Source organism: Hyperoodon ampullatus, assembly GCF_949752795.1.
Source record: "Hyperoodon ampullatus genome assembly, chromosome: 6".
Taxonomy (NCBI): Eukaryota; Metazoa; Chordata; class Mammalia; order Artiodactyla; family Ziphiidae; genus Hyperoodon; species Hyperoodon ampullatus.
Genome location: NC_136919.1, coordinates 103,524,189 through 103,668,367, shown reverse-complemented (window position 1 = coordinate 103,668,367; position 144,179 = coordinate 103,524,189). Strand labels below are relative to the sequence as shown.

At 42.7% G+C, this 144,179-nt stretch overlaps 1 protein-coding gene and 2 pseudogenes across 3 annotated transcripts; all 3 read right to left on the bottom strand.

Moving 5' to 3' along the window:
- Positions 1-58,987: 58,987 nt before the first annotated feature.
- LOC307054869 (spermatogenesis-associated protein 31A6-like) lies at positions 58,988-61,098 on the bottom strand (the record flags this gene model as incomplete). Its single annotated transcript, XM_079706737.1, is given in 3 exon segments — positions 58,988-60,740; positions 60,742-60,813; positions 60,815-61,098. Coding segments are annotated over 3 exon segments (2,109 nt in total).
- A 14,043-nt stretch (positions 61,099-75,141) lies between these two features.
- LOC307054868 (centrosomal protein of 78 kDa-like) lies at positions 75,142-109,778 on the bottom strand (annotated as a pseudogene). Its single transcript has 14 exons — positions 109,767-109,778; positions 109,367-109,440; positions 108,225-108,311; positions 105,882-106,079; positions 103,765-103,902; positions 101,711-101,776; positions 98,420-98,656; positions 97,180-97,229; positions 88,667-88,797; positions 79,511-79,588; positions 77,867-78,033; positions 76,638-76,809; positions 76,268-76,315; positions 75,142-75,729 (listed from the first exon to the last, which is right to left on the bottom strand). The product of its transcript is annotated as a centrosomal protein of 78 kDa-like (transcript).
- LOC307054867 (BCL-6 corepressor-like) lies at positions 109,642-131,804 on the bottom strand (annotated as a pseudogene). Its single transcript has 14 exons — positions 131,789-131,804; positions 131,024-131,097; positions 127,797-130,639; positions 127,050-127,103; positions 126,395-126,581; positions 120,768-121,014; positions 120,046-120,422; positions 119,332-119,583; positions 118,746-119,001; positions 113,683-113,853; positions 112,398-112,543; positions 111,883-111,960; positions 111,557-111,713; positions 109,642-110,134 (listed from the first exon to the last, which is right to left on the bottom strand). The product of its transcript is annotated as a BCL-6 corepressor-like (transcript).
- Positions 131,805-144,179: the final 12,375 nt, after the last annotated feature.

Sequence of the window (144,179 nt, the reverse complement as noted above, 5' to 3'; positions counted from 1 at the left end):
ACTATAAAAATTGTATTCTTTTAAATTTGAACAAGATATAAGTATATATATATATGTATATATATATATATATGTATACATACATACACACAAACATGCATTATCTATCTAATTCCCATTTCCAGTGGAAAAGAAAAGAAAAGAAAAGAAAAAGCCTGCAAAGCATTGTCTCTTTGAGACTCCTAGATTGACTAATTTTTGGCTGAATGGGCTGATTTTATACTACAATACCTGTAAAGGCACTAACTTCCTTCTATTAGTAAATGGAAGAAAATCCAGTACATTTAGGCTCTGTTGATGCAATATGTAAACACCCAGCAAGTTCAAAGAGTAAGCTCAACATCCTGGCAGAAGACCTCAACTCTGACCCTAGTCCCATCTCTGGCTTGGACAATTCACTTAACCACCATAGACCTCATATTCCTCATCTCTAAAAGGAGGCCTCCAAGATTATTTTCAGCTCTAAAATTCCTAAAGTTCATGTCCATCAACTCTAAGTAACATCATTCTTTTTTTCTCACAGAAGAATTGTTTGTTTTAGTGCATTGGTTATTTGACACTGTCTTTATGTAAATACTGGAAGTAGCAGGCTTGTTTGCCAATACATTCAAGTATCAGGCAGAAAATTTTCAATACTGGGTTTTTGTTTGTTTCTTTCTTTCTTCATGGCTGATTGCATGTTGCAGAGGTGATTTTTAGTTTCTGGAAGTTAAAAACATGCAGGTGTAGATATAATATGCTGCAGCCACTTATATCACCAGCCATAATGTTTTAAAACAACTGGCTTTTTTGCATAGTCTTTTTAATCCCACTAGTTGATGCCAGGGCAGGCTTTTCATTATACAACTGAGGATGTAGCTCTATAGTCCTGACAGCTGAGTAGTAGAGAAGATGCAGTTTTCTTCCCACAAAAATACCACTTTTCCTACTAACAATTCTAAAGGGAGAGAAAACCTTTAACAGAGAACACATTAAAGGAGAGTCACAGTTATTTAAAACCAGAAACTTAAATATTGATGGAAGAAGCAAGTAGGTTTAGGAAGAGAGCAAGCTACAGAAATTGATAAAAGCTTTGCACTTTTAGTTGAAATTTTTAAAATTATAAACAGAAATGGAGAATTCTCTGCAATCTGTATTTTATCCAGTATTCAACTAAGTGGCCTATTAGTTTAGTAGGATGAAAAGTATCTTGCTGGCAAATGTGGAAACTAATACTGAAACAAAAAGATAAGGCAGAGACATATTTTTGTAGCAAAGGATTTCACCAGCTTTGTCAAGGTTGACACAAGAATCATATTATAGTTATACTTAATATAAATGTTAGATTATGTAATACATAAATGTATATTCAGTAGAAATAGTCAATAAATTGTACATAATGTACTACAGTAGTAAATGTTAGGTTCTTTTCAATGAATACTTTATAGTGTTTTTGCGATCTTTATAAAGAGCCTAGTTTTTAAATAAATACTATTTCAAATTTGGTGAATGAGAAGTTTAAAATAAGATGAACCAGATTTCTACAATCCATTTTCTGATGCTCAACGTGGGCAGACTACAAAATGGAGCATGGCTGAGGCCATGTGGTAATCTGTGTGTTCCTTGCACTGTTTGAATTATATTATACATCCGTAATATGCAGGGGCACAAATCACTCATAAGTTATGCTTTTTAGGCAAACTTTTACACACAAATAACAACTAATTAGAATAGACCTTAGCAAAACCGTGATGTTTGCTTGTTTCATCAAGCTCCACTTTCTGAGTTTCCCCTGTGAGTCTATTTATTGCTCTGTCTTCTCTATTCCCTAATAGCCTCTGCAGAACACTTATGCCCTCAAGTTCTCTTCCCTCTTGCACATCATCAAAACTTGCTTTTGGATCATTCAGGCTGAGGTAAAAATGACTACGATCTTAAAGCACAACCAGTATTTGAATTTTAATGGGAAAAAAAGATTTAAGCTAAAGGGATGAGATTCCGAGATAAAGGGATGAGAGTTGAGTGCCAACCATCAGTTAGTAGATGAGAAGACATTTTTAGGCAGCAAAACTTTTCTGCATCTCTAGTCATAATACTAATTCTGCAAGCTATATAGTTGGAGAGATGCAATCATATGAAAGGCTCAAGATACCAGAAAATAGAAACCAAAACTATTTCTTCTTAGTTCATAAATAGGCTGTAGGTTTACTAAAGAGGACATTAAAATTGCTCCCTGTTTCCTGAACCCAATCCAACCAGCAAGGGAAAGGAGTTGAATAATGTGGCATTTGAGTTGGTTAATGGCAGGGAGAATTCAGAGTGGAATTACAGATGTAAAATGGATATCAGGATGTTATTTGTGTGTATGTGTCCATCGTGTATGTGTATAGAAGCCACCTCTGTCATCTAGGAAAAGACATTTAAATCTTCCAGAGTTATAAATTCACTGAGAAGAAACGATAAACTTCAGCATCCTTTTGTTGGTCAATTGGGTCCTATTTGAGGGATGAATCAATAACAATGATTTCCTTGAATGGTCTCTCAAGGCTATTGCTTTTTTATGGCCCTGGTATGCAAGGGGGTTGTTCTGAAAGGACACAAACAGGTAATTCTCTCTTTCAAGGATTTTGGTCGTAGTAGTTGAGCAAAAACTACAGTATGATAGGAAGCAGTTCGTTTTCTTTGTCTCATATACAGAGTTAAAATTAAAAAGTGAAAAGACCCTACGTTTTATCATTTTATATTCAACACTGATCTACATAAGTGTTAAAACAAATTGATCTTACTACCCATTATGATTATTAAGGTACCAAAAAAAATTCACTTTGAAAACGATTCCTGAATATGGATACATTTTGTATTCAGAATCACATGGAAAAAGAAGCCTCTTAATTTACATGGGCCAGTGTCCCATAGTTATTGATCATTAGTCATGGGAAATAAATTAATTTTCTAACATCCATCATTTGCTTTTTTTTTTAAAAAAGAGGGATTTTATTGTTCAGCACAGGGAAATATAGCCATCATTTTATAATAATTAAATGTAGTATAATCTATAAAAATATTGAATCACTATGTTGTACACCTGAAACTAATATAATATCGTAAATCATCTCTGCATCAATAAAAAGAGGTATTTTAGTTTTCTTATCAGCTGTCCTGTTCTTTGTTAAGAAGTGAGGAAAAAAACACTTACTGATTCTAAGGAAGTCAGATCCTTGATTTGCCTGATGATTATGAATATGAAAAAAGTATTCTCTACAGAACAGTAGCTCTTAACCAAAAAAAGGCCGGCTCTAACATATTCTACAAAGACTGTGCCAAGATATAGCAATCCTTTTTGATTCTTTTGAAGTTTAAACAAATAGTGTACTCTGCATGAATTTTATCTTTCAACTAAATCATTCTACTGTGGAATTTATGATGCTATACTACTAGTTTACGAAGAAAGTGTAGTAGGCTTCACATATCTCCATATCTTATATTGATGGCATTTAAATTCTAATACCAAACTGTTATTGTTTCATAAACTAGGAGAAAATTACACTTATAACAAGCAGGAGAAGCTGGCAGAAACAATAGATTTTCCATTCTTTGCTTTCTATTGTTTGTAAGCCTAATTACCCTAGTTGACCAATTAATGACAACACATGATGAAATTTTCCTGACTGCTGATTAATGAGCTCTAATTTCACTAGCTTTGTTACTGCTAAGGCTTCCACTAATTCTATGTGTGAATGTCTTCTTACCCTACTCCTCCTACTTTCCCCTTTGAACTTCCTCATATGTAGAGAACCCATTTGATTGACTTAAGCGTCAGAAGATACTTATAATCAGAGAAAAAGCAAAAAAGAATGACTATAATGCCAATTAGTATAACTATTAATTAGAAATTATGTTTTGGGGATTTTCAGACAGAATAGGAGTAGAAATGATAATAGTTTAGTTTTAGGAAAGCTGTAGTACACAAAGAGAACCCCAAATCACACCACAGAGAATTTTGCAGGAATTTAATATATCTGATATACACTCAATTTGTGCCCATGAATGGTGAGCAACTAGAAGTAAAGGAGAATCACATAGTTACATTTCTGGACAAATCAGGTTATCAGAATGATGTAATAATGGCAGTTTACCTCAATCACTTCTTAGGCTTTCTTATTTACTATGCTAAATGTTAAATGAGATTTCTGAGTAAAAGCATTACAATGACTTCAGCATTGTGGGACATGAAACACAGTGAGAACTCAGAGCAGGGAAGGACATGAGTCAGGTAAAAAGGAAAAAGAATTGAAAGAGCTGAAAGATGTATTACTTGGCTGTCAGGTGTTAGGAGAGTTTATTTGTGCTTTTTCTTAATCTTCATAATGCTCTTGTCAGAATGGTAGTAACATACTCATTTTTTTTTTAGATGAGCGACCTTTAAGTGTAGGTTGCACTTGATTGTCTGCCAGGTTTTCAAGTCTGTGATGGGGACAGTAATGTCAGAAATTTCAATCCCAGTCAAATCAAGACCTGGTAGAAACACCATTATGGGAGTGCATAGTTTTGACCCAAATTTGACCAAATTAAAATGTTGTTCTTTCTTCTCCAGGATGATAGTCTGTATTTCAAGAAGAATTCTAATTCTTGCCCCATAACAATTTCTCTGAGTTCTTTGTGCCAACTAAAGCCTTTGATTGATTTTCATATTAGCAAATGCCTGGAATTCTATGTAAAATGCTATGAATAGTTAGCAAATAGCAAAAGGATGCAGAGCCGTTATCAGATTCTCAAAACTCAATCAGATTATCTAAGAGTTTACATTAAATGAGGTAATGAATGCCCTTTCTGGATCCAAACATTATAATATTTTTAATCCTTACCGTGGTCCCTGAAATGTCTATTATCTCTAATTATCAGTAAGGGAACTGAGGCGTCGTAAAGTCTAAGTAAGTGAGAGGTCTGGAGTTCAAATCCAGGTCAGTTTCAGTCTTGAACACCACTAATTCTATAGCCTACACTGCATTCTATACTCTCACTGTAGATAATCAATAAATGTTCATTTATTTCCTTTACCCCAGTTGGGGACAAAGAACATGGGTGTGTGAAAGAAAGTACAGATTAGTTTTAATGTAAATGATATAATAATAATGCTAGTCAGCAGTTACAGAATATTCATATTGTGCTAGGAGTTGAGCATTAAGTACTTTACAGGCATTCTTTTATTTAAAATCTCATATATATAATACCTACCTTAGGAAGTAGGTAATAGAAATGTGCCAAGGTGATTGAAATAACGTGGTCACGTACAGTCAATGAAACTGGGAAGGAGTTTTCTGGGCTGATGGTTGAATTTTGGCCAAGACATTAAGGGGAGAAGGGATGAGCACTGGTGGGGAGACTGAAAACTTATTCATCATAGGGAGAAAGCACTGATGGAAGCATTGTACTGCTTGCTTAAGAACTGTTACCCTCATAACCCAAAAACTGAGGTTTTGCTGAAAGCTGAAGGCAGATTTCTTGCAGTGTGAAAAAGAATTTACTGATATCTCTTCATGTTTGAACATGACTGTTTTGCAGATTTGTTGAAATGACTCAAGTTCTCTTTCAGATCTGGACTAAATGTCTGTATCATAGCATTAGGGCCCATGAAGCAGCATTTGCAAGCCCATACTCACCTCCCCCCTTTTTAGTGTTTTGCACTCTGGAAAATCAAACAACAGCAACAACAATATCTTATTTCCTTTTATCTAGAGTTATTATTAATCTTGTCAAGAAACCCATTTGATATATTTATGCTAAAATATAAATGAGATTTTTCCAGTTTTATTGAGATTGAATTGATATATAATATTGAATCTGTCCAAGGTGTACAATGTGATGATTGATATATATATATATATATATATATAGTGTGAAATGACTACCACAATAAGTTTAGTTAACCTTAATTCACATAATTACAAATTTTATTTCTGTGATGAGAACTTTCAAGATCTACTCTCTTAACAACTTTCAAACATAAAATACGGTATTGTTAACTGTAGCGACCAGCTATACATGACATCACGATTACTCACTTATAACTAGAAGTTTTTATCTTTTGATCATCTTCACTCATTTTCCTCACCTGCAACCCTCAGCTCTGGCAGCCATCATTCCATTCTTTCTATCATGAGTTCAGTAGTTTAGATTTCACATATGAGATCATAAAGTATTTATCTTTCTCTGTCTGACATTTCATTTAGCATAATGCCCCCCAAATCCACCCATGTGGTCACAAAGAGCCAGATTTCCTTCTTTATCATGGCTGAATAATAGGAGGTTGTATGCACCCCATTTTCTTCATCCATTCATCCACAAAAATCACTGAGGTTGTTTCCATGTCTTGGCTACTGTATTGGGTTGGCCACAAAGTTCATACAGTTAATGAATACACTGTTCAATAAAACTTGGTGGAAATGAAAAATGTGTCTTTCATTTTTACTTAAAATAAATCTTTGACAAAGCCAGCTAGGCATCCCTTTGAGTAATGACTTATATCGCATTGAAATATTTTAAACATATGAACAGTAATAGCTTAAATGACAAATGTTACTAATATTGACACAATTGATCAAGGAGAATATGTTAGAATATGTTAAAATGCAGATGGACAGTGAAAGAACAAATATAACTTTTAACTAAATATTGCCTTGATAGTTAGAGCATTGGTTAAGAACATGATAACAGGTTTCATCCATTTCAAGAAAGCAGAATATTTACAGATCACTTAACATTTACTAGGTATGTTCTCAGTCTGGAAGGATATATTTCATTTACATGTGTCATTTAATTTAACCACATCCCTCTGTAATAGATAGTGTTATCCCTATTTGCAGATAGGAAACAGGTTCAGAAAGATTAAGAATGTTACCTAATTCTAGTAAGTAGCCAAACCTAAACTGATCTAATTCCAGGGCAAAGCTCTTTCTGACACATCAGTGGGGGTCTTTATCTCTTTGAGAATTGTTGAACATTAAAAGCCTTCTTCCAGGTAAATGCATAAAGAAACAACATGAGCAATGATATAACAATACAAGTCTCACTAAATAATTGGTGTGTTTGGCCTTGCTTTTGCTGACAGATCTTTTGCAAAATTGCTTTTCTCTGAGATAGTGGACTTTAAATATTTTCTTTGAAGACTTTCCTAAACTATACCTATCAGAAAGCTACTTTGCTTTAAGGCTAAAGAAAAATGAAAGCTTACTTAACTACACTTAGGTGCCAGGGTCATACTATGAACTCTACACCTGCCAGGATTCACGCTAAGATAGGGTGGCTCCACAAACTGTCCATAGTACTGTGATTTCTTTCTGATATTTTGAAGTAGAAATAATTTAATAACTATTCACAAAAGAGAGAAACACTGTTTCTTCGTCCTCAATATCATACTGCTGTAGGCTACTTCTTTTTCTCTTCTGTTGCCCCTTAGTATAGAGAGTGTGTTTTGGGGACCCTCCTTCATGATCTTCTCCATTCCAAGAGCATCTTACATAAATCCAGGACTTCTCAAGCAGCCAGTTTTGCCAGATGGTCTTAGGGTTGGTTGTTCCCATATATGTATAATCCTGATCTTCTCAAGTAAGGTCCTTCTAGAGCATAATGGCTAAGAGAATTGGTGCTGATACCAGACCTGAGTTCAAATCCTGCCTATGCCCCTAACTAGCTGTGTAACCTTGGAGAAGTAACTTAATCCTTAAAGGGATTAGATTTCTCACCCGGAAAATGGTATAATAAATGCATCTACCCCATATGGTTAGTGTGTAAATTAATGTAACTTGAGATGGTGCATGTTAAGCATTAGCACAGTGCCTGTCTCTTGTTAGTAATACCTGCTTTTATTATTAATTAATCTCTTTATATTCCCAGTTTCAGCTAGGTGCCTAACATATAATAGTTGTTCAGCAAATATTTACTGGATTGAACTAGCTCTGAAATTTAAGCATTGGGTCAACAGCAAAGTAGTCACCCCATCAATATTTCTCCCACAGAAAGGGAGAATAGATGGAAGCCAGCCATTATACTTTCTTTTCTTATTCTAAACTTCTCATCCAGGCCCAGCAATAAAATAATCTTCCTGAACCCCAACAATTTCGAGAATTTTTCAAATCACACTATTTGAAAATAGTTGGGTTTCCCTAATCTAATATGTCCCAGGGCCCCAAGGTCACCAAGCTTATATTAATGAAGTCTAGTTAAGATAAATGATTACACTTAGTAAACCAACTGCTTATGAGCTCATTGGGCTTTTTAAAATTTACTATCTGCACTTCATAGAGACACAAGTATTTTGCTTTTGTAGGACACTCAACAGTCAAAGTAGTCTTTCAAAAAGCACAAATCAGATGCTATTATTGCACTGCTTCTAACCTCTAAAGGCTATCTATTGTAAAGAGATTAAATTTTCAACTACTTAGCCAGGCTCACAGGGACCATGTGCTCTGGTCACTTACTACATCTTTCCCTGACCTTCATGGCGTTCGAGGCACAGTTGTCTTTTTCAGTCCCTCAGATGCAACAAGCTCTACTTCTTGCTCTCCCGGCTTTAGATTGGCTAATCCTTCTACCCAGACCAATTTCCCTCTGATCATTAAGGTCTCGGTTCAAACGCCACCACTACTATCTTGACCAAAGAGACCTGCCTCCTCAGTGCCTCTCCGTCCAATTGTCCCGTCGTATTTCTGTCGCTGTACAAAATTTATTTACATGTTTACTCTGTCTTCCTCCACCACTGGACATTTGCTTAAGAGCAAGGACTTTGTAATTTTTTGCTCACCACTGAATCTTCCAAGGCTTGCAGCAGACACTGGCACATAGAAGGAAATGTGTGGCTAATAAATGAATAAATATGTGAATGAAAAAAAACTGAAACACCAACACAAGAATATTCTCCTTTCAAAAGAATAATGAAAAATAATTTCATTCAATAAGAGTCATTCTTAGTTACTGATACATGACTTAGTAGTTCCCAATCAATTTAAAATGTTCCATTTTTTTCTGATACTTCACAAGTCATTAATTAAATGTTGCTCACATTTAGGGCCAATCTGTGAGACATTATTAATTTGTCTACTCTAAAGTTCCAGCATTAATTCAGGCGTAGCTTCACCAAGTACTGATCATGTGACCTTGGCCTCTCATTGCCTCAGTTTTCTCATTTGTAACACGGGTATAATAATAGGCTTATTTCTAGGCCTATAAGGAAAACCTCATATATATATGTGTGTGTGTGTGTGTGTCTATATATATGTATTTAAACAGTGTCTTAGAATAGTGTCTGGCACATGATAAGCATTACAGAGTATTGACTGCTGCTACTAGTACTGTTATTATGAGAACTAACTGTTGAGAATAATCCTTCATATACTGGTTTATTCCACTGAAGATAAAGGAAACTAATAGAATGTTAGAAATCAGATTAAACACAGAAAGCCAATAAAATATACCAAGACAGAAGATGATGAGAGTGTAAAAGCATAGAAGAAAAAACTGGTTTTTGTTTTTCTTATTCTTTTTCTTTTTTAAAGAAGGAAAGAGCCTAGAAATAGGACAAAAACTATTCATTGGCTATACTGGCATGGGGATCGCTGGTGACCTTCATAAGTAAAATTTCAGGACAGTGGGCAGTGAGATTACGGAGAGAGAAGTCAGATGGATGTAAATTATAGAGTAAATGGGACGTGAGGAAATGGAAACAATATATGAAGATAACAATTTTGAAAAGCTCAGACATGAATTGGCTAAAGAAGATATGCAGGGATTAGGGGAGGAGGGAGGCTTTCATGTTACACGTATAGTTTTTTAACATTTTAAGTTGGAGTTACTAGTCTAGAATGAGGTTGAATTTTGGCAAGAATCATTCATAAGGAGTAGATGGGTTGTAGAAAATGCAGTGCTGTGAAGTACTTGAGAAGATGAGAGAAAATGAAATGCTATCTGTAGTGCACATGGCCTTTTAACTTTAACTCCGGTAGTAAAAGGGAATACAAAGATCAATGCAAATGCTAATGAATTAATGGATTTGACAGTGGACTATTTACTGACTTCTGTGTTCTTAATGAGTTATGAAGCACCTCACCAACTCAGAGTGAAGGAAGTAGAGAGGATGGAGGTTAAGTAAAGCTTCTAAGAAAATAGTCCTTAAGGAGAATTACAAAGAGCTTACTGTAAGTCAGAGCAATATTTCCAGTCTTGAAAATCCATTTGAAGCTGGTGATTATTAATTTATTGGAATACCAATTTGCCCTGCCACATGATTTTTCTCCAGCTACCTGGATATAAGTTACACAGAGGCAGAAGAGAGTGAGAGATAACAATGGAGGGAAAATACAATTAGTATTTCTTTTTTACCTTTTTCCACTTCCCCGCTCCAACTCTGTGGAGCCTTCACGGACATGGCTGCCCTCCCAGCCTCCAGCAGCACTCTGTTATCAAAGAATTCAAAGAAATGGAACATAGGTTTCCAACTTATTAATTTAGCAAAATCAAAAATTATATATAATGTCTTCCGTTGGCAAAGATTTTTGCAATATAATTTGGTTCCATCTTTTGACAAGTAATTTGGCAATGTCTAGCAAGATAAAAATATTAATAGCTTTTTACACATTAATTCTAATTCTGGAAGCTTATGCCAAAAAATACTTTATAATCCAGAAAATTATTATATAAAGATGCTCATTGTCATGTCATTTGTAATAACAAAAAATTGGAAACACCTTTAATTGTTAACAATAGGAAAACAGTTTAGGAAATATCCACTTAGTAGAATGTTGCACAGTTACTATATTATAGTTACAAGATGATGGAGCAAAATAGAATAATGCTTAATAAAGAAAGAATGAAGAAAGTTGACCTACAATTGTGTCTTCCTTATGACAGTAATTATGTAAACATATAAATATTTATTAAAACTTAAAACCAAAATAAAGTTTTAAAAGCTCTGTACCAGTAATGGGGATTTTATGTTTGTTTCAAACTATTTTTTAACATAACTCTTATAATTTTGTTTTTTCTACTCCTTTTCTTAAGAATTTCTGATTATTACCTCATTTTTCATTCCATAGTTTCAAAAAAAGTCAGCAATTTTATCATCAGAGAAGATTAGTCTTATTTGACAGTTCATAATTCCAAGTTATTTGGTATAAAAAGACCATATACACTTGTAGGTGCTTTCAAAATAATATTTCGAGAATTTTTTTTTTTCTTAGTCTTTCCTAGTATGGAGATTCAGCAAACTACCTAAAATTGCTAGCCATTCTTTTTTCATTTTTCTCATTTTATTCATTTATCTTGCCCTTCACAGAAATGATAACAAATGAGTCTGCAGTTGCATCTGCCAATTTCTTAAATCCTCTATTATCCACTTTATGAAATCATACTTATATGAATGCTTCTAGTATTTTCAGAGCTCTTTAGTTATTATACTTGAGCATTCTGTATGAAGTATCTTATGTAAGTGTAAAATTTAGACTCAATTTCTGGAAGCTTTTGATTTCTTAGTTCAAAAGTGAGAGATCCTTAGTTCAGCCATATGATTAACAATTACTTGTATAGTAAGAAGCTCCTAAATTATTGTTTTATGGATACCTGGCAGTTTTCTTGCCATTTCTCAGAGGTTCTCTATTAAACACATTCTCTCTCTTTCTCTCTCTCTCTCTGTCTCTCTCTCTCTCTGTCTCTCTCTCTCTCTCTCTCTCTCTCACACACACACACACACACATTGTGATTAAAAGCACAGACTTTGGCATTATGAAGTCTAAGGTTCAATTTCCAGTTCTGTAGATTCTGGGCCACTTCACTTTAGGCAAGTAACCTAATGTCTCTGAACCTTGTTATTTTCATCTGTAAAATGGAGATTACAATTATATCAGACAATCTTCAGAACATCCGTAATGATTTTAGAGTTTCAGAGTCAGGTACAAGCAGGCACTCAGTAAATGGCTAGTGCTTTTATTACTTTATTATTATTTAGGTCTTGGTTTTCCTTGAGTCTGTGAGTCCCCATAATGAAATGTAATTTCCAGTAGATTGAGTAATACCTATTTTCATCAAAAATTTTAACTGAGTTCATTACTTTCTGTGCAACCCAGATTACTTTTCTGCCTTTTTTTCTGTGCCGTCTGTAGGTGTTCAATAGATTTATTTAATAAATGTATGAATGCATGAACGTGTAGATGAATTTTTAAATGCTTCTTTTTGAGAAGGTAGAACAAATGTGACACCGTAAAACAGATAAGAAAATAGTCCATGGAAAAAATGGCAAAGTCACATATGTGCCCAGGGCCAGCCTAAGGAGAATTGCTTTTTTTTTTTTTTAAGGAAAAATGTGTTGAATAGCTTATTTTAATTATTTTTAAAAGTTAAGTACAGGGGGCTTCCCTGGTGGCACAGTGATTGAGAGTCCGCCTGCCGATGCAGGGGAAACGGGTTCGTGCCCCGGTCCGGGAAGATCCCACATGCCGCGGAGCGGCTGGGCCCGTGAGCCATGGCCGCTGAGCCTGCGCATCCGGAGCCTGTGCTCCGCAACAGGAGAAGCCACAACAGTGAGAGGCCCGCGTACCGCAAAAAAAAAAAAAAAAAAAAAAGTTAAGTACAGGGACTTCCCTGGCGGTCCAGTGGTTAAGACTTCACCTTCCAATGCAGGGGGTGTGTGTTCAATCCCTAGTCGGGGAGCTATGGTCCCACGTGCCTCACAGCCAAGAAACCAAAACATAAAACAGAAGCAGTATTGTAACAAATTCAATAAAGACTTTAAAAAGTGGTCCACATCAAAAAAAAAAAAGTTAAGTACAAAAATTTGCTGATGATTTACATATGTAGCACCAATAAAATAACGTGAGATTAGCTGTACTAAAACAGAAGGTTGAGCTACATTCACATTAAGTGACATTATATAGTCTAAATTTATGGAAAACTTCTGAAATGGCTGATAAAAAGTAAGATGGTGAGTGACCTTTGAGCAGAAAAAGACAGAAAGAGAAATGGCCTTTTCTACATTCTATTGTGCCTCTAAGTAAAATGCTTGGTAATCTAGCTACAAAGCAATATGTCATTTGGCTTTAGGCACCTACTGTGATTTACCTTGTGAGGATCAGATTTTGCCATGGAGAGGATTCGTAAAAGTATCACACATTCCAGTACCATTGGCAACCACAGCTACCAAAAACTCCAATTTAAATTGATGAACCTAATGTCAGATGATAGTATCATTTCCTTGTGGGTGTCTTGGGAAAAGATGGGTAGGAAGTGTATAAAAGTGAATACTTTATTGACTGAAATAAAAATTCATCATTTTGAAAACATAAAATACATTAAAGTTGTTATAGCATCATGCATTAATATTTCACTGTACTTTAGACATTGCCTACAATCAATGTTTTCTGCCCTTTGAAACAGAATCTTGTTTGTCGTATGCATTAATAATATAAAAGATTAAACACTGAAAAGAAATTCAGCCTTTAAAGACAATTTGCTTTGATTTATTCAGTGGGTTCTTCCAAAAAGTTAATACAAGAATTACTGCTTGTTGAATTGGAGTTACAAATTCTTTCAGAGTTACTTAGTATTTTCTGTAATATCAGCATCAAGGAAGGTAAAGCAAATTTACATATTCATTAGGAAATACAGGCACATAATCATAAAACAAGAAAACACAGCGTTTTTATAGACTTTATTTTTTAGAAGTGTTTTAATTTTACAGAAAAATTGAGAAGATAGTATAAAGTGTTTCCATATACACTATACCCATTTCCCTCTATGATGATCCACTTATATTAGTATGTTACATTGTTACAATCAATTAACAAATATTGATACATTATCATTTACTATAGTCCATACATTAGTCCAGTTCCTTAGTTTTTACCTAATGTGCTTTTTCTATTCCAGGATTTCATCCAAAACATCACATTACCTTTAGTTGCCATGTTTCCTTAGGCTCCTCTTGGGTTTGATAGCTTCTCAGATTTTCCTTGGATGACCTTGACAATTTTGAGTAGTTAGGGTTTTGTAGGATGCCCACTACTAGAATTTGTTTGATGCATTTTTCATGATAATATTGGGATTATGTGTTTTGGGGAGGAAGACCACAGAGTAGAAGGGTTATTTTGTCAGATCACATCAAGTGTACAAAGTATGAATATGCATTATGAATGCTGAGGTCGACTTTGATCACCAGGCTGAGGTAGTGTTTTTCAGGTTTCTCCATCGTAAGATTACTGTTTTCCCTTTTTCATACTGTACTTTTTTGGAAGGAAGTCAATATGCTCAGCCCACAACTAAGGAATAGGGAGTTATGCTTAAGATGGAGTACTACATAAATTATTTGGAATTCCTTTGCACTGGAGATTTATCTATTCCCCTGCATTTATGTATCCAATTATTTATTTATATCAGAAGAACTCATGGATTTTTATTTTATACTTTGGGTTATAATCTAATTCTGCTTTAGTTACTTTGTTCCTCAAATTGCTCTAGTCCTGACCCTTGTGAACTCTTTTCCGTTGGCTCTTGTGACACTCTGAGGTATCCCCATCCTATATATTTTTTTGGAACTTCCTTACTTTCTGACACTATAAGATGGTCTTGTCTATAAATCTTGTATATTTACTGCCCTAGTCCTAGAATCAGCTATTTCTTCAAGGATAACTAGGTCTTTTTAGTGCAGAACGGTATTAGACAGCAGGATCTGGGTGTGGGGTGTGCTAATTGCTGCTCGGATGTCATTGCTTCTAGATCTTCTCAGCTGACAGAGCAAAGAGATAATATGTGTGTACATGACCCATGTATACGCACATATCTATAAGTATCTCTCTACATAACCATGTGTATTAAGGTAATATGAAGCAATATTAAGCTAAACATGAATGTATATTGATGTTTCCAAATTTAATCTGTTACCACATAGATCATCTTAGCCTCATCTCTTGCTTATCTTTAAATTTCAACTCCAGCAAAACACTTGGCTTTTAGAAGTATGAAAATCAAATTGTAGCAACTTTGGGAAGCCACATCATCTAGCAGAATAATTCTTAAAGGGCAAGGTGTTTATCATCAAATTTTAATTTACATTCAGCAGTACTTTTTAACATCAGTAGGCCTCCAGACCTCTGCTTCCAAGAAGATGAAGTAGCCCATTTCTCCCAGGCTCTCCCACTTAAAACTAAAACCCTGAACATAACAACAAACAAGCATAGGAAGATGCTGAAAGGTGGAAATGAGAAGGCTGACTTAACTAGGGACTTTGGGACTTGAGGAATAACATGGTGATGAGTCCCCTGTGTTTCCTGTTGCTTCCCATACATCCTGGAGAGGGTATTACAGGAACCCCCAATCAATAACCACCAACAGAACAACAGACAAAAAAGCTTCAGAAAAAAACACAAAACCCTGTTCCCCCTAGCCAAAGTATGAGGAAAGGGGTTGCTAAAGACAGAAGACCATTTGGGCAATAATATACACACTACTCGAGCCAAGTGCCAGTGGAATATACACACTACTCGAGCCAAGTACCAGTGGAATATTGCACCCATCCCCTATGTCCTGTCGTTTCAGTTGGGCCAAGGTAGGATTTCATCTTCCACACCACCGCACTCCTGCCCTCCAGAAGAGCCAGCGCTCTGATTCCCCATCAGGGTTGTTTCAGTGTGGTCCAGTTGTGAGCTGAGCCTCCACCCCTTTCCATTAGCAAACAGACTTTAAAAGGTGGTGCCTGGGCTTCCCTGGTGGCGCAGTGGTTGAGAATCTGCCTGCCAATGCAGAGGACACAGGTTCGAGGCCTGGTCTGGGAAGATCCCACATGCCGTTGAGCAGCTGGGCCCGTGAGCCACAGCTACTGAGCCTGCGCTCCGCAACAAGAGGGGCCACAACAGTGAGAGGCCCGTGCACCACGATGAAGAGTGGCACCCGCTCGCCGCAACTAGAGAAAGCCCTTGCACAGAAATGAAGACCCAACACAGCCAAATAAATAAATAAATTTACTTATAAAAAAAAAAAAAAAAAAGGTGGTGCCTGACAGGCATGTTAACACTGGGCTGCCCTCACACAGTCGTGGGGTCCAATGGTGGGACATAGCGTCCATCTCTCCCTGACATCAATAAGAATAGGATGTTACAGGTTGGAGGGAGTAGGCACCCCACTAACCCCCAACACATGATGTCAGTGAGACCCAATGAGGTGCTGAATCCCCATAACCATCCTGAGGCAGTAAGACAGAATGAGATGGCACAAGCAGGGCTAGCTGGCAGTTCTCTTCCTCTTACCCTGGTGTCAGTGGGGCCAGCAGGTAGCTGACCCTCTACCCACACCCAGCATCAACAAGAAGGAATGAAGTGGGAGGAAGGACAGCAAACACTTCACTTCTCCCCTCCCCTGTGTCAAGAAATCTACTGGGGAGATGAACTTCCACTCCTACTAAAAGGCAACACAATGATATTAATGTTCCCACTTATGGGGGGAAGGTGTCAGAAAGGCCAATAGGATAGCTGAACTTCTACTTGATCTGTCTGCAGTGAGACAATGTAAGTGCCCACTTTTGCTGGGGTATCGTCAGTAGGGCCCAATGGAAATCTGTACGTAACCTCCCAGTCCTCATACCAGGCCTCAAATAGGATGACTTCCTTCTAAAAAGTAATAATAAAATTAAATGGGATACAGAGTCCTATAATAACTCACAATGTTTAGAATACAATGGAAAAATACTTATGACACCAAGAACCAGGAAATCACAGAATAAATGAGAAAAGACAATAAACATACACCAACACTGAGATAAAACATCTATTGAAATGATCAGACAAGGATTTTAAATAAGCTGTCACATAAGTGCTTCAATTAGCAATTATGTGTTCCTTGACAGAAATGGGAAAAATAGAAAATGTAAACAAAGAACTAGAAGCTATAACAATAAAAACAAATGAGAACAGTAGAACTGAAAAATACAACAATCAAAAAACTTTGCTCAAGAGTAGAGTGGAGATTACAAAGCATAGAATCATGAACTTAGAAGAGATCAATACAATGTACCACATGTACAGAGAAAAATAGACTGAGGGGTAAAGATGGGAGAAAGAACAGGATCTCAAGAACCTGTAAACAGTAACAAAAGCACTAACATTCATATCAACCCAGTTCCAGAATGAAAACAGAGGGCAAGTAGGACTGACAAAGTATTCAAAGAAATCATGGCTAAAAAGTTCCCAATTTTTTAGAAGACATAAACACAAATTCAAGAATCTGAGCAAACCCAAAGAGGAAAAACGCAAAGATATCCTTGCCAAGACGCATCATAACTAAACTTCTGAAAAGTAGAGACAAAAAAAATCTCGAAAGTGGACAGGAAGAAACGATGCATTACTTATTGAGAAACACCAGTTCCAATGACAGCATATTTCTTGTCTAAAACTCTGGAGTCAGAAGCATTGACATAACATTTTTCAAGTGCTAAAAGAAAAGAATGCTCAGCCACAAATTCACACTTTTTATATCCACTTTCTTGTTTGACTTACATTAATGGACTACTAACTCATCTTTTTATATCTGGGACTGCCATCACCCTTCTCCAAAAATCTAGTCACAGTATTTCCAGAGTGATCTTTCTGAAAATGAAACAAATTTTTCTTATAAAAATACCTGATTGTGTTATGAAACTTTTCTCTCTTCTAAGTTACCAGTTAAAATCCTTCAATGGATTCCCATCTTTCTTGGAGTAAAATCTGACATCCAAACTCTCTTTGTCCTTTTGGGCTGCTGTAAGATTATACTGCAGGTTGGGTGGCTCATAAACAACAGGCATTTTTTTCTCACAGTTCTGGAGGCTGCAAGTGCAAGAATAGGTTGCCAGTATGGTCAGATGAGGGCCCTCTTCTGAGTCACAGACTTCTCATTGTAACCTCACATGGCAGAAGAGCTTAGGGAGCTCTGTGGGGTCTCTTTTATAAGAGCACCTTTATCATTTCCCAAAGGCCCCACCTCCGGAAATTAAGATTTCAACGTATAAATTTGGAGGGGAACACAAAGACTAGACCATAGCACTTAGTATACATACATGGACCATTCATGGTCTGGCTTCTACCACCCTCTCCATTGTCTTCTTTTCTTACACTCCAGTGAGCATTGCTTTTTTTTTTTTTTGCGTTACGCGGGCCTCTCCCTGTTGTGGTCTCTCCCGTTGCGGAGCACAGGCTCCGGACGCGCAGGCTCAGCAGCCATGGCTCACGGGCCCAGCCACTCCGCGGCATGTGGGATCTTCCCGGACCGGGACACGAACCCGTGTCCCCTGGATCGGCAGGTGGACTCTCAACCACTGCGCCACCAGGGAAGCCCCAGTGACATTTCTTATACTGATTAGGAATGGAACTCCTTTCTGGACTGATCCTTAACCATTCATTTTCTGGCAAACATGAATTTATCTTCTCTTTTCCTCAAAAATTCACCCTTCCTTCATGTTACGTATCCATTTCAATTGCCTTCTACAGGAAGCCCTACTGATATCCCCCATATACTACTGTCCACAGCATGAATTAAGGTCTTACCGTGTCTTCCTATATCACTCTGTAATAATTTTTACGGTAACTATGGATTTTCTTATTTGAGTGTCACAATACATTGACTTCTAGGTGGCACGATAATGATTTTAGTAACAGTAACACTGGTGTCTAGTTTAACCCATGGCATACTTTAGGTGTTCAATAAATGTTTGTTGAATGAGTTAATGAATGAATGAATGGATGGTCAGTTTGGAATCTTAATCATGTTACTTTTCAAAAATCTGTTAAAAAGGTACCCACAGTTTTCCAGAAGATTAGGGACTTAGGATCTTCAACTTGATTTAATAGAGGAAATTTTTACTCATACATCATGTTTAAATACCTCAAAGTAAAACCATTAACCCAGGAATTTAAGGTTACCCATTTGGACTTGCAAGCCAATAATTAATATCGCCTGCCCCCACTGTATTAGATGGTTTCAATGCTCCACTCATATCTCCCCAGCACTCATCATTCCAGTATATGCTGATAGACTCATGCTACCACCTGCAATTATCCACCTTAGGGCAGGCCAGAAATGTACAGGAGTTAATGTATCTGGGTGTAGCTTTCAACCAAGGACAGAGGGGACTGGAAGATAAGTACTTCAAGTTTCTCACCAATTCTTGGGATAACTCTGAGACATGTTCTATAGAGTTTCACAGAACTCCCCTGAAGTACTGACAGCAGTTCCCTGCAGGAGTAATTTATTCCGTAGTGCACCTCTGTTGGCTTCCTTCCAGGCCTCCATTCTCAATTCCCACTCCACTTCTGAGTTTTCTGGAAGCACCTCCCAGATGAACAGTTTGCATTCAAATTATTGCCTCAGGTTCTGCTTCTAGGGGAATTCAATTTATAGCCTCCTAACAATCCAGTGCTCCTTACAGAGCCATCACTGGTACAAGTACCAAGGCATGGCACATTATGTATCACTCCTCCTAAATCCTAATATTTTTAAACAGATAGGAAAGATCATGACCTTGAAGAGAAATATCGTTTATATGAGAATGGCCAATGGATAAAGGGAAGGAGAGACAGCTCCATTTGTTTTCCATTAATGATAGTGTGAAATTTATGGGCAGATGGTCTAACAGGTGTGACTATAATTTGAGGAGCCTGCTCCCTTGGTTACAGAAGACTGCTATTGTTATTATTATGGAAGCACAACCTCATGACTTTATTGCTTCACTTGATGTAGCCTTTTCCTTTACCCTTAAATTTTTCTACATCACTGAATTGCAGCCAATAGATTTATTTTCTCCCTATGGCTCCATTACACAAAAAAGACACACATGTGCACACACACACACACACACACACACAGAGTTTTGTGTATGCCAGTGCTAGAAAAGACAAGCTCATGGTGCATGTATGCAATGGATATTGTACATTACAGGTCTCTGTGAGATAGTTTTCTGCAGGTTCCTATGTTTATTTTATGAATAATTAACTTTAGTAAAGTTAATTTCCTGAAGATCTTGATGAAGACTGAAGAAAGGAAGTAAATTTTAAAGAAAAAGACTTAGAAACTTGCCCTTTTTGCCCTTTCTTTGTGTCTTAATGAACAAAGGATAACTGGGCCTTTTTTGAAGTCTTTGCTTGAGTTGAAGACACAAAATGCAACCTGTACTCTTATCATAATATGTTCAGTTTATGAGTACACAAACTTATAAACTGTGAATTTCCCTAAAGTTATTATACCATTTAGAAGATGTTTACTTGGACGTTTACTTAAAACCAAACAATTGAGGTCAATATGTCCAAATAATTTCCTTCTCTCTTGCTGTCTCCATTTCAGTTTCCTGAGTTTCTGGGAAGGCCTGGTTTCCCCAAAGGAATGATTTCTGGTAGAAGTCTGAAGGTCTGACCCAAGAAAAATAATCCAGTATAGCCAATGAATTGAGGACAAGAAGGTTTCCAATCAGGTAGGAACATTTAATCTCATACATTACAATCACCTTAAGTAAGGTGTGCTGATAGCTGGATATGATTTAACTTCTTGGAAAAAGATGCATATATAACCTGCCCCACAAGGAAGCTGTTCTCAATTCCCTTAGTGGTTGTGGTGTTTATCAGAGAGTGCCTTGGGGGAAGATGAATACAATAACAGTATGATGCTCTTTTTTTTTCATTTTTAGCTCATTGTTGCCAAGTACCCTTGGTGACCTTGGTGCCTGTGGTTTAATCCCAAGAGGTTAGACATGTGAAACAGCACATTAACCCTTTTTAGTATTTTCTCTCAATACAAATCATTTTTATAGGTTGTCTCCATGGTCTTCTAGTTGCTTATCAAAATTAAGCATCAAGTCTTCTAAGTGAGCAATAGCCCCTGTCAGTGTGAGGATATCAGCTTGGTTCTTATTGGGGCACATCTTCTTTGTCTTGGCACAAAGTGAGTTCACATAGGGAGTTAGAAGGAGGAGAATGGGGCATGCGAAAGGGGAGTTCTGTGTTCTCATTTACCTATGCATGCTGAAACTCCACTAACAGTTTTATTTTCATTAGCAATTTGTGATAAAAACTTAGGGTAGGGCTTCCCTGGTGGCGCAGTGGTTGAGAGTCTGCCTGCCGATGCAGGGGACACGGGTTCGTGCCCCGGTCCGGGAAGATCCCACATACCGCGGAGCGGCTGGACCCATGAGCGATGGCCGCTGATCCTGCGCGTCCAGAGCCTGTGCTCCGCAACGGGAGAGGCCACAACAGTGAGAGGCCCGCGTACCGCAAAAAAACCAAAACTTACGGTAAAGGGAATAATGAAGCTGTCCCACTATATGGCACGACAAAAGATAGTAGTGACATCAAAATCAGGGCCTATCCATCTCATTTGCAGTTATATACTCAGTGTTTAGCATAGCATTTGATCCCTCATCAGTATTCAATAAGAAGATGCGTGTTGAATGACTTAAGGATGAATTAATGAATGAAAAAAGTTAATATGGTAGAAAATGTGTTTTATCCTTGTATTTTTGTGTGTTGCCTTCTGTATTTCAAGACCCAGCACTGTAACTGACACATAGAATATAAGCAGTAAAATTTGTTGAAAGAATGAATGGGTCCCCACAATTCTAAGAATAATTTTAAGACCAACACAGACCCCATATCTGCCACGGTCTATGACAGAAGTATCCAGAGAAGAAAGCCTGATCTCAGCTAGTGGTAGAGCTGACAGAATTTATCTAGTTTTAATCATTTATAGCTCATCCCATTACATCTAGGCATAGTGCCTACATGAGCCATACAATTAAATGTTGACTGAAAAAAAATGCACAACCTAAAAGTTGAGAATTATGTTTTATTTGGAGGACATACTGAGGACTTAAGTCAGGAGACAGCCTCTCAGATAGCTCTGAGGGACTGTTCTGAAGAGGTAAGGGAGGGCACAGGATATTTAGGGGTTCTTGCAAAAAAAAAAAAAAAACCCGGTAGTTGGAACATCAACATCTAGCTCCCCCAAGGTAGACTGCAGTGTGTTACCCTTCCCTCGGCCTACCCTGGGGCACCCTGAAGGGCCTACGGGTCTGAGTGTGGCCCAGCAAGCCCAGGGGAGCTGGCGGGTCCTCAGAGTTCTTGTCCTGAAACTGGCGCTGGCGCGACGGGGCCACGAGTCTCTAGACACTTACTGCTGTTAAACGAATGCAGAACTGCGACTAAGGCCTCAGGGAACCTGCTTCACGCCTACCCTTCTGGATGCCAAATCAAGACCTTACGTTGAGGCTAGGGCCCCCGTTGAGATTCCCCTTAGCTCTAGAGCAGGGCAGGAAGAGCTCCCACCCAGGACCTGGAAGCACCCTCTTTCTTTCGAGAAAACTCTTTTTTTTCTCAGAGCCATGCCTGCAGGGACTAGAAACACGGCAACAACAGTGTTTTTCAGGTTTTTTCCGGCTGCAAGAATGGAGCTTTCAAAATGGGAAAACCAGGCTTTTCACTATAGACGCCATGTCTAGATTGACACGCAGCCTAAATACGTGTATTTTCTAACAAGTAAAAGAGACACAAGCTACCCACTCTGCCCTAAACTGAATCAACTTTTTAAAGCAGGGTGTTCTGCGGCTAGCGAACTGCCTCAATGAAGGAATGCCTTCGGTCGGCCGAGGGGCCTGTGTATCTTCCAATATCCGGCAGTGTTACACGAAGAACTGTTCTTTAGTTGAAGTTGTACTGCAAACTGAATTTCCCCTTGAGGTATGGTGACTTCACCTATGAGGTCCGAGGAAGAATTGCCTTCCTCCCCTTTGAAGTCCCAAACCACTACACCCAACATCTTTGTCTTTAGTTGAAAGTGGTATTTAAGGTGAGGATTTCAGCCATTTGGGAGATTTACTGAGTTCTCCTGGGTCTCTTCCATGTATACATATTATTAAATTTTGTTTGATTTTCTCCTGTTCATCTTAATCTGTCTCATGTCAATTTAATTCCTGGACTAACCAGAAAAATCTAGAAGGGTACAGGAAACTTTCTTCCTGCCCAACAGGCATTATAGTGCAAGGCACGTTGCCTGCCTTTGAAAGCATCTGAACTTATACACATTGAGAACCCTCTCCTTTCCATGCCCCTTTACCATAGGCATAAAGATTTCTGTGCACATTGAGGCTGAGAAGAACTCCTGAGTCCATCATTGTTTCTCCAGGCAGTCATGAAGACTGTCAGAGAGGAAGAACTTTTCCTCTGCCCTTCTGTAGGCAAATGGAGTAGGGGGTCCCCAAAGAAAAAGAATCAAATATAACTTTTTGACATAAGAGAAGCCATTTTAAGCCTAAATCATTTGTGATCTCAGCCTGGTCGTGATGCTTGCTCTTGAACAGGTCTCAGTAATTAATGATCTTGTGAAATAAAATGGTCCCTTACCATCTGGTTCTATAAGAATGAAGTCACTAGCCACTGTAGCCTCTGACCTTGACAAAAAAGTAATCACTTGATCTAAAAGAGAACTGGAAATTTTTCTTTGAGCCAAATTTGAGGATTATAACCTGGGAAGAGCATCTCAGAAAACTCTGAAAACTGTTCTGCCCATTAGAAACCCAGGGAGGTGTGTAATTTTTTTTTGAGACAGAGGGCTGTACATCAAATGACATTTTATTGAACGTTTACATAATTCAGATCTAAGTGCCATCCTGCTGGTCATGTAACCCCTTACAAGGTCAAGAAGAAATGTTATCTCTTAAGGAGGGAGTTGTCTTGTTGATGTTAGGAGAATGTTGCTCTTTATGGTTGAGCAAGTGTCCCTGCCTATGGGGGAGGTTTGGTCAATGTATAATGCAGATGTACAATGCACAGTGTGGGGAGAGAGGAGACCAAAGGGCAGAGAAGAATTTATGTTTAAATTTCTCTTGTCTTGCCATAAAATATAAATTTTGTTTCACAACCTTCAACACACCCTGAATGGAATTCAGGACAGAGATCAGGAATGAGGCAGTCTATGCTCTGAGAAAACCTGGCAGAACAGGCCTTCAGATAGTTCGATATTTTCAGAAGATTTTATGAGCCCAGTTTCTTTTATCTTCTCATATCTAGAAAAGCACTAAAATCATTAATGGAGACATCTGCTCCTTGTGACTAGCAGCCACCGTTTCGTGACTAGCAGCAAATTTCTGCCAAAATGTGTCCCTGATTACGTGTCCCCCTTCACCAAAATCACATACATGCTGACCTTCCCCCTAACTCTTTCGAGCAGTTCCTCAGAGCTATCTGAGAGGCTGTTTCCTTGGCTATAGTCCTCATTTTGCCCCAAATAAAACTTAACTCACAACTCTCAGTTTGTGCTTTTTTTTTTTCAGTTGACAGTTTAAAACTTTCCCAATTTGGCTGTTCAAGGAGCCACCGTTTTGGGAAAATCCCTGCTGTTCTCCTTACTTGCTGCAAGTAATAAACCCTTCCTTCTCCTGCCCTTTGGCTTGGTTGTGTCTTTTGGCTCAACAAAAGAAGTGTTTCAGGTAACACTTTTAGCTGGTCTAAGAATTAAATTGACATGAGACTGATTAACAGGAGAAAATAAAACAAAAGTTTAATAATATGTATATCTAGGAGTCATTTTTGGCCTAAGCCATTTTGCAATCTAAGCCTGGCCAGGATGCTTGCCGTTGAAAGGGTCTCAGTAATTAATGACCTTAAGGGAACAAAATAATGCAGAATCAAAGGACTGTTTTCAGGTCAAAGAAGTAACAATAACAAAGATAATTGTAAAGACTCCCAGTTCTCTTTCAATGGTAAAGATTAGCCTGATCAACTGGGAACATAGGAGTGATGATATTGACCTTTTCTGACCCTCATGACTTCAGTCCACTAAAGCTTGGACTCTGTGGACCACCCAAACCCCTTCATGAACATGCATATACCCTTAGCTTAAAAATTCCCCAATTTTGCTGTTCAGGAAGACACTGCTTTGGGAAAGACCCCCGGTGTTCTCTTTACTTGCTGCAAGTAACAAATCCTTTCTTCTCCCAATCTTTGTTTTTGTGTGCCTTTCAGCTTGATACCCACCAAGAGGCAAACCCAGGTTTTTGGGTAACATTAGCTCTTTGGCGGGCAATGAAAATGACATAAGGCAGATTAACAAGAGAAAATTAAATTATTATGTGCACATGGGGAATTCACATAAGTATGAAGAATTCCGAAGACAGTAAGACAAGGTGATATATATATATTCTTGACTAAAGGGAAGTGAAACTGAGCAGGACCCTGTGGGGCTCCTGGGCACTAAAGTCTTTCTGTGTCCCCATTTCTTGTTTGCAGGGACTAGGCTTCAGCCTCCACAACCTTCCCTGAATTCCAAAGGGTAGGGTCAAATAGTTGCTAATCAGGGAAGGGAGGGGCTGCAGAGGCAAGGGAGGAACTGTCAAGAAACAATAGTGCAGCTTTGGGACAAGATCCTGGTTCTGCCTCAAGGGAAACATATAACAATAACTTTGAGCTCTTCTACAGAACTCAAACCCCCAACAAATGGAAGATGTTAACTACTTGATGAAGCATCCTTCATTCTAGAGAGAAGGTCACAGTTTGATAACCTTGAGAAGCATAGAAGCTCATCAGGAGACCACCTGAGGCCAGATTAAAGGATTGCAGGCCCTGAACACACCATAATCCTTATCAGCAACCCTGACCTTGAACCATTGCTATAAAACTCCTCACCAAATCCCCCCAGGTTGGGACACACAGTTTTGAGGGCATTAGCCTGCTGTGTCCCCCTTTGCCTGGCAACACAATAAACCTATTCTTTTCTACTTCACCCAAACTCTGCCCCCGAATTCGATTCCATACCAGTGCACAGAGGTCAAATTTCGGCATCAGAAGGAGGTATGGGTCTGAAATTTCAAGGGGAAGTAAGGTAATTCACAGGAAGTTAAAAAGAGTTAATGTTTGGTAAACAAATGTTTGCTGAGCCATCCAAAAACAATGAGACACAGAGAGAATTTTTTTTTTGCGGTACGCGTGCCTCTCACTGTTGTGGCCTCTCCCCTTGCGGAGCACAGGCTCCGGATGCACAGGCCCAGCAGCCATGGCTCACGGGCCCAGCCGCTCCGCGGCACGTAGGATCTTCCCGGACCGGGGCATGAACCCGTGTCCCCTGCATCGGCAGGCGGACTCTTAACCACTGCGCCACCAGGGAAGCCCCACAGAGAGGATTTTGATCAAATGGGCTTTTCAATGTTCCTCCTGTTCTACCACACCTAGTGTTATACTACATTTATCTCTAGTGATAGCTTCTTCCTGGGACAGGCCTCCTGTCTTAAATTATTTTAGGCAATAAGGGGGAAGTTCAAAGGCTCTTCCTGAGTCTTTTGGGCCTTGATTGTTTTCAGCTCAAAATAATCCACATGCCATAGTGGCACATCATGTGGTGGCCTGCACTTAGACCCATTGGCTCCCACGTGCAAATGAGAACCATGCAATGACTCAGGGAGAGCCCTGAGCACATTATTCAGATAGACACCAACATGATGCAATTTTTCTTCGGTGTGTTCAGTGAGAGAAAGCAATACAAGAGGCACTGCCCTTTTACTTTGGGGGAGGTTGAAAGTCCCTCTTGGAAAGGAAAAATAAGTACTTTTAGAGCATTTAGAAAACCTAAAACCTGTGACTCAATTTTTTTAAGTGCAGAGTTAATTTTACCCAAATGTGTTTTCTTAAAAATTGCAACCAGTCAAGGTCAGTATCTTCAAGGGATGCACCAGTTGTGATATTTGCTGACTTTACACTGTTCTGAAATTGAGGATACCTTCCCTCTACTCAGTTAGTGTTTATTTTTATTAAGTTTTAAAACTGTTTTAAGTAGGAGATCTTTTACTGGAGCCTGAGGATTGATAATGTTAACCACTGTGACACTGCTCTGTTACCTCACATCAACCAAAGAATTGTGCAGGAGCTGATCATATACGCTGTGATTCCCCTCTCTCACCTGGTATTTAAAAATGCTTTCATGAAACCCATCAGGAAAGGGGGTTCAGGTGTTTTGAGCACTAACTGACCTGAACTCCCTGCCTGGCACCTGCAGTAAACGCTGCACTTTCCTTCGCCATAACCTGGTGTCAGTAGATTTGCTTTACTGCACATGGGAGAGCAGACCCACGTTTTTTTCATCAGCATATTTATATATATTATTATATATTGTAGGCAATGGAGATATTTTACTTCTTTCCTATTGTGCTGTTTTATTTTTTAACTGAGTTAACCATGAAAGTCAATTTTTGTTGATAGAGGAGAAAAGGTACAAATTAATTAGCTATAGTTAAAAATTTAAAGCTTTCAAAATGCTTGTTATTTATAATGAGATTTATTTAACAGAATTAGGAAATAATTCTGTATTTAAATGGTTCGATTGTGATTGTGGAACATGAAATTGGTAGTCCACAGGACATATACTAAATTTTCACCCTTAGTGATACTATATTTGTACTGTCCATGTCAAGCTAAAATGTTGTTTTTCAACAACCTTTAGCAAACATATCTTAGTTTTATTATTCAGAGGGAATATAAGAGCTCAATTTGATATAGGGAACTTGAGCATTCCATCAACATGAATTTGAAGAATACACTAAGAATATCTTCTACATTACATTGGAGTAGTGAATTACTGGTAATTATTTAGGGAATTCTTTTGAAAAATATAGTCACCAGGGGCCAATAATTGAATTCTATTGAAATATAGAGATAGATATTAATAAGAATGGAAAATCATATTTTCATTTTATATTGCCCATATCTTCATTTTATTTGTAGGTTTTGAAAGTTTGCAAGAGAAAGATATCAGAATTTATACTTCATTCAGCAGAATCCCTTGGACCAAATGATCACACACTCAGAATACATAAGTGGAGACATTACTGACTGTGGCCCAGGAGACAAGGACAAGACCTAGAAAAGACACAGTAAATAATGGAGGGAAAGAAAGATTGGAATAGACAGGCATTTCTCTTAATGAAAAATGTTAACAGTAGAATCCTTGAGGGAGAATCTTTGAAAACATTGGATTTCTATAACAATAAAAAATTGAGTCCCAAAGTACAATGAGAAATAACAATAATGAATAAATAGGATAAAGAAATTATATGTTAACTGGCATACATTCCAGGCGATGATCAGACTCCTGCAGAAACCAGGGCTTTCTGGCCTTTAATTCCCCTTGGGCAGAACTGCAGCGCCCCTGTCCCCAGCCTTCAGCCATCAACTCCAGGACTACAGAGGCAGAGTCCTGGCCCTCAAGTCAGGCTGCCTCACTGACTTGAATGCCCATGGAAAAGGGAACATTGATCCTGACCTGAGACACAGCCCTCAGATGTTTGTAAGCTGGAAAGTCTGCATCAGACTTCCTTGCATCTCTCTAGGGTGAACTAGGGAAAACAAAATGTCACAAAACCCTTTCCCACAGAAGAAGTCTGGGAAAAAACACATGACGATCTTGGCCTTGGTGCCAGGTGAGGCTGATATAACTAGAGCACACCTTCTCCTGGGTTTGGTACCAGAATCCAGGGCCCTGGTGAGAGGACCTGGGCTCTGCCTTGGGTTCCATGGACACAGACAAGCAAGTGTGATCTCAGCAACCTTCAAGGACCCAGATGTGAGAAAGAGGCAATGAAGACACGGCTGCTTCAGGGTGGCTTGGTGTCAGCCTAGAACAGCTAGACTTCATAAGGAATAACACACTGTGGAGGGAAATAATAAAGAATTTATAATAGGAACAGAAAATAGTTTTATTTGAGCCAAGCTGAGGGCTATAATCTGGGAGGCAGCCCCTCAAAAGGCTCTAAGGAACTTCTCCACTGAAGCATGGTAGTCTTATACTTTATCAGAACAAAGAACATACATCAAACATGACAGGGGTCTATTCCTTAAAGATTTCAAAAGAGACAGATTTAGTACATATATAGAGAGACAGTAGGATCCTGGTACGTGGGAAAGGAACCTCATCTTCGAGAGGGTGTTAACATGGACATCATAAGAAGGGAGTCATTTATCCTTATTTTTGAATCAGACATTTCTTTTCCTTAATGGTTAAAGCAGATGTGCTGTGTGTGTTTGACAGGCTCTTTCAGTTCACACAAAGTTTACACTGAACCATGTATAAGCCTAAATGATTTCCCCATACCTCATTACGTGAAAAATTTCTCCCTCAACACTATAATTTGGGGCTTGACCAATCTTGGCGATAAACCAGACACATAATACCCTCAGCTCTCTAGGCCTCTCCACCTGCAGATCCTGCTGTATCCTCCCCCCAGGGCACAGCACCACAAGAGGGTGTCAGGTGAGGGGTTTGAGACTCAGAGAATTGACTCCCGAAAGTGTTTCTGTTTTCCAAGATAAATAACAATACAGTTTGGATTCTAAAAATCATCCAAATAAGTGAAAAAAAAATGCTAGACCAACAGTGAATCACAGCGTTTTTCATAAGATAAATGAATGTTATATAATGAAAGAGTAAATAGAGCCCAGAGGCTTTAATATGTAAAATTAAAATGGAGTTCAGTAGTGTTTAAAACACATCCAAAGGTCATATTTATGAGCTGCAAGTCCCGCTGTATTCCACAAGAATTTAGGCAAATGCATGAAAGATGAGTTATGAGTAAAGCACTATCCCCAAACTGTGGGTGTGGGGAAACTCATCCTAGCACTTTGTGCAGAACTAATACATTTCAACCATATCTGGTTTCAAAACTGATATTTTCTGCAACTAAAAAGGCAGAAATAAGCTAAATAAGCTACCTATCCCCCCTTTGTACTTCAGTTATTAATTAAGACTCCTATTTCTTCCTCTCTTATCTATTTTTTAAATTCCAATTTCAAATGCCAAAATATTCAGCTATTATATATGTTATTGTTCTCTTAATTTAGTCTCTACACAGCCTGAAATTTCTTTTTAATTTCCCTATTATATAATTAGTTTTATATTCATCAATTTTGTGATATTTCCAGCAGGTATTGAGATTTTATGCTCCAAATGTATGCCCTTCCATACTTTAATGCACATAAATATACTTTATACTTTTACATCAATTTAAAAGGAAATCTATTGAGTGCAAATTCTGTCTTCAGCATTTTGTTGGGGTCAGCAGTGGGGAGAGAAAATGTAGAAGAAGGAAAAGACATGGCTTATTGTTCTCAAAAGAAGTTACAGAGAAACCTCTGACTTCCTTATCAAAAGGAGGCCCATTTCTTTTTCAATGTCTTTTCTTTTTTTAAAAAAAATTATTTATTTATGGCTGCATTGGGTTTTCGTTGTAGTGTGAGGGCTTCTCATTGTGGTGGCTCCTCTTGTTGCGCAGCACGGACTCTAGGCTCATGGGCTTCAGTAGTTGCAACATGCAGGCTCAGTAGTTGTGGCTCACGGACTTAGTTGCTCCATGACATGTGGGATCTTCCTGGACCAGGGCTTGAACCCGTGTCCCCTGCACTGGCAGGCAGATTCTTAACCACTGTGCCACCAGGGAAGCCCTCAATGTCTTTTCTATTGACTTCAAATCTATCGGGCTTTAAAATTATTTGTGTGTGTGTGCTCATATTCTGACTGTCTCTCACAGCAGATTATGAGTTCTGTGAAAGTGAGGCAGGAGATAGATGGGCCCCAGGGTAAGCAGCAGGAGTTCATTCCCTCTGGACAGAAACTCCAAAACATCAGTAACAGGGCAATCGAGAAAGGAGGCTGTGCCCTGCCCAGATAAGAGATAAAAGACTAGATGTTCCTCATTCTCGTAGTCAAGGAGACCTTCCCAGCTACACATGTGCAGAAGGGTTCCTTGGAGGTCAAAAAGGGACAGGGCACCACCCCATAGTAAGTGATGTCAACTACCCATAGGCCTCTTCGCTAGAATCCATCTTGGCTAAGAGATGCACATGAACACGGGAGGACCCTGAGGTATACCAAATATGGACTCAGAACCAGGCAAAGCAAGATGATTGGTCAAAGGAAACCTGGAAGAAATTCCCCATAAAAGTGATTCAAACTACCATGCAAGCGCAACTCTCTCTCTGAGCCCGCCCGCCCATGTGTCTAGCCACATGTATTCTTTGTCCTCCTAATAAACACTTTACTTGTTTCACTACTTTCCATCTCTGTGGAAATTCATTTCTACACAGCAGACAGGCCAGGACCTTGTCACTGGCCACTAGTCCCTGGTGGCCTAGTGGCTAGGATTTAGTGCTTTCACTGCCCCGGCCTGACTTCAATCTTTGGCCAGGAACCAAAATTCTGCTTCAAGCAGCTGCAGGCTGCGGCCACCTGAGATGAAAACAGCGGCAATGTTTATCTTGTTTAAGATCATGTCTTGTTAAAAAACAAAATTCAACTGAGTAAATTTGAAAATCTGATTGGCCTTATTTGATGCTTTATGAATTGGGCAGCATCTCATCTAGTAAATAGAAGGGCACTTTGAGAAGTTATACAGAGTGGAAGGTTTTTATAGAAAGGAGGGTGGGCAAGAAAGTCATTAGCAAAAGAAAAAAAGGTTATTTGGGACCAGTACTATCTTCTCTTTGTAGGGAAGGGAAGCCTTGAGTTTCACCTTGCAGATTGCCTCTTCTTCTTGGTTTGGGGGAGATGGAGAGGGCCCCTGTGATAGATTACCACATTGGTGCCGACCAGAAAATTCCAGATTTCAGAATTAAGATAACATTTCTGGTGAAGGTCGAAATTGCAAGTAGGTTAGGTATTAAATATATGCGTGGTATCGTGGGCTTCAGCACAAATGAAACCATTTTGTGTCAGTGGTTTTCCTCCTTAATAGTCCCTAATGCAGAACTAGCAGAAACACAACAAAGATTTGTGAAAAAGGAAATGAGTGCCTAACTCAATTGGTCAACTGGTGTAAAGAATGTGGCATAAGAATAAAAAGATCTAGAGAGCAGATGAAAGAAGCTTTTGTTTATATTTTTAAAAGGAATGTCTTCTGTGTTTTCAAATTACTGCAAATCTAATCAGCAATGTTGATGTGACTCTTAAAAATGATGCTTTTTGAAAGGTTAGAGAAAGGAAAAACAAGAAAAAAATAAGGATGTTTGGCATTCTGGATGTTGGCTAAATGGCAATTTAATCACTAAGAACATATTTTATTCTATTGTCATGATATATGGGTAATATATGTAAAGATATATTTATATGTCATACATAATATATATTTCCTTTTAGTCACCCCTATTGGGGTACAATTTACATACAACTAATAGCACTCATGTTAAGTGTATAGCACAGTTAGATAAAATTTGACAAATATGTACAGTTGTGTAATCACTACCACAATCATGATACAGAAAATTTCCATTACCCAGAAAGTTTCCTTAGGCTCCTTTGTGGTCAATCCTCACCTTCCTACAAAAGTGATATGATGATTTGCTTTCAGTGACTATAGTTTTCCCATTCTCAAATTTCCATAAATAGAATCTAATAGTGTGTATTTGGTTCCTGTTTTCTTTCACTCAGCATGTTTTGAGATTCATCCATGTTATGTATATCAATATTTCATTCCCCTTTATTGCTGATGTGAATTACTCATTCACTTGATGATGAACATTTGAGCTGCTTACAGTTTGCAGCCTTAACTTTTATGAAACCATCGGGATTTCCATTAGAATTCTTTAATTTCTTACCCAATCCAACGGTATGATTTGAAAGTTATCAGAAACCTGCACTTGTCAGAAAGTCTTTAGTATGAATCTTCCTGAAGATGAAGCATTTTTGCAAAAGCATCTATGAATGATAAAAAGACTTAAAAAGACACAGTTAAAGAGCTGGTTAAAATGCAATTGACAAAAAAATTTTGTTTACTTCTGTAACATACAAATTTGACATATTCAAATTTTAGAAATTTTATTTAATTTCATATAACATAAGAATATCTATATTAATGATATTTAGTATAATCTAAATGTATAACCTAAGAAGGTTGGAGATACATTTATCTCTAATCAATTGACAGTGCCTCCCATAACATACCAAATCATCCTAATTAGTTTAATATCTCTCTTTGAGATGACTTAGGGGTCCTCTGAAACATCCCAAAGCTATCTAGAAGTCAAAATATCTTTCATTAGGATTCTATCCTTGAGAAGTTTATCCAAAATGTTAAAAAGTTTCAAGACACTTGGTCAAATAGGATTACAGATCACTGTGAAACAATGCTTATGCATTTAACCAAAGTTACAATGAAAGACTTTAAAAGCAAGTACAGAAAGTTATAACAGATTATTTAAAAGGTAAAGAAAATTTACAATCTGTAATCAAAAGCAAATCAATATTCCAAGAAAACTTTTTTCTCTTAACAGAGAGAGAATAAAATTTTAAGTTTTTGTACCACTTTACTTTTAATCTTAAAATTCATTTACTCAATTAAATTCATTCTAATCTTAGTGAGTCCTGACAACACATAGAATTTCTTTCTAAAGTTTACTTTTTCCCCAGAAATCTACAACTTTCTATATTCATATTAACTTGCCCTTTATTTTATTTCCTATTTAGAAATAACCAGCTTTAAGACAAAATTACTTCCTTTTTCTTTAACAAAATAAATTCCTATTCTTCACACCTTCTTTTAATGAAAACACACATCCTATTACCCTGTATACGAAAATGTTCTCATTATTTCTAGCGGCTTTAATTACATATTTAATTAGAATTCTCAAGTCTTAAAAACCTAAATTCCTAGTGAAAATTAAGAAGTAAGCAATTATGAGCTGTTGTTTACATTAGCATTCTGTAGATTGGCAAATTTATAAATAAATGCTATTTATAATTTCTAAAAATATGTGCTTTCTTATGGAAAATGTCTCAGTGTGACACCAAACATATTTATTAATAGTCTTAAATATCTTTACTTTCTCTGTAAAAGGAAGCCAATGTTTAGTAATTAATATTTCAGTATATTATTTTATTTGGAAAAGACCTCGATATTCAATGAATTCTCATCATTTAGCTTAATTTAGTTACACTCTAAAATTTCAAGTTACTAAAACTTCCAGAAAAGCTATTTTTAAGTAGACATTCCTAAAACATAATTATTCCCAGAGTTCACCTAAAAACTCTTGTCTCATTTACCTCTATTTTATTCACTTGTTCTCAAAAATTATGTTTAGATTACCCAAGAAAACTTTATGAGACATTAGACCAAGGCAGCCATTATCCCAAATTTAATATTGAATATTTTTCAGATCACATGAATCTGAAATTCATTCAAGTTAGTTTCTTTTATATTTCTGAGAATTTCTGTAAGTGCTTAATTTCCTTTAAGTCAATTAAATAGAGCTCATTTACAAACTAACTTTGATAATACCATCCAAAGGAAAAGAGATATATTTATAATGTACACATGGACATACATACATTCCAGACAAACAGAGATCTCACAGTTTTCCTGCCTGAGTTTAAAAAGGACTCTTCTCCCTTTTCTTCCCCCCTCAGTCTCAGGAATTGGCGATGGTATAGACAAGAGTGAGTGAGAGTACATTAGAGCCCAGGGTAGAACCTTTACATTTCAAAGGCACAGGGAGAAAAATGTTAAGTTCCTCCTAGTAAGATTTGTTTCCTTCTGGTAAGAAGAGTGAAGAGATACTTTTAACAAGCCAGCTTTTTCATATGCAAAAACAAGTTTTAGAATGTCAAAAAGTGCCCCATCTGGGGCATTATTCTCCAGAGCCTAAAGAATACTGTGACCACATGATTTTTAGAAAAATATCACCTTCTCCTTTTCATGGGTATGAGCCCATGAAACTAAGAGCTAAGAATTTCCCAATTCTGCAAAATACACCGTAGGGAATATAAGATGAAACAGAGCTCTGATTACCCATTCTCAGTTGTTTATGGCTGGTAATCTTAAAATCTCAAACAAACAAACAAATGTTGTCTCTCAGGGTTTCAAACTCCTCAGCCCAAAAGGGAACATCCCAACAAATGTTTAGCCACTGACAGACCCAGATGGCTAAGAGAATGAATACCCTGGTTTTATCACACACAAGTTCCACTACTTACTAGAGAAATCTCAACCAGCAAAGCATGTGTCTTTTTCCCTTTACCACAGAAATCAAAAGTGCCATGGGCCAATGATGCCTGGTCAGTGGCAAGTGTTCAGGGTCATCTCTGAGACAAAGGTGCTCAAGCAGCTGCTGAGTCGTATCCATGAGCTGCCACTGGTCAGGGGCCAGTGTGCTATGGTTGAGATGCCCACTGGGGATGGTGGCCCCTTCATGGTTGCCAAAATTATTGCCAAACCAAACACAGATTCACTCACCCAATGCAGAGCAAAGCCAATCTACTGATACCAGTTGTGGTGAAGGAAAGTACAGTGTTTATTTGCAGGATGCGAAGCAAGGATAACAAGCAGCTAATGCTCAAAAGACCCAAACTCCCTGAAGACTTTTGGGCAAGTGTTTCTAAAGACAACATTAGGAGTGAGGGTCTCAGGGTGAATTATCAGTTCATGGACATTCTTTTGATTAGTTGGTGGAGAGGTGACAGGGTGATGTTTTGGGAACCTTAATCATCAGCCTTCTTTTTCCAACCAGTCTGGGACCTACATGCTTGTGATCAGCACGTAGTCAAATCCTCCATCAGGTGGAGAGCCTTAGTGTCTACAAAAAACACTCATGTGTCGTGGTCCATACGTGGGTTGGAAAAGAATTTCCGGACACAAGGCAGAATGTAGAGAAGATAGAATTTATTAGAGGAAAGTGTCTCTGCCAGAACAGCAGGCTGACTTCCTAGTAGTCTGGGGGAGTCGACCCCAAACATGTGCTATTGATCAGTTTTTATAGCCAGAAATCAAAGGAATGGTTCATGGTGAAAATTTCATTTACCGATTGGTCGAGGCACATATACTTTCCTTCTATAGAGTGGCAGTGGGACAGGGAAGATGCCTTTTCTTATTTGGGACAGGTCTCATCGCCCAGCTTGGCTCAGGAATTTCATAACCATCACAACATGGTGGGGAGGGCAATTAAGGGTCTGATAAGGGGTGTAACACTGACACTTTTTCAGAGAGGGTTGTCCTTTGTCCTTGAAGCACCATTGTCCTTGGAGCACCACATCAAGGATATGTGTCAGACTGTTATCTATATCCCTTGAGGAGAAAGGGATATAGACAACACTGTTTTTCAATCTATTGTTATTTTTCTTGCTTGACTGCTTTTCCTTTGTTTCTGAATTTTGTCAGTTCTATAATCATTAACTGCTCTTTGGAAATCAAGGGAGGCCTAGGAGACTAAAGCTTTTTTCTACAAACAAGAAGCAGGGAACACTTTGATTCTGTCACTGGGAAAGCCCCACAGGATTCTACTCAGTTTCACAATCATGAATAAAGTTGTTTCTATGAACGTTCATGTACAAATTTTGTGTGGACATATTTTTCTCATTTAAATTCCTAGGGGGTGAAATTAGGGGGTTGTATTCATGTCGAACTGTTTTCCAAAGTAGTACATCATTTCACATTTTCTTCAGGAATGTATGAGACTTCTGGTTGTTCTCCATCCTTACTAACATTTGATGCTATCAATCTTTTTAATTTTAGTCATTCTAGTAGATGTGACGTTATTTGCATTGTGGTTTTAATTTTTCTTTGATGACTAATAATGCTGAACATTTTTAAATGTTGCTTATTTACCATTCATGTATCTTCTTTGGTTAAGTGTCTTATTAAATTTTTTGCCTAATTTAAAATAAATTGTTTGTCTACTAAGTAGTGTTTTAGTAAAAGCTGGAGAAGAAGCAAGTTTGGCTGGATTACAGAAAACAAGGGGGAGAGTGGTAGGAATGAGGCCAAGAGAGACATGGGAGAAGGGGAGAACAGATCAAAAAGGACTTTGAGGCCTTGGTGAGAACTTTGGATTTATTGTAATTAAATTGAATTCACTGGATGATTTTGAGTATAGAGTGGCACAATCAGGCTTAAATTTTAAGGGACCACTTTGGCAGCTCTGTGAACAGGCCAGAGGAACAGGAGTAAACACAGGATAGACTAGGAGGTTATTGCAGCAGTCAGAAAGAGAGAAACTGGTTAGCTGCAGTTCTGAATGACCTTTCCCTTCACTCTTGTTCCTGACATTCCAAACTGCATAATTTCAGATGTGGAAGACTGAGAAATTTCCTGGATTTTCTCAACAGAATATTGACTTACTCAAGGCCTTTAAGTGGAACACACTCTACTGAGGGTTGAGAGAAAGCTGACAATAGTGGCTTGCTTAGCTTAACTCCGTGGTTATGGTTGTTAGTTGTGGTTGCAATATTATGGTTGTGTGACTCTTTGGTTAGTATTCACTTTCTCCATCTTGGAATATACGTTTGCTGAGGATGGAAAAATGATCTCTGTTTTTAACTCACCACTGTAGCCTCAGTTTGAGCACAGTGCCTGCCAATTAGCATTTAGTCAATGGGTTTTTTTGTAGGGGAGTGAATGTGTGTATGTGTGAGGGAGAGAGAGAAGAGGGGCAGAAACAGAGAGGGGAAGAGACAGCCATAGGGACAGGGGAACAAGTCCATATTGCAAAAGAACAGGACAATATTTTCTGTGAGTAGAATGCTCAGAGCCTGTGTACTGTGTTCTTTTCTACTTTCTCAGGTTAGATTTATCACTTCTTAAATTTTCTTTATCTTATCCAAAATGAATCTACATTTTTTTTTCTTATAAGTATAAAGAAAAAGATTTTTTGGGGGGGGAAATTTTTAATATCTCACTACAATTCAAGTACCATACATGTCTCTTTCTATTATTTGTATATCTTGAAAATATACCAGCATTATTGTCTAACACAAAGGAGGCTCTAAATAAGAGTTTTTCTTTGAAACATTGGTACTATAAATTATAAGAGACAGGAGCCATGTTTTCACAGCTCTGTTCTTGAGCACCCAGCCCAACGGTATTGTGGAGATGGAATAACAATCACCATGAGCACAGGTCACTGCTGACAAAGGGACTTGCTTTCTCTCTAAACCATTTGACTTTGTTGGTGCCCAGGGCAGGATGCTCCAAAATATGCCTCAGTGGAATATTACTTTGAATTAAAGTTACTGAAGAAATGACTGATGCAAGAGAGACACACTGACCTTCCTATCTGTCTCCATGAAAGCAGGAAATTAATATCTCATGTGAATGGTGCCCTCCCTGTACCAGGAGTTAGAAAGACATCATTAGCACCAGAGATAGGGAATGCAGGGTCAAGAAGGCTGTATAAACCTTGTTACTTCTTTAACTCAAGAAGGTTGGCAGGGACATTTCTTCCTCCTCAACAGCTGACAAGACAACCAGGAGGCTGGCTAAACCCTGCTTCCCACCACAAGACTGCTGCAGCTGAGAGATCCTAGGACACATGACAAAGGCCAGCAGAAGGTAAAATTTCTTATCTCCTCAACTTCCCAGGCCTGTAAGATCTGGTGGGCAGGAAAGTGCTTAAGAGTCTCCTTTTCTCTATCTCTAAATTTAGATTAGCAGAAGAAAATACTTATGGAGCAAGATCCTTGTGACATAGAAAATCTGGTTTTTGGAAATGAGTAATCTCGTCTCAGTTTTTCTTAATCCTTGCCTCCCAGAGATAGTCACTGTTTTTCTTTGTCTCTGTCTCCTGAGTCATGTTTCATAAGAAGAAAGAACCATAGGGCAGAATGCAGGCATAGGCCCTATAAGCCTGCTGTTTGAGACAGCCTCACAGACTGGTGAGTTAACAGTTCTCTCCAGTCCAGTGCCTATTAAGACAAACTTTGCTGTCAGTCCTCTATATAAAAACTGGATGAGATTTTTCCTTCTGTATTTTTCTATGTCCCGAGAGTTTGGCTTTTTGTCCAGTGAGAATATTCTCTCTGGTCTCCACCATCTGGATGGTGTATTTACTGGGGTGCATCTGGTAACCAGTTGAATTGACTGGGGTTCTGAGACGCAAAGTCATAAACAGCACACTCTAGTCTTGTTGTGCCAGCTGTCAGAGGAGTTTGTCCTAAGGGCACCCAGTCCATAAGGGGCCTTTGTTGTTTCAACCTTCATTACCTTGTAAGTGTTGGAAAAGTCCCATTCCAGCAGCATATGCCTGATGTCACAGATTAGTAGGTTTGGGATCAGAGGTGCCTCAAATTCCCAGGAGAGACCAGGGACACAGTTTGCATTATACCACCCTTACTGCCTGTGCAATGAAGGCCTTTGCTTTCTTAGATTATCCTTGGAAATGAATTTTCACATTATAGGGGCTATACCATCCGTGCCCTCTCCATCTGAAAGTATGCTTATTTCATCCATGGTAAGGATTTATTCTAAGCCTGAAAAGTTACCTCTGGGTCGTTCCATAAAAAGCCTTACTGATTTGAGTCACTATTTGAAATTAATGAAAGGTCTTACTCCTCAATGGCCAGATGATGGATCCTTTAAATTTGCTGTATTTAAAAGATTACCTTTTTGAGATCTCTCATCATAAACAGCTGTCATATTGGTATTTATGGAAGGATCAAATTGAAAGGAAAAATAATGTATAACAGCTAGCCTTAGGGAATCGTTATTAAGATGATATAACAGAAATTAGACTTAAAATAAAGATCCAACGTGAATTCCCCTTTTTAAGAAAAATTTTAAAAATTGCCCCATCTCCTCAGCAATTCCTTAGGCCCTCCTACAAATAATTAGGAAAAGATCAGTTGGAAGCCAATATTCAAGAGCTAATAGAAACAATTATCTTTGTCTTCCAAATCTCTACAAAACCAGAAATGCAACTTAGGAACAAGTCAAGGCCCATTTATCTTCACCAACCCTGAAACCTATTCCTCTCAAATTCTTGTAGATATTATAAAAGTTGAGGATAATTGGAGCAAAATTGTCCTGTACTTAAGAAGAAAAAGTTTTCAAAATAATAATTACCCTGAGACTTATGATAATAGAAAAATACACTCCAAAACTCACAGAAGAAAATTTACATTTTTTTCTCTGTCCCTTAAAGTTATAAATCTTACCATGTCTTTGAAATGTAAACACAGCCACATTGCCTGAGACTGAGCCCAGATTATCTCAATTGTTAGAACCTGAAACTAAAATTTAAAGAAAAAAAAGGAAAGAGGTGTTTTTTTTAAACAAAAACCACCAAAAAAACCCTCTCTTGCTCAAACTCTAAATCACAGTCTCCTTAAAATTGTTTATCAAGGGCAAGTACAATTAAAGGGCAAGAAGACTTAAAAGTCTTCTCCATAACTAATAAAGGACTGTAGCTATCTGAGTGAGTAAACTTAATTTATTCCAACAAGCAATCTAAAAATTCTCAAAAATATAACAAAAACGAATACAAATATTTTTCAAATTCACATGATCTTGGATAATTTTTGGTAAGTAAAATCTAGTTCAGGTTTAATGGTTTAATTAATACAGACATATCTTAAGAGTTATCAGCATTAAGTATAATAGCTTTATGCTATGTAGTTTTACTAAAAGTCAAATAAGCTCATGTTATCTCTTTTACAAAATTTCTCAGAAAACAGTAATAATAATAATAATTTAAGATGATGGCTAACACTACTTTAACATCTTATGAAATTGTCATGAGTAATCTGAGTGATTGTTAAGAACAAATTAATTAAATAGACATAAGATAAGAATCCTTTTATGTAAACTTTTTTTAGCAATAATTGTTTTTGCTATGTCAACTTAAATAGTTTTCTAAATGTCTTTGATAAATTGTACCCTTAGAGTTTTGCTAAGTTAAATTAAATGAACTGAATGTCTAGATCATTTCCAACTAAGACAAAATACTGAAATATTAATTGCTGCACGAGTCTAAGTTTACCTACTTTTGACCTCTTATTACACACTAAATATGTTTGGTTCTATTAGTAAACATGTCTTGTGCTTCATTAAAAGCTTGTACTATGAAGTAGAATATGTTTCTAGAAATTATGAAATGTATTTATAAGTTTGCCAAGCCACAAAATACTTACACAGTTAATAATTTTTAACTTTATCTTTACCAAAAAATTAAAGCTTCAAAGGATTAAGAATTGTAAATAATATATGTGGTTAAAGCTACTAGGAATTATAAGGAAATTAGAATATGTTTTGGGGTAAGAAAAAGTGTAAGCTATGGAGATGTTTTTGTTAATGTAAAAACTTTATTAAGTGATTTTTGTCCTAAAGCTGGTAACTTCTAAATGGGAAAGAGAACAAGGGACAAATCAAAATGGGCAGAGAAAGTTGTAAGAGGTTTGTTAAAAAAGAATCTTTAGAAAGGAATTTTATGTGTAGTCAGGTCTAAGATTGGAATGAATTTAATAAAGTGATTGAGTTTTAATATCCAAAGTAAGCTGGTAGAAAATTAAAATTTGTTTTTTCTCTGTTTTTGCAAAATTTTCTTAATTATTGGTCTGCTCTTAATGAGAAATTGTAAACAAAGACTTTTTTTTTACATTTAATGTAATCTGTCTAGCAAAACAAATATTGTACATTTTGTCTTTATGAGTCTTTGATAATTTTGAAGAAAAACTGAGTGCTTTCAATATTAAAAGAGCTAAGTCTTTTTACACTATTTAACTATCTGTATTTACATGTGAATCTTTGTCACCTTGATTAAATTGATAACTAAATATTAATTCACAGTGACATATGATCATATTTGACAAAGTGTTTTAAAACATTTTTATTTTTGAAAAAGTAGATTTTCCCCCAAGTCAAATTCTAAATGAAGTCTTATTGACCTGGAAATAATGTTCAGGTTTTCCAGAGGCCCCTTGGAACACCCTAAAAGATTTGTTTTATCTTATTAGAAAAGAGAGCTATGAAACTCATTAGGCTTACTTGGTATGTTACTTACATGGGAAGCATTGCTAAATAAATGATCATAAACTCTAGGTTATATCATAAGGGTGAATGTTATTAATATAAATGTTCTAGAAAGTATATGAAATTCCTAAAATTGGATATGTCCTAGTATAATGTTATCGGTCATAATTCTAGTTATTATCTTAAATGTTTTGTGTCACAGAGATAAATTTTCTTGTCAATTCCATTAGAATGAATCAAATTTTTAGTAATGGATATTTGTCTTTTATTACTTAGACAATGGTTTTACTCAGATGCTTTTACAAAAGCTTCCTGAAAATGTGTTTCATGTTCAGAGAAATTCATGGAAAAGGATCTAACAAGTATTCTAGAACACAAGTTTCTGATGAATTTCAAATCATTACACTGAACTGAGTAAGAATTTACAAAACCCTAATGGAGAAATTGACGGTTTCATAAAACTTCTAACAAAAGATCAAACAAATCAAGAATTAATTACATGGGACTAAGTAAACTGAAGAAGATGGTTATAATATTTTATGATTTTAAAAATAAATTTATTTAGTTTATTTATTTTTGGCTGCATTGGGTCTTTGTTGCTGTGTGTGGGCTTTCTCTAGTTGCAGCGAATGGCAGCTACTCTTCGTTGTGGTGCGTGGGCTTCTCATTGCAGTGGCTTCTCTTGTTGTAGAGCATGGGCTCTAGGTGCATGGGCTTCAGTAGTTGTGGCTCGTGGGCTTTAGCAGTTGTGGCTCATGGGCTCTAGAATACAGGCTCAGTAGTTGTGGCACGTGGACTTAGTTGCTCTGCGGCATGTGGGATCTTCCTGGACCAGGGTTTGAACCCATGTCCCCTGCACTGGCAGGCAGATTCTTAAACACTGTGCCACCAGGAAAGCCCCATTTTATGATTTTTTTTTCGTGGTACGCAGGCCTCTCACTGTTGTGGCCTCTCCCGTTGTGGAGCACAGGCTCTGGACGCGCAGGCTCAGCGGCCATGGCTCACAGGCCCAGCCGTTCCACGGCATGTGGGATCCTCCCAGACCGGGGCATGAACCCGTGTCCCCTGCATCACAGGCAGACTCTCAACCACTGCACTACCAGGGAAGCCCCATGATTTTTAAATTTGAAACATTGCTGGTTTTATTTTTTTTAAGTTTTGTTTCTCCAAAATGTAGGAAAATTTGTTTTTCTCTCTTAAGCTTAGAGCAGTTTGGTAAATTATACCCTTGTAAGCAAAATTGAATCATTTGTCTTTTTCTCCCTACCCGATTCGTCCAGAATTCAGAAGCTTTCAGTGAACATTCTTGTTTTCTTGGCAATATAGTTATTTGCATAATTTCAATAAGAATCTGTTCTCCTTATAATAGCACATAATTGCAAACATTGATTATATTACTAAAGTTTTGCCTAGAATGTCATATTTGAGAGAGATATACATAAACTTAGGTTTAAGAAACTAAGGTTGACTTCATGGAGCCAATAAAGCCCCTTGGGAAAATAGTGTGGTACCTTGCTTAGAGTTCCCAGCAGCCTTACTAGCTGAGTAAGGAAGGTCACTTCCTGGCAAATGCAAGAACCGCAGAATATTTGGGGGACATTGAGGAGAAGAATTCACCCAAATCTATAGATGTCAAATGATTGGCTTGGCTTCTTAGCCTCAAGGGACTATACAAAGTTTAATCTGGAGATTCCTTATAAAAAGTTCCAGCAAAGCAGATTTAAAAGAGCCTATATGGGAGATTTCCCTCTAACCCTGGAGATATTCTGCAAAGATAGTGGTTGACCAGAGGTAAAGCCTGAAGTCCTTCATGAATTTCAATCAAAATTGAACTTTAAGAAGCCAGAACTCCTCACAGTGACATTCAGGAGAGAGGGTAGAGACAAAGATGGCAGAGTAGAAGGACGTGAGCTCACCTCCTCTCATGAAACCACCCAAATCACAACTAACTGCTGAACAACCATCAACAAAAAAGACTTGAACATACAAAAAAGACATTCTACATCCAAAGACAAAGAAGAAACTACAACTAGATGGTAGGAGGGGTGCTTTTGTGATATAATCAAATCTCATACCTGCTGGGTGGGTGACCCAGAAAGTGGAAAATAATCATCATATCACAGAGGTTTTCCCACAGGAGTGAGAGTTCTGAGACCCACGTGAGGCTCCTCAGCCTGGGGACATGGCAATGAGAGGAGGAGATCCCAGAGCATTTGATCTTGAAGGCCAGTGGGACTTGAGGGCAGGAGCTCCACAGGATTGGGGGAAAGAGACTCCACTTTTGGAGGGTGCACACAAGGTTTCATGTGTACTGGGACTCAGGGCAAAGCAGTAGCTCCATAAGAGCTTGGGCCAGACCTACCTGAGGGTCTTGGAGGGTCTCTCCTGGGGAGGAAGAAGTTGGCTGTGGCTCACTGCGGGGGCAAGAACACTGGTGGCAGAGGACCCAGGGAATATTTTTTGGTGTGAGCTTTCCTGGAGGTCACCATTTGGGCACTGAGAGCTGGCCCCACCCAATAGCCTGCAGTCTCCAGTTCTGGGATGCCTCAGGGCAAACAACCAACAGGGTGAGAACACAGACCCTCCCATGAGCAGACAGGCTGCCTAAAGTTATTCTGATCGCACAGCCGCCTCTAAACACCACTTGACACAGCCCTGCCCACCAGAGGGAGAAAACCCAGCTCCACTCACCAGTGGGCAGGCACTAGTCCCTACCACCAGGAAGACTGCACAAGCTCCTGGACCAACCTCACCCATCAGGGGGCAGGCACCAGAAGCGAGAGGAGTCAAGATCCTGCAGCCTGAGGAAAGGAGGCTACAAACACAGAAGGCAGAGAAATGTGTTCCAGATGAAGGAACATCATCAAACTCCGGAAGAACAACTAAGTGAAGTGGAGATGATAGGCAATCTTCGTGAAAAAGAATTCAGAGTAATGATAGTAAAGATGATACAAGTAAGTGAAAAAAGAATGGAGGCACAGACCAAGAACATAGATGAAATTTTTAACAAAGAGCTAGAAGTTTTAAAAAACAAAGAGAGATAAACAATAACTGAAATGAAAAATACTCTACAAGTAATCAATAGCAGAATAAATGAGGCAGAAGAATAAATAAGTGAGCTGGTAGACAGATTGGTGAGAATCACTGCTTTGGAACCGAATAAAGAAAAAAAATGAAAACAAATGAGGACAGTCTAAGAGACCTCTGGGACAACATTAAATGTGCCAACATTCACATTATAGGGGTCCCAGAAGGAGAAGAGAGAGAGGGGCTGAAGAAATATTTGAAGAGATAATAGCCAAAAACTTCCCTAACATGGAAAAGGAACAATCACTCAAGTCCAGAAGCACAGAGAGTCAAATACAGGACAAACCCAAAGAGGAACATGCCAACACACATGAATCAAAGTGACAAAAATTAAAGACAAAGAAAACATTAAAAGCAACAAGAGAAAAACAACAAATAACATACAAGGAAACCCCAGTAAGGTTATCAGCTGATTTTTTCAGCAGAAACTCTGCAGGCCAGAAGGGAGTGGCCCAATATATTTACAGTGATGAAAGGCAAAAACCTATGACCAAAAATACTCTACCCAGCAAGGCTCTTATTCAGACCTGACAGAGAAATCAAAAGCTTTATAGACAAACAAAAGCTAAGAGAATTCAGCACCATCAAACCAGCTTTACAACAAATGCTAAAGGAACTTCTCTAGATGAAAAAGAAAAAAAAGAAAAAAAGAAAATTATGAATGGGAAAGCTCACCATTAAAGGCAAACATACAGTAAAGGTAGGAAATCATCCACTCACAAATATGATATCAAAACAAGCCATCATGAGAAGAGGAGAGTACAAATGCAGGATATTGGAAATGCATTTGAAATTAAGAGACCAGCAACTTAAAGCAACTTTTCATATATATATATATATATATATATATATATATATATATACACTCTGCTATATCAAAACCTCATGGGAAATGCAAACCAGAAATCTACAATAGATACACAAAGAAAAAGCAACCCAAATGCAACACTAAAGATGGTCATCAAACCACAAGGGAAGAGAACAAAGGAGGAAGGGAAGAAAAAAGAGCTACAAAAACAAACCCAAAACAATGAACAAAATGACAATAAGAACATACATATTGATAATTACATTAAAAGTAAATAGACTAAATGCTCCCAACCAAAAGACATAGACTGGCTGAACAGATACAAAAGCAAGAACCATATATATGCTGCCTACTAGAAACTCACTTTAGATCTAGACACCCACACAGACTGAAAGTGAGAGGGTAAAAGAAAGGTATTCCATACAAATGGAAATCAAAGGAAAGCCAGAGTAGCAATAGTCATATCAGACAAAATAGACTCTAAAATAAAGACTGTAACAAGGACCAAGAAAGACACTGCATAATGATCAAGGAATCAATCCAAGAAGAAGATACAACAATTGTAAATATATATTCACCCAACATAGGAACGCCTCAATATATAAGGCAAATGCTAATAGCCATAAAAGGAGAAATTGACAGTAACACAATAGTATTGGGGGATGTTAACACCCCACTTTCATCAATGGACAGATCATCCAGACAAAATCAATATGAAAACACAGGCCTTGAATGATACATTAGACCAGAAGGACTTAATTGATATTTAGAGAGCATTCCATCTGAAAGCAACAGAATACACATTCTCCTCAAGTGCACACGAAACATTCTCCAGGATAGATCACACGCTGCGCCACAAAGTGAGCCTTGGTAAATTTAAGGAAATTGAAATCATATGAAGCACCTATTCCAAACACAATGCTATGAGATTAGAAATCAATTACAAGAAAAAAACTGTAAAAAACACAAATACATGGAGGCTAAACAATATGCTATAAGCAACCAATGTATCACTGAAGAAACCAAAGCAAAAATTAAAAAATACCTACGAATGAAAACAAAAACACGAAGATCCAAAACCTATGGGATGCAGCAGAGGCATTTCTAAGAGGGAAGTTTATAGTGATAAAATCTTACCTCAGGAAACAAGAAAAATCTCAAATAAACAGCCTAACGTTATACGTAAAGCAACTAGAGAAAGGAGAACAAAGAAAACCCAAATTTAGTAGAAGGAAAGAAATCATATAGATCAGAGCAGAAATAAATGAGAGACAAAGAAAACAGTAGGAAAGATCAATGAAACTAGAAGCTGGTTCTTTGAAAAGATAAACAAAATTGATAAACCATTAGCCAGCATCATCAAGAAAAAAATGGGGAGAGCTCAAAGCGATAAAATTAGAAATACAAAAGAAGTTACAATGGACACCACAGAAATACAAAAGCTCATAACAGACTACTACCAGAAACTATATGCCTGTAAAATGCACAACCTAGAAGAAATGGACAAATTCTTAGAAAGGTACAACCTTCGAAGACTGAACCAGGAAGAAATAGAAAATATGAACAGACAAATCACAAGTCCTGAAATTGAAACTGTGATTAAGAAACTCCAACAGGGCATCCCTGGTGGCGCAGTTGTTAAGAAACCACCTGCAAAGGCAGGGGACATGGGTTCGAACCCTGGTCCAGGAAGATCCCACATGTCACAGAGCAACTAAGCCCGTGGGTCACAACTACTAAGCCTGCTCTCTAGAGCCCACGAACCACAGCTGCTGAGCCTGCATGCCACAACTACTGAAGCTCACGTGCCTAGATCCCATGCTCTGCAACAAGAGAAGCCACCGCAATGAGTAGCCCATGCACCACAATGAAGAGTAGCCCCCGCTTGCCACAACTAAAAAAAGAAAGCCTACATACAACAACAAACACCCAATGCAGCCAAAAATAAAATAAATAAATAAATTTATTTTTAAAATTTATTAAAATTTATTTAAAAAAAAGAAGCTCCCAACAAACAAAAGTCCAAGAACAGATGGCTTCACAGGTGAATTCTATCAAGCATTTAGAGAACACTAAACACCTGTTCTTCTGAAACTATTCCATAAAATTTCAGAAGAAGAAACATTCCCAAACTCATCCTATGAGGCCATAATCACCCTGATACCAAAACCAAACAAAGGTACTACAAAAAAAGAAAAAATAAGTCAATATCACTGATGAACATAGACTCAAAAATCATTTACAAAATACTAGCAAAGTGAATCCAACAACGCATTAAAAGGCTCAGACACCATGATCAAGTGGGATTTATCCCAAGGATGCAAGGATTTTTCAATATCCACATATCAATCAGTGTGATACACCACATCAATGAATTCAGTAAAGTCACAGAATACAAAATTAATACACAGAAATCTCTTTCATTCCTATACACTAAAAACAAAAGATCAGAAAGAGAAATTATGGAAGGAATCCCATTTACCATCACATCAAAAAGAATAAATACCTATAAATAAATCTACCTAAGGAGACAAAAAACCTGTACTCTGAAAACTCTAAGATGCTGATGAAAGAAATCGAAAGTGACACAAACAGATGGAGAGATATACCATGTGCTTGGATTGGAAGAATCAATACTGTCAAAATGACTATAGTACTTAAGGCAATCTACAGATTCAATGCAATCCCTATTAAATTACCAGTGGAATTTTTTTTTTAGATTTTTTTCATGTGGACCATTTTTAAAGTCTTTATTGAATTTGTTACAATATTGCTTCTGTTTTATGTTTTGGTTTTTGTTTTTTTGTGTGTTTTTTTGGTTGCATGGCATGTGGGATCCCAACTCCCTGACCAGGGATCGAACCTGCATCCTCCTCATTGGAAGGTGAAGTCCCAAACACCGGACCGCCAGGAAAGCCCCCACCAATGGCATTTTTCACAGAACTAGAACAGAAAATTTTAAAATTTGTATAGAAACACAAACCCCCAAATAGCCAAAGCATACTATGAAAGCCAAATGGAGCTGGAGGACTCAGGCTCACTGTCTCCAGACTATATTACAAAGCTACAGTAATCAGTATGGTACTTGCACAAAAACAGAAATATAGATCAATGGAACAGAATAGAAAGCCCAGAAATAAACCCACACAACTATGGTCAATTAATCTATGACAAAGGAGGCAGGAATATACAATGGAGAAAAGACAGTCTCTTCCATAAGTGGTGCTGGGAAAACTGGACAGCTACATGTAAAAAAATGAAATTAGAACAATTTTCTAACATCACAGACAAAAATAAACTCAAAATGCATTAAAGACCTAAATGTAAGACTGGATATTATAAGACCCTTAGAGGAAAATCCAGGCAGAACACTCTTTCACAGCAGCAATATCTTTTTGGATCCACCTCTTAGAGGAAAGAAAACAAAAACTAAAGTAAACAAATGGGACCTAATCAAACTTAAAGGCTTTTGCGCAGCAAAGGAAACCATAAACAAAACAAAAAGACAACCTACAGAATGGGAGAAAATATTTGCAAATGATGAGACTGACAATGGAATAATCTCCAAAGTATACAAATAGCTCATGCAGCTCAATAACAAAAAAGCAAACAACCCAATCAAAAAATGGACAGAAGATCTAAATAGACATTTCTCCAAAGAAGACATACTGATGGGCAAAAAGCACATGAAAATCTGCTCAACATCGCTAATTATTAGAGAAATGCAAATCAAAACTACAATGAGGTATCACCTCACACCAGTCAGAGTAACCATCATCAAAAAGTCTACAAACTGTAGACTACAAAAATGTTGGAGAGGGTGTGGAGAAAAGGAGTCCTCCTGCACTGTTGGTGGGAATGTAAATTGGTTCAACCACTATGGAGAATATTATGGGATTCCTTAAAAAACTAAAAATAGAAGTACCATATGATCCAGCAATCCTACTCTTAGGCATGTATCTGGAGAAAATTATACTTCCAAAAGATACATGCACCCCAGTGTTCAGTGCAGCACTATTCACAAAAACCAGGATGTGAAAGCAATTTAAATGTCCATTGACAGATGAATGGATAAAGAAGATGTGGTACATATATACAAGGGAATATTACTCAGCCATAAAAATGAATGAAATAATGCCATTTGCAGTAACATGAATTGGCATAGAGATTATCATACTAAGTGAAGTAATTCAGAGAAAGACAAATATCATATGATATCACTTATCTGTGGAATCTGAAAAAATGATACAAATGAACTTAATTACAAAAGAGAAACAGACTCACAGACTTAAAAAACAAACTTATGGTTACTAAAGGGAAAAGGTATGGGGAGGGATAAATTAGGAGTTTGGATTCACATATACACACTACTATATATAAAATAGATAATCAACAAGACCCTACTGTATAGCAAAGGGAACTCTACTCAATATTCTGTAATAACCTATATGGCAAAAGCATCTGAAAAAGAATGGATATATGTATATGTATAACTGAATCATTTTGCTGTACACCTGAAACTAATTCAACATTGTAAATCAACTATACTTCAATATAAAATAAAAATTAAATTAAAAAAAGAGATTAAAAAAAGAGTGTCTTCCAATGCAAGGATCAGATCAAAGAACATGAATGGAATATTCCTACTGGGACGATTAGGAGGATAACACATCCTTGGTAGGTGCAGGGCCTGTTCACTTATCCTCTGACTTTCCTTGTTCCCTTTCTCCACTACATCCAATTAAGCAGATAAAAACTTTGAGAAAGCCGCCTCTTCCTTCACCAATGCCAAGAAGGACAAACTCAAAGAGCCATTTTCTGTCTGTCTTCCTCTGATGTTGCTTCTTCATGTTTGAGCTATTGGGAGGAGAGAGAGGCAATAAATTCTCTTAATAAAAGCAAAAAATAAAAATAAAAAATAAGCCTATATGGTCAGTCACAATCCTTGCTATACTTATATAAATAAGACCAAGTTTATTGAATCTAGACTTATTTTGCAAACAAATTTGTCTTAATTTGGCTATCTTTGATAGAAATGAGGGTGATTTTAGAGAGAAAAATTATCTTTCGATAGAAACCAAAATACGTATTGTGGATATTAGATTCTAGTGCTATTAATTTTCCTTGAAGTTTTGTTAATTACCTGAAAACTGGACTGTGTCCTGAATTTTTCTAGTTTCCTCCACTACCTGACTACAACTCTCCAAACTAGTGTTTCCAAATTTTCTCCCACCCTTTTAACTTGGAATCATTGAAACTAAAACTGCCTTTTTTTTCTGAAGTCCTGCATACTGAAGGTAGATATCTTAATATAAACTTCAGAGAAATCTCCACAGCAGCTCATGTTTAGACAGTCTTCTTCGTTCCTGTTGCTATATGGACCACTCAGAAAGTTTACCTGAACATCTGATGGACATTCAAACTACAAAAGATGCTTTAACCCTGACATTTAGAGATCTTCTCAACTGTCTACCCTCAGAACTCAAAAACTGATATGAAATTTGCCTCCATTATTAACCATTGTTTTTTTGTCTCCATAGCAATGCCTCTTATTCAATACCTGATTGCTTGTACAGTAAGCTTAACTTCTACTTGGAAATACTGCTTTGGAAGAGAAAATTAAGGTAAAATGATCATATGGATGGACTCTAATCCAATATGACTTGTATCTTTATAAGGGGGGAATACTAGAACACAGACATGCACAGACTGAGGGGCAACCATGTGAGGACACAGCGAGAAGGTAGCCATCAAAGGAGAGAGACCTCAAAGAAACTAAACTTGATACTTTGATCTTGGACTTCTAGCCTCTAGAGCTGTGAGAAAATATATTTTTGTTGTTTAAGCCACCTAGTAGCCAGTGTGGTATTTTGTTATGGCAGCCCTAGCAAACAAATACAATCACTATTAGGGAAAAAAAAATCATGTGCTTTGTTATTCCAGTAGAATGATTTTAACACTGATTGCTTCTTACCTTGAGATTATAAAAGACAGTGATAAACATTACTGTAGAGTATATATGAGTTGTGTCCTATGAAACAAAGGTAGTTAACAAACACCTCTCAGCTGTAGATGATGCCATGTGTTCATCTGATCAGCAAGAGGACATGAGTGGAAGGGAGAACCTTTTCTGCTTCAGACAAGCAACTTCCTGGGTTACCCTGAGTATGACAAAGAGGGCCATTGCTTGGGGACCAGGTCTCCAAGCAGTCACAACAGGCCTCAGGAACCCACAAGAAAATTGTGAAGGAAGAATATTACTAGCCAGGCCCATATGAATCTTTTCCTCCCATCACTGCTCTTTTGTGAAAAATTCTTCCAAATACACATTTTTGTCCCAAAATATCATGTTGGACGCTCGCTACTAGGAGCAAATTTTTCTAGCATCTCTGTTGGATGAATTTTCACACTTGCAAAATCACTCAGAAAAGAGTTCATCCTCCCAACACCTCCCCTGCACCAGTGTCCCCCTAAACAGCATCTGACCACAATATGAAGGAACTTACCTCCCAGGTAAACAGGTGCTTGAATGTGATTTAATTATCTCTGCATCCTCTACCTGGTCTCCCTGTGAAATCTAGTCACCTCTTTGCATTAAAGCATTTCTGTGAGAAGCCCTGTAAGGTGCTGGCTATTCTCAATTCTGTCCTGCTGGTTTCTCTGAAGTGCCTAGAAGCTGTCCTCTCCACACACAAACTGTTCTGACAAACTTCATTTGAATGATTTGGATTTTAATTCTCAATTTGTTTCTGTTCCTAAGCCTTAAGGCTTTTTTTTTTTTTTACCAATTCAGAAAAAAGCATCATTAAAAAAAAGACAAGGTTGGGCTTCCCTGGTGGCGCAGTGGTTGAGAGTCCGCCTGCCGATGCAGGGGACACGGGTTCGTGCCCCGGTCCGGGAAGATCCCACATGCCGTGGAGCGGCTGGACCCGTGTGCCATGACCGCTGAGCCGGCGTGTCCGGAGCCTGTGCTCTGCAACGGGAGAGGCCACAACAGTGAGAGGCCTGCGTACCAAAAAAAAAAAAAAAAAAGACAAGGCTACTCGCAGATCTAACATGCTAAGCTTTAACTTAGTACGTTCTTAGGACTGATGTTTTCCAAGGAACAAACTTTCTTGTTTCCTGTGCAATAATAAAGGTTTGTTATAAAAGTTAAGTACAAAAAGTGAGAAAAAATAAAACTAGTGGTATCTTCACAGTTGAGTTCTTAACATATTTTCTGATATATGTAAAAAGAGAAAAATTGGCAAAATGAGTACCAACATTTTAAAAAATAATAATTAAGCCTAAATCCCTGGATTTACCAATTTTATAAAATAAGAAAGTAACATTTCATAAAATACAATTTTATGAAATATGATTTTATAAAATTTGTTTAGCTAAGTAACAAATGATTTGCCCACAAAACAGATTTAGCAGGTGGAGTCCAGGGGGCACATTCTACAAAATAAATTTATTGACACTGTAAATGGTTACTAGCATAAAATTGTGGTGGGAATAAAAAGGGCAGTGACCTTCGTCCTGAAGTTTAGGAGTGATCCCTGAATTGAGAGATATCTGAGTTGAAGTGGTCACTGGAAACAAATGGTAGAGACAAATCACAGAGAGCAGACTGTATCAATTCCAGCTTCTGGACTCAGAGAAGGAAGGAAGAGCTTCAGATTTCATTGCAGAGAATGAGGCTGAGAAACTTTAAAATCAGATGCTTTTTCCCAGATCCAGGGGGCCAGCTAATGCACAAAAATGCTTAAAGCCACATAGGTATGTCACCTTTATTTCCTAGAGAAGATGTTAGCATTTTCTAAATCCTCATCTACCGTGCCTGGCATGCATTATTTTATAGCTTTCTGGAAGTTTCATCAGCACCACTTGTATATTTGTAGTACGATGTGTCTGTGGAGAGTAGAGAATGCAGGTCCGGGCTGGGGGCAATGGACTCTTCTAGCTACCACAGTGAGTGGTGCCCCTGCAAACCTGAGTAAGGAAGACAACTTGCCTTTGGGTGGGTAGTGTTACAATCTGCATGTCTAGGGGCACAAATGTAAAGACCGACCCTGTTCTGGGAATGATTATGATTCTGACTGACCTCAAAGGGGTAATTATGAAACCCCTGGATCATCAGGATCTGGATGTTCCCTACTTTTTCCATGGTGTGATCATGACAGAAAGTGTGGCTGTAGATATCTGGGAACATTTCCAGAAATGTCCTCCTGTAGGAGTTAATTATAAAGTAAATGTGTATAAAAGAGAAAATAATATTGAAACCTATCAAGGGGTGTAGATCTTAAGGGTTACTATTGTAGATGGACTACTTTGGAAAAAATCTTTTTCCCTTGGAGTATTAAGAAGTCATCGCATAATTGCCATCTCTCCACATTTTGTTCTAGAGTGCCTGGTTTCTTGATATCAGTGTGAGACCTGTTTTAAATAAAAATCTATTTGTAAAAATCCAGATCTGTAATATGTTCTAAATATCATTATAGTGTCTTTTAACTATAGATTAAAAATCACTTCATTTTCAACAAAATATTTTGATGTAAACATCAAATGTTTTGAAAACAAAGGGGATCTGTTTTTGTTGTTTTCTCTTTTATCTAATTTTTGTATCCATTTTGTCTGGGCATATTAAATGGTAAAAATATTTATAAGATTTGAACTAGGTGAATCTTCTTAAAAAGAAAATACGGAAGGCCACAGAGTCTGGGAATATTAATATCTTTTTAATAGATTGATCCCCCTTGATTTCTTATTCTGGAGTAAAGGTACAAGTTTTTCCATGAAAAGTAGACACACAAATCATCTGACACAATGTATGACAGATGCAAAATGATTGATGGGGATTTTGCTTTAATGCACATTGTTCATTGTAATTTTGCCCAGCTTAATGAACTGTGAATTAATAATGAGGAGCAACACATTCAACGTATTATAGTAATAAAGTGCTTTTATGGACATTTTTCATGTTTCCAGACTTTCTTGGCCACCCTGAACAATTTTAACTCAAAGGATTAAAAAATAATCGCTTATTTAACTGTGTTAAAATAGTCAACTTTGAAAAGGATATTTTCCTGTATGAACTTTTTCCTAATTGATTCCATTTTGTTCTGATCAGTAAACTTACCTGAGTAAGCTGCACTATTTAAAAAAAAGTGATCTGATAGAGTATTAGATGACATACATGACCATAGTCCATTGTTTTCTGATTCAACGACATAAAGGAGTAAAGCGAAAAATTAATAATTATACATTTTTAAATTAGGAGAATAGAAAAACTAAATTTCTTGTAGAAATAAGCCCAAAGAGTCCTCGTGTCAGCCCTGTTCCTCTTAAAAGACCGTGACACTGTAATACCACTGGATAATCTGGGAGACAACCAGCTGTCATTAAAATAGATTTTACCAAGGCAAGGGCAATAGGTTGCTTATTAGCAGTGAGAAATCAGTAGTCTTTTAGAAGTGTACCCTTTGGAAAGTGTGAGATATATAATAAATGAAAGCCTTTCATTATTCATTGTTATAAGCCAAATGTAGATTAAATGTACACTACCTTCAATTCAGATATTAAGATATCCTTCCCTCAGTAATTTTATGAGGTAACATGTATAATGTCAAGCATAGGCTAAGTCATATATTTTATAATCTTTCAAAAATTTTTAAAGCAATGTGTTAACCCTATAATGAATATAAAATGGATCCTAACTGCATGTCTTAGAAAATGTGCATTTCATAGAATTATTTCAGAATGAATCCTTAATAGCCCATCTTTTTAAGTATGTTAGCTGAACGTTATGATTGTGTAATATCATTTTAGGGCATCACCACATTTTAAGAAATAAGATAATATTCAGAAGCATAATTTTGCCAGAATGTAAAATTTAAAACCAGAAATTTGACTTGTGAAAAATCCTCACATGATTATTGGCCTGTTAAAAAATAAAGCAAACCCCACAAACCTGATGCAAGCTATTATGTGCAAAATAATGTGCTAGTTACACAGCCCTCTGGGAAGTGAATGTGAGTCCGGATGCTTCTTTCTTGGTTTATTTCATTCCTAGAGTACCTTTGTTGCAGGTTTTTCTTATGTTCCCAAAGGAAACAAGTAAGCCATCTCAAGTTTAAGTTCTGTCCTCAATAAATTAAAAAATGTGCCAGATACCATTTGACTGGATGATAACTAAAACTGGACAAATATTTTCTCTCACTGGAGACTGACAGTGTTTTAGTTGTGCTTAAAATTTGTGATTCTCCTAAAAAAAGGGTACAAATGAAAAATTATGGTTACCAGGAGATAAGGGGGGAAGGATACATTGGGAGATTGGGATTGACATATACACACGACTATATACAAAATAGATAATAATAACCTACTGTATAGCACGGGGAGCTCTACTCAATACTCTGTAATGGCCTCTATGGGAAAAGAATCTTTAAAAAAAGTGGACATATGTATATGTATAACTGGCTCCCTTTGCTGTACACCTGAAACTAACACAAATTTGTAACTCAACTATACTCCAATAAAAATCTTTTAAAATAAAAAAATAGAGTACTACATGCATTTCTAAGAAATAAACATTATTTTCTTTATTCTTCTAAAATAAATAAAAATAAAATAATGTAATATGTGATTTTCAAGCTAATGAACACCTAAGAAAGAAATTTGAAAATCTACATTTGGAATGTATAATTCTTTTGTTCAGAGGCAGTGACATTCCAAAAGAACAAAACTTCTCAAACATTTCCCCATTTAGAGTAATGCTGACAGTGAGTGTCTGGTGGATCTCAGAGGGGCACAGCTGATAATATATTTATCGTGCTGCCAGTTTACTAAGGGGTTTCATATTCACTAAGAAAGGCTTGTCAATGGATACTGAAGAATAGATGTGAGGTCTCTGTGAGGTCTTTGTGCCAAGTCTTTGTGTGTTGTCTCTGGGTGAGATCTCTGTGTGAAGTCTCTGTATGCGGTCCCTTTGGAAGGTATCTCTGGGAAATCTGTTAAATCTGTGCTAGGTTTCTCTCTGAGGGTCTGTGAAGCAACATGAGGTCCCTGTGTGAGGTCTCAGTATGTGATCTCTGAGAAAGGTGTTTGCGTGAGAAGTGTCTCTTGAGAGGTGTGTCTGTGAAGTCTTTGTGTATTGTCTCTGGGTCTCTCCATTTCTTTTTTTCTTTTGGTCTCTCAATTTCTTGTCTTACTGTACCTTATGGAAGACGGAGCAGCAAGAGAAGGGCAAAGGGACTTGCTTCTTTCTGTTTTCTTGCTGTTCCATCGGCATCACCTGTCTGTGGCACTCTCCCAGCAGGAGCCAGGGGGGTCCAAGTCCAGCTTCCCCATATTCCCAGAACTCACTTCTGGGTGCCCCTGAGAGGACCCAGCAGCAGCCAGGCTCAGGTCCCAGCCCTGTCAACTCTTTCCTCTGGGTACCGACCCCTCCCACAAGTCCTGGCTCCACTCTCACTGCTCTGCCCATTCTGGAGGCTGCCTTGGGAATTGGGGCCCAGAGGTAGGGCCTGGCTCCAGGGAGAAACCAGGGGTGTGAGCAGTCCTGTGCTCACTCTGCCCCCTCCACCCCAGGTCACAGCATTTCCACGTGTTGAGGGGCCTGACAGGGATGGGGGATGGGGTCCATTTCTGTTGTCAGGGGCATCAGCTGGAACAGAAATCTCCACAATGAGAAAGACACCACCTGGAGCTGTGTCCACCATGCGCCTTGCACATGGCAGAAAGCACCAAATCACTCTAGAGAAATTCTTCCTCATCTCCCTGCTTTTCCATATGGATGGGGGTCAGGAGACAAGAAAAGCTGTGCCAGAAGCAGATCAGTGGAACACCCCTGGATTGCACCCTGTCCCATCCACTTTGCACAGGTCACCTCCACACCACCACAAATCCTGTCTGATTGCTTCTTCACCTGCCAGGCTCTGCCGTGATCAAGGACTGGGAGACAGGCAAGGCTTACTACACAATCACAGGCCAGTCCCCACCTCTCCCCTGGAGCAGTCTTTGGGCCATGTGTTTATGTGAAGGTCACCAGACTAGGAGTCACATCCCAAGTTCCCTAGTCCTGGCTTTTACACCTATTGTTAAGTTATCCTTCCTAAAAGTCAAGAGGTGATGATGTGTAAGCTTATTAAATATAGTATTAAGAGATTAACCTTCCCTGATTTGCTTTACTTCTATAAGTTTGACCTTCTGTTTTGACCTAAAGGTGGTTTCTCTAGGTCTGTGATCTTAGAGTTGGAATAGCGTAGAGACCCTGGGGTGGGGTCATGATGAGCTACTGGACCCTTAACGTTTCCTCCCCTTTAGGCCTTTACATGGTGGTTGTATGTCAGGGGGCTGCTCTTTCAGAACTGCACATTTATGGGAATCTGGTACCACTTTGCCTCCTTCCTTGGATCCAGTGATTTTTCTACACCTACGTCCCACCCTAAATTCACAGTGTTTGACCATCAGATAGTTACTACCCACAGTCACACCCCTATTCCATTCATCCAAAACTCCTTCTCTGGGGTTAACATAGAGTGGAAGGTAGGTGACCCATGAACATAGCCATTCATTTATATGGGACTGGACTCAACACAGCCCTCAGCAGCCTCCCTGATACTCCCCCCACCTACACACACAGAGCTGGAAATGCCATCCTTGCTGCTGCTCTAAAGTCTAGGAAAAACAGAGGTGGGGGAGGGTGATGCTGTACATTTTATTATGCCTAAGCTAAAAGGGGTTCATAGGGCATATCTCAATCCCAGCCTTCATCAGAGAGAGAAGGAACTCTTAAGAGCAGATGTTGTATATTCCCTACCAAGAGATCCAGGGGCAAGATTTCTCCCGTTTCTGAACTCAGAGCCCATACTCTATTCCCCCCAAACTTCCATCCACTTGGCTCTGACACTTCCTGGAGCCTGAATTGGAATGTCTGGCCCTATCGTGTAAACCTATCCACTACAGTTGCATAAAGTTCAAAGTAACATAGAAGAAGGAGAAAGACTGGTTGAACCAGATCCTTGGCTGTGGGTTTCATAGGTTTTTCCCATCTCATTGTTAGAGTAATTTTGGTTTGTGTAATGACAGTATCATAAGGTGCAATGAAGGGACACGAGACAAGGAGCAAGCTTGTGATGCTACTGTCCACCTCCCTCCATGCCCCTCCCTTCTAGAAGACAAAGTGCACAGCACAGATAGCAGCCATTACACTATGCTTTTATTAGAAAAAAATATATATATGTATATATATATATGTATTGGGGAACATTAAATATCTTGGATGTGCTAATGAGAAAATCATTTTCTCTACATGGACTGAATTTTTACTTGGAGACATGTTTTCCTACTAAAGGGAAGACTAAAGAAGGATTTTACTGTCGACCAGGCAAGACACCTTCCCAAAGATGACAATGCCTTGGACAGTGTTGATGGCAGGCTGGGGCACCTGGAATCCTTGGCCCATACTGACAGGTACTAACTGGAAACAAACTCTTCTTGGGGGGCAAGGATGGGAGGCACCTTAGGCCCAGCTGCTCATCGTCGAACCTTACACTTTTCAAACTATGTTGGTGTCTGACTTCCCTCTCCCTGATAGAACAACTCTGGCCCTTGGAGGTGGCTTTATGACTGCAGGCTGTATAACCCATCATTCTCCCTTGCTCTGGGTAGGAGGTAAGCCTATGGCAGCAGAAACACCCACATACTGGGACTTGGAATTCCAGTTTGTGTTCATTTAACTTTGTGGCATGAAGTCCATGGTGAATTGCTCTTTTTTCTTCTACGATCTGTCCAACAGCTGTCATGCGTGCCCGACCCTCAGCAGTCTCACTCTTCAAGGTTGATCTGCTTTTGACTGACCCGTGACTCTGGGCAGTGGCTGATATGGGCTTTTTTTTTTGCAGAGCATCTCGACCATTGACTTTTTTCTTGGGGAAAATCCACTTTAAAAATAGCCTCATCCTTTTTCTGAAGAGGCTTTCTGGAGGGCTATGTTTCTTCTCTGGCATGAGCTGGAGACATCTGCTCCCAATAGAGTCTGTTATTCCCCTGACCTGGGCAGGGCGGCTCATACTTCCAGCTTGAGAGGTCCCTAATTCTTTAAACCTTTCTTCATGCTCTCCTGGTTTATGCCTCCTACAGTCCTCTCTTTTGTAAGTAGGGGCAATCATCTTGCTCTGGCTCTTCCATGAGTCTTGGAGTTTTGAAGTTTTGGGCTCCTGCTGCCCTAGGTGGCTCCTTTGGGCTTCCATAAGGCCACTTAGCTCCTGGGAAGCTAACCTGTCTCTGGTGGGGACTCTCTGGGGATGGCACTGAGGCACCTGAGAAGCCAAGTTGTCTGAAGCAAGGAACCTGTGTTTGGGAAAGTCCTGAAGCTGGCTGTCTGACTGTACCTTTACTTTGGAGTTAAACTCACTAGCAACCTCCATGTTAAGGCATGGCTCACCTGGATGTTGGAAAACAGACAGTCTAGGTAGTAGGAAACTTCTACTGGCCCCTGGCACCTCTAAACTCCTCATATGTACATTTGTGGTTTGGGATTTTGTCAACACTTTGGTTTCCAAGATAACACTAGACTGTGGTTGAAGAGCAGGAGACTCCTTGGCCTCCACAGCCTCCCTGGCCTCTTCACCTCTCAAAGATTGGGATCCTAAGTTCACCTCCATCACTGTTACCCTATGGCAGGGGTCCCGTGAGGCCTGACCACCACTCTCCTCTCTTGGCTCATTCCTGACCATTGCTGAACTTGGACCTGGCTCTAGGCTGTCCCTCTTGACCCATTCCACAGTCTCACTCTTCCAGGTTCTGCCCACAAGGCTGAGTGTGAGGGACTGAGAAGGTGGCCTGCCCTCCTGTCCAGTCAGAGAAGCCTTTGAGGGCCCATGGTAGTCAGCAGATGGAATCGCTCCCAGGGCACTCTGGATTTCCTTACACACAGTGGAGGGGGCAAGGAGAGGCCTCTTCAGGATAGGAACTGACTCTTCTGTTATCACCTTCTCTCCTGAATGAGCCTGAGGAGGTTTCTCCAGGAACTCAGCAAACTTGACTGTTGAGTGGGACCCAGATACACAGGTGGCTGAAGGGGAAAAGGCAAACTGTAGAATGGTGGAGGGTTGGAACTTTTTCGTTAAAGAGATTTATGGGCTTGAGGACCTTGATGGGTAGGGTCCACCTGTGCTTTACCCAAAACCTTATGTGCTTCCAGCACCTCTCGAGTGTCTGGATCAAGGAAGGAAACCCTACAGGAGGTGTTCATGCAGGGTTCCCAACCCTTCAAGCAGTATCTTCCACAGGCTCCAGCAGGCACTGCTTTGCACGTCTCACCAGGAGGGTCTTGACATGAGAGCTGATGAAAGTTGCCCTTGCCAGGAAGCCTCCCCAGGCAGCTGTAGGAGAGCAGATGGGGCCAGGATGGCCAGACAGGACAGGCAGGGGTGGGCACCTGCAGCCCAAGAACCCTCCTCTGCCCCCACACTAACTTCATAATGCTCCTGCTCTCCCTCACCCTAGGGCTTTAGCCACGCCCTCCCATGGCTCCCCCTCCCAGGGCTGGGGTCACATTATAGGCTCTGGGAGGAAGGACGACCCAGGAGAGAAGGGGAAAGATTCTTTACCTTTGCAGAAGTGAAACCAGGTCGTGAGTCCCCTCCAGTTCTTCCAGGCAATCTCTGCAAGCTGGAAATCAGGAGACTGGGTCATGGTGGTGAAGGCAGAGGCCTAAGAGTCTTTCAGGAGGCTGAGTACAATGGCCCTTTAAGGGAAATCTTTGGAGGATTAGACTCTGGAGCCCAAGTATCAGTGTCCAAGGCCACATGTCCCTGACAGTGATGGTAAGTCTCACTTGAAAAGGGTTTGTCCTTTGCAAAGTGCTTCCACATTAATTAGGCTCTGTTAATTAGGCTCAGGCTCTGTTTCCTGAGGAATAAGCTCTGCCACTGGCATCCTCAGAGACCGTGAAGCTGGGCCCTCAGGATTAGGAGAGATGGAAGCTAACTCTCGGGTGGCGCAGGGCTGAATGGCAAAGGCTTTCCTTTCAAAGATCCACTTTTCTTCCTACTCCTGCTCCTCCCCTTCAGCTCTACTTGATGCTGAGAGATAAGAAAAAGTGAGGGGCGAACACCCAACTCTCACTGTCCTCTACCTAGGCAAGCTGTGTTCATGAACAACATGACTTTCTACATTTAACTAAAACTCTGTGGGGTTTTTTCCCTTTTACTTATTTTTAAAGTGGATAACAATATTTTCAGTTTTTCTTCTTTGAAGAGTGCAAAGAAGGTTTTTTTTGTTTTTTTTTTTGTTTGTTTGTTTTTTTGCGGTACGCGGGCCTCTGACTGTTGTGGCCTCTCCCGTTGCAGAGCACAGGCTCCGGACACACAGGCCCAGCGGACATGGCTCACAGGCCCAGCCGTTCCGTGGCACGTGGGATCTTCCCAGACAGGGGCACGAACCTGCGTCCCCTGCATTGGCAGGGGGACTCTCAACCACTGCACCACCAGGGAAGCCCAAGAAGGACTTTTTAAGTTTTAATCACCATAGATTTCTTCTGTCACTGTTCCTCTGATCAAGAAACACACACATTCTCAGACCTAAATGCCCACGTGAGCTTTGTCAGATAGGATTCTGCTTCCCAAGGCCAGACCTCTAGTCCAGCCTCTTCTCTCAGGCTCTCAGGGGCTCAGCCCCAACACAGAGGAAGGTCTCACTTGTGACACCCGCTGTGGGTAGGTGGCTGGTGAACCAGGGCTCAGGGGTCAGCCTTCCTGCAGAGATTGAACTCTTAGTAATCCAGTCCTTGACCATTAGTCACTGCATTTGTGACTTGCCCTGGAGCCCTCTACCATACCTGAACTCCTGGTCTAAGATCTTAGGCTAGAAATCCTCATGCCCACTCTAACCCCTCTCTGGCCTGGCTTTTCCCTAGAAGGATGATGTTCTATACTTTTCTGAGAGTTCCCATCTCAGGAGTCTCTCTACGTGGTTTAAAAAGTGGAAATAAGAATAAGAAAAAAAGAGATACTCTCTGCTGGGATTAAGCCAAAGGTTTTTTACCTTCCTGATGTTTCTATGTTTCCTAGGTCGTGCTAAGAATGGATTACTGTGGAAGCAGGGGAGTAACATTACGAAGAGCCCCAGTCCACACAGGAACCCAAGGATGATATCAATCACCCAGGAAGTTGGGCTGGATCTCAGCCAGATAGCAACAATGTCTTTCAAAGAAAAGAGATTCTCCATCTTCTGAACTGCATTGCTGCCCTCAGGCAACAGAGCACTGGGAGTTCACTTGATGGCAGAACACCAGGCCTGCGTCACAGAGCTGTGGCCTTGTCACTAAGGGCTCCTGAGTGTGGGGGAGGGGCAATAAGAGAAATAGGCTGAATCACTGCCCCTCCTTCCCATCCAGACCCACAGACACTGTGCACCCTCCTGGGGCTTCCAGATCCCTCCTTCCAACTACTCTCATCCTGTCAGAGAGACCTTAGCCAATTTTCTGTTCATTCCATCTGGAACCTGGTTCCTTCAACCATGAGAGACCTTTACTTGAGGCCCACCAACTTGATAACTCTTGAACATCTTAAGCTGACCCTGGAAGACTGGCTGTTTCACAGACATTTTTACTCAGGATTTCCTTTGTCCTCAGCTCCAACTTTCCCACATCATGTTTGTGTCTTGTGTAAACCCAGGGATAGAACTTGAATTTCTTTTACACTTATTTAGTTTTGTGAATTTTGAATAGTGTATGTTTTGCCTCATTTTCTATCAGAGGGAACTAAACACAAACATTAAAATAATTTATTTTTCAAAATTCATAAGTATGAAAGAATTATAAATAGTTACGTAATAGGGAAGAACAAATCTGACTCCACATGAGATCTTTTTTACTTTAATCTTTATGCTTTGTTGCCCGAGCTAACTCTGTCCATCCCTGTGACCCAGGCTGGCTCTGCACTTTTTGTAAAACAATGTTGCCTAGAGCCTGAAATATACAGGATAGACTATTTCTAAGGCTCTGACTTTTAAGAGCCCATTCATGGAGATAAAAAGTTGCAGAACAGAGAATAATAATTGTTTTGTTGGAGGTTTACAGGAACACATGACCTGACCAGGATCTGACCCATCTGGCCAGCTGCTAGAACAAAGGATCCAACACCAAGATATCTGCAACAATTAACCATGCCCCTCCCTCACCTTGCCTTTAAAAAGGCTTTGCTGAAAGCCTTCAGGGAGTTTGGGGTTTTTCCTGGGCATGAGCCACGTGTCTTCTTGCATGGCACTGTGTAAACCTTTCTCTGCTCCAGACTCTGATGTTTCAGTATTTAGCCTCACTGTGCATCAGGCACACAGACTTGCATCTGGTAACAGTTAAACCTTCAAATGATGTTTTTGTAAGTTTGTAGTGTTTATAATTCTGGAGTTAGTAAATCTTTAAACTGCACAAAAACTTTTGGGACACACTGCAAACACGCACACACACACATACTCATTTTCCTTAACCAATCTAGTACTTTCAAATCCAATAATCCATACTTTTCTACTTAAAAAAAATCTTTCATATGTTGTCTCAACCCAACTTCTTAGTTTGCAACGATAAGACAGTCCCCACTCTCCAGATAAATTTTGAAATATGTGGTCTTAATCCATTAGGGCTGCTATAACAATATACCATAGACTGGGTAGATTAAAAACAACAGACATTTATTATCACAGTTCTGGAGGCTGGGAAGCCCAAGATCAAGTCACCAGTATGGCCACCTCGTAGTGAGAGCTCTCTTCCTGGTTCACAGCTGGAGCCTTCTCTCTGTATCCTCATATGATGGGAGGAGGCTAGAGATATCTCTGGAGTCTCTTTTATAAGGCACTAATCCCATTCATGAAAGCTCATAAGCACTTTTGCATGGCCCCGCCTCCTATCTTTAAGAGGTAGGATTTCAACATGTAAATTTTGACAGAACATTAACATTCAGACATGTGCACTCATTCTATACCCGGAAGCTGGGAATGGGTTAGGGGGAGCCAAGGTCCTGACCCTAAAGGGCTGTAGGGTGAAGAGTAGGACTAGGGGTCAAACCCTTGGGGCTGAGCCAGGTCTTGAGCAGCCTCTTCAGATATTCCTAGTGTGTTATGTATGTATTCTCTTTTCTGAGTGTGCCTTGCCTTTCCTGCCCCATCCTCCCAGGCCCCTGAAGCTTCATGTCCAGCCTGAACCATATAAAAAGGGAGCTTTGAGTCTTACACAAAATTCCCTTATGACACCGCTTCCTATCCCTTAGCAGTAACACAAGATTCACTGAAGGATTCACATGGTAAATATGTCTTAATGCCCCATGAGGGCTTTAAAATAATGTGTATTCTCTGCTTGTTGGTCATAATTTTATACAGTTTTAGTGGGAACGTGGGCATGTGAGTTTATTTGGCTATATTGACATGAATGTGCACTTTCACAAACATATCTCCTACATCTACTATTTTTCCTACAGTCTTTTCCTCCCATATGATATTCTCACCTTAATTCAACCTTTTATCAAAATTTAGACTTAGGTCTGTCACCATGTGGACATGCTTTGTAACAAAATAGCTTCAACCGAGGAGGTCAGTGGAAGGCCTGGACTAGCTATCTTGGTTCCATGATAGTAAGCAAAGGATCGCAAACTACCATGTTAAGCTTTAGCATAAAGCAAAGTTTATTTAAGCATAGGTACACTCTCAGAGAGGGAGAGAGAGAAGGAGAGAGAAAGAGCAGGCCGTTTCTGAGAACAGGCTATTTCAGCGAAGTGAAGCAAGCCCAAAGCAAAGTATATCGAAGCAAAGGTACACTCTCGGGGTGGGGGGGGGATGGGTGTACTCTTTCTGCAAATTGAAAGCAGCATTCCTATAAAGGCTTACGAGCGCTTTTAAGGAGCATTTTGCAGAGAGGTGGGGGTGAGAGACAAGGATCATTATTTGATTGACAGTCCTGAGCTATGTAACAAGTTTTCTGCTGCGCATGCTCTCATCCTTGAATCCCCAAGAAATGCCTACTGGGTGGGGGGAGGGGCAAAACCACATGTAATTTAGTGTAATTATGGTCTAATGAGTTTGGATTTACTATAGGTTATACGCCTGTCTGGTCTCGGCATGCACAGCCTGGAGAAGTCCCCTTGTGTTACTGTGCCTCTCTTTATCAGGATAAGCTGCCCACCACCCGACCATAGTTTCTCCCGTTCTGGGTGGAGTCAAGGGAGAGTCCCCAGATGGCTGGGTGTGACTCAATTTCTTCTTCTTGTCTTTCTCACCACTGTCACCTCCTTGCTGCTAATGTCTGACTAACTACCTAACAGGTCTTCTCTGCATTCATATTTGCTCTCTAAATTTTCTCTATTACTTTATTTTCAATATGTTTTGTTTGATGGGTTTTTTTTTTGAAATTTAAAAATCTTATGATCACATTTACCTTGATTTATTTAATTATTGTTCTACTGTTATTGATTTCTGCCATCTTATTTTATGCTTTATTTTCTACATTTTCTTTATTGTTTCTTTTTTTCCCTTCTTTGGCATCTTCCATTTTACAGGTCAAGGGTACTTATGTTTGTTTGACATTTGGGAATTTTTAATATTGTAATGGTTTTATATCTTGAATTATGTTAATTTTCTCCTCAATTTCTTACCCGTGGATGAAAAATGTTCCCTGCCATATCAGTACACAAAGGATGTTGCAGTCATCAAGTCAGACGTCAAAGCAGGAACCCTCAACTGTGCACCTTGAGGGGATTCGGGATGGAGAAAAACAGGGTACTGATTCTAGAGTTAAGGTGCATATCAAAGGAATGATTTCACGGAGCCCAGATTCTTTCATCTTCTCATACATAGAAAAGTGCTAAAGTCCTTAACTTGAGATGTCTAGTTTTCTTTAATTAATAGTAATCTTTTGATGTTCTGACTACCTGGTTTTTGTTGACTCCTCCCTTAGGTCTTCTGAGCAGTTCCTCAGAGTGATCTGACAGGCTGTGTTCTGGGCTTAAGTCCTCAGAAAATCTGCCAAATAAAACATAATTCTCCTTTTGGGTTGTGCATAGTTTTCAGTCAGCAGTCTTGGCAACCAATGAAGGGGCCCAGAGCAGACTTTTCTTCTTTGCCTGAACTCTATGAGGATCCAGAGTCCTGGCACCAGCAGAGGCTTCTTGGGCCTGTCCACTTTCTCAGAGTCCAGATGAATTTGGGTGAGTATCTCCTGGTTCTTGGATCTCCAGTTTTGGTTGATGATCCTAAGTTTTATTCAGTGGTGTTCAACTCTTCTCTTGAGTAGTAGGTTATCCTTGAAACTTGGTTTCAAGAAGAAGTACCTGGGTCATCCTCAGTGAAAGACACTGGGAAGATTTTTACTCAAGTGGGTTAGCCTCACTTAAAAGACACTGGGAAGATCTTGCTCAGTTTAGACACTGCGTGGTTTATCCTCAGCTGAAAGACTGGGGAGACTTTGCTCAGATGAAAGACACTGAGTAAAAGTGGGACTGGGTAATTAGGTGGAAGACTAACCTGTCTTCCTTGAATTGGCTACTTTAATAGAGTTTGTCAAAATAAAAGTGATCTTCACAAATTGAACTCAGAATGGGGAACTTAGCTTTCAATACAAAAGAAAAAGGAACAACAACAGATTTCCAGCCTCCAACGGATATCCTGGCCAGGTTTATGTACATACAAAATTTACATTTACAAGTGCTTACTTTCTTGGGACTTAAAGAAAATCTTGCCCTAAAAATGACTAAGATAGGACTCTTTTATTGCATATGCAGTTAAGTTAAAAAAAGCTGGCTTGATAAAAACATCTTTTCAGAATTCTGACTTCAAAAAAACAAAAGGCTTTCTAGGGGAAACTTCCATTTCTCTTCCTGTGTCTCTGAAATGTTAAGTGTTCTGATATTCTTCAGTGTGTGTGTGTGTGTGTGTTTTGAGAACTTGGTCACTACCACCCAAAAGTACTTATATGGTGTACATTTGCCAATTTCCTCGCTTCCATTGTGAAAGGAGTTCCCTATTCCTAAGAAAATGGACCTATGTCCGACTGACACAGAAGATGGAGATTTATCCCAGTGCATTTATATATGTATATCTATTAAATTTATGTATATATATATAATGCCTAATGGAAACATCTCAGATGTTCTATTTGGTATTTTTCTTTAATTTTACTTATAAAATTGTGACCATTTTTTAACTCAAAAGAGGAGAACCTTAAAAATTAATTAAGAAGACATCCTCAGTAGTCTAAGGTTCAGAGTGACTTGGCAGAGAAAATTGCTGAATGGTTAGATAATAGTGCTGGTATGCTTGGCTATTGTAACACTTTACATTTGAGTTTCTCTTCCTTGAAATTACAAGAACTATATGACTCAAGAGAAAGATAATTAGGAATATTCTGCTTGCTTTTTTTTTTTTTTTTTTTGTTACGGTACGCGGGCCTCTCACTGCTGCGGCCTCTCCCGTTGCGGAGCACAGGCTCCGGACGCGCAGGCCCAGCGGCCATGGCCCACGGGCACAGCCGCTCCGCGGCATGTGGAATCCTCCCGGACCGGGACACGAACCCGTGTCCCCTGCATCGGCAGGCGGACTCCCAACCACTGTGCCACCAGGGAAGCCCCTCTGCTTGCTTTTTATATAGCCTATTGAAGAACATTTTAATTATTTGGAGGTCATAGGAAGGAACCTTCATGATCTAAGTTTTGAACAAGTAGTGTTGAAACACAAAGCTATGACTTAAAAAGGAAATTTGAAATGACCTATTTCTTTTGGCATCTCAATCCAGATATCTGTCAGTAAAATGAGTCACTTTTCAGTCAAATGGGTGGTCAGCAATATAATTTTTTATTGGGAAGCTGAAAGACACCATTGCCAAGCAGAGCATCTGCAGTGTTCACATCTATATTTGAGCATCTTTCGTTTTCCCAAGGGGTGCAAGTGAAGAGAAGGAAGGCAGAGAAATGCACTTGAATAAAGCTTTTCAAGATGGATAGAACAGAGAGCATTCCCAGAGGCAGGTCAAGTTCAACCCAAGAACAACTCTCTCAGTGCTTTCACAACTAGGTAAAATACAAGACCAGTAGTAACTCAGCTCTCAAATCAGTGCTGAAATCCAGCAGAAGGTTGTTAATATTGATACGGTTAACATACATCAAATAGGATTACTGAATTTTCTGAATCCAACTGAACTCCCAGGATTGTTTGGTTTCAAAGGCTGTTGGGCTCAAGACGCATTTGGTTTTAAATAATCCTTCATAAAATGTTCAGCTTTCAGTCTAATATGATTGAAACCCAGCTTGAGTGTGTCTTATAATACACTGGACTGGAAAGACTATGGGCATTGAATTATTCAAAACATGGCAGGCGAAGGAGTGATATGTGGGGAGGATGTGATCATAGAAATGAGTGAGACTTGATATGTCTTGTTATCTCATTTGATTTACCTGTTAGAACTCTTCCAAATATTAGAGGAAAGAAATCAATATCAATTTTCACCTGTCACGTTCCACACTTCAATGATTAATGAATGTCAAATTTGACCACACTTTTCTGTACCACCTGCTCTGAAATAATATTTCTGGGCCTTTATTAAAAATGTAAAATTTTCATTGAATTGCCAAATATGATCCTGCAGTGGCTAATTCAGCTTGTTTTATTAGTAAGCAAGTTCTGATGAGTAATACTAATTTAATAAGCCTGCATGTGAGGTTAAAGTGTAAACTATTCCTGCCGAAGGTGATGAGATATGACTGTGATGTGGTGGTAGGGCACTCACCTTCCTGAACGAACCCTGCGAGCACACAGTTCTTGGGAGAAACCAGTACTGCATACAGTAGCAAATCTGATATAATTTTACATGTCTCCTGTAGCAGTGGAATGCACACACATACAAACATGATCATGGGTGAAAAAACACACATGCGCACCTTAGAGGCTTACATTTATTTCTGAATATAGTTCTCCGGAAAGAAAAAGCTTTACTGATGATTTGTATTTTTATAGTTTATTGTTTTATCCATACTAAAACACTTCATGAAATCACTTCCTGTTTTGTTGTCCATGGAATCCTTTCAATTTTGAGACGCTAAATATAAATCGAAATAATGATTATAGTCCTTGGCCATGAAAGACTAAGTTACAGAGAACCCGGTGACTGGAGGTCAGAGCTGCCACGGAATTATTCTCTGCTCCAGAGACCATCAGAATATCACTGTGTACCCACTTAAGGATAGAATGCTGCTATTGAGAAACGAGCTCTCTTTTATTTCTACTAAAAGGAGAGAACAGTAGGGGACCTTGGCTGCGCGAGTGTATGAGACTTTCTCTGTTTTGTACAATAAGCCAAAAACAATACATGAAATAGCCTCACGCCTTTTGTCTTTTGTACCCAGCTCCTTCCTGTATTGCTCCTGATCAATTACACTTAAATCAACAAGAGTTGCTTGAACATTTTGACAGTTATGTTCCCCATACCCTGAAGCATTTTTAAAGGGTTACTGAGATAAAGCTATTTCAAAAATACTCCCTCCAAATTTTTTCAGGGTGGCATCAATGAAAGTAACATAGAGGAAAAAAACTTGAGTTCCTGGCCTACCACTCTAAGGCCAGGCAAGCATAAACCTTCATAGCAAAACCTAAGTTTGCTCCCAGTTGAGAATTTGGTTTCCACGGTCTTATATAAAAAGTATATGGAGACTTTAATTCCCTATAAGCCCTTTCCAAAGAGTGAATACAGTTCATCATTCGTAAGAGATGATGAAAGTTACAATTTTGTTGAATAGGTGGAATATATATTACATATAATATACATATTTATTTTTTATATATATATATATATATAAAGTTACTATTCAGAGTCCTAAAATGTGGATTTTTCTTACTTACCAAGAATGAACAGTAACTTGATCTCTAAACAATAAAGCACCTGGTCATAACAGAATCATAACAAATATTTGATATCAGAATGAATTCACTGTTCAGGTGTAAAGAGGGAATAGCTTCAGTTTTCCTCTTTCGTGCACCCCATTATTGCATCCTGGACAGAGGGGATTTTCTTGATTTTAATCTAAAGGAGAAATGGTCACTTTTGTTGAGATGGAAATTGACAACCTCAGTAGGCAGAGGCACTGTTTTTATTTGGCTGAATTCATGTTTCTAGTGATAATTCAAGGCGTAATAGGGTTTTCTCAGCCACTCCAAAATCTGAAAATGATAAGCATCTCACCAGAGTTTCAGGATGGCCCATTACCTATTCTGTGGAAAGATATTCAAAATACCATGCTTCATCAATGTCTTCTTTGACTTATTAATGAATGGACAACTACAAGACAGTGTCTTATCCTTGCTTCAAAAAAATAAAAACAAAAAACCCCCACAAACACAAAAAAACTGTTAACAATGAAAACTTATTATGCCAGGCCTTAGTATGGCCTGACTTGGAAATTTAGTTTCAGAGGCTTTTGTGAATATACCAAGGAAAGAGGACCTAGGTGTATCTTATTCCACAGGCCGCCAATAAATATTTGCTTAACGGACAAAAAATTAATATATAGTATAGGAGAGAACCTGACAGATGCTTAACATTATTGAGTGATAGCAATGTCCAAACTCATCTGTGATCAAACACTATGAAAGTATCCTCCTAAGGATAAACTTATTACAAATAAGAAGTGAAAATTCAATTATGCAGATACTTTCAGTGTCAGCTCTGATATGCAAAAAGCATGGAAGTTGTCACTGTATCTTGTCCTTACAAGATAATGCTGTACAAAATGAAAATCAGTGACTTTTCTCAGTCGTGATTAATAAAACATGTAACTATGAAAGAATTTTCAAACGGTAATTATGTATGTGTCTCTGAAAAATCTGTGTCAAAGAGGCTATCAGTATAAACTTATTTAACTTCTATCTCTTCTTACCTTTATTTCCTCCCAAACTTACCAGTATCCATCCAGCTCGAAGGATACAAGTGATTTTTATATACTGTGCAAGGTTTTTTTTCTTATTCATATGTCCATGTTTCCCCAGTTCTCTAAATTATTATCTACATCTTCAGGATCTCCTTTACTGGTTCCTTCATTTCAACATATAAAATATAAGTCCTTCTCATTCTAAAAAATTATTTTTTGCTAATTATTTTCTCTTTTCATCCAAACTCCTTGAGAGTAGCCTATTCCCACTGTCCTCACTAGCCCCGCCTGGCCCCGACAGGCAGCCCTACACCCTCAGTTTATTGCCATCTGGCTTTTTGTCCACCACTTCACTGAACTGCTCTAAGGTCACTGGGGACCTAACTGCCCAAATCCAATGGACACTCACATTCTCTGAAGGATGACGCTGTCATCTACTTCCTCCTTCTTGAAACTCTATCACCTCTCTCCTTCCCAGAATTCTTTCTCTGCTTATTACTTAAACGTTGTCAGTACTCACAATTCTCTGAAATCTCATCCATTTTCATGATTTTAATGACTGCTGATGATATGTGCTGATGACATTCAAATTTTTATCTTTCCATGTCTTCACGTGCATGTCCAGTTATCTACCAGTTTGTCTTCTGAATTCTACAGGTGCTTTCAAATTCTACATGTCCAGAACTAAAGTCTTTTCCCCACTTCAGTTCTTTATCCCCTACTTCCAAACTCAATGATACCACCACCCAACCTTAGTCACACAGATGGGGGTTCAGCCTCCGCCTCCTACTTCTTCCTTACTTCCCAAGGTCAAGTCTTGCTGGTAATTTCCTAAATACAATTAGAACTTATTTCCTCCCTTCATCTATACCTTATTTCAGACCCCTTTCTTCTTGCTATTACCTGGTCTAGAAGTTACGAAATTGCTGTTTGGTGGAACCAGTTGTTAGACCTTCTATTAAAAAAGGACTCTAGGGTCAAATAGCTTTGAGGATGGCTGTGTACCATACGCCTGCTGTGACGATCCAGAATGAACATTAGCCTACAGCGGCCCCGAGAAGCTGTACAGTAAAGAAACCTGATTAACTTTATTTAAGCCAGGTTCTCCCTTCTGCCGGCCTATAAACCTTTCAGTAGGGACAGGAGAGGAGGTGGCAGCGTGAAAATCCACTTGAAAATATAAAGCACTGCTCCTCAGAAGAGTGGGGCATAATTATCTCCAGGCTTCTTCAGATTCCTCATCCATACTGACGTCAGTGGTCTAAAATGCCACCTGAACTTGTCCTTTCCATTCTTAGCTATTTTCTGAGGAAACCAGCTCCACGCACATGGATGGTTAAGACCTGCTCTCCTCCTCCTCGCTGCCTCCTTTAGGGGCACTTGCCGCTGCCTGGGGACACTGCACGGATCCTCCAGAGCCTGTGCCTGTGGCTCTGTAACACACCCCTCGCACACTCACGGCTCTGGACTTCCGCTGTCCACTCTGCCTTGAGTATCCTTGCCTTTCACCGGCTGACTCACCAGTTTCTCACGAGTCCTTTAAGACTTAGCTTAGGGACTGCCTCTTTAGATGACTTTTCTTTGCCTCACAGCTCCCCCTCTTCTTCCACAAACACTGACTAAACGCCCTGAATATGCCCGTCACAGCAGGTCACGTGTAGGATGAGACATCTGCTGTGCGTCTTCCCCTCTCACTCCACTGCTGAAGGGCCAACACTACATCTTGCTCATTGTTTCACTCCTCTAACACTCAACCCATGACTAATGAACTAACTAGTACTGTAGTAGCCCTCTTAGGAACAATCAGGCAGGACCTTCTACAAGAAATCTGACACTCCAGCTTTTCTCTGATCTCACCTTTCACTCTGATTGAACTAAAGACTTATCTGTACATGTTTTACTAGGGAGACATAATTTAATCCAGAGATGTGTCATCACATACTCTCACATACTGCCATTTAAAAATTCTGCTCACGATGGGGGAAGGAGACAGGTGTGCTTTCTGACAGCCCCACTGTTTTTGCACTTCTAGTGGTCACTGGCTTCTCTCTCAGTGCCTTCCTTAAACCCTTCTTCTCTTAAGGAAACAGTATAACAAAGTAATTAAGAGCCTGGTTACAGCCTATGTGTGAACAGAAACATAACCAAGGACATAGAGAATAGACTGGCGGTTGCCAAGGCGGAGGGGGTGGGAGAGGGTTGGATTGGGAGTTTGGGATTAGCAGATGCAAACTGGTGTATATACAGGATGGATAAACAAAAAGGTCCTACATGGGACTTCCCTGGTGGCGCAGTGGTTAAGAATACGCCTGCCAATGCAGGGGACATGGGTTCAAGCCCTGGTCCGGGAAGATCCCACATGCCAGAGAGCAACTAAGCCGGATGTCACAACTACTGAAGTCCAGGCACCTAGAGCCCGTGCTCTGCAACAAGAGAAGCCACCACAATGAGAAGCATGTGCACCTCAACTAGAGGAAGCCCGCGTGCAGCAACAAAGGACAAACACAGCCAAAAATAAATACATACATACATTTATTTTTAAAAAGTGCATGTATTTAAAAAAACCCCAAAAAGGTCCTACTGTAGAGCACAGGGAACTATATTCTATATCCTGTGATAAACCGTAATGGAAAAGAATGTACATAAATGTGTAACTGAGTCACTTTCCTGTACAGCAGTAATTAACACAACACTGTAATTCAAGTGTATGTCAATAAAAACTAAAATTTAAAAAAATTGCCAGAAAAATAGTCACATAAGGGGAACTTCCCTGGTGGTCCAGGGGTTAAGACTTCGCCTTCCAATGGAGGGGGTGAGGGTTCAATCCCTGGTCGGGGAGCTAAGATCTCACATGCCTTGAGGCCAAAAACCCAAAATATAAGACAGAAGCAATACTGTAACAAATGCAATAAACACTTTAAAAATGGCTGACATCAGAAAAAATCTTTAAAGAAAAAATTCACATAAATCAGAAACAAATGAAAGATAATAAAGTCCATACATTAAAAAAAAAAAAAAGAGCATGGGTTTGGGTCACATTCCAACTTCCCACTTACTTATAGCTGTGTAATTCTGGGCAACTCACATAATGTCTACTCAGACTGTTCATCTATAAAATGGGGATGGTAAGAGTTCCCTACCTCAGAGCGTTGCTGTAATCCATAAACACGGTTAAGTGCCTTGGTAAATGTTTGAGGCTCTCTGGTTATTGTGAATTAAAATATGTCAATGGCTTCTGGCCGTGTGATTTATAATAGTTTGATGTTTAACCAAATGGTAAAACGATTCCATTTATTATTCCCATCTCTTTTTAACCCTTAGCCTGCTTTGTTGTTTATGTTTTCTCCCACCACAGAGTGCTAGTTCCAGGAGAGTAAAGGCTTTATTTTGTTCACTGCTGAAAGCAACAGCACCCAGAAAAGTACTGTACATATGAAGCCCTCAGTAAACACTAGCTGAAAGAATGGTGCAAAGTGTTACAAGGAAAAGTACACCAAAACTTTCATTATAATAAAAAAGTATAGATAAAAAAATCTTTCTCTAATGGCTTCCAGTCAAGTAACTGAAAACACCATATGCTCTAATAAAAACATAAGTAGTTTATTAAAATTTGAAGGCAAAAACATAATTTTAAAAGATTTAGACCTATGTTAGGCGTGATAGAGTATGGATGCTTTCTTGAAATTCACAATCAGATCCAAGAGTATCACTTTCAGACTGTTCTAGTAGACTGAGTTTACTTTTAGTTGTCTTTGATGAAACAGTCACTATTCTACTCTCTTTCTTAACAGAAATGTGTTTTTTCAAAGACTCACTTTTAGTTGGTTTATTAACCAAAGAATTATTTTGCCCAATTCCTTTGCTTTTCTGCTTTACAGGTGAGTCAGAGCAGGAATGCAGGTCCTTCCCAGGTTGTTTCTTAGCAGAGTATTTTTTGGTATATTCACCTGCTTTGCTCATTTTCTCTGAAGAAGACCTGCTATTTCTAGATAATTCCTCTTCTTTTCTTTGACTTCCAGTTCCAGAAATGATGTCTGCTGAAGGAGAACATGTTCTAGCAATGAAATCTTCAAAAGACTCCTGCCGCTGCTCTGTGACTGGGACCCCCAGAGGTTGTCTTTGGAAGTTTCTAAGGCCTCCTGAGTAGATGCTGGGACACGGAAGGAGTCGAGAGGCAAAGGAATCCTAGCATCACCTGTAATTTTCTGAAAGTGGAGGGGAAGACAAAAGACAAGACAAAAATTCAGTGATGAACAAAGCCAACCATTAAAAAGTAGAGTTCAAAACTTCAATGTTACTCTGTAATCTTATTATTAACACAGTCAATTGATTAATCAGAAGATTTCAGAGCCGGTTTTTTTTGTAATTATATCTTGCCAAGTGATTCTCAGCTTAACCTAGCTATATCCAAGGCTATGTCCGCTACGTTTTCAGACTTTGGTGATTGGGCTAGTTATTACCCATTTCCTTTCCCTCACTAAAAATAAAACCCTATTCTCTAAGATAATTAATTTCTTTTCTATCCTCCAGGCACATGTAAACCGTATATAATTTGTGACCAGACTGTGTTCTCAAGCTGTCAGTTCCCAAGACCACTCTGAGATTGGTTGATGGGGGCTCCAAGTAAGGCTAGAGGAAAAGCTGACAGGTTTTCCCCTCTCATTCCCATAACCAGGTGATTCACTCTAATATGTTACCTATTAGCTATGTCTGGATTACTTATTTTAAAAATTATATCAGTATGTGTACCTTCATTAGTGTTCCTTCATTGTAAGCTGACTGCATACAAATAGAAACCTAGATAAAATATGAACAGAATAGACATTTATACAATTTAAAATCTGGAATATTTTCTCTAATATCTTCTTTCTTCATTAAGGATAGTTTGCTTTAACTCATAAATTTTCTAAAGAACTTCCAGTCTCCTTATTTACAAAAGTACAGTATCATGAAATGGGCACACATTTACTAATCTCAGATTTGGAAAGGATTCCAGAGTCTTCTAGCTCCCAAGCATGTGAACTATTAGAGACTGATCATTATTGTTTTCTCCCTGACTTGGTCATTTCCTTTTTGCTAATCACTCTTAGAATCATTAAGTGCTGTTCTGTCCATTTACTTGGATATTTTGCATTTGTTATGGGGCACCCTGTTTTGATTCCGATTTTCCTTCTTCAAGTGCCTTCTTTTCTTCTTTAGGTGGACTACTAACAGTAGAATTCATCTGGGGACGACCTAGTAAATGAAAATCTGACTGATCTATACCAGCCATTGTGGCCAACTGCCCAAGCCTAGACGAGAGGAGGAAAGGAGAAAAGACAAAGGTTATTACAATCACAGAAGAGCAGTTTAGATTTCCCCAGACCTACAATCATGAAATACTTCTAAAATCTTTTTTTTTTTTTTTGCGGTACGCGGGCCTCTCACTCCTGTGCCCGGCCTCTCCCGTTGCGGAGCACAGGCTCCAGACGCGCAGGCTCAGCGGCCATGGCTCACGGGCCCAGCCGCTCCGCACCATGCGGGATCCTCCCAGACCGGGGCACGAACCTGTAGCCCCTGCATCGGCAGGCGGACTCTCAACCACTCCGCCACCAGGGAAGCCCTACTTCTAAAATCTTAAAAGCCAACATCCTACTCCAGACTACAAGCCTCTCTCTCCCCCAAATCCTCAGCCCTTTCCAGATTCATCCTCTAGGACACATCCCACTGTCTCACTAGCAGCTTCAATAGGTACCATGCACCCTGTCCACTGCCTGTCACACCTCCATTCCCACACTTCTTTACCACCTTTCCTCCAGTTTCCAAGAATGTGTTTGTTCCTTCCTTCCCAACACCAACACCAATTCATTCACTGACAAAACACCACTCCATCAACTATCAATCTCCACTTCCCTCTTTCAGCAAAATTGCTCCCGGTTGAGAACCACTGACCTATATCTCCCCTGCAGATTAATAAACATTTTTATGTCTAAGGCAAAGATAACTTTAATTCAAACTTATCAAACAAGCAAAATAAGTGATAGATAGGAAAATTCTTATGCATTCCCGAATATTTTCAATGAAAACTGCCTTTAATTTAGTCTTTACAAAACAACTATACCTACTAATTACTACTCTGTCTACAGGTTACTCTTTTATAATGGGCTCCCCACTCTACCAAAGCAGGCTTCCCTATTTGCATTTCTTAAAAAATTTAATTCCTCATTTTAAAACGTCAACCATATTACCTACAATTACACTAAATTTGGCTAAATATAGCCACGTAAGTGATGAAAATTGCTCCAGTTCCTCAGCAAACTACCATTATAGTCGCAAAGAGAAGAATGCCATGAAGAGAAATGAACTAACCCAGCATCTTTAAGGAGAACCAGGAAAGCATGGAACTTCTGAAAAGAATTCTCACTGCTGCCCAAAACACCTTCATCATCCAGGATCATGCTTGTCAATGAGTGGGCATGAAGGGCTTCAGACAAAGAGAAAGTTGTGTTTCTTAACTGGGCATTTTCATGTTCCAGCTATACAAGAAGACTGAAAACGTCTGACATGATTTTTTCTCATTGTCATCAAAAGTAGTCTTGCCTTGGGCTTCCCTGGTGGCGCAGTGGTTGCGAGTCCGCCTGCCGATGCAGGGGACACGGGTTCGTGCCCCAGTCCGGGAAGATCCCACATGCTGCGTAGCGGCTGGGCCCATGAGCCATGGCCGCTGAGCCTGTGCGTCCGGAGCCTGTGCTCCGCAACGGGAGAGGCCACAACAGTGAGAGGCTCACATACCGCAAAAAAAACCCCAAAAAACAAACAAACAAACAGAAAGTAGTCTTGCCTAGTTTCAAGGAACAAAACTAAAACACTCAAAATGTAATTAATTTATAATAAATGTAACCCTCCGCCAGTAAAGACAGAGACCATGTCACATAATAACCAAAACCCACAGGCACCCAACAAAGTTTCCTATATAACACTTAGGTGGTATATACATAAACCAAAGTTACCGTTTTATTAATGATCTTTCACAAAAGATCACATTTCTAACTGGTTCAATTCATAATGGAGCCTCATTCCACATTAGAAAATTACCTGCTTTAAGTTTCCCTTAAATTAGAAAATGAATTATAGAATCTGATTTGAACAAAACATATTACTACTCTGCTGAATGTTAAGAATTAACTTTAGTGAGTAAAATATCTAATGCTTACGTTTAAAAGTCCTAAGTCATACCCAACCCAATTTATTAAATGTACGATCACCAATATTTTCTTTGGCTTCTTGAAAATATTCACCCCCGTGCACTCTTCCCCTTCCGCTCATCATCTATGCACTTAAAACCCCCTGTAAGCTCAACTCTCGTATTTCTCAGAAAGGCCGTTAATGTTCATGATGCCCCTTTTGCCTTACATGAGCAGGTACTCAACATTTATTGAATGTGTGTCTGCCAATCCAATGGATGCACTTTCAAAAATTCCTCCCTACACTCACCCTGTGATAAATTATATTTAGATAGAACTTTTTAGATTATGCCCTGCTTTCATGCACATTACCTAATATAATTCTCATAGTATATATTTTTATCTTTCATTGCATTCTTAGAAGTTTTCCAATATCTTAAATTTATTTAAATGATTCACTTTCCTAATTCATTGCCAGGAGAGTCTCATCATGTCTTTTATGTTACTGTATATACAATATATGCACAGAAAGTGCCTTCTTGAATCAAAGAATCATGAACAGGAAATAAGCTAATGTCATATAAAAGCACACACACACACACACACACACACACACACATACACAAAACCAGATTTTCACATCTTTAAAAACATGCTTTCTGGAATATAGATCATATGATCACTAAATACCAGTAAATGCAAAAGTCCATATGATACAACCAATTTGCAACATATTACAGTTTTAAAGCTTACAAAATATGTGTATATGGCTTAAAATCAAATCAAAATGAAACCAAAACACTCTCAAAAGCAGATGAAACGTGTTTACCTCACTGACTCGTCTATCAGCCTTCAGTCTTATTACTCTTTCCTCCTTTAACTGCTTTAGGCACTCCTCCAGGGTTTCCTAAGCAAACAGAGTCAATATTATAACTAATCCATAGTATAATATCCAAAAGCCTTTCCAGCTATTGGTCTCATCAGGATTTAGGGGCAGAGCCAGAAGTGAACTCAGATTTTAGTCTGCTACTGGTAATATCATACCATGCCAGTGAAATGAATGATCAAAATCTATCAAATTGGCAAAGATTTATTTAAATTCCACTCTTTCCAACATAAATTTGTGGCAGCCCACCATAAAAGGCATATGCATATAACATAGTAAGTCAGAAATAAGAAGTTACGACCAAGAAAGAAAAATTCTATTTTTATTTGTGGGTCTCTTTATAGCAGGAAGTCCTATTAACGAACCTGCTTAGCATACCTGAATTGCATAATTGCAGATTCAAAAGCATGTTTTAAAAAAGTAATCACTTTTAAAGCAATTTACAGTCAAGCGCTGTTCCTGGAGTTCCCTGGGTATTAAATAATCGAATCATCAAAACCCTAAGAGGGGGCTTCCCTACTGGCACAGTGGTTAAGAATCCGCCTGCCAGTGCAGGGGACACGGGTTCGAGCCCTAGTCCAGGAAGAACCCACATGCCGCAGAGCAACTAAGCCTGTGCGTCACGACTACTGAGCCTACGCTCTAGAACCCACGTGCCACAACTACTGAGGCCTGCGCGCCTAGAGCCTGCGCTCCACAATAAGAGAAGCCACCGCACCGCAACGAAGAGTAGCCCCCCGCTCGACGCAACTGGAGAAAGCTGGCGAGCAGCAACGAAGACCCAATGCAGCCAAAAATAAATTTATAAAACAAAAAACCCTACGAGGAAAGAACGATCACTAACTCCATGTTATTTTACAGATGAGGGAAACAGAGGCAGAGAAGTACAGTAAGTAGAGCAGCACAGCCAAGGTCACACCACTAAGTAGCAGAGCCACACTGTGGACTCAGGAAGCTGGCTGCCATTCCTGCTCACGGAGGTGGTAGTCTTCCCTTCACCAAGGTCACTGAAATAAAATGAACACTGATAAACTATCTTAGGAGTTTTAGGAACTAAGACACTTCGGTCCTTGAAGTGGGGACACTGCTTGCAATAGGCAGAATTCTGACAGAGCCCCCAAGATTACCACTTACTGAAGTACACAAACCTTCCACTTATCCAATCAAACTCTAAATGTAGGTGCTGTAGTGAAGGGATTTTGCACATGGAATTAAGGTTCAAAATCAGTTGATCTTTTAAGATAGGGAGATTATTTTAGGTGGATGTGGCCTACTCAGGCACCCCATGAAAAGGACCTGAACTCTTCCTGAATTGAAGTACAAAAGGGACAAGAGGGAGACTCTCCATTGCTGGCTCTGAAGAAGTCCAATGCTGCGGCAGGGAAGGCAAGCGAGAGGCCTCTAGGAGCTGAAACTCTCCCCCGACTGACAGCCAGCAAGGAAATGGGGACCTCTGTCCTGCAACTGCAGAATCTGAATTATGCCAACAAGCCGGAAGAAGCCTGTAGGCATTCTTTCCCAGAGCCTCTGGACGCTAACACAGACAGACTGACATCTTGATTTCAGCTCTGTGGCCCACACAAACTATGGTGAACATCCAACGTTTGGGGCTCAATATCTTACACTTAAATTTCACGTGCTTTAACACTCTCAGGAGGGAACCCACATGTTCCCGTGTGTATCTGAGCAGGAAGCCCAGTCACGCTGTGCCTGCACTTCTGACCTACAGAACTCTGAGCTAGTCAAATAGGTATTGTTTTCAGTCAGTAAGAGTGTAGTAAAAGAATTAATATTCTACTCAACCTCCAGGTTCGTGAACAAAATAAATGATTGTCATTGTTTTAGGCCACTGTTTTGGGGTGGTTTCTTATGCAGTGATAAACAATCATAATACCTATACTTATGAAAACAGTAAGGTATATTTATACATGTTAAGTGCTTTGAACAATCACTTAAAGAATGAGGAACTCTATTACCTGCCATCATTGGGAGAGGAGCTGGTATCACTTTCTGGAGAGTAGCTTTTGGTACCTAACAACAATCCTACATCAGGAGTTTACCCTCAGGAAATCAAAGATGTGGGCAAAGATTTATCTACCAACATGATGTCATAAGATTGTTTATAACCAAACCCTAGAAGAAAGCTAAGAGCCTCCGAATTGGGACTGGTTTAAATAAAAACAGCTCATCGTCTGAAGGAATGCGCTATGAAGCCACTAAGAATGACAAGAGGCCTCAACCAGAGTTAATGAATGGGCTTCAGGAGTGCTACATTCAAAATGTATCTGTGCGTTTTTCCTGGGAGATGATGCATAAGCTTCATCAAATTCTCTGATGTACAAGAGTAGTTAGTGACATGGCAAAATATTTCTGATACTTTTTTAAGACAAAAGAGCAGCTTAGGTGTGTGTACATGCAGAGGTGGCTTTTATTTCCTTCAAGAAGTTGTTCATTGTTTTCAAACATTTGCTCAAGGAACATATATTTCTATATTCAGAACATGTGTAAAAAATTGAGAGTTTAAGAACTTCAAATTCTTTAATGTTTCATTACTAAAGCCAGTCAAGTTTTCAATGGGGAAAAAGGGGAAAAAATTGCAAAATTCCTCTATTTTTAATATAATGGTTTAATCAATCTTCTAAAACTGATTTCAAAGAAATTCTAAACAAATAAACAAAAAACCAAAAAACCCTCAGCACGGTCAGAGGAAAGTAGACTAAAATTCCTGACTGATTCTAAATAGCACATCAAAGTGCAATTACATGCAACAGTTTCTCCCTCTAATGGAGGGAATTAGAACACAGTGTGAAATTTTTGTGAAAAAGTGTACCCTCCGCCTACAAAGTATTCAGAATTCATGTCCCTTACATGGAAACATGGAACCAAAAAAGTTAGAAAGTAAAATTGCTTGATATTCTATTACTGAAGTAAGACTAATGATAAGGCTTTGGAAGAATTTTCCTTCCTGCCATCTGCTCTCCTTCCTCCCTTCTGTACACCGGCTAGGGTGATTTTTCTGGGACAAAGCTCCCATCATATTGGATATCAAATTTTATGTTCAACTTTTCTCCATTTAACATTGAAATCAATCATTTCTCATATAATCAGGGGATTCATAACCTTGATTTTTTTGTGTGGGCTACAAAATATTCCACTGAGTGGGTTTACTGGTTAACCATTTTACACATTTAAATTCTTTCCAACTTTTCAATATTTTCAGACAAAATAACCGTTTTTATGCATGAAGGCTTTTTTCCATATTGAGAATAACATTCTTACAATACATCCATAAAAATGAGTTTGAGATCAAAGCAAATGAACATTTTTAAGGCTCTGAGGTACCTATCTCCAGACTTCTTTCCAAAAGATTTCTGGGGTTTTACACTGCCATCAGCGATGTGTCACTTGGTATATAACCTCTACTATAACTGTTGGCTTACTTCCTCACTTAGAGTGCAAGTTATTTGAAGATAGGGGGTGTATTTTATTAAGTGTTTATCCCCAGCACCTGTGCCTAGCACAACGTAGACGGTCAGTAAATAATTGCTTAATAAGGAAAATCCCTGCCACACACGTACATATAAGATGTACGTGTGTGAAAGACAGACTGTGTGTTTTTCTCTAACTGGATAGATGAAAACTTGTCATCTTCTTTAATGTGCAATTTTTTTGCTTATAATTAGTAATTAAATTTCTCTTTTAGATTATATTGTAAATATTCAGATTCTCTGAGGCAAATGGGCCTGGCACTACCCATTAGCTATATAACCTTGGACAAGTTCTATAACTCTAGGCCTCAACTTCCTCATCTATAAAATGGAGATAAGCTCCCATATTACAGAGCTCTTGTGAGAATTACATGAGTTAAAACACATATAAAATTAGAAGAGTGCTTGGTACACAGAATATGTGCAATTAATGTTGAATGAATGAACATGCGAATGCAAACAGTAGTGAAGGGCTTAAAATGAAACGGTCTCATCCCACTCCCACATCCAGCACTCAAGAAGCGACCGATTCTTTACGCAGTTTTTAATTGTAAAATACGATATGTGTACTGAGAAGTGCACAGAACAAAACTGTCAATGTGACAAATAAAAAGAGAATACTTACATAAGCACTACTCGAATCTGAAAGTATTGATACTTGTCAGCATCGCAAAAACCCCCCATATCCTTTTCTCATCACAAGTTCCTTCCCTCTTCCCGGTTAAACACCAACCTCACTTCTTGACAGTCATTTCCTTTAACCTGCATGCATCCCTAACAAGAGTTTAGTTGTGTCAACATCTAACTTTATGTACAGGATCATAGTATATGAATTCTTTTCTATCTTATTTCTTTCTCTCAACATTGGTTTAAAAAATTCATCCACATTGCTGCCTGTAGCTCTAGTTCATTCAACTTTATTGCTGGATAGTTTTCCCACTGTACAAATACACATCATTTATTTAATTTTTGACTCTTAATGGACATTTGGTTTGTTTTCAGTTTGTGCTAATGCAAATCATGGACAGGAATTCTGCTGTACACATTATTCTGGTGCATTTACATAGGGCAGGGGTGAGGGTTGCTGGCTCACAGGCTATTTATATACCTTCAATTGATGGAGAGGGCTAAATGCTTTCCAAAGTAGTTGTGTCGATTTATACTCCAGTATAAACAGGGTAGAAGATTCCCATAGTACTTCAGGTCTACAATACCTGATACTACCAGACTTTTTATTTATGTATTTGCAATCTGATTGACATGTAGTTTCCTTGGTTTTGACTCACTTTTCACTTATTACTTATTTTGACTCACTTTTCACTTATTACTTAATGAAGTCGTACACTTTTCTGTGTTTACTGGCTGTATGGATTTCCTTTTTTATGAGGTTTACGTCAAATATTGTTATTTTTTATTATTTTATTATTATTATTTACTTTTGGCTGTATTGGGTCTTCGTTGCTGCATGCAGGTTTTCTCTAGTTGCGGCGAGCGGGGGCTACTCTTCATTGCGGTGGCTTCTCTTGTTATGAAGCACAGGATCTAGGCACACAGGCTTCAGTAGTTGTGGCACATGGGCTCAGTAGTTGTGGCTCACGGGCTCTAGAGCACAGGCTCCGTAGTTGTGGTGCACGGGCTTCGCTGCTCCGTGGCATGTGGGATCTTCCCGGACCAGGGCTCGAACCCGTGTCCCCTGCCTTGGGAGGCAGTTTCTTAACCACTGCGCCATCAGGGAGGTCCAACTATTGTTATTTTGAATTCTTCTCCATTTCCAAGTAATACTCTTCCATGACTATTTTCTCACTAAATTGGAGGCATTATCTGTTCAATTTCTAACTTACTAATAAGTAAGGGTTTAGTTCCTCCACACTCTTTCCTATGTCCACACTGCTCAGTAAAGTTATGTCATCATGAGTTATTCCACTGCTCATGATCTCTTTGACTTGTAGTGATATACTTAAAAACCTACACTGTTGATCAACTAGAAACTCTCTCAACATCACGCTTTGTAAAATGAGGACATTCATACCATCTTCCCTTTTTTCTACCTCCTGTCTACCTTCCAAACCTAGCTGTTACGTTGTCAAAGTTGAAATTTATATTCTGTTCTATGTGCAGTTAAGTCTTCTGTTATTTGAGAGTCAGTACGGAGTAAGGTTTAAGAGAACAGGCAGAGAGCCTAAACTCAAAGCCTCGATCCAACCTTAAATTAGGTACAGCCTGGGCAAGTTCCTTCCCTGTCTTAGCTTCCTGTTCTCAAAAGTGGGAATGATATTAGCACCAACCTCATAAGGCTATTCAGAGGATTAAATGAGTTAATATATGCAAAAACACTTAGAGCCTAATATATACTAAGTACATACCAGTACACAATACATTTCAGTACATACCAAGTTACTACTAATACATACTAAGTATAGTTTACTTTAGTTATTTGTGATTACATGCAAGTTGACAATAAAAGCTGCAAACCAAGACAGTATTGCCATTATTACAATGAAATTAATATTGCCCACTGCAGATGTACTGTGTCTCTGTGTATAGACTACACCTCGTTCCATACTGTGCCAGTGTCACTGCCCTTGTGCAGGGTGACCACATACCCCAAGCCGCCTTGGGCTGTTCCAGTTTATACCTGTTGTCCTGATGTTACAGCATCAGAGTGCCTCCTTACACTACTGAAGTGTAAGGAGTTTGGACAAGTTCTGGTTTGGACAACAAATTAGATAGGTGGTCATTACCCCTGTGTGTCACTGAAAAGGGGGACATCTATAGTGTCAAGTTGAAGTGGATTCTTCCCTTCCTCACCAATAGTAGGTTAAAAATCAACCATAGTTTAGTGTGCTTCAGGTTTATGTCTGTATAGCCTTTTCTCCTCTGGAGTTCAAGTTCCTTCTCCTCTTCCGCTCCCTCCTCCCTTCCAACAGTGCCTAACACCTAGTAAGTACAATATGCCTCAAGGTGTTTCTAAGCTCTCAATCACACAATCAATAGAAGCCTCTCCACTCTAGACTAGCTGCAATCTGCACTGAATCCCCTATTACCTTCCTTCTTGGTTTATTGCCTCATTTTGCTGGATTATTTCTATAAATAGCTTAAGGTGTAGCACAGGAGGTCAATTTTTCACATTTCTTTGGGTACAAAATATCTTCTTCAGCCTCCACTTATGACTCATAGTTTGGCTGGATACAAACCCCTAGGGTGAAAATTATGTGCCTGAGAAACTTTGGAGGTATCTTTCTAATGCCTTCCAGGATCCATGGTGCTCATGACAAGTATGATAAAGTCAGATTTTAACCTTTTTTTTTAGGTGACCAGTATTTTTCTCTCTGGAATGGATGTATCCTCTCAGTATTTTATTCTATTTTCATTTATTTTTTCAGTATTTTAAAGTTTCACAATGAAGGGTGCCTAGGTGTGAGTCTATTCTTGCTCATCTTGCATAACTATTTTCAATCTGAGGCCTGATGTCTACTTTCAGCTGTGGGGAATTTTGTTGCCCTTTGACAGCTTCCCTCCATTTTTTTTCTGGGTCTGGAGTTTCTAATAGTAACATGTGGGATCTCCCAGATGCAGCCTCTCTAACATATTTCTATCACATTTTCCATTGGGTCTTTCTTTTTTATATACTGAGAAATTTTTTAAATTCCTACTGAATTTATTTCAGCAACCATATTTTCATTTCCAGGAGAACTCTCTTGCTTTCTGACCATTCTCCTTTTCATTAATACCCTAGTCTTATTTTATAGTTGCTAGCTCTTTTTAAACCTCTCTCAGGATACTAATTAGGGTTTTTTCTTAAATTATTCTGTTCCCTAAAGTGTCCCTGGTCCTACTAGGATATGTTTGCACTCTTTCCCCCTCTCTCATGTTGTAAGCTTTACTCAACTAACAGGCAAATGACAGTTATTTTCTATTTAAGAATGAGCGCAGAAAGCTCCCTGAAGTCAACGATTGATTGGCTTCTTATGCAGGAAGAAGCGGGGAGTAACTGTAACAGGATCTCCCCCAAACACAGTTTTCTAGGGTGTAAAAACTCATACTAGCTGCCCCAGTTCTCGCCAGTTTCACTGTTTTCAAAATGAAATCATCTCATTTCAGGAGGGTGAGGGCGGGGCTGGGAGTCCACTCCTCCAAACACAACCCTTCAATGAGCTCCCCTATCTCAGTCACACTTTTAACTAACTCCACCCTCTCTCCTACATGCGCACCTGAGCATGGGGCTACTTTTTCAGGTGGGGTCAGAATCCTCCTCAGTTGCACGTGGTCCCTGTGCATATTCTAGGTGATGCTTTTCCTCTGTTCTACTGCTTCAGTTTCACACTCTTCCACCTGTCTTCTGTCTTTCAAAACTATGTTGAAATCTCTTGATTGTTGTGGGCATATATACTTAAACACTTTGATACCATCATTGTAGTGTCTTGTCAAACCAGAGAAGAGCTAAAAGGGTTCTCAGTGCATTCTTAATCTGCTATTCTGTGGTCCCACTGTTTAAACTTCTTGGACTTCCCCAGTGTCTATTACTGCTTTTACAAATACAATCTCGTGGTCTATTCGTGAAGGAAATGAATACACCACATCTAAAATAACAAGGAATGCGGGTTAGATGCTCTAGGGTCTTGTCATACTCTGCCATTTACTAATAAACCACTTACGTTCTACAAATTGTAGGTGCTCATTTATAAAACGAAAGGGAGTAACTCTACATGAACTATAGATTTCTCCTACTCTAACATTTCATAATTTTCTAAGTTCTTTTCTTAAAATTTCTCTATATTATCATTAATTTTAATTAAAAATAAAAATCTAACTTTCTCTTTTGAAAATCAAAGAGTAATTCCCATAGTCCTACAATAATGGGATAATTAGTTCTGAAACCTGTCAAGTGTCATGTTTCATACGAAGAGAAAATCATATTAAATAATTTTTAAAAATTAAACATGGACTTTGTAGCACAAAGACAAGGTCCCCCCCAAATGGTGTTCCTTTATTTACTAGAAATGTTCAGCTCTGCATTGAAGTTGAAATAAAATAAATATATTAATTTTGAGGTGCAAAAATTTCTTATAAAAATCAATTTTTCTTTTCTGTCCATACAAACAAAAGTATGGAATGACATTAGAGGTCAGATTTATTTGGTAATAGAATGTAGCTTCTTGGTATTTTTGATTTTAGGAAAGGAGAATATCAACATCAAAACTGTTTTCAACTTTACTTTTATTTAAAATGAGGCCATATTTTCCTCTTATAAAAAGAGAGTTCAACTAGAACTGGCAATTTTCTCATCTGTAAAACAAGAGCACTGAATCAGCTGACTGTATTCATTCAGAACTCAATTTCCTTATCTTATGATCACTAAGGTTCTCCCTAAATCTAATATACTAAGGTTCTAAGGAAAGGAAAATATATTACTAACGACATGTTTTGATTTTAGTTTCTTAGAGTTCAAACGTCCACCATTCACCTTGGTCTAAGCTTAAGGAACCATTCAAGGGGATACAATGCAGATGGGAGGAGAAAACAGAACCCTCACACAAGCTGTGCTGTGTTGCAATCAGCCTTCCGTTTGAAAAATAATCTTCTCTATAGCTTTAAAGTGATAACTTTGTACCTGCAATGCTTCTTGTTTCAAACGGATTTTCTCTGGCTCCTCCTGAACACGTTCTGAGGAATCATCGACCTCTTCGATTTCTGAGGAGGAAGGACTCTCTACTGTCACAGTCACAGGAAATTCTGATGGACCTGAGTGTCACAAGAAGAAGATAGGAAACCACAGAGTTGTTAAACTAAAGTGCAAAAAAAAGAAGACAAGATTGTATAAAAGACAACACAAGCCAGATACCAAATATCCAAATATTAGAGGACATTTAACAAAAGTGATCTGAGGTATCATTATTTATAAATGTCTCTCACTGCTCTTTAGTGTAAAACAGGCAATGACTAAGTAAAAGTACAGTAACTTATTTTTGCTATGTTACTGTACAGACCTCTGTTGTACGTGGTTAGGATTAGTAATGGGAATTGCCCATATTATTTTATTAAGTTTCTTTCACAGAAGCCAAGTGAAGATCCAAGGTCAACATTTTTTCTCAGATCAACTTTATACTGCAAATGAAAAATTTATTCTTCACCATCAGACAAAAACAGACTGGAAGAAAATGTAGTTTTTCAGAGAAAAATACATCAGTAAAGGGACTGATGAATAATCAGAAAGTCAACATATCTAAGCTGTGAATAATAGACATTAGAATTTAAAAAAATAAATCACATACACATACACAACTAAAACTGACCCATCAAAAATTTCATCTTGGGACTTCCGGATAAGATGGCGGAAGAGTAAGACGCGGAGATCACCTTCCTCCCCACGGATACACCAGAAATACAGCTACACGTGGAACAACTCCTACAGAACACCTACTGAACGCTGGCAGAAGACCCCAGACCTCCCAAAAGGCAAGAAACTCCCCGCATATCTGGTGGGTAGGGCAAAGCGGAGAGATTCCCGCACAGAGGATCGGTGCCGAGCGGCACTCACCAGCCCGAAAGGCTTCTCTGCTCGCCCCCCGGGGTGGGCGGTGCTGGAAGCTGAGGCTCGGGCTTCGGTCAGAGCGCAGGGAGAGGACTGGGGCTGGCGGCGAGAACTCAGCCTGAAGGGGGCTAGTGTGCCACAGCTGGCCGGGAGGGAGTCCGGGAAAACTCTGGAGCTGCCGAAGAGGCAAGAGACTTTTTCTTCCCTCTTGGTTTCCTGGTGCGCGAGGAGAGGGGATTAAGAGCGCTGCTTAAAGGGGCTCCACAGACGGGCGCGAGTCGCGACTGAAAGCGCGGAGCCCAGCGACGGGCGTGGGACGCTGGGGCTGCTGCTGCAGCCGCCAAGAAGCCTGTGTGCGAGCGCAGGTCACTGTCCACACCGCCCTTTCGGAGCCTGTGCAGCCCGCCACTGCCGGGGTCCCGGGATCCAGGGGCGGCTTCCCTGGGAGAACGCACGGCGCGCCTCGGGCTGGTGCAACGTCACGCCGACCTCCTCCGCTGCAGGCTCGCCCCGCACTCCGTGCCCCTCGCTCCCGCCCGGCCTGAGTGAGCCAGAGTCCCCGAAGAGGCTGCTCCTTTAACCCTGTCCTGTCTGAGCGAAGAACAGACGCCCTCCGGCGACCTACACGCAGAGGCGGGGCCAAATCCAAAGCTGAGACCCAGGAGCTGTGAGAACAAAGAAGAGAAAGGGAAACCTCTCCCAGCAGCCTCAGAAGCAGCGGATTAAAGCTCCACAATCAACTTGATGTACCCTGCATCTGTGGAATACATGAATAGACAACAAATCATCCCAAATTGAGGAGCCAGGAGTCAGTGCTGTGCCTCTGAGGTGGGAGAGCCAACTTCAGGACACTGGTCCACAAGAGACCTCCCAGCTCCACATAATATCAAACGGCGAAAATCTTCCAGAGATCTCCATCTCAACACCAGCACCCAGCTTCACTCAACGACCAGCAAGCTACAGTGCTGGACACCCTATGCCAAACAACGAGCAAGACAGGAACACAACGCCACCCATTAGCAGAGAGGTGGCCTAAAATCATAAAAAGTCCGCAGACACCCCAAAACACACCACCAGACGTGGACCTGCCCACCAGAAAGACAAGATCCAGCCTCATCCACCAGAACACAGGCACTAGTCCCCTCCACCAGGAAGCCAGCACAACCCACTAAACCAACCTTAGCCACTGGGGACAGACACCAAAAACAACGGGAACTACGAACCTGCAGCCTGCAAAAAGGAGACCCCAAACACAGTAACATAAGCAAAATGAGAAGACAGAAAAACACACAGCAGGAGAAGGAGCAAGATAAAAACCCACCAGACCTAACAAATGAAGAGGTAATAGGCAGTCTACCTGAAAAAGAATTCAGAATAATGATGGTAAAGATGATCCAAGATTCTATTTCCAAGATCCAAAATCTTGGAAATAGAATAGACAAAATGCAAGAAACAGTTAACAAGGACCTAGAAGAACCAAAGATGAATCAAGCATCGATTAAAAACACAATAAATGAAATAAAAAATACTCTAGATGGGATCGATAGCAGAATAACTGAGGCAGAAGAACGGATAAGTGAGGTGGAAGATAAAATAGTGGAAATAACTGCTGCAGAGCAAAATAAAGAAAAAAGAATGAAAAGAACAGAGGACAGTCTCAAAGACCTCTGGGACAACATTAAATGCACCAACATTCGAATTATAGGGGTTCCAGAAGAAGAAGAGAAAAAGAAAGGGACTGAGAAAATATTTGAAGAGATTATAGTTGAAAACTTCCCTAATATGGGAAAGGAAATAGTTAATCAAGTCCAGGAGGCACAGAGAGTCCCATACAGAATAAACCCAAGGAGAAATACGCCAAGACACATATTAATCAAACTGTCAAAAATTAAACACAAAGGAATCATATTAAAAGCAGCAAGGGAAAAACAACAAATAACACACAAGGGAATCCCCATCAGGATAACAGCTGATCTCTCAGCAGGAAATCTACAAGCCAGAAGGGAGTGGCAGGACATAATTGATGAAGGAGAAAAACCTGCAACCAAGATTACTCTACCCAGCAAGGATCTCATTCAGATTTGATGGAGAAATTAAAACGTTTACAGACAAGCAAAAGCTGAGAGAGTTCAGCACCACCAAACCAGCTTTACAACAAATGCTAAAGGAACTTCTCTGGGCAAGAAACACAACAGAAGGAAAAGACCTACAATAATGAACCCAAAACAATTAAGAAAATGGGAATAGGAACATACATATCGATAATTACCTTAAATGTAAATGGAGTAAATGCTCCCACCAAAAGACACAGAGTGGCTGAATGGATACAAAAACAAGACCCATATATATGCTGTCTACAAGAGACCCACTTCAGACCTAGAGACACATACAGACTGAAAGTAAGGGGATGGAAAAAGATATTCCATGCAAATGGAAACCAAAAGAAAGCTGGAGTAGCAATTCTCATATCAGACAAAATAGACTTTAAAATAAAGACTACTAGAAGAGACAAAGAAGGACACTACATAATGATCAAGGGATCGATCCAAGAAGAAGATATAACAATTGTAAATATTTATGCACCAAACACAGGAGCACCTCAATACATAAGGCAAATACTAACAGCCATAAAAGGAGAAATCGACAGTAACACAATCATAGTAGGGGACTTTAACACCCCACTTTCACCAATGGACAGATCATCCAAAATGAAAATAAATAAGGAAACACAAGCTTTAAATGATACATTAAACAAGATGGACTTAATTGATATTTATAGGACATTCCATCCAAAAACAACAGAATACACATTTTTCTCAAGTGCTCATGGAACATTCTCCAGGATCATATCTTGGGTCACAAATCAAGCCTTGGTAAATTTAAGAAAATTGAAATTGTATCAAGTATCTTTTCCGACCACAATGCTATGAGACTAGATATCAATTACAGGAAAAGAGCTGTAAAAAATACAAACACATGGAGGCTAACAATACACTACTTAATAACGAAGTGATCACTGAAGAAATCAAAGAGGAATTTAAAAAATACCTAGAAACAAATGACAATGGAGACACGACGGCCCAAAACCTATGGGATGCAGCAAAAGCAGTTCTAAGGGGGAAGTTTATAGCAATACAATCCCACCTTAAGAAACAGGAAACATCTCGAATAAACAACCTAACCTTGCGCCTAGAGCAATTAGAGAAAGAAGAACAAAAACATCCCGAAGTTAGCAGAAGGAAAGAAATCATAAAAATCAGATCAGAAATAAATGAAAAAGAAATGAAGGAAACGATAGCAAAGATCAATAAAACTAAAAGCTGGTTCTTTGAGAAGACAAACAAAATTGATAAACCATTAGCCAGACTCATGAAGAAAAAAAGGGAGAAGACTCAATAGAATGAGAAATGAAAAAGGAGAAGTAACAACTGACACTGCAGAAATACAAAAGATCATGAGAGATTACTATAAGCAACTCCATGCCAATAAAATGGACAACCTGGAAGAAATGGACAAATTCTTAGAAATGCACAACCTGCCAAGACTGAATCAGGAAGAAATAGAACATATGAATAGACCAATCACAAGCACTGAAATTGAAACTGTGATTAAAAATCTTCCAACAAACAAAAGCCCAAGACCAGATGGCTTCACAGGTGAATTCTATCAAGCATTTAGAGCAGAGCTAACACCTATCCTTCTCAAACTCTTCCAAAATATAGCAGAGGGAGGAACACTCCCAAATTCATTCTACGAGGCCACCATTACCTTGATACCAAAATCAGACAAGGATGTCACAAAGAAAGAAAACTACAGGCCAATATCACTGATGAACATAAACGCAAAAATCCTCAACAAAATACTAGCAAACAGAATCCAACAGCACATTAAAAGGATCATACACCATGATCAAGTGGGATTTATTCCAGGAATGCAAGGATTCTTCAATATACGCAAGTCAATCAACGTGATACACCATATTAACAAATTGAAGGAGAAAAACCATATGATCATCTCAATAGATGCAGAGAAAGCTTTGGACAAAATTCAACACCCATTTATGATAAAAACCCTGCAGAAAGTAGGCATAGAGGGAACTTTCCTCAACATAATAAAGGCCATATAAGACAAAACTACAGCCAGCATCGTCCTCAATGGTGAAAAACTGAAACCATTTCCACTAAGATCAGGAACAAGACAAGGTTGCCCACTCTCACCACTCTTATTCAACATAGTTTTGGAAGTTTTAGCCACAGCAATCAGAGAAGAAAAGGAAATAAAAGGAATCCAAATTGGAGGCATTCCTATATACTAATGATGAAAAATCTGAAAGTGAAATCAAGGAAACACTCCCATTTACCATTGCAACAAAAAGAATAAAATATCTAGGAATAAACCTACCTAAGGAGACAAAAGACCTGTATGCAGAAAATTATAAGACACTGATGAAAGAAATTAAAGATGATACAAATAGATGGAGAGATGTACCATGCTCCTGGATTGGAAGAATCAACACTGTGAAAATGACTCTACTACCCAAAGCGATCTACAGATTCAATGCAATCCCTATCAAACTACCACTGGCATTTTTCACAGAACTAGAACAAAAAATTTCACAATTTGTATGGAAACACAAAAGACCCCAAATAGCCAAAGCAATCTTGAGAACGAAAAATGGAGCTGGAGGAATCAGGCTCCCTGACTTCAGACTATACTACAAAGCTACAGTAATCAAGACATTATGGTACTGACAGAAAAACAGAAATATAGATCAATGGAACAGGATAGAGAGCCCAGAGATAAACCCACGCACATATGATCACCTTATCTTTGATAAAGAAGGCAGGAATGTACAGTGGAGAAAGGACAGTCTCTTCAATAAGTGGTGCTGGGAAAACTGGATAGGGACATGTAAAAGTATGAGATTACATCACTCCCTAACACCATACACAAAAATAAGCTCAAAATGGATTAAAGACCTAAATGTAAGGCCAGAAACTATCAAACTCTTAGAGGAAAACATAGGCAGAACACTCTATGACATAAATCACAGCAATATCCTTTTTGACCCACCTCCTAGAGAAATGGAAATAAAGACAAAAATAAACACATGGGACCTAATGAAACTTAAAAGCTTTTGCACAGCAAAGGAAACCATAAACAAGATCAAAAGACAACCCTCAGAATGGGAGAAAGTATTTGCAAATGAAGCAACTGACAAAGGATTAATCTCCAAAATTTATAAGCAGCTCATGCAGCTCAATAACAAAAAAACAAACAACCCAATCCAAAAATGGGCAGAAGACCTAAATAGACATTTCTCCACAGAAGATATACAGACTGCCAACAAACACATGAAAGGATGCTCAACATCTTTACTCATTAGAGAAATGCAAATCAAAACTACAATGAGATATCATCTCACACCAGTCAGAATGGCCATCATCAAAAAACCTAGAAACAATAAATGCTGGAGAGGGTGTGGAAAAAAGGGAACACTCTTGCACTGCTGATGGGAATGTGAATTGGTACAGCCACTATGGAGAACGGTATGGAGGTTCCTTAAAAAACTACAAATAGAACTACCATATGACCCAGCAATCCCACTACTGGGCATATACCCTGAGAAAACCATAATTCAAAAAGAGACATGTACCAAAATGTTCATAGCGGCCCTATTTACAATAGCCCGGCGATGGAAACAACCTAAGTGTCCATCATCGGATGAATGGGTAAAGAAGATGTGTCACATATATACAATGGAATATTACTCAGCCATAAAAAGAAACGAAACTGAGCTATTTGTAATGAGGTGGATAGACCTAGAGTCTGTCATACAGAGTGAAGTAAGTCAGAAAGAGAAAGACAAATACCGTATGCTAACACATATATATGGAATTTAAAAAAAAAAAAAAAATGTCATGAAGAACCTAGGGGTAAAACGGGAATAAAGACACAGACCTACTTGAGAATGGACTTGAGGATATGGGGAAGGGGAAGGGTAAGCTGTGACAAAGGGAAAGAGAGGCATGGACATATATACACTACCAAACGTAAGGTAGATAGATAGTGGGAAGCAGCCGCAGAGCACAGGGAGATCAGCTCGGTGCTTTGTGACCGCCTGGAGGGGTGGGATGGGGAGGGTGGGAGGGAGGGAGATGCATGAGGGAAGGGATGTGGGAACAGATGTATATGTATGACTGATTCACTTTGTTATAAAGCAGAAACTAATAAAAAATAAATAAATAAATTAAAAAAAAAAAAAAAAAAAGAAATGAAATTGAGCTATTTATAATGAGGTGGATGGACCTAGAGTCTGTCATACAGAGTGAAGTAAGTCAGAAAGAGAAAGACAAATACTGTATGCTGACACATATATATGGAATTTAAGAAAAAAAATGTCATGAAGAACATAGGGGTAAGACAGGAATAAAGACACAGACCTACTAGAGAATGGACTTGAGGATATGCGGAGGGGGAAGGGTAAGCTGTGACAAAGCGAAAGAGCGGCATGGACATATATACACTACCAAACGTAATGTAGATAGCTAGTGGGAAGCAGCCGCATAGCACAGGGAGACCAGGTCGGTGCTTTGTGACCACCTGGTGGGGTGGGATAGGGAGGGCGGGAGGGAGACGCAAAAGGGAGCGGATATGGGAACATATGTATATGTATAACTGATTAAATTTGTTATAAAGCAAAAAATAAAAAAAAATAAAATAAAAAAATAAATAAAAATTTCATCTTCTCACCACCCTTAAGCCAAAACTAGGGCAACAATTCTCCCAGCAAGCTTCACTGCCACTGCAATGTTGTTCAATAGGACATTTCCAAACATTTAAAAACTGACCTTGCCACAACCCCATAAAAGTCTACAGATCATAATGAACTGTGCTGGGATTATATAACCACGCAGAAGACAAGTCACTAGGACATCATTTTGACAACAAGCAGCAAACCCTGCAGCATAGGAAAACCCTAACAGGAGAATGAGGTGCACACCCCTCTCTCTGGGAATGCAAGGCCAGGACTGACACCCAAGATGCTCTTCTCTCAACCTCAGCAGTGGTGCCTTTCACAGAGCAACTATGCAGTCTCCCAAGACCACTGGGAAGGAGAATCTGATACTGACAGTATTAGCTTGCCATGAGGTCATAAGCGAGGGAATGTGTGTGGCCTTGGTGAGAGAGCAGAGGTTTGGGAGATGTTGCTTTATATTGGCTTTCAGATCAGCAATTTGTACATATAGCCCGCAAACAACGTTTCTTGAAAACATGTGAACATTCTTGAGTATGACAGCTCCATGTGAGGGGTCAGAAATGGCAGTCAAGTTCGTTTCTCTGGGTAACAGCTGATTTGCGGACTGGAAAACAGGATTCCTTGTTTACAGACATCACCACAAGGCTGCCCGTTGTGTGCCAAATCCACACAACTACACAGTTGCATTGGGAGAGCGACCAAACATGTTTTACGTGGATTTATTTCAGACAGGGAAATGCTTCTTGTAAGGTTCTGTCAGTTTAAAAAGCAAGAAGAATGACCATCCACCTTTCCCAATTCAAGCCCTATATATCATAAATATGATAGCTACACACCACCAACTGATTACATACATCATGAGCTTTGATGAATGGAAAGCCTCTAAAAAGATATCAACAAAACGAAGTTAGATCTTCATGTAAATACATCACCAGTTAAACCCAGTTAATACAACTATTTAGTAGTATGAACAGTATCCATAAAGAATTGTGTATAAAAATAAATAAGCTCAAAACAAGGACCTGGAGGGCTCTGCTACGGAGAAAACAGAACAGAATTCAGCCTACTGGCTTGGTAATAACTCTCTGAACTGCTGAGAGGCCCCTTCAGCTCCTATGTTCAGGATGGTTGAGATTTCAGTCTCACTTCTTTAAATGGTGATATTAATCGTTCTCTAATTTACCACCCTGTGTGACGAGGATGGACCTGCGATTAAGTGTCTCAGGAAGAAGATAGGAAACCACAGAGCTGTGAAACTCAAGTGCAAACACTGGGGATTCAACACTATAGTTTATGCAACAGCAATTCACATTACCATTTGCAAAAAAGTAGTCGGTTGTCCAGTGGGGATTAGAAACATCCATTTAACATGAGCAACTGAACAGATATTTTACACAGTAACTACTTCAAGTACTATTTAAAATCAATTCTCTTTGTTTTCTTAAGGAATTGTTAATCCCCGATTTCGTGATTACTACCAAGTAAGTCACCTGAAGATCATCTAGAGCCATCTCTTTCACTTAGCAAGCCTAAAGCTATAATTCAACCATTTTATTTACTGTTCTGTGACAAAAATTACTATGAACAGCTATCCCCTGGATAAGAAATCAGGTAATGCTAGTCTGACTCACTAAAACTGATTTACTGAATTAATAAGCCAGTTGATTTAGAATAGGTCTAATGCATATTTTTCATCCATTTTGCATTAAACTATTTCCCATGCCTAAAATGTCTTTTTTCCCATTCGTACGTATCCAAATTCCTACTTCTGTGCTGTAGGGCTTCGCTCAACTACACCTGCCTTTAATGAAACTTTTCTCACATGCACAATTGGTGATCATTTTAGTCTCCTCAAGACTCCCACGGAGTTACCTCTGTTGTGACACTTGAGAAACAACTTGAAACTCCCAATTACTTTTAATGTTTCTTCCTTAGAGGGCTCATTAGGCAGAAGCCATGTGTGAGTTACCTTTTTTCCTCTACACAAAGCACCAGAGACCACCCACATAATAGAAGTTCCAAAATAAAGAACTCTAAATGACTGAAAAAGACAGGGAATGCGAACAGGTTACCTGTTGCTTTTTGCACTTTCTGCAGGACACAATGGCCGGAAACCAGGCACTCCAGGTGGTAGCGGTTCAGGAGGGTAACATTCTTTACCAGCAGAGTGTTTCCTTCCATTACTTACAGGCTTCTTTGCGGCCAAGAAGACTACGTTTGACAAAGCGTGAAAAGAAGGAATCAAGATGCACCGAAGGTCTACAGAGCAACTGTCACACGTGTACACGTCGAAAGGAATCAAAAAGGCACTTGACAATGATGCCAAGCCCATTAAAAAGAGAATCGGTTTTGTACAAAGTTTTTACATAAGCCAGCATTTTAAAAAAATATAAGTTCTCTACAGTAACAAGTTATTTTAACTAAAACAAAAGTATTGAGATGTGCAGAAATGCAAAAATAAAGTTTAAAAAAAATCCCAAAGTATGATACATTTTATGTATCATGCAGAAACACTCAAGTTTCCTGAATCTTAGAACACCTTTGGCATTTCTGAATCTCAAGGATACAGAAACACAGATACACCCATGACTTCTGCCAAACAGAATCTTCAGAAGTAGACCAAAAGTTAAATTTAAGATGAATTTTTCTATGTAAAAACAATACAAGTTATAAGGCTGCAAGTTGCTGGGGGTAGGTGAGTCAATTTTACCCTCCTATAAGCCTGTCAACCTTCACTGCTCCTTTGATTTCATATAGAAAACACACAAAAAAACAAATGAAACCCACTGGATGAAAGAGTGAAATGTGGAGACTTACCCTATATTTCAGTAGTAAAGAGGCAAGTATCTTTATATGAAACATTTGGTTGCAAAAACTAGACCTACGTGTTAATATTTTACTTAGAACAAGACATATATTAAAATTCACATTTAAATATTTAATTTGAATTTACTGAAAACAAACATCATAGGTTAAAATGGTTACATTTATCCTTCAAAGCTACTATATTTTATGTTATTTTATTTATTTTAATAGATCTTGATTGGAGTATAATTGCTTCACAATTCTGTGTTAGTTTCTGTTACACAACAAAGCGAATCAGCCATATGCATACACATGTCCCCATATCCCACCCTCTTGAGCCTCCCTCCCACCCTCCCTATCCCACCCCTCTAGGTCATCGCAAAGCACCAAGCTGATCTCCCTGTGCTATGCTGCTGCTTTCTACTATATTTTAGCAGCATTAGGATGCAGGGTAAAATGGAGTGTATGCAGTAATATAGGACAAATATTTCATAGAGTGTAGCTTATTGATAATCACCACACGATCCTGTGTGATTTACATGCCTCTTAAAAATATACAGGAGGGCTTCCTGGTGGCGCAGTGGTTGAGAGTCCACCTGCCATGATGCAGGGGACATGGGTTCGTGCCCCGTTCCGGGAAGATCCCACATGCCGCGGAGCGAGTGGGCCCGTGAGCCATGGCCGCTGAGCCTGCGCGTCCGGAGCCTGTGCTCCGCAACGGGAGAGGCCACAACAGTGAGAGGCCCGCGTACCACCAAAAAAAAATATATATATATATACATATATATATAGGAGCTCAGTTCATTTTGTGCTATTTTACTGTGTTTTTTAACTTAATTGCCATCAAAAAAAATGTTTGTATGCATATGGTTTGTATGTGTATACCCTTCCTTTACTTTCAGAAACTAATGCAAATACATTTGTATTAAAATTTTTTTAAATTACACTTTTCTTGTTAGGAGATTAAAAAATTTCTAATAAAAGTTCCCATCTTTTATTAGGCATACATAAGTACAATATAAATGTGACACAATTCACACCATTATTTCACCCCTATACTCACCTGGATCTAGGTATATACCCAGATACTGATTTGGCTTACCTCTCTGTCTCCAAATAACTGAGGCAAATACAAAAAAAAGCCCAAGAAATAAAATTACTCTTAAAAGAGCTCAATGAGCTTGTATACTTCAGTTACATTTCCACTTTGTTTAATCATGCTAACTAAAAAAAAATGTTTAACTGTTCTCATTCCATGATGCCCTATTATTCTGTACTAATTTTACAGAATTCCTAATGTGTTTTACATATACATGTTTTATTTATATATATTTCCATTTCTAATATCATAGCAAAAGTCAATGTAGCTATTTTAAGAATGCTTTACATATGATATAAATTTTTAATAATAATATCTAATTAGTGTGATATCACAAATCTTAACTTCTTTGAATGTACTATTTGATTACTAAAATATCACTCTCTTGAAATAACAATTGGCAGACGATCATAAGCTTTTTTTTGACTTCATAAACACTCTTAACAACTTATTTAATACACTATTGTCCAAGCAAGTTGATGAATAGAGAATCAAAAACATACAACTCTAAGTAGAAAAAAAAAAGCTGTATTTATGAAGATGTTTACAATAGTTTATTTTAGGTTATTTCCAATTTTTCACCAATTAAAAAAATTGACCTACTCAATGAAACCTTGTGAATGCAATGTTAAAAAGTATAACTATGAATCACAGAATTTAAATTTAGTATGAAAAGATAAGAATGGCAAATTATATTGAAGCTATGTGGAATTATGTTTATAGACAGCAGAAAGAGAAAATAAAAATGTAAATATTGCTTGATAGGATAATGGGATTAGAGGTGGTCTTTTAAATTTTTCATTTTTATGCTAATACAATACCTTTATAAAACCCAAAAATCTTCAAACAACACAGTTTTTAAAAATTGTGGTAAACTACACAAAACAGAAAATTTGTAATTTTAACCATTTTAAAGTGGACCGTTCAGTGATATGAAGTCAACACATTTTTTAAACTTTCAGAGGGCACCTGAATAAAAGATGTGTTGTCCACTGGTGATTTTAATGTATCTGGTATATAACTAAAGTCACCACAAAACTCTTTCTGGGAAATTGGCAGATCATAAACATAAAAAATTTATTTTGCTTTTTATTAAACCTTATTGTTTTGCTGTTTCAAAATTCAAATTTACTCACAAGAAAGAGTCAGTTTCATATTAGATTTGGTTTCACAAATGCTGCTCCTGCTATTCATTCTTATCACCAAAAAAAAAAGACTATTTGTGACTAACGATCATATGTTACAGAAAATAAAAAGTTAAAAGGTTTTCAATCTGCATATCTGGGAACCTAAATTAAAGCATCACACAACATTTTCAAAAACAGAAAAGCCATTTGATTTGACTAAAATCTTAGTTTTAAGATGGCAGAAAGTACCTTGATAATTTTCTTTTAAGAAAGAAAGAAAACCAAGCCATTAAAGAGAAATTCTTCCGAGAGAACTGAAACATGTTGTATACCTCTCTGACTTGGCACTCCTTCCATCTGGAGAACTTTTTTGGTAACTGTTTTCATCACAGAATGATCTAAAGTAAAATGAGTTGAAATTAGAGTAATTATTTTCCAATGAGTGGCTATTTCCATTTCAAACCAAAAGCCAACTAATTATTGCTTTTCCCATAAATTTAAATATGAAATCTACATTATATAATTATACACTTATTTCCCCCTTTGTGTATTCTAATTTCTTCCTCAGAAACCTAAGATGCCATCTTGCAGACTGCCCACAGTGGCTACTATTTTGGCAGCAGCAAAGGTCAACTTTAAACATTTTGCATCTAAAGTGGCTTTGGATACCTTTGGATACAAAGTACAGTCTGAGCACCGTCCAGACGCTTAGATACCTAAGGAGCAACTAAGATATCAAACCAGGGCATCCAAGATAACAAACCAAGTCCTGATATTCCCTCAAAAGCTGCTGCTCCCATCAGCCCCCTTCTTCTAAGTGATACTACCCAGTTGCACACATAATCATCAACGACTTGTCTCCTTGTTACTATTTCCTTCATACCTCACATCTAACTGCAGGTCTCGATAGCTACACCCTCAAAACACAACCTGAATTCAACCACTTTTCACTTAATGCAAACTTCCAACCTAACCTAGGCTGTAAACATCTCTTATTTGGAGCACTGTGATAGTCTCCTAACTGGTCTCCCTGTTCCTCTTCTTTTTTTTTTTTTTTTTTTTGCGGTACACGGGCCTCTCACTGTTGTGGCCTCTCCCATTGCGGAGCACAGGCTCCGGACGTGCAGGCTCAGCAGCCATGGCTCACGGGCCCAGTCGCTCCGCGGCATGTGGGATCTTCCTGGACCGCGGCACGAACCCACGTCCCCTGCATCGGCAGGTGGATTCTCAACCACTGCGCCACCAGGGAAGCCCCGTTCCTCTTCTTTATCCTCCCAATTCCCTTCTCTATACCAGGTCACCTTATTCAGATACTATTTGGATCATGCCTTTTTCCAGTTCAAACCCCTCTACTCATTTAGAATAATCCACATCTTTACTCTGGCCTTCAAGACTTTACAAGAGCAGACCCCTGGCTAGCTCCTTGACCTCATGTCATACCACACTCTTCTTCACTCGGTACTCTGCCCAGATTGGCCTCCTTGCTTTTCCTTAAATACTCCACCCACCTACATGCCTACATACTCATTGCCTCCTTGTCCTGGAATGTGCTTACTCCAGATCTTCCATCGCTTGTTCCTCTCTTCATTCAGGTCTCCGTTCAAATGCCACTTCTCCAGTGAAGCTGTCCCCTAACAAACCTATCCAATGGAGTCCTACCTGCTCTCCCTCACTCTCCTCACATTAAGATATTTTTGCACTTCCTACTCTCTAAAATTATATTACTTATCTGTTTACTCATTTCTATCTGATCTCCTTCACTAGAATGTAAGCTCCATGAGGGTAAGACTTTTGTCTGTCTGGTTCACTGCTTTATCCCTAGTCCCTAAACCTGTATCTGGCACACAGAAGATGATTAAAAAATTACTTGTGAATCTGACAAATGAATAAAGTACTCCTGGCAAGAATTCAGAGGTTGCACAGGAAAGAAATAATGCTCTTGGTGGAAGCAGGCTTAGTATCTAGGTTCACCTCTACTCAGAGTAGAGATAAGAAAAATTTACAAGTATCATTCACTTTAATTAGTACATTATCTGCTAAAAACATAAGGGAAGTGCAACACTAGAAAAGTACAGTTGAAGCTTGAACAACATGGGTTTGAACCTCACGGGTCCACTGACACACGCATATTTTTCAATACATATGTACTATCGTCCTACATGATCCAAGGTTGGTTGAATCCACAGATGTGGAACCACTGACTATAAACTTAGACCCAGATCTTCAACTGCGTAGGGGTTGACACCCCTAAGCCCACGTTGTTCAAGGGCCAACTGTATATGATGAGGAAAGTTAAACACATTAAGTTTTAAAAAACTGTCAATACCTGAACAAATTCTTTTTGTTTTGCTATGTGTTTATCAATTTAAAAAAAGTGACCACATACCAACAAGCAGATTTTTTCTTATATCCAGAACGAGCAGAGTTCTGTTGGTTTCAAGGGCCTTTAGTAAAGCCTTTGCTCCTTCACTGGTGAGGCCGCACTGCTGCAGGTCAAGTGTTTTCGATGAAAGACAAAAGGTCACTTGCTAACTCTACAGATTTAACATATAGACAACTCTCATTTTCTCACGTGTGGAAGAGTCCTGCACAAGACAAGTCATGGCAGGTTTGTAATTTTGGGTATGGAAAAAAACAGAAACATATACGCACACACATAATGCATAATCCAATTTAAAAACCTCTTCTTGGATGTGCAATGATAACCCTGGCTTTAGTACCAATAAATCATACAACATATTTTACAATTACAGAACTGAAGAATAACTGTATATAACCTATGAGCAAAAAGCATCACAAAATGAATCTCAGTTCATAATTAGCAAGGGCGGCAGGGGCATGTAAACCTCACAAGCAAAACCTGGTGGAGCTCAGAAATGCACTGCATTCTTTTGATCATGATCTTCAGCTCCAAATCACACTTGAAACTAGTTCAAAGGGGAAAACAAAATAGAAGAAATGTAATAACTGTTAGTTTTAGAGGAAAAAAAGACAAGTCTAAGAGGATACAAATAATAAAAACTTTAAACAATGTGTGAATAGAGAATACATACTAAAAACCTATCATGAAAGTATGATGGTCAAGAACCCTCGCAGTAAAAGGTCAGACAAAAACCAGAAAAACTGATCATGAATTCTAGTAGTTCTGGGGCTGAACAACCTACTCATTTAAACCAAAGGGATCATCACTAAAGCACAGGTATTAAAAAAGATTACATGAAAGCAAACTATCATGAGTCTTTTGTTTAAGTGTTGTGTGGACCATCACATTAAAATAACTGGAGTCTTTCAACACCCCCATGACACATAGAAATAGCAAGTCAGACATACGGATCTGACAGGATATGATACAACCCTTACAAACTCTCACTACAGAAGAATGGACACAGGGTATAATTAACCAAATAGTCAAATTAATACAAACAGCCAGTAAACCTCACCAGTAAATCAAATGAATACAAAATAAAACAACATGTGGTTATTCTCCTATCAGATGAAGCCAAGATTCTGTAAGAAAAGCCTTTAAATAATGTCTGTACCCTTTGGATCCAACAACTCTCTTTCTAAGAATTTAACCAAAAGAAATAGTCAGAGATATAGGTAAGGATATATATCAGAGTACTATTTGTAACTGAAAAACTGGACAAAGCTTATATACAAGAATGGATAAGCCATGTGCACTGTGGCATATTCATATAATGGAATACTGAACAATCACAAAAAATGATGTAGGAGATGCAAATTTACTGACTTGCTAAAATGCTCATACTCAATTAATTGAAAAAAGTTATAAAATTTGGAGTAATCCCACTTGCATAGAAAATGGAGAGGTACTCATTTTTGTAGTTTTACATTTTTTTACAAGTGCTACAGGCCAGTGTTTGTGAGAGGCAGGCTTCACATCTACTGTTGGGGTGGACTACAAATGGGCATAGCTTTTCTGGGTGGTAATTTGGCCATGTGTATCAAATGTGTTAAAAATATGTCACACTTAGTCATTCCACTTGTAGTGCCTTATTCTACAGAAGTAATCCCGATGGACACAGAGATGTATATACAACGTATTCACATTGTTTCTGACAGGGAAAAGCAAACTGTCTAAATAGAATTGCAAAGAATTGATTAAACGATGGGACATCAATACGACGCAATACTACATGATACATCATTAAGTGAAAAAAGCAGGAATATGAAATAGCAAGTATACTACAATTCTATTTTTGTAATCCCTAAGTGTACATATGTATTTGTAGAAAAAAAAAGACTGAAAGTATATACACCAAAATGAACAGTGATTATATCTGGGTATTAAAATTATAGGTAATTGTTCTCGTTACTCTGTATTTTCTATAAAGGATATATGCAACTGTTAGAGAAAGTTTAAAAGCACAATAAAAGCTATCAGTAAAATGAGGCTTTAAAAAATCCTATCACAATAGTATCATGCCAAAAGCTAAGCATATTTCATATCAAAAAATCAGTATTTTCAATTTTAGAATTTACCTCTAAGCCATAAATCCTCACTAAGAGATTCTGCCAAAGCACTTGCACCCAGGTCACCAATGAGCGTGTTGCAGTTCAGAGTGATGCGCCTCAAACCAGCCATGCAGTCAAGATCAGGTCTCCTGGAATGAAGACTCTCAGCCCAGGTTTCTTCGTGCCTTCTGGTAGTCTGATACTTCAAAGATTTAATGGGATGAAATTAAGATGCTTGAATAAGGAAACAGGGTGTGCCTGAGTATGGCTTATTATGTCAGAGATTTACACACACACACATATCAAGCATATATGCCAGGAGCATCAACCTGAGAAATTCAACAGTCACTTCTGGTTTACGAGTCCAGTGACCCAGATTCTGCTCGGTCAGTGATTAGATTCTAGCCACTGGATTTCCTGTTTCTGAACACTTATGTAAAGTTGGACAACTCAATTACAGTCTATGAATTATTTTCCTTATCTTCTAAGTCAGGGAAATGGTTCTAAATTCTATCTTTGCTGAGGCCCTATATTTCATCATCCTGTCCTCCAATGGCCTCCAAACACCTGACTGGGCAAACCATAAGAAAACTTTTTAATATGCATCTTATTTATTAACAAATTATATACACAAAGCTCCATACATATAATTTATGTACATGATAAACTACACAGATTTTTTAAAATAATACAAAGGTAAAAATGTTCTAATATTTTCTTTTCCTAACTCCTAAGGCATTATTTTATTTTACTTATTTTTTATAAAGATTTATTTATTTGTTTGTTTGTTTGGCTGTGCCGGGTCTTTAGTTGCAGCATGCCGGATCTTTTAGTTGTGGCATGTGGGCTCTTAGTTATGGCAGGCACGTGGGATCTAGTTCCTTGAGCAGGGATCGAACCCAAGCCCCCTACATTGGGAGCACATAGTGTTAACTGCTGGACCGCCAGGGAAGTCTCAAGCATTATTTAAAAAACTATATTTACAAAATGTCTCTCACATGCTACCTAGGGTGTGCACACCAGCTTTAGAGGCCTGGACTATGCAGAGCCAGTTTGATGTGCCTTGGGAGAATAAGGGTTTGACCTTTAAGCAAAAGTACTGTCTTGAAGACATTCAATTCTTTATATTCATAAAGTAAATTTTGGTAACAGGGAACACTGACTGTAAATGAAAAAAGTCTTATTACATTCCTGAAAAAGTAAAAGACTCAAAGTGCCTTTGTTACTCTAAAAGGAAAATCATGAGTGTCATTTTTCTATTAACAATAACTTATTAAAGCTCCAAGCAGGAACAATAGCAATCACTTACACAGTGCTTAGTATGGTCACTAGCTATGAAATGGGAGAAAGGGAATTTGAACCTAGGCCATTTGGCTTCCGCACCCAAGTTCCTGACTGTTTTCTACCTCAGGGGTCAATGGACTTGCCCTGTATAGGCTCCAAGAATTTTTCCATTTTTCAAATCTAAATTTAAACATTTCCAGATTTGTGGGCTCTACAGTTTCTGTTGCAACTACTCTGCCCCACTGGTGTAGGGTGAAAGGAGCCATAACTACCATGTAAACAATGGGTGCGACTATGTTCCAGAAAAACTTCCTTTACAAAGCCAGGCGACGGGCTGGATCTGGCCCACCAGCCAGAGTTTACCTATCCCTGATCTGCACCATCAAACTATTAAAAAGCCTTCATGTCAAATTATTAACTAACTTTAGGCCTAAATACAGTCATTATAACCACTGTAAAGTTGTTAAGGCATTATTTTAAAAACTGTATTTACAAATTGCTGATGTACTGACTTTTATTAGTTTAAAAACTACAACAGCTAATAAACACTTGATTCATTTAAGTCTTGAAGACTATAATGGCATAGTTTCTTCACAGTATTACAATAAATGTTTTCAGTAAAAAAAATACATAAAACTATTATTAGGTATTATATATTAAATCTCTTATTTCTAAAATTAAGTGGACTATCTTTACTAAATGGTAGAATCCCGAACTGAAAACTGGTCATATTCTTTCAGCAAAATGAAAGCTGCGCTCACATGTATCAAAAGACAAAAATTAGGGCTTCCCTGGTGGCGCAGTGGTTGAGAGTCCGCCTGCCAATGCAGGGGACATGGGTTCGTGTCCCGGTCCGGGAAGATCCCACATGCCGCAGAGCGGCTAGGCCCGTGAGCCATGGCCGCTGAGCCTGCGCGTCCAGAGCCTGTGCTCTGCAACGGGAGAGGCCACAACAGTACCACACACACACACACAAAAAGACAAAAATTAACTGCCTTCTGTATCGATATATTAATGTGTTTCAATCACATATGTTTTCATGAAAGTTTAAACATAAAATCACCTTTCAGATCTAGGCCATGGGATCTGCTCCCTGCCATGTCAGAATACACCCCGTGAAGTTTACTTAACTTGTCTTAAGTGTGATAGAATTCTTTATACCTTGACAAATAACTAAAAGGAAAAAAAAAAAAAACCCACACACAATAAGATGAAGAGCCTATACATTTGTCAATCTTGACTTATTTGCTTTTCTTGAGTCAGTTGGAGGTTTATAGCCACATTCTCAAAATCATTAACTACAATCTTCCCAAACAGGTAATTGACGAACAGATGCATTCTAAAACTTGTCAGTAACAAAGTGCTATTCCAGTTTACAGCAACAGTTTAATTCTATTTAGATACTAAAACTGAATACACTCAATACTGCAAACTTTATTCCCAACCACTCAGCAAAGTACTACATACCTTTTCAGATATAGGAAAAAAAAGAAAAAAAGAAAAAGCATACGATTCTTCCTATTTCCATTTCCAAAGATACATCCCAATCTTAATGATCAATCAGCAATTTAAACGTCAACTATAAACCCAGTATACTGCTGCTATGCAGTGTACTAGAGCAATAGGAGAGAGAGGACCTCAAACCCTCTGTTCCCTCAAATTCAAAGGCAGGCTTCCTGACCCCTCCAGACCACTACTGGACACAGGGAAGGCACACTAATGTTTCAGGACCCCAACCAACAGTCACCTGCTTTGTGATTACTTCCATGACACACCCTCACCAACACCACTGAGTTTGCTGCTCCTACGGGACGTTACATGTATTTACTATTTTAACACATACCACAGTGCATCATAATTATGATTGCAGATAGATGTTCTAACAATTTAAAGAGAATGATGACTTTTTTGCTCTTTACATCTTGCTATTTCCCTTCCCATAATATTTCTTGAAGCGAAACCATAAAATATACACAAACACAAAAAACAGAAAACATACAAAACGTGTGCTTTGCACCTTAACGCAAACTTAAGTAAAATTAGTTCTGACAGTATCCAGCATGACAAACTTCCATGGTACAAATGAGAATGGACCAAGGTTTGAGCAGGTACAGGAGACAATCCAGGCATGAACACCATCAAGGAAAGGTAGACAGGAAGTAACATGGTGTGTAGGAAATCACGAGACCAGTCTGATGGGAAGAGACTTAAACAAGACTGAAACTCACTTTCTAAACCTCCATCTCCAATTGGACAATTCTCAAGGACACAGGTGCACCAAAGTGGCCAATTTATTCAATCCCTTTAATATGGAGGAAGAGTTTAAAATTTTACTGGTTTAATTTGCCCCAAAAGCAACTCTCAACAGTTATGGCCTCTGTCGTCGGAGCTTTGTATGAAATTAAGTCAAAGTGTGGAGCTCCTTTTCCTTTTTTTTTTTTCTCCTTAAAAAAGAAAAGAAACAATTGTTCCGAGTAAAAACAAACATATTCCAAAGCATGTGTACATTGAAAAGTAAAGAAACTTTATTAACAACTTCATAAAAACTGACTTAAAATTTTAAAAAGAAAAAAACATGTTTCAAAGTCCTTCCGACTGGAGTCGTGTCTCATAGTGCCCTTGCTTTACAGAAATAGTCATATTATGACACACATGCACAAGGATTAACACCATGACACACTGTACACGGCGGGCCCCGGCGAGCTCAACAGTCGTCGTCTGAGTCCAGGTCTCTGGGGAGGATCCACTCCACGGATGAGCCCAGCAGGGTCTGAAGCTCGTTCGTGAACTCCACCAGATCTAAGAGCTCCTTACTTTCCGGATTAAAGGACTCCAGGTCTTTGGGGCAAGAGAGTAAGAGACTTGCTGATACTTGCCGGCAGAACTCGGCCTCCACGATGGTGACAATTTCCACATTTGGGAAATTGCAGCGGAATATGCAGGAGGACATTTGCAGTTTCTTGAGCAGGTCTGAGAGCAACAGCCAGTTACGAGGCCTGCACCAGAGAAAGGACAGTGGTTTGAGTTTCCGGCAAAATTAGAGGCGCTCCCAACTATGAACTACCTGTCTCCTGGCGGTGAAAGGGCCTGCTGCTTCCACTTTGATTACCCCACCCCCACCCCACTTCTCACTGTCCTTAGAAGATCTACTTCTTCTTTTTCTTTTTTAATTTTATTTATTTATTTATTTTTGGCTGTGTTGGGCCTGTTGCTGCGCACGGGCTTTCTCTAGTTGTGGCTCGCGGGCTCTAGAGCGCAGGCTCAGTAGCTGTGGCGCACGGGCTTAGTTGCTCTGTGGCATGTGGGATCTTCCCGGACCAGGGCTCGAACCTGTGTCCCCTGAACTGGCAGGCGGATTCTTAACCACTGTGCCACCAGGGAAGCCCGGAAGATCTACTTCTAGCGGGGGAACTCTGGACTCATGTGCATGTGTTAAGAGACCACCTAGGGCGGATCAGCCACCTTAGACAAAAGCAGGAGCAGTGCCCCTGAACGAGCCTCGTTGCAGGCCACCCCAGTGCTGCCTTGGCTCTGGCCACAACTCAGGTCACCCCTCTCCAAGTAAGTGCACCCCGTTCTAGTCACTGGGGAAGACCAGTCTGTATGCCAACCCAAGGGAGATGGCAAACACCTCTTTGACCTCTCCTCTCCTCTGGCCCTCACGGAGAGAGCATGAGAAACACTCGAGGTCACCTGGCTTTCCTTTCCTTTCCCACACCTCCAACCCGCCCCTCAATGCTGCCGGGAGTGAGGCTTTTTCGACAAGGGAGGTGGTACAATCCTTCCTGATACCCTGCCACGCTTTATGATCTCTATCCCGAATAGAATGTCACCACAAAGGCAGACACGTTCCCAGCCTCAGAGTCCAAGGAGGATGCTACTCCTTAAGCACCGGGGTCAACACACAGCAGACCAAGGTCTCCTGATGTGTTCACCCCGAAGGGTTGGTCATGGGGCACAGTGGCCCGACCGTGGGGACAAGACTCGATCTAAGCAAATCTGAAGACACATAAGATCCCAGGTGCCACATACGGCTTTCTCTAATCTTACACGAGAAGAGGGTACACATCAGTATCGTCCCATGGACCTCACGCGCCTTGGAAGGCCCCTATGGTAGCCGTTTGGGGAGGATCCCTTCCCCAAGAGTTTAGTGACTGAAACTGTGCAATCGCAGTCGCTGACTCCCGTGTCCTTTGGGCTCTAGGGGTGTGTTCCAATGAGGGCAGTTGGCTGGGGAGCCCTCCCACCCCCCAAACTTTTCTGGAAAAGTTCCACTGCATTATGTGAGGTCGGTGGACACTTGGTGAGGAATTCACTCACCCCCCAACCCATCCACCCTCATCTGAAGGGGATTTCTAACTCCTGCCACCCCACAGAGCAGCTGGGCTGGCTCTCGACCACACACTGGCCACGCTCACCCCTGAGCGACGGACACATGGACGTTATAACACGGCAAAAGGGGGCTTTCGGAAAATTCAAATTCCAATAGGTCACCATAGGCCTCGTTGCTGTCATCCTGGTCCTCCGGTCCTGGGGGATTTGCTAAAACATCGTAACCACTTTCATCATCTGGTTCTAACCGGGGGGGCAAACAAGAGAGAGGTCAGTAAGCTGGAGCAAGATTCCAGCTGTTCTCCAAAAAGGACCCTGGAAAAATTCTTTCCCAAGCAAGCCCTGCTCACAGCACCACCACCACCCCACCCCCACCCCCACAAGCCCAACTGAAACGAACAAGGCTGCTCACCACACACACAGCTGCCAGAGAACTCCGAAGAGCAACCGGGGTTACCGTCGTCAGGAGCCTGCAGGTTATTTAAACAGTCTGGAGAGAGAGGGGGAGAGAGAGAGAGAGAGAGAGAAACAAGATAACGCCTGCTGGTAAGAGGCAAATGCTGCTGGAGTTCGGGAACATCTCACGCTGGGGCTGGTGTCACCTCCTGACAAGTCCCACTGCACACGCCTCCAGGTACCTGACTGAAACCTCCCCACGCGTCCACCCGCTTTCCCGAGGGACTGCCCGCCTCACCGCCCCAGCCGGCCGAACAAAAGCTAGCCTGGCTAGCTAAGAGTTTTCCGGCCCCCCACCTTGCAAAACTCAAAGTATGTATCTCTTCTTTGACAGACTAACGTTGGGCCGCTTTTCCCAGTAAAGAGTCACTTAGAGTAAACGGGGGGTGGGGGTAGGGGGAACCCAGGTGAAAGGCTGTGAAGTCACCATCTAGATGCTTGAACAAGACCGTGTCTTGACCTCTGCCGTACCTGTTAAGAACTTCTCCAGAAGTTCGCTGTGGTTCACTTTCTTGACGGTTCTACCTGAGTACGTAGCCAGGGTAGGATCAGCACCGTAGGAGAGGAGCAAGCGGACAATTTCGAGATGATCATTCTTGACAGCATCGTGGAGAGGCCTAGGAAAGGTGCGGGGGATTACACCTGTGCACGCGACGCTTGCTTCTAAGGACACGGGGCAAAATCGAGCGTGTGCGGCCAAGCCTCGTAGGCGCGCTATTTCACCGAGGAGGTGAGTGTACGGTCGCTGCGACAAATTACTCTGTTATTTCAACACATAACCCTTTACGGGACAGGTGAAGGGACCATCTCAGGCCTAATTCTTCAATGCAAATCTCTCTTAATGCATGGCCCAAGGAGGAACTCAGGCCACGATGAAAACATTTCCAATGAACTTAAATAGTGACAGACTGTAAGAAGGTAACGTACGGCGGAGTCGGGGGAAGAACCCCAGCACCACGGAAGCGGATACGAGAAGCCATTGTTACACCATTACAAACAAAACCCCAAAAGTGCAGTTTGTAAAAGAAACTGGGGCAAAGCGGAACCTCTCCTGAAACCAACTTGGAGAGGAGTGATCAACCCTCTCGCCCAGAAGCAGTCGACAGGCAGGGCGAGTTCTCAGGAGGATACAGAGTCCTCCTGCCCGTGTCCGCTGGGGTCACGAACACTGTCCGCAGTCCCATCCAGAAAGGATGCTATTTGGAAACCATGAACCACCAAATACCTTACGGTTTTGCTAATTTTATGACTGTCAGGAAAGCCCCAGTGCCCTGCCTCGTGGTGGCATACCAGGAAGATGCTTGGGCTGACTCAGACCTGGGCCTCTGGCCAATAAACCGAGGTCAAGGACAGAGTGGGGGCCAGGCCCGGGGATGTGGGTGGACACGGCAGGTCCTATCAAGCCAGTTGCCACTGGACCTGTCTGTACTCCTGGAACTTTCAACTCACATATATGTCAAAGATTGTGATTCAACAGACGCTGGTGAAGAGTCCAGGGTCTTAAAAGAGAACACCCCTGATTATTCATGCAGGCTCAACATTTTCAGGGACTTCTGTCCATAAGAGCGTCACAGAGTTTTAAAGTTCTATGTAAATTTGCCAGAAAGATCTGTCCGATTCCATTCTAGAGGACTCCACCATCAGTGTGCTTACATGGCACTCACTCTCCATCTTTCCTTCTGGGGTTCCCCGCACACCCTGAGAACCACTGCCTATGCCCCAGCAGGGCCAGGCCAAGAGCAAGACCGCCACTGACCCGGTTCCATCCTGGGCACTACAGTTGACATCGGCGCCATATTCAAGGAGGTGTCGTACGATGTTGAGCCAACCTCTTGCACAAGCCTCGTGCAGGGCACAGTAACCCGCGTTGTCGCGGTGGGGGGTTCACATCACAAATCTTGTTCTCCAGGCAGTACAAGACCACTTCCTACGGGGAGAGGAGAGGAGAGGAGAGGAAATACCATCAGACCACCATACAGTGAACCTTGTAAGGGTGACCTCCCCATAGCTTGGCGGTGCCCACTTTCAAAGGCATACATCGTTGGGGCCAAAAGCCCACCATGGCGCGGGCAGGCGGCAGGCATCCAGGTGGGGGGCGAGAGTGCGTGAGAAGGGCTTGGAGATGCAGACAGTGTTGTCTAAGGCTCTGCTGCACCAGTGGCCTGGCCATGGGCAAGTTACCCTTGAACTTCTCCAAGCTTCCACAAGGCTGCTGAGAGGACGCATTCAGATAGCGATGAAAGCCCTCAGCCCAGGGGCCGACGTGACCAGTACAGAGGTGTCACGGCTGCTAACATCTTAGATGACACATTGCCAAGCACAGACCATTCTCACTTGATGGGTCTGTTCAGTCGGTGGCAGTGGACGATAACACAAGTTTAGATACAAGTATGGATGACCAACACTTAAAGAGAGCTTAAATCAGCCGGAGAACATTCGCCAGCTTAGAGAAGCAGGGACACCCAGGTCACCTACATCCTCGCGCCCCCTGTTAAGACCCCAAATCAGAACCTGGGCCTCAGATGCTCTTGTCTGTATGTTAAGTAGAGTTAAAGAGAAGCTCTCTCCCTCCATCCTCGAGGAATGACACAAAATGCCTCCAATAACCCCACCCTCTATTTTGCCTCACTCCACCCTCTCGGGGCAGAATCAGTCTAATATTTTCATATTTACTCAAGTTAATGACAGGAACCTGATACACCACAGGCTGCAACCTCCACATTTCAAGAATCAAATAAAACGTTCACCCCCCCACGGAGATGTTCTGTGTCAACACTGTGCATCAGAATCACTGTTATTAACCTTATTTCTTTGGCTTGTTAAAATATTAATATGAACCACTCCCAGTAAGCAGAGCAGGAATTTATTCAATGTTTTATTACCTTAAGAAAGTTTTCAGACACATCGAAAGCATTTGCCACCAGAAAACACGTTATACTGTTTATACTGGGTAAGTCGTGCCCAGCAGAGAGCTGTCAGGTTCTCAGAGCTGGGAGTAGGCAGAACGTGCATGTGGCCCAACACATGGTCTGCTGGGTAAGGGGGGATGGGATGGGGTCAGAACAGGCCTCCTTGTGACATCTCTCAGGTAACTCATCTGTTAAACCTAAAACGGGGGTCATTCTAGCCGCCCGTAAGTGCGAGATGGGTTCTGTAAAACCTTTTATGCCCTTTGGAGGACACGCCAATCAAAGGTGACCACCCACTTGGGAGCGAACTAGAATGTTCCATTTGCTTACCACGTGAACCTAATGGGGCATGCTGGTAAACCTGGCCATCGGTGCCCTGTTACTTCAGGTCACTGCAGCAGCTCCCTTCCAAAACAAGAGGAGGAAGAGAAAAGGCACGCCCACGAATGCGTTTCTCCGTTTACATCCCAACCTGCCAGAAAGCCCACAGTCCTCTGGGCTCCCAGGCCACCTGCCCCGAGCCCTGGTATCCAGGATACCGCATGAAGCTGCTGCTCTTTTAGCAGGCCCTCACTAGCCAGACTTGAGTGGACGGCTGCAAGCTAATGAGTTGTGTGCCCCAGCCAGGGAGAGGCCCTGTCACGTGGCTCTGGGATCAGGTCTGAACGCCACCAACTGCTGTGCACAGATCAATTTACTCAACCCAGGGTTTATTTGCTGTGACAATCATGGCCTTCACCTGGAAACCTTCATCACTACTAGGGCAGATTCAAGGGTACCTAGAAATGAAAGGCCGTCCAAGCTGATGGGTAAGTCACCTCTCTTCTCCTGGAAGATGGCAGCAAAGGCAGCAGTAGCCCCACGGCCAGGTCAGACTTTTGGCCACGGGCTGTCCTAACTCAACCACGTTGATCCCACTATTTACACAGTGCTTCTCATTTCCCCAGATGAGGACGTCTTCTATCACCCACAGGAACCCAGGAGATAGCAGGAAAGGAAGGTAGTACTATCCTCATTCAATACTTGGAAACTGAGGCCCAGAGATATTAAACCCCAAGTTCAATTAACATGAAGTACTAGACCTATAACTCGGGTCTTTGGTACCTGGTCAGCTGGGAAGATTCAAAAGGCCCAAGAGGGCCCCAGTTAGAGGGATGCAATCCAGCTGTGACGAGCATCCCACAGGCCTTCTCTGTTGGGGGTCAAGTGGGCTAACTACACTCTCCTAGCTAGGAGGGTGATGGCCTCTAAATGGATGGCAACCGTTGCCACCAACACTTTCTCTAACTGAAAGGTGAAGAGGCGGGGCGAGTCTGTCGACGCAACACATTCCTTGCTTTATTTTCTCCGCTAGAAATAAACGGGAGTGTCTGAAGGGCAGCCCAGCCATTCCCGAGCAAAGTCAAACTGCCTTTGTCGGACAGCTCTCTGTTCAGCGGCTATAAGCCGAATGCCATTACCCGCAAAATGTAACCATAAAGGCCATAAGCCCGACGTTCTTAATTAATTAAATGCCTCATTAACTTTTTAAAAAACATGACTTATTCAATTCATTGAAAATTTAACCATCACCGCTAAAGGCACAAGCATGTGGTTGCACACTGGCGTTTTAGCCTAAGAAATAGAAGCCTTTTTCCCAGGAGGGAAAGGTTTGAGGTCTTTGGCCACGCAAGTGATCTATTTAACGCGGATCTGAAGCCAGAGTGTGTTTCTAAACTTCCAGAACCAGATTATCATGACATAAAGCTCAGACAGCCTTTATACTGCACATGGTATCTTTGGCTAAGCAGAAGAAAATAACCAAGAATGCTGAACACAAAACTTCAGGAAAACCCTCCCAAACCACACCCTTATCTGGTTAAGCAAACTGTCCTTCAATTTTAAAAGGTTTAAGCTGCCACATCTCCCAACTGGGCCATCATCCCAACATTTAAAATTCTGCCCAGAGAAATCCCAGAAAGTTGGATTCAAAGTTGAAAGCCTTCATCTACTTGTCACAATGTTTCAGCATCAACACTGGTGATCTGTGTAATCTACATATTGAAATTTACATTTGAAGAAAAAAACAAATCCGACCGTAAACATTCCCAAGGCTTCCTGTGCAATCAAAGGCCAGGTAGCCTAAGAAAGTATGGACCAAGTACCCCTTGGTCCAGGCCTCAGAGCCACCAAACCAAAATGGAAACTGTCTTAAGAGGACCAACGAGGGTCTTTTGACGTCTCTGGTCCCAAAGGGAGGCTGCTGGAAATGATGCCAAGTTCACAGGTGGGGCTCGGAGCCCCGCCCTCCACGGCGGGTGCAGCAGCACCCCGTCCCCCATCTCCAGCATTTGCTGGAAGCGGGAGTCTACTTTCTCAACCCTAACCCAAAAGTTGGGGTTGGGGGGCTCCCCCCCACCTCCAGCGTTTGCTGGAAGCAAGGAGTCTATTTTCTCAACCACGGGGGGTCTAGCTCAACACTATGTGCAACATCTGCTCTGTCCTCCTAGGCGCCCGCTCTCAGCTCTTGGGAAACCAACTGGGTGCTCCTTGGACTTCACCTGCAAGTAACTGCGCTAACTCCCAGAAAGTGCTCTCTAGCTAATGGAGAGGTCTCCAAGAGACGTGCAGATATAAACAACAGCACATTCAACCCACAACAACAACAAAAAAAACACCCCCAAACTAAGCATAGCCCTAGTGCTTCCAACTTCCCACCCACGGTCATGCCTTAGGGCCAAGGCAGGCACACTTCCAAGGGCTCACGGCACTATGGACCGGGGTGGGGGGACACGACGGGAGACGGGGTACAGGGGCACAGAGCTGGCTGAGGGTGTGGGCGCCAGGGCTCCGGGCCAGCCTGGGTCCTGCCACCCCAGTGCTCAGCCACACCTCCACGCTCAGCCTGCTGAACCGCATTTTACTGTCACCATTCAACTCCCAGAGGGCTGATGCCAGCACAGAAAAATGCCTTTGCCCTGTGGGCTATTACATCACAATTGCTACTGACAAGTATGGTGGGGGAACTGCACAGGGCATGGAGAGTCATCTGTCTCACAGAGGTTTTGAACTGTAAAAAGGGCAATTCCAGTGTGAGCCAGTCTTGCTGAGGAGCGTGGTGGGGAGCGGTGGGCTGTGGAGCACTGCTGGATTGCTACCTGTATGGGTATCAGCCAACCCCTCTGAGGCTCAGCTTCCTCATCCGAGAGTGGGCTAGTACTCGTTACTCCCAAGTGAAGATGTTAAAAGGGTGAAAGGAGTTACTACAGATCACACGGGCTTAGACAGATACCGGCTATCTTTCTATGTTGCTCTAGCAAGAGGCTATCACTGTCATCAGCCGTGCTGGGTTGGGATACAGCAGTGTGGACAGGGAGTTTTGGGCAAGGCTCAAGCCCTGCTCCCCGCCCATCAGCCCTCGGCTCCCGTGCCCTCTCAGAAAGAGACTGCTCAGGTCTGCCCCATTCCCACCCCCACTCTGCACAGACACTTCCCACCCGCTACCCCACAGGGGCATCACTCTGCCCCAAACAGCACAAGTTATTAGAGCTAATAACTACTCTCCCTCTTGCTATTCAGAATCCAAAAGGGCTCATTAAAATCCCCCTGGTCGCCAAGCCCTGGGTTAGGTCAGATTTTACATCAGAGATAAGTGAGCTGGACTGGCCGAAGCAGCCTACCTGCCTGAACGGAACGGAACATCAGAGAGGCCTGCCTTTCTTTTCACACCACGACTGAACAAGCCACTAAAGAGCCTGCAGTGTGAGCGGGGCCAACGCAAACACCCTGCTGGAACACCCAGCCCAGCCCAGCCCGCCACGTGGAGGGGCCTGGGCTCTGAGACCCGCCTCCCATCCCCAGCCAGTGTGTCCCCCACCCAAGGAGCAGCAGCCGGCGGATCCTGATCCGGGGCACCCACATGGATGCTCACCTCGTAGCCAAGTCGGGAGGCCTGCTGTAGGAGGGTCTCGCCCGCGTTCTTATTGACAATAAGTCTCCGCGCTTCCGGTGGCATCGGGCGGGGCTGGGTGGTCTCCGGAGGGGAGCTTGAGCATGTCAGCTGCGAGGCCTGGGAAGCTGGTAACAATTGCTGCAAACGGTCCAAGGGCTTCTGGTCCTGCTTGGCCGGCGAAAGATCTTAGTCGGAACTGGGCTCAGGCCGCTTTCAAAATCTCCGGACTGGTCACCTATCACGAAACCAGGCAGCGCACACATTTCAGGCTATCCTTCCACCACCCACCTGGTTCGCCTCCTCCCTGAGTTACAAACCTGAGTGGAGGAAAGCACTTTTCCTCCTCTCTGTCTGGGGGAGGCGGGGCGTGAGGAAGGGGTTGCATTTTTACTAGCAGGAAACTTCACCACCACCCAGGGGACAGGTCCCCTAGGAAGGGGCAGTGACGTTTTGGGGGGAGGGGTTCAGGAAAAGGAAAGCTTTGTCCCCAGAAGCAGAGAAGTAGGCAGGCGGGATGTGCCTGCACGGGGCCGGGGGGCGGGGGAGAGCCAGGGGCAAGAGGTACCTTGCCATTCGCATTGTCCACCTAGGAGTCCCCTGGCAGCGGCAAGCCCCGCCTGGGCTCCTGAGGGATCAAATGCTTGGTTTTGCACCGTCGCTTCCCGGATGGTTTCTCGCTGTTGTCGGTGTATTTTTGCGGCAGGGGCGAAGGCTGCCAATCCATTTCTTCGTCCATGCACAGCACATCTGTCAGGGGGAGAAGAAGCGGGCGTCACACAGTTGTAGCCGGTGAGGAAAGAAAAGCCCATTGTTAGCACTGATCGTTGGAGCAGCTTCAGTTTTTAAAGATATACCAATTATGTTTTCAAAGCACTAATATTTTAATTATCCCACATTCAACCGGCAAATAGGCTAACCCACGAAACGCCAAATGGCAAGTCGCTTCAAAGGGCCACAAGAGAGGGCAGAAGCCAGCCCTTCGTGCGCTCCCGTCCCCACCCGTGGGGGGCCTGGCTGCTCGGGACAGGGTGACTGGGGACAGCCTGAGGCTGGAATGGGGGCACTGACAAGCGCCTGGGGTCACCCAAGACTTCCCTTCCTGCCCAGCCGCGGGCTGGGTGATGAGGAGCAGCCCAGGAAGTCAAGCTCCCGCCTCACTGTCCATTCCATAAGGAAGTGTGCAGGCTGAAAGGACCTCATGAAGAAAACTCCCCGCTCGCCACACGCTACTCTTGTCAACTTGGATGGCGCTCAGGTCCCCTCCAGGGCCGTTTCCCACAGAGGGCGGGTGATCCACCCTCCAGGAGCGCCCCCGGCCCCGTGCGTACCTTGTTCATTGTCACTGCATTTAAGGGACTCCTCCAACCAGCTTCTGTTGCTTTTGGCCTCTGCCCTTTTCCTGCCAGGTTTCTCTTCGGAGATGCTATTGCCCTGGGGGGTGACCGCAGGCTGAACCGCATGGGTCACTTCCTTCCTGCCCTGCCAGCCAGGTTTGCTCTCTGCTCCCGCCGTTCTCTAAGGTGCAGCAAGCGGCGCTGCTTTCTGGGATGGAGCCCTGTTAATTCAATGCACACCGCAGGTTGGTCAGCTCACTATAATGTGGCTCTTCTAAGTGGTTAGAGGAACTGTTTGTCATTTCCCTCTCAGGCCAGTCAGCTAATGGAGAAATAACTACAAATTAATGAAGAAGCCCCCCGGGGCGGGGGGTGCGCGGGGAACAAACCGTCTTACACATCACTAACAGGGGTGGGGGAGGAGAGGGGTGTGGTCACTGTGTTCGCTGGAACTTGTCACCAAGTCTCGGGAGGGGGCCTATTTGCCTTTGGCCACCTTTGGGCTCCAGCCCCGGCACCTTGGCTCTGGGGGGGTGGGGGGTGGGATGGGGGTGGGGAGGTGTGAGTGGCTCCCCCCAGGGCTCCAGGGTGGGACTGGAACTTTCCACTGCTCCGCTCCAGGACTTCCGTAGGGTGCCCTGCGGGCCCGAAGCGAAACCGAGCTCACCTTTGGAGACCCGTCTCCGCTTGGCTTTCAGCAGAGAGTCCTCCGGGAGCACAGTGGTCTCAGTGTGGTTCCTATCGCCAGAGACCTTGCGCTTTCTGTTCAGCCGGAGGGTGGGGCTGCGTGACGCGTCCGGGGCCGCCTGGTCGGCGGGGGACTCTCTGGGGGGGCTCCGTGTCCATGTCCTCAGGAAGATCACTGTCTTCTGGGGCTTCGAAGGGGTCAGGTTTGCTTCCATCATAACACTCCCCTAGGGGAGGGGAGACAACCCGGAAAGGAGGGAACAAAGGTCACCAGGAGCAGGCAGGACCCCCATGCCCAAGGCAATCTGCTACCAACAGACCACCCCCCTTTGGAGACCAGGGGCCTCACACGCTGGAAGCACAAAACCCTCAGAAAGACGTCCCAAAGGAAGGACAGCTGAACACAACCAGCAAAGAAAGCAGAAAATGAGGCGCGTAGCCCACTCACAATCCATCCTTCCAGGGTCAAGGTGACGCATCTACACCATCCCGCTATAGGCATGTGAGACAACTCCCTAACTGCTTAACTCTCCAAGGTGGCTTACTTTTAAAGGGGGGGTGAGTGACCTCACAGTAAGATCCAACCAATCAGGGCGGAGCTACAAATGACTATGGAAACAGCTGCTAGTGAACAAAAAAGGCTCATGTCATCAAGAGACCAAATAGCCCCCAACTGCCATCTACACAGACATAGCACCAATGTTCACTTGGGTCAGCAGGGGCGAGGGTGAAGAAAAAGGGTAGGGAAAGAATGGTGGGAGGCTGGGAAGCTGGAGAGACCAAGGGAAGAGGAGCCTGGCAAAGGGAAAGGAAAGGCTTCCTGGTGCACACACAAGGGTCAAGGGCAATTTCAAAGAACTCAACCAGATTGCTACAAGTCCGTCTGTCCTCTTTCCACACCCGTGGGGGGAAAAGCATTTCACTGCCATCGAGGGGCTGCTCCTATTTCCTGTCTAGGAAGAAGGCCCTCAGTGACACCAGTCACCCACCTGGCACGTCTCCACGCCTTCCTTCCCAGGCAACAAGCATCTAAGGACATTTCAAAGACAAGACTCCAACCCCCTTCATGGGGAGTGGAGTGGGGGGGCGCGGCGGGCAGGGCTGAACTGCTCACACCCCAGCTCCGCCTGTGTTGCTCCTGCCCCCTCTGCTCAATCTAGCATCCACTTGGGGCTTTTCCTCCAATCACCCCAGCCTAACATCACTCCTCACTTTTGCTCTAGCCAAAGAAACAGTTCAACTGCTTTGCTAGTCACATTGTTTCTAACACACAAATAATTCCATAATGATCACTGTGCTGTTAAAGACTTCCCAGAAGATGACCCTGTGTCCATCACCGGCCGGGGGTGGGGGTGGGTGTATGAGTTTGGTATTTCGTTAACACCTGAGCTAAGCTCCCACAGCCCGTTTTTCTAGATGAAGTCATGGACATACCCCTCACATGCTGCTCGCATTCCTCCTCCTCTCCCTAGACCACTTCAAGTATCACTCCCACTTCTGCCCAGCCGGCTGGTCCCCTGATCAGCCTCTCTTGGGGGCATTCCCGGCATTTAATGGCAGTCAGTTGTGGGGATGAACCTCACCCTGGCCTGGGCTAGCCTGACCTGTGTTCTCAATGATGGAACACACTTAGCTTTTCTCCAAGGGTATCCCAAGGTGGGACAGATCCCCATCTACTCTTGCCGGAATGGTGGAATCACCCCAACCGCGAGGGTCTCCTGTCATGGCAGCAGGAGAAACCCCAAACTCCTGGCCTGTGCTTACAGGTGATGCAGCCCAGGCTACCGCAGGCCCGGTGAAGAGGGCGTGCTGCAACTCTCACTCGGGCTGCTCTGTGACCCTCTTCAACACTCGGGCAGGAATGGCGCCGCTTTACAACGCGGCCCCCTTCACTTGTAAAGTGGGAATGTTACTGCTAGCCTCCCTCCAGGGGTGGGCTTCATAATCACGGGCCGGGCTCAGCACAGAGAAAGGCTGGAAAAATCCCTTTAACCAAAAGATGCCAAGACTTTCAGACCAGCCTGAATCTCAGGCCTGAAATGTAGGAAATTTTAAGAGGTGAGCCCTGCTGGTTACACCATTGGACTTCTCTGGTCCAATCTGGTCCAACCAGCCTTCCCTAAAAGCTCCGTGGGAGGGGATCCATGGAGGAATGGAAGGGCTACCTTAAGAACCCCCATGTCCAATTTGAAAGTTTCTTTTTCCAAACTAGGTCCATCCACCCTTCCCCCAACCCCGGAGCCTTTTAGGGCAAAGATCTCAATTCCCCTCAGCTAAGGCCCCCCAAGACCTTACGCTAGTGTGACCTTACCCAGGCCAGTAATAACCCTGAAGGACACCCACCCCGACTGCCCAAGATACCCATGGCCACCAGCTATGGGGTAGAGGCTCCGTGTCACTTGGAGCTTCTCAAAGACTGTTCTAACCACGACCCACAGGAGGATTACCCTTGAGGGCAAAGGAGATGGGGAGATAAATAGATACACGGGGATCCTAACCATCAGGCTTTGCCATCATTGCTACTTTTGGCCCTTCTAAAAGTGGGAAGCCATGTGCCCTTGGTCACCCAGTCTAAGCAAGATGTGAACGTGGTCCCTGCAGCATGGTCCTATGACTCACAGCACATATATCCCAAATTCATTATGGTTGTACCATAGCATCACCTCACAGAAGCATCACCACAGCAACATTTACAAGTCACTGTGGCAGCAAAGCACCCTCACCACTGTTGAGCCATGCCCAGTGAGGCCTAAACAAGGTGAGAGGGTTCTGAGTTGCTGGAAGCCTCCCCAGGATTAAAATCCCCTTCTCTGTAGCTTAACTATAGCACCTCCAGTCAGGGCTAACCTTGTTAAAAGTTACACCCTCTACAGAAGGAGTGCAGGGGATCTCTGTTCCAAAGTAGTTTACAAACGTGCAGGTGCTCAGCTGGAAGAGAAGTTCCCTGAGCAAAGAAGTTTCATGAAGCCCCTCGACTGAGGTTTCCTCCAGCTCCTGGCCAGGCACTGCCACTGAGCAGGTCCTAGGCCTGTCCCAGCCAAGTGGTTGGCAAGGGAGATGGTTACTCCAAGTTTGAGAAGGAAGGGACCAATGCCTCCTTGCCCCGCCCCATCTTCAAATGCCACTGAGCGTTCCTAGTAATGAACTTCCGAGTCTGAGGAACCTCCAAACTCACTTGGTGAACTTCCAAAATAAAAATTTCACTCAGCCACCCATGTGATCATAAAAAATAAATGAGTATCTCGGCCACTGTGTTTTCAAGTTAATTCCTTTTTTTAAACAAGCCCCTAGCAACAAGATGCACCCGCACCAGGACAACCAGGGACACGCAAACAGCACCCACCACCTTGGAAGCTCCTGGTCCCTCCATGGGTAGGGGCTGCCTCAGAAGGGGGAAGGCATCTTGAAGGCATCCTGGACCCTCTTTGTGACCCCTGCCCGCCCCAAATCCCCACCCCAGCTCCCGTGTGCTCACAGCTCGGCTCTCGGCCACACCGACACCCATGAGAAGGACCTGAGCCCATATCAGCTCAAGACATGATGGCCCAAGAACAAGAAGGCCCATTCATATCCAGCTGAATGGAATGAACACCTGCTGTGCCTTGGATGTGGAGGCGGCAGTAAGAACAGTGGCCCCTTCAGGTGACCTTTCCTGACCAGCTATTTACAAAACCCATGTCTCTACAAGACAGAGGGTGGGTGGGGAACCCACCTCCATTGCCCCAACCTTTCAAACGGAGCCCCTCACCTTCCCCAACCCTTCTCCTGCCCTCCCATGGTGGCGATTCATGGCTCACTGGGCCATGTCCCGGGTGCTCCAGGAAGAGACCCGTCGGTCGGTCTGAGACTGGAGGCAGGCGGTGGGGGGAGGGGGCTTTCGGAATCATCTGGGGCTCAGGCCCTGCTCCCCATCAGCCACACCGAGTTCTCGTCTCCACGCTCAGCAGGAAAGACTGGGAAGGACGCACACAAACGTCTCCGGGAAGAAGGGCGGGTGAGGCCACTGAGACGTGAAGGGCAGCGGCCACCCTGGGTGTGGCCACGTTGCTGGAGAAAAGGGCGAGAAGACTCGAGGCCGGTTAACTGCCCGCTCCCTTCCTCCAGCCTCCCTCACCGTCCACCCACAACAGGCAGAGCCCCTCCTCAGAAAAGTGCGTCCCCGTGAACTTGGCCTTGCCCACTTTGATCACATCTCTCTGAGAAACTTCCCCAGGAGCTGAGTTATGAGGCCACTCAGGAGAGTAAGGGCTGCGTGTCAGCTGTGAGCACAGGCAAGGAGGGAGGCCTTCTTGCTGCTTTACTCCAGGGTGGCCTGGACCCTCCTTTTTTCATTCCAATCCCGAGGGGGAGGAGCTCGGAATCCTCGACTCCAGGCACATCAAGACCCCCATCCCTCGGGTAAGGCCGCCACTGACTAGCCACAGAAATCCCCTTCTACGGGAGCCACGTAGGACAAACCGGTCCCGGTGTGGCTTACCCAGAACCCTGGCCACAGGCCTTTGTCTGACCCCAAAGATGAGCTGGGGGAGGGCAGTGCTCCAAGCAGCAGAGAGAAGCACACGCTGTTGCTGACCACAATTTTCCCGAACTGCATCAGGCACCCACGACCTAAGCATGCGGGTCAACGCCGACCCTACGACTGGGTCCAAGGGCCTGGGCCTCCCAAACGTGCCCACCACCCCCGACTGTCCTGTCTCAGGAGGATTTCACGCCCACCCTGTCCTCGACGTTCACCTACGTGCCCTCACTCACCATCACCGGTGAGGTTTCTGGGGTCCGGAGCAGGCTGCAGGCCACAAGCACGCACACTGAAGAAGGCGGGAGAAAGACCTCCACTTGCTGCCAACACATCTCATTAGCCCAGGAAGTCTCGAGGGCAAAGCCCGAAGTCAACCCCAGTGGGGGAGCAGCTGATGGGACCGCAGAGTGTGACTCGAGGCAAACACTAGCTTTCTCTCCAAAACATAATACACCCCGTCTGGTAGGAAGAACGCCCTCATTTATCCCACGCCCTTGGAGCGTGCTGTCAACTCCTAATGACTGCAAACAAGCCTGCCACAGAAAATAATTATGCTCATCTTTCTGGTGCCTTCATCAGCCCTCATCTCATTTTAACGAAACCTCTGCCTTTGGAGGGAGAATCCGAGTACTCTCCACTCCCTCCCATAGGAGACTGTCACTCTGGAGGGTCTGGCTCTGGCTGCAAGTGTCATTCCACTGCTACCAAAAACCCGTATCCGTACCTGCTACAAAACAGAACACATACCTGCTACGCTGGAGGTCTTGCACTGCCATTCCTCTGCTCTGCTGTATCAGACTATTACTAACTACAGGACTAGCATTTCTCCGGAAAAAGGAGATGCGTGCCAGGAAACAACATTTCATAGGTGCTTCACTCCTGGATGTCGCAACGCTCAAAAGGACAACCAGCCTTGCAATCCACAGCTGGGAAGGGTGGCCAGAGCAGCCCGTTCTCCCAACAGCCAGCACCCAGACGCTGGGCCGTCGGAAGCGTACTGTTTCCTCTCACCTCCCTCGGCACTGGGAGCGGAACCGCCCCGTTCCCACCGACGTGGTACCACACGCGAGCCGCCTGGGTTCACTTACGTCTCTCACTGTCGTTCTGGTCGGCAATGGCCTCCTCCAGGGCGACCGACTTTGGCTTTTTGTCCTGACTTCCTCTCAGCCTTTCCCAGTCAGCGGGGCTGAATTTGCGCACCTCGGAGTCTTTGGTCGTGGGGTGGCCACCTTCTCGCTCTTTCATCTCCAACTCTGAGAAGCGCATCACTGCACACTAGAAAGAGAACGGAGATGGAAAAAAGACACACCTTAACACCAAAGCTATTTCACTGCCCTTACCTTAAAGAAAGTATCTTCAAAGAAAAGTTTGCCCAAAACCAACCACAATTTATGATACAACTGAGATATTTTAAAATTGAACGATAAAAATGTAAGTGTCTATGTGTAACTAGTCACACACTCTTTATTCGTAAAGCCATATGTATGTAGAGATATATGTGGTGTGTATGTATAGCCATACATACACTGTGGCATACAGACAGACATTCTCTTTCGAAGGTAAATAAAACAAAACAAAAACACAACGCAAAGAAAGCGAAACAAAAACACAACAGAAAAGAAAACAAATGCACAATGAATAAAGACGACCATGGCCCACAAATTTTCCTTTGTATATTTGGAAATGAAATTTAACTCAAAAGGTTTATGTAACATTCTAGTAATAAAAATTTGAAGAACTGACCTCACAGTAAGCAGCGGGTAGACATAAAATACTGTCCTCTTGTAATCCTTCCATCTATGTAATTAAAATGGGCACTCAATGGATCATTTAGATAACTTCATCCATTTTTATAAGCATAAACCAATTTGTTTCTTAACACTGCAAAACAATTTGGCTTTATCTATCTTTTAATTAAAAGTAAAATATCTTAAGGAAATTCCTATACAACATCTATCATTCACTAGCAAGTTAAATACATACTCTATCCCTTTAAGCAAGGTTTGCTTTTTGTTTTGTTTGTTTGTTTGGTGGAAAAAAAAATTGCACGAATCTCACAGACATGCGGCGGCTACACACCTCCACCAAGTATCACGTAAGGCATTCTAAGCAGCGCTTTTAGGTATATTTGTTAACGTACAGTAAGGGCAGAGAAATCAAAGTGATTGATAGGTAAATGTCATGCAGTCTTTTAGACATCCTTCGCAATAATTATAGATAAATGTCATGCAGTCTTTTAGACATCCTTCCCAATAATTAAAACTTCCGTTATCAGCATTCGAGTGGAGTTCGCTTAAAATCTACAGAATAACTTAAAGTATCCACTTACGTCCCCTTATTGGACACATTTCAAACATTTAAATTATCCTAAGCTTCATTAACCAAATCAGCCCGGTGTCCTGCCCTATCATACACCCGGCCCCCTCCTCTTCACACATTAAAAAAACCTGACAACTGGTCAGGCTCCTGAAATTCGGGTGGGGGGCTCACCTGCAATGCCCGCTGCTCCCGGCTGAGCTGTCTGGAGTCTGCGTACAATCCGGTAGCGACACACTTGAACCGGTCACCCACGTAACCAGCGCAGTTTGCGATTCTCTTTGCCAGCTTAGATGGCTTCGGTTTCAGAACTTTGCCATCGGTTGATCCTGCCTCGTCAGCTCCGTCTTTGGTGTAGGTGGGGGTGACGTCCACACTCGGTGGGGCACTGCCCACGCAAAATGGTTTGGGATCCTCTTGGGTTTTCCCGAAAGTGACCGCAGAGCCGTCGCTCCCCAGGGTCGGCTCCAGGAATGGAGTCGAGACCGGCGTCGCCAGGTTCTCCTTGTTGGTTACCGCTGGAACATTCTCCTTGCTTAAGCCGGACACTGGCTGGCCCGGATCCTGTTTGAAAGTATAGGCTTCGTGGAAGTCACTGATGCGCCCCAACTCCTCTCTCAGGGCAATGAAATCCCGGTGTGGCTGTAGGGCCGGGTCAGGCGGGGGTTTGGTGGGCTCGGCTCTCTGACTGACACTCTCAGCTGTGAAGCCGGGTTTGGACACGTTAGCGTCGGTTTTCGCATCTGGCTCTTCCCGGAGGAGGTCTACATAGACGAGCTTGTCACTCTTGACGACGGTCTTCCCTTGATTTCAGCTGGGGCTGGGCTTTAGGTTCTTGTCGGCGGGGACTTCTGGATGTAACTTGGTGCTGCCGGCTTCCAGCATCTCAGAAAACCGGTTCCGGAGGCTTGGGTCCTCGTAGCGGGTCCTCTCGTGGGACCGGGACCTCCTCTCCGGTTTCTCCTCTTTAGTGATCTCGATGGGCGTGTGAGGTATCAACATGGGATGCACCATGCCCAACCCCAGCGCGTCCTGGTAGGTCACAAACTCCGGCCTGCCCGTGGGTAGCCCGTAGGGCAGTCCCGGCTTTGGGGCGAGGTGCCCAGGAAAGAGACTGCCATTGGGCAACACCACCGGGTGAGGGTAGACAGGGCCTTTGCCGTGTAAGGAGAGGGGACTTACAATGCCCTCGGGCGCTGGCTAAAGCAGGTAACTCCTGGGGTAGGGGATTGGTGGGGACCTGAACGCCTCAGTTTGGTGAGAGAAATATTGAGCTCGGCGGGAGGCCATTCTCATTCGCTTTGAAGCTCGGCTCTGGGTTGCTGGCTTTGGAGCCCTTGCTGCCGGTGCCGCCGCTGTGCTTGGCAGGTGTGGTCGGGGGCTGGCCCACGTGCTGGATGACGGATGGCGTGGTATCCACGGAGCTCCTGCTGGTCTCGCTGCCCTCGGCGGTGGCATTTGGGGCCGGCAACGCAGAGGCTGGGCGGCCGGCGCTCGACACCGGCCCTGAAACGTTAGTGACCACGGCGTCGGCGGCACCCATGCGGGGACACGAAGAACTGCGCTGCTGCGGGATGGCCCAGTCCAAGGCCTTGTTTTTCAGCGGCAGGCCTTTGCCATTGTTCTCTTCGTTAGGACTTGGCCCGGGCACCACCCAGGACGAGGGAGGCGTGCTAATGATCTCAGATCTATAGATAGCACAGCCATCTCCTGGAGGAGATAGAGTTTCTTTCGGAATCTCACTTCCGGAGAGCACTAGGCCGCTTCCAGCTCTGCTGTGAACCAGGACGGTGGGAGCCATCTTTTTCATGTGGTCAGCTTTGGAAGCATCTACATCCACCACTTTAGAGGACAAGTCTAGTGGCTTATCGGTGACGTCTTTGGTAACCGTCTGCTTCTCCAAGAGAGGAGGTGAGCTGCCATCTTTTCTGTCTTCACCTGCTGTTTTCCGGGTGTGCCCGGGAGCTGGCTGGGTGCTTTTGGCTCCTTCTGGAGCCTTTGGATACTTGCTGCTGCAGAGCCTGGCCGCGGGGAACTCGCTGCTGACCGTCATGTATGGCTTCGACAGGGTGACCGAGGGCGAGGTGGACATCCTGGCACAGTGCTTATGGAACTCGGAGTAGGTGTCCGCAGCGGGCTGGGAGGGAAGGTGGACGCGGGGTGAAGGCCGAGGCGAGGCGGGCAACAGGAGAGCCGTGTCCCCCGGCAGGCCGCTGGTGACCGCCTTGGCAGAGGGCACCCTAGGCTGCTTACTGTTCTGGATGTGGGGATACGAGTGGGAATCGACCGGGTTCCCAGGACTGACGCCCATCTTCCAGGGCAGGCTTTTGTCTGCGCAGTGGACCAGAGGCGGGGTGGCTGGTGAGGCCGAAGGCGTCGAGAGTCTCATGGGCGAGGCCAGGGATGATGGGATGTGGGGACTGATGTGGTGAGGTGGCGGCAGGTAGAGAAATCGCTCCCCATTGGTACAGACCGGAGAATACAGCGGCTGGGCCACGCCGTAGGACTGCTGAGGTAGCAAGGCCTTGTACGTGTTCAGGGAATACTTCTTTGGCGAGTCGAGGAAAGGGTAGATGGCTGGCGTGGCCCCCTCCATGTAAGGATTGACCCAGGGCAGCCGCAGGTAACTAGCACCATTGATGTTGAGCGGGCTCTGTTTGTCGCTGGCAGGTCTGTCCAAGCCCAGTGTTTCTGCCGTGGGGACAGCACTTTTTTGTATTCTGGGTGGCGTTTTGTATATAGCACTGAAGCCATTTGGGGGTTTTCTGGAGACGGCGGAGGCCTCCACCGTCTCGGGTGTATTCGGTTTGAACTGCATCTCTGGGTTTCTTTCGGAAGAAAACCCCAGACCACCTATGGTTGTGGCAGCCTCCCGCCCTTTCTCTGAGCCCAGTCCACACGAGCTAGAATAGACGATGTTTCCGGGGACACGCAGCCCTTCCCGGATCAGGCCGGTGCGTGCGGTCCATGCTCAGCGCTGCCAGGCCATCGGTCCGATGGGCCGTGGTCGCGTCCACCTTCGCAGAAGAAGAATATGGGTATTACCGAGGACATGCCTTCAAAGCAGCCCATCCCAAAGAGAAACCGCGGACTAGCTCAATAGGACATCAGCCTCAACATCTGAGCCGAAACGGTTAAAAAATAAAGGATTCACAAGGTCTTTGGCCCCCTCCCCGCTTATCCAGAACCCTCCTCTGCCTGCCGCCTCACCTTTGTCCAACTAGTATCCTGAAAGCACGGAAAACGTTGGTCCCTTTAGACTTGAGGCCCCTGCATTAATTCAGTCGTCTATTAACTCCGGAAGATCCACCTTCTCAGCAGAAATTCTTTGCTGCAACTGAGGTGATACCAACTCCACTGCTCTCAGAACCACCCTTGTGGGGTACAGAACTCGGACTCACCCTCCCCAGGCCCCAGTCAGGTTGGGGCGGGGCGATGTGCACTGCGTTTTTCCCGGATGGAGCGGGGAGGCATTCTTTAACATAACAAAAACCAATCTTCAGGGTGACAGTAAGGAATGAAGGACTTGAGCTGTCTCATTTCTAAATCAATACAGAGGCCACGGGTCAAAGTGCAGTTGTGTCTTTTGACTTCCTCTCCCTGGTATCTGAAGACAGCTCTGTTTCATATTTTACTGGGAAGGTAAACCCTAAGGGTCTACTTGGAGGCTACAAATTTATCCAGCTGGGAGCACTGATGTGGCACGTAGCTTATCCAAGAAAAGGCGGCACGTATCCCACCAGTCACCAGGGGACGAGGACGTAAATGGCGAGCACAGCCAAGAAAGCGAGCCAGGAAGAAATTGGGTGAGGCTTCGTCCTGCGGTCTAGGCTTTCTACTCAGCCCTGCCCTGAAACACCCCGCCCCGCCCCCAAAAGGCCCTTTAATGGTATGCAAATGAATGCACGATTGATTACAGATCACTGATACTCAGAGCGCAGGGAGGAAGGCAGCACCAGGCCACTCCTGCCACCTCTCCTTTCTCTCCACCCCAACTCCTCCTGGCACCGGACCACTTTCCACTGCCTCCGCCCTTGAGGCGCTGATGGATTGGTTCAAGTCTGCACAGCACGCTTGTCAAGTGACAGCGACGGAATGGGAAGCAGTGCCACCAAACCATCCCAACTCCACTCCAATACGAACGGTGCCCCTTCCTAGGGCCTCACTCTCTAGGCACCCCATGCCGCATCAGGCACTTGTCCAGTTAGTGACCAAGAAGACCTGGACGGGTTTCGGGGAGCTTCCGGCTCAGAAGGCCGGGCAGACGGCAGGGCTCCCAGCCAGCATGCCATGTGCCACGGTCCTCCGTAGGCTGGGGACCTCTTCGGGGAAGGGGTGTCTCTCACTGCACCGGCATGGCTGGTTCTCTGTGGAGGACACGCGCGCGCGCGCAGTCACCACAGCCTCCCAGCTCCCACTCTCATCCACAGCGTGTCTCTGGGCAGGTGGCCGGACCTCTTCAACTCTGGCCCCCTCATCTGTAAATATTTGGCACCGTGTTTTCCAGAGGATTAAACTGCACTACGGACTTGAGTTCTGCCTGGCAATAGCTGGTGCAGGCCACATCTAACCCATTAAACAGCATCTGACTCCACTAAACATTCTACGTAACAAACAAACCCCAGAATGGCTACATAGTTTCCTTGCGGCAGAGGGAAGGCTGAGGCAGGGACACAGAGGGGGCCAGGGAGGGGTGACCTTCTGCAGAGTGTGTGGCTTTCATGGAAGCCCAAAGCTCATGGCGCGGGAGCCCTCCCTGGGACTGCTCCAAGCGCAGACTGAGTCACACACAGACACTTCTCTACTGGCGTCAAGGAAGGGAGGGATGAAGAAGTTCCTATTTTAGCACTGGGGGCCGCGAGGAGGTGGGAGATGAGAAAAAGCAGTCCAGGGTGTGCAGCGTTGGGGCGAGTCCTCCTGGGATGTTTTCCCCAGTATGTGTAGCAGTGGGGAGAAGGGAACCCCAAGGATGCCCCCAGGTCGGGGCGAGGGTCGCAGGCTTCCTGGGGTGTGGCTGAAGGAGGTCGCCCGACGGGTCCTGCAGCCGGGCATGGGTGCTGGGGGGGAGTGGGGGGTGGGAGGAGTGATCCAGCCTGCCCAGGCGCTGTCCCTTGGCACACTCCAAGTCATGGCTGTCGCCGCCTCCAGAGGCGTCCCCACTCACGACCCAAGTTTTGCATTAGTAACAGAGCTGCGGAGCAGGAGTGCGGGTGTGACGGGGTGGGGGACGGGAAACTCACGCGGCTGGCCCTGACCTTTTGAGCAACCAGAACCTTCCCTGCCTCCTCCCAGGGCGCCAGGATAGCGCCGCGAGCCACTCGGGTCAGTCGGGAGTGAACTTGGCCCGCAGCGGCAGCGGCGGCGGCAGCGGCGGCGACAGCGAGTGGGGGAGGGGCGCCCCCTCCCCCGCCTCAGCCCCGAGCACGGATCGGTCGGCAACAAAGGGATTTTCTCTCCCACCACACACACCCCCGCGCTGCCGCAGGCTCCGCGCCCCTCCTACGCCAGGTCCCCGCGCGGGGCCGCCCCCCCACACGCACACCCCGCCCGACCTTCCAGGACCCCCGGCTCTCTCGGCCAGCCCCCGACCCCAGCTCACCCCGCCCGCGCGCTCCTCTGGGCTCCCCCTTCCCAGGCGCCTGCCGCTGAATCTCTGACAAAAAGCAACTTTGGGTGGGCGCACGGAGAACCCAGGATGTGCGGCGGCGCGCCCCAGGGGAGTGGGCACTGACTGGAGACCGCTCCGGCCCATCGTCCTGCGCTCCCTTCGGCCAGTCTGGAGTGTTCTCTCCGTGGAAGCCTCCCCCACCTTCCCCGATTCAAAGATGCAAGCCAGGTGTAGCCAGCTGTAAAAGGGGGCTCGGGGGCTTGGGGAGGGGGGCACCAGCAAGGATCGACCGAGAGAGCCGCTGCCAAACCGGGGCTGCCCGCCACACACCCCCTTCCCCAAAAACAGAGCCGTGGCCCCCCGTCAGCTCTTGGACCAACCTCAGACACTTCCCCTTCCCCCCGCCAACCCCCCCGTCCCGACGCCAGGCCTCGGCTTTTTGTTCCTTTCACTTTCTTTCACGGTTGTGCCACACACAACCACGCGTGTATGCAAGAGGGGGCCCCATTTGGAAGCTGGTGTCCCTCAACAGGAGGCAGCAGCCCAGGACAGGAAACCTAGGTTGAATGCAATTAATCAACCTTACTCCTCTCCTGCCCGCCAACCCACCCTCCACACCCCCTCGGGTCTGGTCCCTACAGGCTGGGTTCCCACTTGGAGTCTACACAACCTGGAGGCAAATCCAGAATAAACGATCCATAGACCACGACTCTAGAGGGGGTGTCACTGCACTGCAGCCTCCATCAGGGCTTTGTAGAAATAAAGTGAACTCACTGCAAACTCCTACCCCCACAAGGAACAAGCTATACCAGAAAGCTATTAACGACAGCTATCATTAGTACACACAGGAAGCACAAAGGAACTTTTTACGAATAAAAGATGCATAAAACACAGGGTCCTGTGATCTGCACCCGGCTTCCCTGCTGATTGTGTGCAGCCTGGGAGTCCTGGGAAGGCTGGGGATGAGGGTCAGAGGAGGACAGGGGCTCCCACTTTCTTTACGAGGAACAATAGGAACCCCACGTCTGTTCATCTTGGAACCCGGAACACCCCAAACAAAGCTGTGGGAAAACGGAGGTAGACGTGGGGGCCCGTGAATTTTTCTAGCTGTTCAGAGCTTAATTACTCCTCCTTGATCCGTGGGACCAGACACGACACCACCAAGGTTAAAATGCCCCAAACAGCGCCGAGCAGATGTGAGCGAGCTGGCAGACGCGCAAATGAGTCCTGCCTTGGAGCACGATAACAAGTGACTAATACGTTGCATATCGTTGAAAGAAAATTATTTTTCTCTAATTTGCATTTGCTTCGGGGGAAAAAAAAGCCAACCAGAGTCCCTCTTCACAAGCACGAGTCTAATCCTGGAAATGCAACCCGGCTGCTTTAAGAGAGCTGGAAGGAGGGAAAGACTGCCAGCGCTTTGGCATTGCACGCTTGTTTATCTTTCCGCCTTTCCTCCAAGGCGAAACTCGTTTTGCAAGCAACATTCCTACAGAAAATGGCACATAAAAAGAGACCAATTTATAGAACTGGCACCGAAGTTCATGTATCATTCCAGAAGCATCTCCCAGCTCCCCACTAGGGAACCCAACTAGATGTAGAAGTCCACATTATAACTCAGAGAGTAGAGCTGGGGGCAGGGGGGAGCGGAGGTGGACCCATAATTTGCAGATATCCTGCAAGCTGTACACTCAGGGGCCGAAATCACACAGAAGGGCAGGATATAGAATTAAGTCAGCTCTAAATGATCCTCCAAAGCCCGGGGGCCAGGGCTGCGGAAGCCTTCAACCTTGAGGTTGGGGGGAGTGGTGCTTACACCCAGCTTGCCCCAGGACAGCCCAGGGGCAGGCCCATCTTCTGGACCATCCTGAGGACCATCCTGAGCCCGCCAGCTTGGACCGGCCCAGCGGGGTATTGCTGCCACCCACCAACTGTTCTCCCTCCCACCCTGGCGCCTCCCCGCAGTGCCTGGCAGAGGACCAGGAACTCAGAGAAGGCCGGGCTGTGGGCATCTAGTTGATTAAGTCACAGAGTGGGTGGCGCTGTGGGCAGACCTCAAGACAGCACCGCTGGTCCTGCAGCTGAAAGGCAAGTGCGCTCTTAAAAACCGGGAAGGCAGAGGGAGGCGGGTGATCAAAAGCCGACTTGCACCCCTCCCCACCCCCATTCACCCCCCTTCGGGTCCTGAACCTACACACTTGTGTTTCCAATCCAGGAAACAGGGCCGAGGGCATAGAACACAGCGGCCGCCTGTCTCTTGAACTTGTCTGAATAACAGGGCCATTCCAGAGGAAGAACAACGGCCTTCAGAGCCTCTGCAATTTCCAGAAAGCCTTCAGTTAATACATTCTTTCCAACAGGCTTGCTTTAGGGTGGAAAGTTACTTTCCCAAATCTTAAGAACCCGGTCACAAGCCACTGAGGCCCCAGGTCAACAGATCCCGGCCAAACCCCTCCAGACAGTTGACACTCATGACCCCGCAGGCCTTCTCCTGCCACCTCTGCCTAACAAGTTCCCTAAACCACAACACACCAACCAGCGCGCACGTCCACCACGATCCCAGGAGCCAGAAAGATGCGTGTCGCGGGGTGCGGGGGTGCGGGTGCCGCCGCCGGAGGGCTCTCTCGCAGCGCAGCCGAGGGCTCCCGGGCCAGCAAGGGGCGGCCACCTCTGCAGCTCTCCGCGGGCCTGCACAGTGCGCGCACTGTGTGAGCGCCGAGGAGGCACAGCGCTGCTGCTGCACCAACAGCCGTCACATTATTTGCACTCGCTGTAAACAGCCTTCACATTCCCCCCTTACCACACAGTTAAAGCCAGACTAACAATCCAGTTGGAGATCAAACCAACAACAGCAGCATTGCGTCTGCCTTCGCACCAAGCCCAGCAGCTGGCAGGCTTCTCCGGAACAAGAGACCACCCTCCCCCCACCCCTCCAGGCTCCAGCCACGGCTAGCCGAGGCAGCAACGCGTGTGTCGCCGCTGATTGTTAAAGCAAGAGAACACAGCCATGTCGCGCAGAGTTCTGTGCGGTTCATCAGCTCTCCCAGAGTGTCCTCCTCCCAGGCCCCCTCCCCCATTTCCTCAGCTGGGAAGAAAGGCTGTTCAGACTCCCAGGGTCGGTTTCTCTGCTCAGCAAAGCGTGGGTCGGCCTGCCCCGGCCAAGCCTGGGGTCCTGCAGTCCTCTCTACCGTGGTCCCAGAGGCTAGGCAGCTCGGCACTTTCTGCAGCCCAAAGCCTCGTGTGTTTCGGAAAACCGTCCAACTCCCTGAATCCTTCCTGGTCGCCCCACTGATCAAAATGTCTCCTTTTATGATTTTTGGTTAAGTCGAACATTTCCATCATCGTCATTATTAGCGCAAGTTACACGCCTAATCGGTCCTTAAATAGATTTTAGTTAAATAATCATACAAGGCTCATTTTATGACTTAAGAAAGGCATTAGTTTTCGTTATAAACTTTCCACCAGGATATAGAATAATGATAACAGACAAATACTTATTCTTTGAAAAGCACCAATAACTGATGGGCAGAGTATTGGGAAGGCAGACCCTGCTTCACACCTTCTGGAATCCAAGTGGAGACTAGACAGACCACATCTGCACGACTTTCCTCCGGAGCAGGGAGAGGGGATTTCTTCCTCCGAAGCATTACTTTAGTCTTCTCTTCGGGGCCAGGAGAAAGGAACCCCAAATGTTCCTTTTCCTTGCCCATCTGAAGAGACTTCTCCAGCTTAGAAGTCTCTTCTAGAGACCACGCCTCGCCACCCCCATCTGTTTTTCACCCCTCAGTCTGCTGAGAGCCGTGGTGGAAAGCAGGCAGGCTGTGCTTGTTAAATGCTGTGTAAAATGCTGTTAATAAAATAATAAATACAAAGGATGGAGGCTGCTGGTTCCATGGGTGTTTTGACTGGAAATGCCTTGGCACTTGTCATGTGTTTATGGGAGGGCAGACAACCCTAGGAATTACATAGTTTGGACATCTCTGTACTTCATTTATTCTTTCCTAATTGACGTAGGCCTAGAGCTATTTCAAGTTTGCATGTGTACAGAACTGTTAAATGCCTAAGAGTTTCTCCAATTAAACCAAGTTTTAAATCAGACCCAAGGCTGGAAGGTACTCTCGGCCTCGCCCCACTCCACCCCTCTGCCTCTGTGGCTGGAGAAAACAAACAGACACTCAACAACGATCCCCTGTCCTTGCTCTCCCCACCTTCACCACCCCCACCCCCGGGGGGGGCACCTAGGGCAAAGGTTAAGGTGCCTTCAGATTACAGGCAAGGCCCTGGCTACACACACTGGAAAGCACTGCAGTTGGGCGCATCCTGGGCATACTCGAACCTCTAAAATAGTGAGCTAAGATGGGGGGAAAACTGCTGGCCTGGTAAAACCCGCCGTTCACAAAACAATGTCAGCAAAGGCTGGAAGGCATTCTTTAGAGAGGTACCAGGGACTCATGCCTACTGAAGCTCTTTCAGCACAAAGGCTTTTAGGGGAAGAAGGGAAAAGGGGGGTGGGGGGGAGGAGAGAAAGGGAGGGCTCCTGTTTCAGAGCAGGCATCCCCAGAGAGTCAAGAACCAAGTGTAGCTTCAATCAAACGCTCACTTCCCCTCTGGGAGTCTAGTAGGAAACCTGATCACAGTAGCTTACTACCGGCCTGGATCCATACAGGTCTGCTTTTCTTCTCATGCTAGTAAATTTTTTAAAATACATATCGATAGAAAAGAAGCAATCCCTGACAGACTTTTATTGAAAACCACACTGAGACCTCATAACATCCGGACTTAATCCCTATCAGACAAACCACAGCACCTCTGGCCTCTGCAGCGGGCCAGACCCTTTCACCTCTTCCCACCAGGTCTCTCCCCTCCAGCAGCTGCTGTTCCCTCCCCCCGAAAGAATGACGGGAGGACTTGACAAAGAGCACCTAGATACCGGTTCTGGAATCAATTCCTAACCATATAAATGATCCCACTTAGGGGGAGAAAAAAAAAATCCCAGCCTTTTCATATGGATTCCTTTAAAGCCCAGAATGCAAAGAACTGTAACAAAGGGAAAGAAAGAGGAACCCACGGAGGCAGACCTGGAGGAATAGCCTCAGGAATACCCTTGGAGGGGAGCTTAACCTGCAGGTTGGTCCCCAGACACTGGCCTACGCAGGTCTTGGTGGGGGGGGGCGGCGGGCATCTCAGGGGCAGCAGGGAACGGAGAAGCAACCTATAGGAATCTGACCAGTCATTCAAAGCAATTACTAATCCTCCGGGCCTACTATGTGCCAAGTATTCTTTGATCCTAAAGGTGGAAAATTACACCCAGTCTTACAAGTGAAGAAACTTACCGAGGCTCAGAGGCCATAAATAACCTGCCCCCAAGGTCACACAGCTAGTAAAAATGGGCCACGGTCAAACTCAGTCCTGGAGTTGCGGAGAGGAGCCAATTATCGGTCAAATTGTGCCATCCAGAATCCCCAAGAAGTTCGGAAGGCTTCCTTAGCCCTTGTACTCCAATACAGAGTAAAAGGATAGCACTTAACACCTATGAAATTCGGTCCACAAGGAGCCCGCATCCTAGTTTCTCCTACACCCAGAAATCTCTTGGTCCATGTGAAGTCTTTCGAAATTTCTGCCAACATCCTACCCATCTCCCTACACTGGAACACCCTGGTGTGAGGCCAGGGATTCCCAACAAGGCTCCACTTTCGCCTCCTCCAGGAGCCCAGAACAGGCAGTGGGAGCTGGGTGCTACTCTTAGGTCTCTGGAAAAAGTGCTGACACCTGGAACTACAAGAAGGCTTGCCACACTAGTTTTGCCACATAAAGCAATAAATCAAATTATCTAGACAGAGCAAAAAGCCCTTTGGAAAGACTGCCTACATCTACCTTTCCTAGGACTTTAATGAAAAACCCAGGGACCAAAGTGGGCTGGGGAGGCAACTGAGGGGGAAGCGGCTTGCAAGATGCTGGACCCTCCTGGACTCCTGGGGGTCCCCACAGAAAGCCAAGTCCCGAGACAAGCCGGAGGTTGGGGTTATCTCTCCTCTCCCCAACTTCTCATCCCAGCAGCGCAGGGTCAGCGCTCAACATCCCCTCCCCACCCCATCTTCAATTTCCTGGTCTGCCCCGGGCTTTCAGAAGCTCCGGGAACCATCCACACCCGATGCCACAGACGCCACAGGCTCCACGACCGAGGGCCGTCTCCAGCTCAGCTCGATGGGAAGGGGAACGGGCAGGAGCGCCGGACACTCAGCCGCCCCTGCGGCTTCCCGGCCCCGGGCGGGTGGCTCCTCCAGTGGCCGAGGCTCCGGATGCGTGAAATGGCTCCAGGAGCGCCTGGGGCAGGCCAGGGCCTCCGCAGCGGGAGGGACCGAGGCGATGGCGGAGCCGGGTCCTCATCCCTCTAGTCAGCCAAACACGCCCCGGCGGCCCGGCAGCCCCTGGCTTGCAGCCAGTGGCTTTCTCTCTTTTTTAAACTTGCCGACAGGATTTCCAGCCCCGCCTTCCCTCCTCCACACCCTCCGTGCAGGCCCTTCCAACCTCCAGGGAGGTGACCCCCGCCCCCGGGCACCGTGAGTCCCTGGCCCCGGCAGACCCTCCCCCGCCCCCGCCACTTGGGCCACCTGGAACGAGCCGCTTCCCAAAGCGATCGGCGTCCGGCCGAGTCTGGGGCTGCTGCTGCGTCCGGGGAGGAACTCGCGCAGCCTCCAAAGGTCCAGGCCTGCCCGCAGCGGCATGCAGAACCGCCCCCTACTCGCGCTCTCTTCCAAAGACCAGACGCGGGGGGGGGAGGGGGGCGGGGAAAGTTTAAGGCCCGTCTTTAAAAAAAAATTTAACTCTTCAGATGCAAGAATTTGGGAGCCCTTGGCACGGTTATGAGCGCTCGGGTAGAACAACAGAAATGGGGGGTGCCGGAAATGGTGCAGGAAGACCCCTATAACCCTATAAACCTCTCCTCCCCCCTCGCGGTTACTATTAGCATTAAAAGATCCCAGTGCCTTCAATGCAATAGTGCCTGTTTATAACTTTTCCCTGCTGGGTCCCCATACCCTAAACAAGCCCCCTCCTCACGTTTTGAAATCACCAGGGCAAAGTTCGCTCCCAAATCTGTGACCTCCCGGAGCTCTTGGGCCTCTCACCTGCTCTGCCCCTGGCACCCTGACCTCACTCACCCTCCTCCCCCCAGGAGTTCCTCTGGTTTGCACCTAGACAATAAATTTAGTTTCATTTAGCTTCCGGTCTTTAATTTTAGCAGGTCTCCTTTTTGCATGCAAATCAATATGGCAATTACCATCTAAAAGCTCGCCCAGCCCCGGGTCAATGTAAATTGATCATTGTGCGCCTTCCACAAAGTAACACCGGGAGCCTGTGATGCATAACGAGATTATACTGGAAACTGTCTTTTAGATCAAATTCTATTTAATGCTGTCAGGATCTTCTCCGAGCGGACTTCCCCGCTAGTCTAATCACGGGGCGCCGGAGCCCATGGGTGCTGAGGGGCGATGGCTGGCCGGGGAGACACGGTTCTAAGAAATAACAAAGTGCGGGGACGCCCCCCCCCCCAATTCCAACACCCTCGACTAGGGGCCGGCGGAAATGAGCCTGCGCTGGTAAAGGGGGCCTGCTACAGAAACGTTGCGGGGGCGGGGGAAGCTCGTTGGTTAATTCCCATCCAACAGAAAGTCAGCTATCCCTTCCGGAGGAACACATGGGGGGCAACCAGCGAAAGCCGACGGGCCGGGCTGGAGGTTGGGAGACGGCCCCGGCCAAGTGCTCGGGGCACAGGCGGCTTGGCTGCCACGGGGGTGGCCTGAGAAGACCTTCCACTCCTGCCCCGGCTGCTTCTCAAGCCAGCGCCACCATCTAGGCCCCGGCAGCGCAGCCAGCCTTGCAAACAGACGGAATCCTGCCGACCGTTCACTCGGGCGAGGCAGCCCGGTCGGGACGGGCCTCCCCTCCCCTGACTGGGCGAGGCCCCTCCAGGCCCGAACCATGTGAGCCGAACCATGTGAGCCGAGGGCTGGAGGCCTCCAGCCAGGAGAAGGTCCTCCCGCCCCTGCGCGGCCCCCAGGGCACGGGTGTGACCCTGGAGCTTAACAAAGGGCCTTCAGAGCTCCTTTCGGCCTCGGGCTGGCGGGGGAGCGGTGGGGCCAGCGGGGAGAGGGGCGGTACGGCGGCCCAAGTGGACCCGTGAGGCCCCACGCCCCGCCGGGCTGGGTCTGCCGGGCCCGCCGCCCTCGAGGAAACCACCGAGGTGGCATTGCCGGGGCCGCTGGGCACTCCCGAGGACCGTCCTGGGGTTCGGGCGGCTCGGACGCCGGCGAGCCTCCTGCCCAACCCCGCCTGTCGTGCCCAACCCAGCGCGGACTCCACCCGAGTGCGGTCTTCCCAATAAAAGCTGGAATTCCCAGCTGGGCTCAGACAAAGAGGGACCGCGGCAAACCGACGCCACGCGCAAACCAAACCCAAGCCGAGTTTACGCGCGCGTCTGGGGTCACAGAGGCGCCTGCTAATCCTCCCTACGCTGGCCGTCCCCGCACGGTCTCCTCAAGAGGGGAAAAAAAAAAGGGAAAGTAAGCATACCTCCCCTTGATTCCGCCCAGAGGCCGAGCTTCGCACTTCTTTCGGTTCAGTCTCTCTCAGTTCACTAGGCCCTGCGCCACCTTAGCAAACAGGGCTTAGAGGAGCGCAACATCCCTTGCTTCCGACCCAGAATGCAAAGCTACTCCTCTTTTTCCTCCACCATCCATCCTCTCAGGGTCCAGAACTCAAAAATCTTTCAGAAATCCTCCTACCTGCTCAAGACATACTCTCTTCCCCACTCTAGATGGGAAGAAACTATAACCAGAAGCAATCTTAGTAACCAAGGGCCACCCACCCTTCGCTAGGCACCGTCGCCCTCAGTTTCCCTCTAGCCGAAGACACAGTATTTCCCAGTGAATGAGTGTGCGAATGTGGTTGTGTGGCCCACACTTCCGTGCCCTGCTCTGTCTCGCTGGGCAGGAAAATCTTCATCAGGCATTGAGGAGTTTTTGTCATTCAGCCTGTGTATCTAATCATGGATGTATGCATGTGAATGCTTTTTGTGTTTCCAAGTGACCCTCTTCACACCTTTAAATGGGCTTTTGTCTCTCGAACGAACTTGCAGAAATTCTGCTCCAGTTTCCAGCTCAACAAAGTCTGGGATTTTCTCCTAGAATCTCGCTCTAGGTCTCAGTAGTTGCATACCCATGTTTACATTCCTCGCGGCCAGTTCTTTCTCTCTTCTCTATCTCTTGTTCCATGTGGGCACCAGAGCCCAAGTGTCTTGATTTGTCTCAGCACATGTCATTCAGGCGCACATCTTAATCTGTGCATTCCTGTCTAACACGTACACCTCCCCACGATTTACATTCTTGCTTTGCCTATAATGGGGCTCGTTCCCAGACCAATATGGGTTTGCAGTTTAATCTAACCAGAGGATCCCCTAAGACTACAAACCCTAAAAGGAAGAGGAGGGGGAAGGAGAGAGGAGTGTGACTAATGATTCATTTCTCTATAGGGTAACCCACCTACCTCAGGGGTCTACCTCAGGGAAAGAACGAGACCAATGCCTGCAGAGTTGTATTAAATTTTTAGACCCATTCAATGTTGACCCCATGAATGTATATACAAATGATCGATCTTGTACACATCACTGTCCAACTCCTGTTTGGAGGCTGCCTCCCTGCACATATCTTATTTGAACTCTCCACAAGTTCATGGTTAAAAGTGTTTTTATTTACATAGACAACTCAAGGACCCCTTTGCTCTCTCCGACGCATACCTGTACGCACTGGCCAGGCATTTCAGGCTTGGGTCTTTGGTAGGCAACACTCTCGGTCAGAGGCCCCACTGACTTAAAGCTCTGGGCAGACCTTCACATACTGGGCCGCTGGGAACGGTAAGGTCTAACCTCTGCATCTCCCCAACTCAGTTCCTTAAGTGAGGGTGCCCACTGTGTGTGTTCACACCTTCCCCAGTGAGAAGTATCGGGTCAAATTAGATCACCTAGCAGCTGCGTTTGGTTCGTCGAAGAATCGAGCCCAATGTACCAGGATGTGAGATTGTATACACAGAAGAGAAAGGAAAACCCTAAGCCCAGACTCCCGCCTCCTCTCCCCAGGGGGCTACTTTGCCTCCAGGAATTTCTACTACACTCCCCACCCCCACTCTCCCTATCGTCTTTAAAGGGTTAAGAGAAACCCTCGCAGCCTTCCCTCCACCCTGGTCGCTGGGCCCGAAGGCTCGCTCGCTCACGGGAGTCTGCCGCCGCCTCCGCGGCCCGCGCCCCCCCTTCCCGTCCTTCAGCCGGGAGGGAGCCTGCATGCCTGTCTAGACCCATCTATCACAGGCACACCAACAACACCCGCGAGAGCGCGGAGAACCCACCCAGCTCCCCCTGCCCGCACGGTTCCCGGCGGACAGAACGCTGGAGCGTGACCGCGCCTGCAGGGTCGGGGTGGGACTCTACGGGCTCGGGCTGCCCCGAGCGCACAGCGGGTCCGCCCCGGCCCCGGCCCACAGCGCTCCCGCCAGCCCGGCTGCCGGGGCAAAGTCACAGCTCTGAGCGCTGGGCAGTCCTAGTTTTATCTTGTCTAATCCCAAACTGGGCGGGGAGCACAGGCGTTGTGCTTAGAGAACAAGAGACAGGCGAGGGAGGCGGGGAGAGGCAGCCAGGCAGCGACGCGAGCGGGAGCGAGTTAAAGACACAGTCGAGGCGACCGAGAGCAGGAAGAAAGAGCGGGCTGCGCGGGCCTCGAGGCGCCGCACGCAACGCGCCGCCCGGCCAAGTTACACTCACCTCCCGGTCGCCCCTCGCCGCCCATCCCTCCCCACTTCCCAGAGGAGCTCTCCGCAGCCCGGGCCGCGGGGCCCCGGCCTCTGTGGGAGGCACAGGCCCGGCCGGCCCTGCAAAGGGCTGGAGAGAATCGCTAATGAGC